The 142,221-nt window shown below is 49.7% G+C and overlaps 1 protein-coding gene across 2 annotated transcripts; it reads left to right on the top strand.

The window, feature by feature from the left end:
- Nucleotides 1–22,252: 22,252 nt before the first annotated feature.
- LOC119931702 (myocardial zonula adherens protein) lies at nucleotides 22,253–109,649 on the top strand. 2 transcript variants are annotated; one of them, XM_038750565.1, is made up of 15 exons: nucleotides 22,253–22,363; nucleotides 41,496–41,582; nucleotides 45,884–46,039; nucleotides 46,281–46,373; nucleotides 47,962–48,075; nucleotides 51,609–51,761; nucleotides 54,256–54,381; nucleotides 58,062–58,190; nucleotides 59,094–59,179; nucleotides 62,359–62,464; nucleotides 77,946–78,029; nucleotides 79,537–79,637; nucleotides 105,115–105,957; nucleotides 106,066–106,264; nucleotides 109,015–109,649. In XM_038750565.1, exons 1-15 carry the CDS (start codon nucleotides 22,310–22,312, stop codon nucleotides 109,156–109,158), a joined length of 2,475 nt encoding a protein of 824 aa, XP_038606493.1. In that variant the 5' UTR covers nucleotides 22,253–22,309; the 3' UTR covers nucleotides 109,159–109,649. The 2 variants fall into 2 exon arrangements, with proteins under 2 accessions (XP_038606493.1, XP_038606492.1); XM_038750564.1 differs by lacking the exons at nucleotides 105,115–105,957; nucleotides 106,066–106,264; nucleotides 109,015–109,649 and adding an exon at nucleotides 82,043–83,487.
- Nucleotides 109,650–142,221: the final 32,572 nt, after the last annotated feature.

Here is a 142,221-nt window from a genome sequence, read left to right as displayed (position 1 = left end):
GATAAGCCACCCTGCACTTTGCTTTTCCTGCTGCCAAACCCCAGCCTCGGGTGGACACGCGATCGGCCGGCCCGGGCCGGAGGAGGCAGGTGTGGCGACGGTGGAGGCGGTAGCCATGGCGACTTGCAGGACCGGTGGGAGCAGGACCCTGCAGGTGTGAATTCCCCTCCCTTTCCCTCTCCCACTCTTTTCTGACTTCCTCCAAGCAAGTTGCCCATCTGGGTCTCCCCAACTTGTCTTCCCCCTCAGTTTCCTGGCCGGTGTGGAGGCGTGGGCCGCTCCTGCCAGAGGGAGCGGGGACAGTTGCTTCCATCCAGCCCGGGAGGGGAGGATTTTGGCCTCTCCCACCCTCTCTTGCGAGGCGACCACCCTGTTGGTCCAGAGGACTCGGCCAGCCTCCTCCTCAGTCGGCCTCCGCAGTCGGCCCACGTCCAATCAATCAATCAATCGTATTTATTGAGCGCTTACTGTGTGCAGAGCACTGTACTAAGCGCTTGGGAAGTACAAGTTGGCAACATATAGAGACGGTCCCTGGGAGGGGCGTCAGACGGGCCGTGCGGCTCTCGGCTTCCTGTCCTTGGGACCGGGCTGGGCTCCGTCAATCAATCAATCAATCAATCGTATTTATTGAGCGTTTACTATGTGCAGAGCACTGTACTAAGTGCTTGGGAAGTGCAAATTGGCAACACATAGAGACAGTCCCTACCCAACAGTGGGCTCACAGTCCAAAAGGGGGAGACAGAGAACAGAACCAAACATACCAACAAAATGAAATAGGATAGAAATGTACAAGTAAAATAAATAAATAAATAAATAAATAAATAGAGTAATAAATATGTACAACCATATATACATATATACAGGTGCTATGGGGAAGGGAAGGAGGTAAGATGGGGGGATGGAGAGGGGGACGAGGGGGAGAGGAAGGAAGGGGCTCAGTTTGGGAAGGCCTCCTGGAGGAGGTGAGCTCTCAGCAGGGCCTTGACCATTCGGGTCAGCAGGGTCACCATTCGGCGGGGCCGGATGTGGGCGGGAGGATCTTCAGTGGGGAAAAAGTGGAGATGATGTTGAGAGCTTGGTTGTCTGATGGCTTTTTTCATCGGCCACACCGGGCCTGGAAAGCAGGGAAGGCCGGGGGGGATTCTCCCCATTTCACAGGTGGGACAGGGATGCTCAGAGATGGTGACTAAACGGAGGTCACCCCACCAATCTCTGGCAGAGTGAAAACTAGAGCCCTGCTCCCCCGATACTGAGCCCAGTACTCTTTCCTCTTGTCCACGTTACAGTAGCCACCTGTCTTGGGGGTTTGGGTGGGAAGGTCAAGGCTTGTATCTACACTGGCATGGAGAAGTGTAAAAATGCCACCTCTAGAAGGTGGAGATTTGTAGGACTGGCATCTCCCTGCTTCCAAGAGCTGCTCCTTTACTTCTACCCAGAGAAGGAGACTCTCACAATCCTCACTCTTCTGCAGCCTAACCTATATCCCTCCCGCTGCAGAGTCAGAAGAACTGGAATCCCCACCCCCCACCTAACTCATCAGTCAACCAATCAATCGATCGTATTTATTGAGCACTTACTGTGTGCAGATCACTGTACTAAGCGCTTGGGAGAGTGCAAGATCTCCCCCTTTTAGACTGTGAGCCCACTATTGGGTAGGGACTGTCTCTATATGTTGCCAACTTGTACTTCCCAAGCGCTTAGTACAGTGCTCTGCACACAGTAAGTGCTCAATAAATACGATTGATGATGATGATGATGATGATGACAGAGTTGGCAGACACGGTATTCAACTCTCCATATTACCCTGTATCCTTCTTTTATTGATGCTATTTATGACGGTTTACTTGTTTTGATGTCTGTCTCCCCCCTTTGAGCCCACTATGGGCAGGGATGGTCTCTCTTTGTTGCTGAATTGTACTTTCCAAGTGCTTAGTACAGTGCTCTGCACACAGTAAGTGCTCAATGAACACAATTGAATGAATGAATACTCTCCAGGTGGGACAACCCCTCTTCCCGGAACTTACAGTCCTTACGACTGGAAGCTCACTGTGGGCAGGGAACGTGTCTGTTTATTGTTGTATGGTAATAATAATAATAATGACAATGGTATTTGTTATCATCAATCGTATTTATTGAGCGCTTACTATGTGCAGAGCACTGTACTAAGCGCTTGGGAAGTACAAATTGGCAACATATAGAGACAGTCCCTACCCAACAGTGGGCTCACAGTCTTACTATGTGCCAGGCACTATACTAAGTGCTGGGGTGGATATAAGCAAATTGGGTTGGATGCAGTCCCTGTCCCCCAGTTTGCAGGTGAGGTAACTGAGGCCAGACAATTAATAAATAAATAAATGGCATTTATTAAGCGCTTACTATGTGCAGAGCACTGTTCTCTGTGAAATGACAGGTGAAATGACTTATCCAAGGTCACACAGCAGACACATGGCAGAGGCGGGATTAGAACCCAGGTCCTTCTGACTCCCAGACTCTTACTTTATCCAAAAAGCCACGCTGCTGGCAAACACATGCTGGTTCACGAGCAGGGGATGAGTGAAACGCTTACCTGGAAACCCCAGGGGAACCTGTCCTCCCTCCAGACTAGCTCTTCTCCTCTGTCGGGCATTCTCCGAAGCGCTTAGTACAGTGCTCTGCTCACAGTAAGCCCTCAATAAACATGACCGACTGACTGACCTTTCCTCCCGGTCCTTCAGTTCACCCTTTTAATTCCTGTGGTGTTTTCTGTTTCGGTCGGCCGGGTCCCTTTCTCCGGCTTGATAGTCCCCGTCTCTCTCTCACTTCGGTTCTCCATCATCGTCATCACCAATCGTATTTATTGAGCGCTTACTGTGTGCAGAGCACTGTACTAAGCGCTTGGGAAGTACAAGCTGGCAACATATAGAGACAGTCCCTACCCAACAGTGGGCTCACAGTCTAAAAGGGGGAGAGGGCTGCAGCCAAAAAAAACACATGGTAGGGAGTGAGATTTTGCGTTTATAGGGAAATAGCAAATAAACTTTCTGTTCCCTTTGTGGAAGCGAGCTTAGGCACTTTAGAAACAGCTGTGATTTCAGGGTCAAAGTTCAGATGCAAGGTAGTAGTACTATTTTTTGAGCGCCCTCTGTACTAAATGCATGGGAAGAATGACAGAGAATAATAATCATCACCATCATCAATTGTATTTACTGAGCGCTTACTGTGTGCAGAGCACTGTACTAAGCGCTTGGTAAGTACAAGTTGGCAACATATAGAGACAGTCCCTACAGTGGGCTCACAGTCTAAAAGGGGGAGACAGAGAACAAAACCGAACATACTAACAAAATAAAATAAATAGAATAGATATAAAATAAATAGAATAGATAACATGGGTTCTAATCCCAGCCCTGTCACTTGTCAGCTGTGTGACTTTGAGCAAGTCACTTAACTTCTCTGTGCCTCAGTTACCTCATCTGTAAACTGGGAATTAAGACTGTGAGCCCCATTCATTCATTCACTCAATCATATTTATTGAGCGCTTACTGTGTGCAGAGCACTGTACTAAGTGCTTGGGAAGTACAAGTACAATAATAATATTGTACAAGTACAATAATAATAATGATGGCATTTGTTAAGCGCTTACTATGTGCAGAGCACTGTTCTAAGCGCTGGGGGGGATACAAGGTGATCAAGTTGTCCCACGTGGGGCTCACAGTCTTAATCCCCATTTTACAGATCAGGGAACTGAGGCTCAGAGAAGTTAAGTGACTTGCCCAAGGTCACACAGGAGACATGTGGCAGAGTTGGGATTCGAACCCATGACCTCTGACTCCAAAGCCCGTGCTCTTTCCACTGAGCCACGCTGCTTCTCCCTAGAGAAGTGGCCCATTTCCCTGCCCACTAACATGCTTGCCCACTTAGAGAAGCAGCGTGGCTCAGTGGAAAGAGCCCGGGCTTGGGAGTCAGAGATCACGGGTTCTAATCCCTACTCCGCCACTTGTCTGCTGTGTGACTTTGGGCAAGTCACTTCTCTGGGCCTCAGTTTACCTCATCTTTAAAATGGGGATTAAGACTGTGAGCCCCATGTGGGACAACCTGATTACCTTGTATTCCCCCCGGCGCTTAGAACAGTGCTTGGCACATAGTAAGCACTTAGCAAATGCTTTTATCAGTATTATTATCTCCTCTCATGAAGGAGACGGAACTAAAAATAATCACAACTGTGTCCATAGTTCCCTCATCTGTAAAATGGGGATTAAGACTGTGAGCCCCTTGTGGGGCATGGACTGTAAACTCGTTGCGTGCAGGGAATGTGTCTGTTTATTGTTGTACTCTCCCAAGTGCTTAGTTCAGTGTTCTGCGCAGAGTAAGCGCTCAACAAATATGATTAATGAATGACTGTATATATGTATAAATGTTTGTACATATTTATTACTCTATTTATTTATTTATTTTACTTGTACATATCTATTCTATTTATTTTATTTTGTTAGTATGTTTGGTTTCGTTCTCCGTCTCCCCCTTTTAGACTGTGAGCCCACTGTTGGGTAGGGACTGTCTCTATATGTTACCAACTTGTACTTCCCAAGCGCTTAGTACAGTGCTCTGCACACAGTAAGCCCTCAATAAATACGATTGATGATGATGATGACTGTGTCCACTCTGTCTTTGAAGCAGCATGGTGTAGTGGATAGAGCATGGGCCTGGGACTCAGAAGGTCGTGGGTTCTAATTCGAGCTCCGCCACTCAACTGCTGCGTGCCTTGGGCAAGTCACCTCACTTCTCTGTGCCTCAGTTACCTCATCTGTAAAATGGGGTTTGAGATTAGGAGCCCCATGTGGGACAGAGACTATGTCCAACCCGATTTGCTTGTATCCACCCCAGTGCTTAGTACCATGCCTGGCACAAAGTAAGTTCATTCATTCATTCAGTCGTATTTATTGAGCGCTTACTGTGTGCAGAGCACTGTGCTAAGTGCTTAACAAATACCACAATTATTATTGTTATTATAATAGGGGGTAGAGAAGGGATAGGTACAAGATGATCAGGTTGAACACAGTCCATGCCCCACATAGAGAAGCAGCGTGTCTCAGTGGAAAGAGCCCGGGCTTTGGAGTCAGAGGTCCTGGGTTCAAATCCCGGCTCCGCCAATTGTCAGCTGTGTGACTTTGGACAAGTCACTTAACTTCTCTGGGCCTCAGTTACCTCATCTGTAAAACGGAGATGAAGATTGTGAGCCCCACGTGGGACAACCTGATCGCCTTGTATCCCCCCAGTGCTTAGAACAGTGCTTTGCACATAGTAAGCGCTTAACAAATACCATCATCATCATTATTATTATAGGGCTCACAGTCTCAATCCCCGTTTCACAGATAAATTAGCTGAGGCCCAGAGAAGTGAAGTGACTTGCTCAAGATCACACAGGACACAAGTGGCGGAGTCAGGATTGGAACCCAGGTCCTTCTCATTCCCAGTCCTGTGCTCTTTCCCCTAGGCCATGCTGCTTCTCCTCAGTATTTGAGGAGCTGGGCCATTCCCTCGAGAGTGTACGGGAAAAGTATTTGGGGGGCTGGTGTTCCCACTCCCAGCTGCTGCCGGGTACCGAAGGGCCCCGTGACAGCAGGGGACTGCTGTGGATGACCCCGGGGCTCAGCATGTTCTTTATCATCATCATCATCAATCGTATTTATTGAGCGCTTACTGTGTGCAGAGCACTGTACTAAGCGCTTGGGAAGTACAGGTTGGCAACATATAGAGACAGTCCCTACCCGACAGTGGGCTCACAGTCTAAAAAGTTATCAGTTTCGCTTATCAGTTTCGCTTTGGTGCTGTAAGTTTACATTATCAGTCAATCAATCAGTGAGTGATACTTGCTGAGTGCTTACCGCATGCATCTTACTGTAGTTTTGTTGGTTTTGTTCTCTGTCTCCCCCTCTTAGACTGTGAGCCCACTGTTGGGTAGGGACCGTCTCTATATGTTGCCAACTTGTACTTCCCAAGCGCTTAGTACAGTGCTCTGCACACAGTAAGCGCTCAATAAATATGATTGATTGATTGTAGATTTCTAGACTATTATCCTCGTTGTGGGCAGGGAATGTGTGATTGTTATATTGTAATAATAATAATAATAATGATGGCATTTGTTAAGTGCTTACTATGTGCCAAGCACTGTTCTAAGCGCTGGGGGAGATACAAGGTCATCGGGCTACCCCACATGGGGCTCACAGTCTTCATCCCCATTTTACAGATGAGGTAACTGAGGTCCAGAGCTGTGAAGTGACTTGCCCAGGGTCACACAGCTGGCAAGTGGGGAGACGGGATTAGAACCCACGATGTCTGACTCCCAAGCCTGGGCTCTTGCCACTGAGCCACGCTGCTTCTCTGTATTTTCCCACACACTTAGTATAGTGCTTTGCACATAGTAAGAGCTCAATGAATATGGTTGAATGAATGAATGAATGCATACTTAGCGTTTCAGAGAGTATAATATGAGAGAGCTGGTAGTACAAGAAAGTTGTATTAGCCTTTCTGGTCCTGGATGGCTAGTAAATAGGAGTGTGTGTGGGGGGAAGCACCCCATTGAGCCCCCAGAGAATCTATGTGCATGTCTTTATACTCTATAATAATAATAATAATGATGGCATTTATTAAGCGCTTACTATGTGCAAAGCACTGTTCTAAGTGCAAAGCACTGTTCTAAGTGCTAAGCTCTATAGCTACCCCGTACCTGTAATTCGCTTACTGTCAAACACTACGTATTTACTAATCTATTTATTTTATTAATGATGTGCATATAGCTATAATTCTATTTATTCTAACTGTTTTGACACCTTGTTTTGTTTTGTTGTCTGTCTCCCCCTTCTAGACTGTGAGCCCGTTGTTGGGTGGGGATTGCTGACTCGTACTTCCCAAGTGCTTGGTACAGTGCTCTGCACACAGTAAGCGCTCAATAAATACAACTGAATGAATGAATGAATTGAGGGTTGCTTAGCTCAGTCACCTCGGTAGCCACTGCAGTCTTCTCTGCCCTCAATCAATCAATCAATCAATCAATCATATTTACTGAGCGCTTACTGTGTGCAGAGCACTGTACTAAGCGCTTGGGAAGTACAAGTTGGCAATATCTAGAGACAGTCCCTACCCAACAGTGGGCTCACAGTCTAAAAGGGGGAGACAGAGAATGAAACCAAACATACTAACAAAATAAAATAAATAGAATAGATATGTACAAGTAAAATAAACAAATAAATAAATAGAGTAATAAATATGTACAAACATATCATCATCAATCGTACTTATTGAGCACTTACTATGTGCAGAGCACTGTACTAAGCGCTTGGGAAGTACAAGTTGGCAACATATAGAGACAGTCCCTACCCAACAGTGGGCTCACAGTCTAAAAGGGGGAGACAGAGAAGGAAACCAAACATACTAACAAAATAAAATAAATAGAATAGATATGTACAAGTAAAATAAATAAATAAAGAAATGGAGTAATAAATATGTACAAACATATATACATATATACAGGTGCTGTGGGGAAGGGAAGGAGGTAAGATGGGGGGGATAGAGAGGGGGACGAGGGGGAGAGGAAGGAAGGGGCTCAGTCTGGGCGTTATTAGCATTCTAATCCCGGGCTCTACCACGTGCGTGCTGTGAGAACTTGGGCAACTCACTTAATTTTCCTACGCCTCAGTTACCTCATCTGTAAAATGGGGATTAAGACTGTGAGCCCTATGTGGGACAGGGTCTATGTCCAACCCAGTTAGCTTGTATCCACCCCCAGCGCCTAGTATGGTGCCTGGAATGTAGTAAGCACTTAAATACCACAATTATTATTATTAGTATTATTATTATTAACCAGGTGGTTTCAGGATTCCTTCCCGGCCCATCCACTGGGCGAGGTGCCCTAGAGTTTTTTGTGACAGAAATGTATAGTGAGCAGGTCACCTGTCAGTTCGTCAGCAGCTCTGGGCTGGACACTCCCAGCTCTTTCCAGTCAGCCATGGTCTTAGACGGAAGATAATTGTGTTGTTGTGAAGTGTGTACGTCAACAGATTGGTCAATCAATGGATAATATTTAATAAGCACTTAATGATTTCAGGGCATTGAACTAATCATTTGGGTGAGAATATTTAGGATAAGCAGATGCAATCCCCGCCCTTATTACATCTACCTCCCGATAGTCTAATAATAATAATAATAATACTAACTGTGGTGTTTGTTAAGCGTCTCCTGTGTGCCAACCACCGGGAGAAGCAACATGGCCTAGTGGGTAGAACACAGGCCTAGGAGTCAGAAGGACCTGTGTTCTAATCCAGCTCTGCCACTGGTCTGCTGGGTGACCTTAGGCAAGTCACTTCACTTCTCTGTGCCTCGGTTCCCTCATCTGCCAAAAGGGGATTAAGACTGTGAGTCCCATTTGGGGCAGGGACTGTGTCCTACCTGATTAACTTCTATCTATCCCAGTGCTTAGAATAGTAGTTGAGACATAGTAAGTGCTTAACAAATATTATTATTATTATTACCAGACAATCTGATGGGACACAGTCCCACATGGGGGTAAACAGTCTAAGTAGGAGGGAAAACAGGTATGGAACCCCCTTTTTACAGTTGAGGAAACAGGAGCACAGAGAAGTGAAATGACTTGCCTGAGTTCACACAGCAGGCCAGTGGTAGAGTCGGGATTAGAACCCAAGGCCTTTGACTCCCAAGGCCAGGCTATTTCTGGCAGGGCATGCTTCTTTGGTGGCCAGCAGGCCTCCCACTCCCCCATTGTCCAGGCCAGACCAGGCAGGGCCAAACTAGTAATAATAATAATAATAATTGTGAATTTGTTAAGCGCTTACTATGTGTCCTGTATATATGTATATATGTTTGTACATATTTATTACTCTATTTATTTATTTATTTATTTTACTTGTACATATCTATCCTATTTATTTTATTTTGTTAGTATGTTTGGTTTTGTTCTCTGTCTCCCCCTTTTAGACTGTGAGCCCACTGTTGGGTAGGGACTGTCTCTATATGTTGCCAATTTGTACTTTCCAAGCGCTTAGTACAGTGCTCTGCACATAGTAAGCGCTCAATAAATACGATTGATGATGATGATGATGATGTGTCAAGTACTATTCTAAACGCTGGGGTAGATACAAATTAATCAGGCTGGACACAGTCCCTGTCCCACATGGGGCTCCCAGTCTCAATCCCCACTTTACAGATGGGGTAACTGAGGTACAGCCCTCCGTGGGACAACCTGATCACCTTGTAACCTCCCCAGCGCTTAGAACAGTGCTTTTTTAAGAAGCAGCGTGGCTCAGTGGAAAGAGCCTGGGCTTTGGAGTCAGAGGTCATGGGTTCAAATCCTGGCTCCGCCAATTGCCAGCTGTGTGACTCTGGGCAAGTCACTTCATCATCAATCGTATTTATTGAGCACTTACTATGTGCAGAGCACTGTACTAAGCGCTTCACTTCTCTGGGCCTCAGTTCCCCATCTGTAAAATGGGGATTAAAACTGTGAGCCCCCCGTGGGACAACCTGATCACCTTGTAACCTCCCCAGTGCTTACAACAGTGCTTTGCACATAGTAAGCGCTTAATAAATGCTATTATTATTATTATTATTGAAGTGACTTTCCCGAGGTCACGTAGCGGGCATGCGGCAGAGCGGGGATTAGAACCCATGACCTTCTGATTGCCAGGCCCGGGCTCTAGCCACTGCTTCTGAGTTCCGAGGTCACTGTCCTTTTGCCCCATTGAGGAGTGAGCGTTTCTCACAGCAAATCCCGTGGCCTGTGATCTTTAACCTTCCTCCCCACGCCCCAAGTTGGGAGTGCAGGAGGATGACTCCCTCCTCAGCTCTGCCAAACAAAGTCAGCCTCTGCAAGACGGGGGGCCAGGCACCCCCCATTCCCTGGGCACAGGTGCCCCCTCCCACCTTCCCCTTCTTCCTGGGGGGGAACCAGACTCCTCTGGATGGCCGAGGGTCCGTGAGCCAAAATAATAATAATGGCATTTATTGAGCGCTTACTATGTGCAGAGCACTGTTCTAAGCGCTGGGGAATTTACCAGGTGATCAGGTTGTCCCACGTGGGGCTCACAGTCTTCATCCCCATTTTACAGATGAGGTCACTGAGGCCCAGAGAAGTGAAGTGACTTGCCCAAAGTCACACAGTTGACAAGTGGTGGAGCCGGGATTTGAACCCACGACCTCTGACTCCAAAGCCCGGGCTTTTCCCACTGGGCCACGCCCTTCTGAGGGTTCCTCGTGAGGGAGGCAATATTGCCGGTGGCCCATCTGGGCTCAATTGCCCCCGGCGGGGACAGATAGTGAATCAATCAATCAATCAATCGCATTTATTGAGCGCTTACTATGTACAGAGCACTGTACTAAGCGCTTGGGAAGTACAAGTTGGCAACATATAGAGACAGTCCCTACCCAACAGTGGGCTCACAGTCTAAAAGGGGGAGACAGAGAACAAAACCAAACATACTAACAAAATAAAATAAATAGAATAGATATGTACAAGTAAAATAAATAAATAGAGTAATAAATATGTACAAACATATATACATATATACAGGTGCTGTGGGGAAGGGAAGGAGGTAAGATGGGGGGAATGGAGAGGGGGACGAGGGGGAGAGGAAGGAAGGGGCTCAGTCTGGGAAGGCCTCCTGGAGGAGGTGAGCTCTCAGCAGGGCCTTGAAGGGAGGAAGAGAGCTAGCTTGGCGGATGGGCAGAGGGAGGCCATTCCAGGCCCGGGGGATGACGTGGGCCGGGGGTCGATGGCGGGACAGGCGAGGACGAGGTACGGTGAGGAGATTAGTGGTGGAGGAGCGGAGGGTGCGGGCTGGGCTGGAGAAGGAGAGTGAAGAGCTGGCTTTGCTTTGCCCTCCCCATTGAAGCCCAGTATTCAAGCTTCTGGGCAAGTTTTGAGCCCTCGCCAACATCCAGCCAAGAGGCCAGAATGCCACAGATTCCTCAGACAGGAAGGGACCCGGTGAGGTCATTCGGTCCAGTCACCTGCCCCTGGACGGGGCTGCCCCTAAACCCCCGCTCATTCATTCCATTGTCATAGAGTCAGGAAATTGCTCCCGTGTCGCTCTTAAATCCCTCCTGCTGCAACTGAAGCTGGTTGTTCAGGGTTAGCGTTAGGCAACCTGGCCTCCACCCGTCGGGCGAGACGCAAACCCGGTTCTTGTGGCCTGGAAGTCTGGTTTGGGCTAGCCCGGAGAGACCCGCTTTGCAACACACTGCATTCCCCCTGGAGTTCCTGTAGGCCCCAAACTGAGTTGTCGGGCGATGAGGCTGAGGCCAGAAAACACCACGCCAGAGGGGTTGGGTCCTCGGCTCACCACCAAGGTCTCAGGAGGTTGTTTTTTGTTTTTAAATGGTATTTATTAAGTATTTTAAATGGTATTTACAAGGCCCTGCTGAGAGCTCACCTCCTCCAGGAGGCCTTCCCAGACTGAGCCCCTCCCTTCCTCTCCCCCTCGTCCCCCTCTCCATCCCCCCATCTTACCTCCTTCCCTTCCCCACAGCACCTGTATATATGTACATGTGTTTGTACATATTTATTACTCAATTTATTTATTTATTTATTTATTTATTTTATTTGTACATATCTATTCTATTTATTTATTCTATTCTATTTATTTTATTTTATTTTATTTGTACATAACTATTCTATTTATTTTATTTTGTTAGTATCTTTGGTTTTGTTCTCTGTCTCCCCCTTTTAGACTGTGAGCCCACTGTTGGGTAGGGACTGTCTCTATATGTTGCCAGTTTGTACTTCCCAAGCGCTTAGTACAGTGCTCTGCACATAGTAAGCGCTCAATAAATACGATTGATGATGATGATGATGATTAAGTGCTTACTCTGTGCCAGGCTCTGTACTAAGCGCTGGGGTGCATACGAGCAAATCAGGTTGGACACAGTCCCTGCCCCACGTAGGGCTCACGGTCTCGATCCCTATTTTACAGATGAGGGAACTGAGGCCCAGAGAAGTGAAGTGACTTGCCCAAGTTCACACAGCAGACGAGTGGCGGAGCAGGGATTAGAACCCATGACCTTTTGACTCCCGGGGGCTTGCTCTATCCCTGTAAGCAGGGGTCATGCCTTCTACCTCTAGTGTTCTCTCTTAAGTGCTTAGCACAGTGTTTGGCACACAGTAGGCGCTCAGTAAATACTCCCGATTGACTGATTGGTTGTATCACCAGGGGCCCAGGTCCCCTGCAGCCCTGAGGGTTGACACCGGTAGAGTCCGTCCACAGCCCCAACTGGGCTGCCTGTCCACGGGTTCGGATCCTACCCCACTCAGAACTCCCTCCCCGAACCGGTCCCCTCGACAGCCCCGGGAGGTAGACACTATTATCCCCATTTTCCAGATGAGGAAACTGAGGCCCAGAGAGGCTAAGTGGCTTGCCCAAGGTCAGCCCAGCAGGCCCAGCCACAGAGTTGGGACTATTCGTTCATTCATTCAGTAGAATTTGTTGAGCGCTTACTGTGTGCAGAGCACTGTATTAAGTGCTTGGGAAAGTACAATACAATAACCAGTGACTCTATCCATTAGGCCATGCTGCTTCTGTATATATATCTATATATGCAGACAACCATATGGATATAGTTTGCCCTGGAGTTCCTGTAGGCCTCAAATGGAGTTGTTCTATATAATAAAAATACTAAGGATGGCATTTATTAAGTGCTTACTATTTGCAAAGCACTGTTCTAAGCGCTGGGGAGGTTACAAGGTGATCAGGTTGTCCCACGGGGGGCTCACAGTCTTAACCCCCATTTTCCAGATGAGGCAACTGAGGCACAGAGAAGTGAAGTGACTTGCCCAAAGTCACACAGCTGACAACTGGCGGAGCCGGGATTTGAACCCATGACTGCTGACTCCAAAGCCCGGGATCTTTTCCACTGAACCACGCTGCTTCTCTCTCTCTCTCTCTCTCTCTCTAGAGAGAGAGAGAGAGAGAGAATATAATTTATATATATACAGAGAGTGAGAGAGAGAGTGAGAGATCGTGCTCCTTTCCTGGATCCTTCGTTAGGATCCTTACTCATGCCCCAGAACCCCTTCACCTAAGAGAGTCTCACAAGTCTTTGGAGTATTTTTCATTTTTAATAATAATAATAATAATAATAATAATATTTGTTAAGCACTTACTATGTGTCAGGCACTGTTCTAAGCATTGGGCTACATGCCAAAGAATGAGGTTGGACATAACCCTGTCCCTTAAGGGGCTCACAGCCTTAATCCCCATTTTACAGAGGAGGTGACTGAGACACAGAGAAGTGGAGCGACTTGCCCAAGGTCACACAGCAGACAAGTGGCAGAGCTGGGATTAGACTCTGACTGTTAGGCCTGGGCTGTAGCCACTAGACCATGCTGCTTCTTCAAAAAAAAAAAAACCCTTTCTGCTCCTCTTTCCAGTTCCCATTCTCCCAGGGAAGGCCTTGGAGCAGACAAAGGTGTGATTGTGGCTTTGATTCGATTGGCACGAAACTACCTCGCCGCTCAATCAATCAGTCGTATTATGTTCTCCAGGGTCCTCTGGAGTGGAAAATGAAGGGTGTGCCCAGGGCCTCTCTCTCTCTCTCTCTCTCTCTCTCTCTCTCTCTCTCCTCCCCACCTCTTTCTTTCTCTTTCTTTGCCTTTCTCTCTTTCCAAGTGGAAGGGAGAACTGTTATTTAATCCCCATTTTACAAATGAGGAAAATCAGGCCTAGAAAGCCGTGTGGAAAGATCACAGGCCTGCGAGTCAAAAGACCTGGATTCTAATCCCGCCTCTGCCACATGTCTGCTGTGTCACCTTGGGCAAGTCAATTAACTTCTCTGTGCCTCGGTTACCCTGTCTGTACAACGGGGAGTAAATCCTACGCCCTCCTATTTAGTCTGTGAGCCCGACGTGGGTCTATTTATTGTTGTACTGTATTCCCCCAAGAGCTTAGTACAGTGTTCTGCAAATGGTAAGTGCTCAATAAATATGATTGAATGGATGAATGAACTTTTATCTACCCCAGAGCTTAGAACGGTGTTCTGCACGTAGTGAGCGCTTAGCAAGTACCATAATTGACAAGTACCATAATTAGTTGCCCAAGATCACATGACAGGCAAGTGGTGGAATTAGAACTTCCAAGCCGTGCTGTTTCTATCATTAGTGATATTATTTTTCCAGTTCCAGTTCATTATCCACAGACCTATGATGATGATGATCATCATCATCATCAATCGTACTTATTGAGCGCTTACTATGTGCAGAGCACTGTACTAAGCGCTTGGGAAGTACAAATTGGCAACATATAGAGACAGTCCCTACCCAACAGTGGGCTCACAGTCTAAAAAGGGGGAGACAGAGAACAAAACCAAACATACTAACAAAATAAAATAAGTAAATGATGATGATGGTATTTGTTAAGCGCTTACTATGTGCCAAGCCTGATGGTGCAGCCTCCATCTCTCTGAGTCTGCAGTGGTCCCCTGCTGCCTCTCTGGCTTAGTACAGTGCTCTGCACACGGTAAGTGCTCAATAAATACGATTGATTGATTGATTGATTGATTGATTGGCCATTTCCAGGGGGAAGTCACCTATCACGCCTCTGCTGAAGAAAAGCTGCCCGATGCCCCCGCCTTCACCATGGAGTTGTTTCTGCCACCCGGGGCCCCTTCCCAAACTGTGCCACCACCCTGGGGGTAGAAACTGAGGCAGGACCGTCCCCCGGTCTGGATGATGCGGGAGTGGACTTTGTCCGGACGGGCCCTGCTGGATCTGGTTACGCCCGGCCTCGCTTCCGTCACCAGCGGGCGATGCCCTCGGGCTCGGGAACGGGAACCCTTCCATGTTTCCCGGCGGCCTTTGGACTAAAGCCCGGGTCAAAGCGGGGCAAGCGGCCTTGTTCCTGCTGCTGGGAATGGGCTCCTTCTCTCCCCCAGCCAGGCGGGAGGCAAGTCGAGGCTCACTTGGGAGCCGCGGACAGAGCCTGGGAGGCCGTGGAGGACCGGAGCCCTCGAGCGGCTCTGCCTTTGGTGGCGCGGTTGTGTCTGCGTTTCCTTTGAGTCATAAACCGGAGTGGCACAGAGCGGGTCGGGCTGGGTCAAGGGGAGGAAGTAGTCCACATCGACACCATCAAACCGCCGCCCGGATCAGATGCCTCCTGCGGCGGAGCACTGTGATGAGTGCAGGCTGCTGTACTGGGCACCTGTTGTGGACTGAGTGTTGTCCCGATGATGATGGTGATGGCATTTGTCAAGTGCTTATTATCCGTCACACACTGTTCTAAGCGCCGGGGTAGGTATGAGAAGCAGCATGGCTTCCTGGAAAAAGCCCGGGCTTGGGAGTCGAAGGATGAGGGTTCTAATCCCGGCTCCGCCTCTTGTCAGCTATGTAACTTTGGGTAAGTCACTTAACTTCTCTGTGCCTCAGTTGCCTCATCTGTAAAATGGGGATTAAGACTGGGACAACCTGATGACCTTGTATCTACCCCAGTGCTTGGAACAGTGCTTGGCACATAGTAAGCGCTTAACAAATACCATCATCATCGTCATCATTACAAGGCTGGACACAGTCCCTGTCCCATATGGGGCTCACGGTCTTAATCCCCATTTTACAAATGAGCTAACTGAGGCCCAGGGAAGTGAAGTGACTTGCCTAAGGTCACGCGGCAGACAAAGGGCGGAGCCGGTATTAGAACTCAGGTCCTTCTGATTCCACGGGGCCCGTGCTCTATCCACTAGGCCATGCTGCTTCTCCTGGGCACCTTTTGAGGGCAGAGTACTGTACTGGGCACCTACTGTAGGCAGACCACTGTATTGGATACTTGGGGCCAACAGTGTTAGAAGACATTAAAATAAGTTACAGACATTCATTCAATCGTATTTATTGAGCGCTTACTGTGTGCAAAACACTGTACTAAGTGATTGAAAGTAGAATTCAGCAACAAACAGAGAATCCCTGCCCACAACGGGCTCACAGTCTAGAAAGGGGGGAGACAGACGTCAAAACAAGTAAACAGGCATCAGTAGCACCATTATAAATAAATAGAATTTGAGCTATATACACTTCATTAATAAAAGTAGATAGAATTATAATTATAAATATGTACATATATACATGTGTTGTGGGATGGGGGTAGAACAAAGGGAGTTGGGGAGATGGGGGGAGCAGAGGGAAAGGGGGCTTAGTCTGGGAAGGCTTCCTGGAGGAGGTGAGCTTTCAGTGGGGCTTTGAAGCGGGCAAGGGGGCTATTTTGGCGGATGTGAGGTGGGAGGGCATTTCAGGCTAGAGGTAGGACGTGGGCTGGGGTGGACGGCGGGACAGGCGAGAACGAGGCCCAGTGAGGAGGTTAGTGGAGGCAGAGGAGCACAGGGTGCGGGCTGGGCTGGAGAAGGAGAGAAGGGAGGTGAGGTAGGACGGGGTGAGGGGATGGAGAGCTTTGAAGCCTAGAGTGAGGAGATTTTGCAGACATGAATAGAGTGCTGAGGGGCTGTGGGTGGGGTGAATATCAAATGTTTAAAGGGTACAGGTCCAACTGCAGAGGGGAGGCAGAAGGGAGAGGAAATAGCAAAAAAAGGGCTTAGACTCCACGAATTTGGGTGACATGAGGAGGTGACTGTCTACAAGAGGAGACAATCAATCAATCAATCAATCATATTTATTGAGCGCTTACTGTGTGCAGAGCACTGTACTAAGCGCTTGGGAAGTACAAGTCGGCAACATATAGAGACAGTCCCTACCCAACAGCGGGCTCACAGTCTAGAAGGGGGAGACAGAGAACAAAACCAAACACACTAACAAAATAAAATAAATAGAATAGATATGTACAAGTAAGATAAATAGAGTAATAAATATGTACAAACATATATACATATATACAGGTGCTGTGGGGAAGGGAAGGAGGTAAGATGGGGGGGGGATGGAGGTGGAGACAGACAATATAAATTACAAATAGAGGAAACAGTAATCTATAAGGATGTGTACCTAAGTGGAGCTGGGCGGTGGGGGGAGGAGGGGCGCGTATCAAAGTTTTAAGGGGTACACAGCCAAGTGCATAGGTGATGTAGGGGGGATAGCGGATGGGGAAACGAGTGTTTGGTCAGCAAAGGTTTCCTGGAAGAGAAGGGATTTTAGGGGGGGGTTTGAAAGTGGGGAGAGTGGCGGCCTGCTGGATAGTAAAGGGGAGGGAAGGACTTCCAGGCCCAGTGTGGACAAGGGGTTGGTGGCAGGATAGATGATCATAATAATAATAATAATAATAATAATGGTATTTGTTAAGCGCTTACTATATGCCAAGCACTGTTCTAAGCACCAGGGTAGATACAAGGTAATCAGGTTACCCCACGTGGGGCTCACAGTCTCAACCCCCATTTTACAGATGGGGTCACTGAGGCCCAGAGAAGTTAGGTGACTTGCCCCAGGTCACCCAGCAGACAAGTGAAGGAGCCGGGATTAGAACCCACGACCTCTGGCTCCCGAGCCCATGCTCTATGAAATTGCGGTGCAGTGACGAGGTTGGCGTTAGAGTGCGCTGCTTAAGCGCTTAGTACAGTGCTTTGCACACGGTAAGCGTTCAATAGATATGTCTGAATGAGTTAGTGGAGCTGGGCTGCAGTAGAAGAGCAGTGAGGTACGGGAGGAGGGGGCGAGCGTATGGAGGAGTCCGTGGCGCTCCGGCCTGCTGTAGTCCACTCTCCCCTCCTCTCCCGGGGGGTCCGGAAAGGCCGGACCAGGGGTGGTCCAATCCCCTTCCCCACCCTAGCTGGAGTCACTTCATAGTTTAGTAGATGGAGCCCGGGGCTGGGAGTCAGAAGGACCTGAGTTATAATCCCAGCTCTGTCACATGTCTGCTGTGTGACCTTGGGAAAGTCACTTTACTTCTCTGGGCCTCAGTTCCCTCATCCGTATAATGGGGATTAAGCGTGTGAGCCCCATGTGGGATAACCTGATTAACTTGTATCTACCCTAGTGCTTAGAACAGGGCTTTACACAGAGTAAGGATTTAACAAACACCGTCATTATTATTATTATCCCAGCTCCGCCAATTGTCAGCTGTGTGACTTTGGGCAAGGCACTTAACTTCTCTGGGCCTCAGTTACCTACCTCATCTGTAAAATGGGGATTAAGACTGTGAGCCTCCCATGGGACAACCTGATCACCTTGTAACCTCCCCAGCACTTTGAACAGTGCTTTGCACATAGTAAGTGCTTAATAAATGTCATTATTATTATTATTAATATCATTATTATTATTATTCTCTCCCCCTCGTCCCCCTCTCCATCCCCCCATCTTACCTCCTTCCCTTCCCCACAGCACCTGTATATATGTATATATGCTTGTACATATTTATTACTCTATTTATTTATTTATTTTATTTTACTTATACATATCTATTCTATTTATTTTATTTTGTTAGTATGTTTGGTTTTGTTCTCTGTCCCCCCCTTTTAGGCTGTGAGCCCACTGTTGGGTAGGGACTGTCTCTATATGTTGCCAACTTGTGCTTCCCAAGCGCTTAGTACAGTGCTCTGCACACAGTAAGCACTCAATAAATATGATTGATGATGATTGATGATGATGATGATGATTATTATTATTATTAAAAAGGGGAAGTGAGAGGCTGGAGCCCTGGAGGTGGGCCTGGGGGTGGGGAGCTGGACAAGGCTGGGGAGGGGCCTGGGGGCGTGGTCTGAGGGAATAATAATAATGATAATAATAATAATAATAATAGTAATAATAATAATAATGTTGGTATTTGTTAAGTGCTTACTATGTGCCAAGCACTGTTCTAAGCATCGGGATAGATAAAAGGTAATTATGTTGTCTTCCGTGGGGCTCAATCTTCATCCCCACTTTACAATAAATATGATTGAATGAATGAATGAGATGAGGTGCATGCCGGCGAGAAGCAGCGTGGCTCAGTGGAAAGAGCCTGGGCTTTGGAGTCAGAGGTCATGGGTTCAAATCCTGCCTCCACCAACTGTCAGTTGTGTGACTTTGGGCAAGTCACTTGACTTCTCTATGCCTCAGTTACCTCATCTGTAAAATGGGGATTAAGACTGTGAGCCCCCGGGGGACAACCTGATCACCTTGTAACCTCCCCAGCGCTTAGAACAGTACTTTGCACAGAGTAAGCGCTTAATAAATGCCATTATTATTATTATTATTAGGTAACTGAGGGCCAAAGAAGTGAAGTGACTTGTCCAAGGTCCCACAGTAGACAAGGGGCAGAGTTGGGAATAAGACCCACGACCTGCTTCCGAAGGGGGCGTGTCCTCAGAGCAGTAGCGTGGCTCAATGGCAAGAGCCCGGACTTGGGAGTCAGAGGTCATGGGTTCTAATCCCGACTCCACCACATGTCCGCTGTGTGACTTTGGGCAAGTCACTACACTTCTCTGGGCCTCAGTTCCCTCATCTGGAAAATGGGGATTAAGACTGTGAGCCCCACGGGGGACAACCTTGATTACCTTGTGTCCCCCCAGCGCTTAGAACAGTGCTCGGCACATACTAAGAGCTTAACAAATACCATCATCATCATTATTATTAATTATTATTATTATTATTAACGCAAGGCGGGGGCGTGTCCTGAGGGAAAGGGAGGGAGCGCGCGTGAAGGGGGTGTGTCTTGAGGGAAAGGGCGGGAACGGGAGGGAGCGCGCGTGACAGGGGCGTGTCCTGAGGGAAAGGGCGGGAGCGCGCGCGACGGGGGCGTGTCCTGAGGGAAAGGGCGGGAGCGCGCGCAACGGGGGCGTGTCCTGAGGGTAAAGGGAGGGAGCGCACGCCGGAGGCGTGGTCTGAGGGAATCATCAATCAATCGTATTTATTGAGCGCTTACTGTGTGCAGAGCACTGTACTAAGCGCTTGGGAAGTCCAAGTTGGCAACATATAGGGACAGTCCCTACCCAACAGTGGGCTCACAGTCTAAAAGGGGGACACAGAGAACAAAACCAAACATACTAACAAAATAAAATAAACAGAATAGACATGTACAAGTAAAATAAATAAATAAATAAATAAATAGAGTAATAAATATGTACAAACATATATACATATAGACAGGCGCTGTGGGGAAGGGAAGGGGGTAAGACGGGGGGGATGGAGGGGGGACGAGGGGGAGAGGAAGGAGGGGGCTTAGTCTCCCCCTTCTAGACTGTGAGCCCACTGTTGGGTCTCTATATGTTGCCAACTTGTACTTCCCAAGCGCTTAATACAGTGCTCTGCACACAGTAAGCGCTCAATAAATACGATTGATTGATGGATTGTCTTGAGAGAATGATGATGATGATAGTATTTGTTAAGCGCGCGATGGGGGCGTGCTCTGAGGGAAAGGGAGGGAGCAAGCGCGAAGGGGGCGTGTCTTGAGGGAAAGGGCGGGAGCGCGCGCGACGGGGGCGATTCTGAGGGAAAAGGGAGGGAGCGCGCGCCGGCGTGTGGTCTGAGGGAAAGGGCGAGAGCGCGCGGCGGGGGCGTGGTCTGAGGGAAAGGCGGGAGCGCGCGCCGGGGGCGTGTCCTCGGGGAAAGGGGAGGGAGCACGTGCCGGGGGCGTGGTCTGAGGGAAAGGGCGAGAGCGCGCGGCGGGGGCGTGGTCTGAGGGAAAGGCGGGAGCGCGCGCCGGGGGGGGGTGTCTTGAGGGACAGGGCCCGCTGTTTCTAGACTGTGAGCGAAATGTTGGGTAGGACCGTCTCCTTATGTTGCCAACTTGTACTTCCCAAGCGCTTAGTAAAGTGCCCTGCACACAGTAAGCGCTCAATAAATACGATTGAATGAATGAACGAGTGAAAAGGGCGGGAGCGCGCGGCAGGGGCGTGTCCTGAGGCAAAGAGCGGGAGCTCGTGGCAGGGGCGTGTCCTGAGGAAAAGCGCGGGAGCGCGCGCGGCGGGGGCGTGTCTGAGGGAAAAGGGAGGGAGCAAGCGCCGGGGGCGTGGTCTGAGGGAAAGGGCGAGAGCGCGCGCCGGGGGCGTGGTTTGAAGGAAAGGGCGAGAGCGCGCGGCGGGGGTTGTGCCCTGAGGGAAAGGCGGGAGCGTGCACCGGGGGCGTGTCTTGAGGGAAAGGGACCGCTGTTTCTAGACTGTGAGCCCAATGTTGGGTACGGACCGTGTCCATATGTCGCCAACTTATACTTCCCAAGCGCTTAGTACAGTGCCCTGCACACAGTAAGTGCTCAATAAAGACGATTGAATGAATGAATGAGTGAAAAGGGCGGGAGCGCGCGGCGGGGGCGTGTCCTGAGGGAAAGGGCGGGAGCGCGCGGCGGGGGCGTGTCCTGAGGGAAAGGGCGGGAGCGCGCGCGGCGGGGGCGTGTCTGAGGGAAAGGGCGAGAGGGCGTGTGCCCTGAGGGAAAGGGCGGGAACGCGCACCGGGGGCGTGGTCTGAGGGAAAGGGCCCGCTGTTTCTAGACTGTGAGCCCAATGGTGGGTATGGACCCTGTCCATATGTTGCCAACTTGTACTTCCCAAGCGCTTAGTCCAGTGTCCTTTACATAGTAAGCGCTCAATAAATACGATTGAATGAATGAGTGAAAAGGGCGGGAGCGCGCGCGGCGGGGGCGTGTCCTGAGGGAAAGGGCGGGAGCGCGCGGCGGGGGCGTGTCCTGAGGGAAAGGGCGGGAACGCGCACGTGGGGGGCTTGTCCTGAGGGGAAGGGCGGGGAGCGCGCGGCGGGGGAGTGTCCTGAGAGAAAGGGTGGGAGCGCGCGGAGGGCCGCGGTCTGAGGGAAAGCGCGGGAGCGCGCGCGGCGGGGGAGTGTCCTGAGGGAACGGGCGGGAGGGCGCGCGATGGGGGCGTGTCCTGAGGGAAAGGGCGGGAGCGCGCGGCGGGGGCGTGTCCTGAGAGAAAGGGCGGGAGCGCACGCGGCAGGGGCGTGTCCTGAGGGGAAGGGCGGGAACGCGCACGTGGGGGGCTTGTCCTGAGGGGAAGGGCGGGGAGCGCGCGGCGGGGGAGTGTCCTGAGGGAAAGCGCGGGAGCGCGCACGTGGCAGGGGCGTGTCCTGAGAGAAAGGGCGGGAGCGCGCGGAGGGGCGCGGTCTGAGGGAAAGCGCGGGAGCGCGCGCGGCGGGGGAGTGTCCTGAGGGAACGGGCGGGAGGGCGCGCGGCGGGGGCGTGTCCTGAGGGAAAGGGCGGGAGCGCGCGGCGGGGGAGTGTCCTGAGGGAAAGGGCGGGAGCGCGCGCGGCGGGGGCGTGTCCTGAGGGAAAGGGCGGGAGCGCGCGCGGCGGGGGCGTGTCCTGAGGGAAATGGCGGGAGCGCGCTATGGGGGCGTGTCCTGAGGGCCGAGCGCTGAGGGAAAGGGCTGCGGGGAGCTCGCGGCGTCGGGCGTTGTGTCGGTCGTGCTGTGAGGAGGATGCTGCGCTCGGGCTCGTCGGTCACCGTGCTGTCGGGGGGCTCCGGCCGGACCGTGAGTAACCGGCCCTTCACACACTGAGACAGACCCCTTTTTCCTCTCCCCCTCCTCCCCATCCCCACCCCCCCGCCCTACCTCCTTCCCCTCCCCACAGCACCTGGGTAGATGTTTGTACAGATTGGTTACTCTACTTGTCCATATTTACTATTCTATTGACTTTATTTTGTTAATATGTGTTGTTTTGTTGTCTGTCTCCCCCTTCTAGACTGTGAGCCCGCTGTTGGGTAGGGACCGTCTCTAGATGTTGCCAACTTGGACTTCCCAAGCGCTTAGTACAGTGCTCTGCACACAGTAAGCGCTCAGTAAGTAAGGAGTAATGAGAGCTCACCTCCTCCAGGAGGCCTTCCCAGACTGAGCTCCTTCCCTCCTCTCCCCCTCATCCCCCTCTCCATCCCCCTCATCTTACCGCCTTCCCTTCCCCACAGCACCTGTATATATGTATATATGTTTGTACATATTTATTACTCTATTTATCTATTTATTTTACTTGTACATATTCTACTTATTTTATTTTGTTAATATGTTTGGTTTTGTTGTCTGTCTCCCCCTTCTAGACTGTGAGCCCGCTGTTGGGTAGGGACCGTCTCTAGATGCTGCCAACTTGGACTTCCCAAGCGCTTAGTACAGTGCTCTGCACACAGTAAGCGCTCAGTAAGTAAGGAGTAATGAGAGCTCACCTCCTCCAGGAGGCCTTCCCAGACGGAGCCCCCTCCTTCCCCCCCGCCTTACCTCCTTCCCTTCCCCACAGCACCTGTATATATGTATATATGTTTGTACATATTTATTACTCTATTTATCTATTTATTTTACTTGTACATATTCTACTTATTTTATTTTGTTAATATGTTTGGTTTTGTTCCCTGTCTCCCCCTTCTAGACTGTGAGCCCGCTGTTGGGTAGGGACCGTCTCTAGATGTTGCCAACTTGGACTTCCCAAGCGCTTAGTACAGTGCTCTGCACACAGTAAGCGCTCAGTAAGTAAGGAGCGCTCAGCCCTACTGAGAGCTCCCCTCCTCCAGGAGGCCCTCCCAGACGGAGCCCCCTCCTTCCCCTCTCCATCCCCCCCGCCTTACCTCCTTCCCTTCCCCACAGCACCTGTATATATGTTTGTACGGATTTATTACTCTATTTATTTACTTATTTTACTTGTACATATTCTATTTATTTTATTTTGTTAATATGTTTGGTTTTGTTGTCTGTCTCCCCTTTCTAGACTGTGAGCCCACTGTTGGGTAGGGACCGTCTCTAGATGTTGCCAACTTGGACTTCCCAAGCGCTTAGTACAGTGCTCTGCACGCAGTAAGCGCTCAGTAAGTAAGGAGCGCTCAGCCCTACTGAGAGCTCACCTCCTCCAGGAGGCCTTCCCGGACGGAGCTCCCTCCTTCCCCTCTCCATCCCCCCGCCTTACCTCCTTCCCTTCCCCACAGCATCATCAATCATCATCAATCGTATTTATTGAGCGCTTACTATGTGCAGAGCACTCTACTAAGCGCTTGGGAAGTACAAGTTGGCAACATATAGAGACAGTCCCTACCCAACAGTGGGCTCACAGTCTAACAGGGGGAGACAGAGAACAAAACCAAAACAGCACCTGTATATATGTTTGTACGGATTTATTACTCTATTTTACTTGTACATATTCTATTTATTTTATTTTGTTAATATGTTTGGTTTAGTTCTCTGTCTCCCCCTTCTAGACTGTGAGCCCACTGTTGGGTAGGGACCGTTTCTAGATGTTGCCAACCTGTACTTCCCAAGCGCTTAGGACAGTGCTCTGCACACAGTAAGCGCTCAATAAATACGATTGAATGAATGAATACGATTGAATGAATGAATAAACCGGGGAACCCCCCGCCCGTCCGCCCTCGCCCCAGCGCTTACTGCAGGGCTTGGCGCGCAGGAAGCGCTCCAGAAAGGCGGTTACGAAGAGGAGACCCGCGGGGATTCAATCAATCGTATTTATTGAGCGCTGACTGTGTGCAGAGCACTGTACTAAGCGCTTGGGAAGTACAGGTTGGCAACATCTGTGTGGGGATTGAAGACACCGCGCGATGATCGGTTGCTCGAAACCCTTACCGTGCCCTAAACACTGTGCTAAACGCGGGGGACGACGAGGGTGCGGGTTGCCGGGGGCGAGCCGACATCCCCCTCGGCCGCTGGGTGACCTTGGACAAGTCACTTCACTTCTCTGGGCCCCAGGGACCTCATCTGGAGGGGATGGGTTTGATGTTCGAGTCAGTCATTCATTCAGTCGTATTTATTGAGCGCTTACTGTGTGCTGAGCACTGTACTAAGCGCTTGGGAAGTACATGTTGGCAACATAGAGGGACGGTCCCTACCCAACAGCGGGCTCACGGTCTAGAAGGGGGAGACAGACAACAAAACAAAACATAGTAACAAAATAAAATAAATAGAATAAATATGTGCAAGTGAAATAAATAGAGGAATAAATACGTACAAACATATATAAATATATATAGGTGCTGTGGGGAGGGGAAGGAGGTAAGGCAGGGGGATGGAGAGGAGGGGGAGAGGAAGGAGGGGCAGCATGGCTCAGTGGAAAGAGCCCGGGCTTTGGAGTCAGTGGTCATGGGTTCAAATCCCAGCTCTGCCAGTTGTCAGCTCTGTGACTTTGGGCAAGTCACTTCACTTCTCTGTGCCTCAGTTACCTCATCTGTAAAATGGGGATTAAGATTGTGAGCCCCCCGTGGGACAACCTGATCACCTTGTATTCCCCCCAGCGCTTAGAACAGTGCTTTGCACATAGTAAGTGCTTAACAAATGTCATTATAAGGAGGGGGCTCAGTCTGGGAAGGCCTCTTGGAGGAGGTGAGCTCTCAATGAGTCATTCAGGCTTATTTATTGAGCACCTGCGGTGTGCAGAACACTGTACTAAACACTTGGAAAGTACAATACAATTCAACCTGACCACAGCGGGCTTAGGTTGGCCTCTCCCAAGCGCTTAGTACAGTGTTCTGCACACAGTAAACGCTTAATAAATACAATTCATAGCGCTGGTTTGGTTGTCTGGCTCCCCCTTCTAGACTGTGAGCCTGTTGTTGGGTAGGGACCGTCTCTATATGTTGCCGACTTGTACTTCCCAAGCACTTAGTACAGTGCCCTGCACACAGTAAGCGCTCAATAAATACAAGTGAATGAGTGAATAATAATTTGTCAAAATCAGACGGAGACTGTGAGCCCCACATGGAACAGGGACCTTGTCCCACCCAATTTGCTTGTATCCATCCAGTGCTTAGAACAGTGCCTGGCACATAGTAAGCGCTTAACAAATACTATTATTACTATTGTTATTAATATTATTATTATCACCCCCTGAAGGGCGCAAATAGTTTTTCTTACCTTGTTTTTTAAGTCGAGGTATTCCCGGCTAGATATTTCCCACCCTCCGCAGGTATCTGGGGGATCTGTGTGTCATTTGTGTGGATTTATCTAAATTTGTGTGGATTTGTCTAAATTTGCATGGATTTGTCTAAATATACATACCTCTACCAGATAATCTGCTGTTGGGTTTGGCTGGGAGCCTAAAGACTGGGTACTTTTTGGGGGGAAACTGTTTCCCCACCAGTAGAGAGGTGGGGTTGGGGTGGGTGGAAGTGAATGTTTTATGCACTTGGCAATAATAATAATGATGGTACTTGTCCAGCGCTTAGAACAGTGCCTGGCACATAGTAAGCGCTTAACAAATGCCATTATTATTACTTGTTAAGCGCTTACTATGTGCCAAGCACTGTTCTAAGCAAGGGGGTAGATACAAGGTCATCAGGTTGGACACAGTCCCTGTCCCACATGAGGCTCGTAGTTTTCATTCCCATCTAACAGATGAGTTAACGGAGGCCCAGTGAAGTGCCTTGCCCAAGTGTCGCACAGCAGACGGGTGGCAAAGTCTGGATTAGAACCCATGACCTTCTGAGTCCTAGACCTCCGCTCTAGCCATAGTCCAGCCCGCTGTTTGCAGACAGTTAGCAGACCTTTCTTTATCTGGCCCACAGTGGTCAAGGGGCCTGGCCCAGCGTGGTTATTTAGCCCGCCGGGCCAGAAACCTTCCTAACAAGGCAGGAATGCACGGGAAAGTGGGGCCGTGTCCCGGGGACAGCAGAAGGCTGGCCGCCTCTCTGTCCAACAACATCCCTCTCACTCCTCCTCTCTCTCGAACTTGTGTCACAGGGAGGCACGTCCTCTCGCAGAAATGTCAAGTGAGGAGATAAACAGAAGTGATTCTGCAGTCAGCAAGTTCCTGGAATGTTTAAGGAGCTCCCCCCCCCACCACCACCCAATTAATCTGCAAATCCCTGTTTTCATTACATGTTATTATAATAATCATTGTGGTACTGAAGTGCTTACTATGTGCCAAGCACTGTACTAAGCATGGGGGTAGATTCAAGATAAACAGGTCAGACGCACAGGCTCACAGTCTAAGAAAGAGGGAGGACGGGTTTCTGAATCCCCGTTTTACAGATGAGGAAACTGAGACCCAGAAAAGTTCAGTGACTGGCCTACTGTTAAGTGACTGCGGACAGGTGGTGAAGTTCAGGTGAGTAGATGTCAGCTGTGTGACTTTGGGCAAGCCGCTTAACTTCTCTGTGCCCGTTACCGCATTTGTAAAATGGGGATGAAGACTGTGAGCCCCACGAGGGGCAACCTGATAACCTTGTAACTATCCCAGCACTTAGAACAGTGCTTGGCGCATAGTAAGCGCTTAACAAATACCATCATTATTCTTATCCCACATCCCCTGATTCCCAAGCCCAGGGTCTTTCCACTAGGTCACCTGCCTTCCCAGAAACCATCAAGGGGATAATTGGGGATAATGTATTTTACTTGTACATTTCTATCCTATTTATTTTATTTTGTTGGTATGTTTGGTTCTGTTCTCTGTCTCCCCCTTTTAGACTGTCAGCCCACTGTTGGGTAGGGACTGTCTCTATGTGCTGCCAATTTGTACTTCCCAAGCGCTTAGTACAGTGCTCTGCACATAGTAAGCGCTCAATAAATACGATTGATTGATTGATTGGACCTGGCGGAGCAATTTTGTTTTCCCCCCAAGCCGGGTGGGTGAGTGGGTATAAATGGAAGACCAAACCAGTTGGGGCAAAACCAACTTAACCTGAATCACCATTAAGAGGAGGGATTTTTAAAGTCAGATTCTCCCTGTTTTGGATCCATTCGTAAGAACAGAGGATTTGTTATAAAAATGCAGCAGGTGGGAGAACACCTCATCTAAATGTCGTCAGTGATTAATTGTCTGCCAGTGGATGACCCGCCTTGCAACTAATCATCATGGCATGTGATGCAGTGTGGCCTAGTGGAAAGAGTAAGGGCCCAGAGTCAGAAGGACTGGGTTCTAATCCTGACTCCACCAGTAGCCTGCTGTGTCACCGTGGGCAAGCTGCTTAATTCCTTTGGGCTTCAGTTTCCTCATCTGTAAAATGGGGATTCAGTACCTGTTTTCTCTCTCCCTTAGACTGTGAACCTCGGATGGGACAGGGACTGTGTCATCATCATCATCATCAATCGTATTGAGCGCTTACTATGTGCAGAGCACTGTACTAAGCGCTTGGGAAGTCCAAATTGGCAACATATAGAGACAGTCCCTACCCAACAGAGGGCTCACAGTCTAAAAGGGGGAGACAGAGAACAAAACCAAACATACTAACAAAATAAAATAAATAGAATAGATATGTACAAGTAAAATAAATAAATAGAGTAATAAATATGTACAAATATACATACAGGTGCTGTGGGGAAGGGAAGGAGGTAAGATGGGGGGGATGTCCAACCAATGATCTTATATCTACCCCAGTGCTCGTAATAACCATTTAACAAATACCACAGTTATTATTGTTGATCAATCCTGTGAGGAAAAATGAGGGGACATTCATTCAATTATATGTATTAATAATAATAATGATGGTATTTGTTAAGCGCTTACTACGTTTGAAGCATTGTTCTAAGTGCTGGAGAGGTTACAAGGTGATCAGGTTGTCCTACAGAGGGCTCACAGTCTTAATCCCCATTTTACAGATGAGGTAACTGAGGCCCAGAGAAGTTAAGTGACTTGCCCAAAGTCACACAGCTGACAAGTGGTGGAGTAGGGATTAGAACCCATGCCCTCTGACTCCCAAGCCTGTGCTCTTTCCACTGAGCCTCGCTGCTTCTCGAACGCTTACTGTGTGCAGAACAGTGTACTAAGCACTTGGAAAGTACAAATCGGCAACACAGAGAGACAGTCCCTGCCCACAGTGGGCTCACAGGCTAAAAGTCTAGACATTGAAACTTTCAGAGTAAGATAGTCTGATTCATCAGCAAACATTGTTTTTTAATGGTATTTGTTAAGCGTATACTATGTCAGGCACTGTACTAAACGCTGGCATAGATACAAGTGAATCTGCTTGAATTTAGTCCCTGTCCCACGTTAGGCTCACAGTCTTAATCCCCACTCTACAACTGAGGCACAGAGAAGTTAAACGACTTGCCCAGCGTCACACAGCAGACACAGCGAACACCTGTTTGAGGATCACCTGGAAAGCTGCGACCTGCTTGATTGTTTTCCAGGTCAAAATAGCTCCCTTGGATCTTAAAAAGATGCTTCAGCTGAAAAATGTAACTTTTCAATGTGGGTTCCCTAGCTAACCCCGAGTAGTGTCTTAATGGAAATTAGGGCAGTACGATAAGAGCGAAGATAATTACGCTCTTTAGCCTTATCCGACAGTGAGTCCTTTCCCATCTGTCTGGGTAAACCTGTGACTGCAGAGGAAAGGGAAGCTGGAAACCCAAAGGGGAGGAAGAGGCTGAGCTCCCGGGTTGGTTGCCAGATTACGTGAATCAGTGCCCAAGGAGGGTTGTGAGAGAGGGACCGCGAAGAGAAAGGCTTGGCCTCTGCTTAGGGAAACTCTCCCTCCTCCCTCGCTTCCTCCTCTCCAGGAATTTCTTTAGAGACCCCCTTGGATGCTCTCCGCCCTGGACCGAGGTGTAGGACTCGGGGGCAGTGGAAGACCCTGCTAGGCTGGAAGCTCGTCTCCTCTCCCAAGCATCTAGCATAGTGCTCTGCTTAGTACAATGTTTTGCACACAGTAAGCGCTCAATAACTACGATTGATTGATTGATCGATCATGCGTACTGAGGGCCTAACGATTGATGGGCTCCGCAGGTGAGATAACCAGCAGGAAGTCAAGCTCTGAGCCAGCTGGCCCTAAAAATAGAATCATCTCGGGCCCCAGCTGGGCTGGAGGGAGACAAGGGAGGGGATGGAAACCGACAGGGACAGAGAAACAGCAACAGGCATCCAGGAAAAATCCCGTCCCGCCGTTCAGGCTTTTTGATTTTTTCCTGCCTTTTCCAGGAACTGACTTTATTTAATGGCCACTGGAGGGGAAGGAGCTGGAAAGGAAAGAGGCTGGTGGGTTGGGTTCAGGTGGAGGGTGTGTATCCAGTGAACGCTGACACAAGCTTCCTTTCCTATGTCCATTTTTATTTTTTTATGGTATGTGAATGCTTACTTTGTACCATGCCCTATACTAAGCACTGGGGTGGGTACAAGCTAATCAGGTTGGACCCAATCCACATCCCACTGTTGGGTAGGGACCGTCTCTATATGTTGCCAACTTGTACTTCCCAAGCGCTTAGTACAGTGCTGTGCACACAGTAAGCGCTCAATAAATACGATTGAATGAATGAATCCCACATGAGGTTAGGCTGTATTAAACCCCATTTTACAGATAACTGAGGCACAGAGAAGTGATTGCCCACACAGCAGACAAGTGGAGGAGTCAGGATTAGAACCCAGGTCCTTCTGAGTCCCAGGACCGTGCTCTATCCACTTGACAACACTGTTCTGTCTGCTGCTTTCATCAGCAGGTTGACATCGGTCTCTTTCAGCCTCGGCCTCGTTCATAGCTACAAACGGCTGCAACAGATCCTTCTCCTAAATCTGCACGTCCCTTCCCCTCCCTTCCCCAGGCTGCTTGAGGAATGGGTTTGATGAAGCGGTGGTAGTGGTAATAGTATGTATTAGGCATCTCCTGGGTGCAAAACACTGTACTAAGTACTGGGATCAACTACGCAGACATGGTCCCTGGCTCTCAGACGACTGACAATCTAAGAATAAAGAAGGGGAGAGTTGGCAGCAGACCCGTATAACCCTAAAATTTGACGCTTGGAAGAATACAATATAACAATAAACAGACACATTCCCTGCCCGTAACGAGGTTTTAGTCTAGAGGACTCTAGACTTAGCTCCTTGTGGTCAGGGATTGTTTCTACTGACTCTGTGATATTGTACTTTCCCAAGCATTTAGTACAATGCTCTGCACACAGTAAGCGCTCACCTCCTTCCCCTCCCCGCAGCACCTGTATATATATATTTGAACAGATTTACTACTCTATTTTACTTGCACATATTTACTATTCTATTTATTTTGTTAATGATGTGCATTTAGCTTTAATTCTATTTATTCTGACGACTTGACACCTGTCTACATGTTTTGTTTTGCTACCTGTCTCCCCCTTCTAGACTGTGAGTCCGTTATTGGGTAGGGACCATCTCTATATGTCGCCTATTTGTACTTCCCAAGTGCTTAGTACAGTGCTCTGCACACAGTAAGAGCTCAATAAATACGATTGAATGAATGAGTAAATATCATTGCTGGATTTAATCCCATTTTACAGATGAGGAACCTGAGGCACAGAGAGGTTAAGCGACTTATCCACAGTGACACAGCAGGCAAGTGACGGAGCCGGGATTAGAACCCAGGCCTCCTGACTCCAGTCCTGAGCTCTTTCCACTAGACCACACTGCTTCTCAGTATCCTAAGGATTAATCCTCTGGATGGAAAGCTCTTTGTAGACAGGGAGTATGTCTATCAACTTTTTTGTATTCTCCCAAGCGCTTAATACAGTGCTCCGCACACAGTAAGCGCTCAGTGAATACCATTGCTGATGATGATCTTATCCCCATTTTGTGGAGCAGAAAACTGAAGCCCAGGTAGGTTAAGTGGCTTTCCCATCGTCACACAGCAAGCCTGTGGCAGAGCTGGGGCCAAAATCTGAGTCTCCTGACTTCTAAGCCCATGGTCCTTTCCCGCGCTGAACTGAAGCCTGCTACTCTCATTGTCAGTGGTATTTATTGAGCGCTTATTTTGTGCAGGGCACTGTTCAAAGCGCTTGGGAGAGTAGACTATAACAGAGTTGGCAGACATGTTTTCTGCCCACAGTATGCTCCCTGTCTGCACTTCATTTCAGGCAGGAGGTGGTGGCATCACTTTGTAGATTCAGCACCGGCCTGGGTCAGAAGGATTTGGATTTGTAATCCCAGCTCCACCACTTGTCCGCTGTGTGACCTTGGGCAAGTCACTTCTCTGGGTCTCAGTTCCCTCATCTGTAAAATGGGGATTAAAATGATGTCTACCCCAGCTTTTAGTACGGTGCTTGGCACCAAGTAAGGGCTTAACAAATGCCATTAAAAAGAAAAAAATGCAGGAGCTACAGATCTTTAACCAAGTACTATCTCCCCAAAGGGCTGGGTTAATCCATTTTCTACTGTCTCCACGTCTCCAGGTGGGTGTGTATGTGGCGGGTGTGTATATGTTTGTGTACAGAAAGTCACATGCATTTTCTAGCTGGCTAAACTGAGTCAGAGGAAGATTCACCAAAGCACCCGCCCTACTAGCACTTAAAAATAGACCTCATGTTCTTTGTTACTTCCTCCTGCCTACAAATTCTTTTAGTGTCTGTCTTCCCCACCTGTCTGTAAGCCCCTTGAGGGCAGGGATCACGGCTGCTGACTCTAATGCACTCTCCCAAGTTCATTCATTCATTCAGTCGTATTTATTGAGTGCTTACTGTGTGCAGAGCACTGTACTAAGCGCTTGGGAAGTCCAAGTTGGCAACATATAGAGATGGTCCCTACCCAACAGTGGGCTCCCAGTCTGGAAGGGGGAGACGGAGAACAAAACAAAACATATTAACAAAATAAAATCAATAGAATAAATATGTACAAATAAAATAAATAGAGTAATAAATACATACAAACATATATACAGGTGCTGTGGGGAGGGGAAGGAGGTAAGGCGGGGGGGATGGAGATGGGGAGGAGGGGGCTCAGGCTTAGAACAGCCTTCTGCACACAGTAAGTGCTCCCGGAAAGGGGAAAGGGGAGATTCAGGTGCAGGGAGAAGGGGAGCTGGAGGGTAGCAGGAGCCAGGGAATGGTGGGTGAAGAAAACCGATGGGTATCCATGGGTCCTCTCCTGCTATCAGAGCAGCCCAGCGGGAGGGGAATGGAGGCACGTCACCCTCCCCTCTGCCTCTCATGCCATTGCCATTGAGAAACAACGTGGCTCAATCAATCAATCAATCATATTTATTGAGCGCTTACTATGTGCAGAGCACTGTACTAAGCGCTTGGGAAGTACAAATTGGCAACATATAGAGACAGTCCCTACCCAACATTGGGCTCACAGTCTAAAAGGGGGAGACAGAGAAAAAAAACACAAAAAAAACTAAACATACTAACAAAATAAAATAAATAGAATAGATATGTACAAGTAAAATAAATAAATAAATGAATAGAGTAATAAATATGTACAAACATATATACATATATACAGGTGCTGTGGGAAAGGGAAGGAGGTAAGATGGGGGGGGATGGAGAGGGGGACGAGGGGGAGAGGAAGGAAGGGGCTCAGTCTGGGAAGGCCTCCTGGAGGAGGTGAGCTCTCAGCAGGGCCTTGAAGGGAGGAAGAGAGCGAGCTTGGCGGATGGGCAGAGGGATTGGGGGCATTCCAGGCCCGGGGGATGACGTGAGCCAGGGGTCGATGGCGGGACAGGTGAGAACGAGAGCGAGGCTCAGTGGAAAGAGCCTGGGCTTTGGAGTCAGAGGTCAGGGGTTCAAATCCCGGCTCTGCCAATTGTCAGCTGTGTGACTTCGGGCAAGTCACTTCACTTCTCTGTGCCTCAGTTCCCTCATCTGTAAAATGGGGATTAAGACTGTGAGCCCCCCCGTGGGACAACCTGATCACCTTGTATTCCCCCAGCGCTTAGAACAGTGCTTTGCACATAGTAAGGGATTAACAAATACCATTATTATTATTATTATTATTATTATTATTATTGCTGCATTGGGCACCTGTCCTATCCGGGCCAGTACCCTGTCTCCGACGGGGACTCCAGGTTGATGGAGAAGCCGAGTGGCATCGTGGTTGGAGCTCGGGCTTGGGAGTCACGAGGACCTAGCTTCTCATCCCGGCTCTGCCACGTGTCTGCCGTGTGACTTTGGGCAAGTTGCTTCACTGGGCCTCGGTTACCTCATCTGGAAAATGGGGATAAGGGTGTGATCCCCATGGGGGACAGGGACTGTGTCCAACCTGATTAACTTGTGTTAAGAACAGTGCTTGGTACGTAGTAAGCGCTTAACAAGGGCCATAATAATAATAACGATACCAATTATTATTCTTATTATTGGTTTCCCTCCTGAACATCCACCCTCACGGTTAGAGGTGGACCGTCCTCTACCCCTGACTGTTCCCCCAGTGACCCAGCGCAGACCATCAAGCATTGTTGACTGTTTCTGCAGTGACCCAGCATGGACCATCCAACTCCTCTGACCCTTCACCCCCGACTCTCCCCTCTCCATCCCAGTAACCCGGCCCAGACCACCCCACACCCCTGACCCTACCCCACAGCGACGCAGTCCAGACCATCCCACACCCCCGACCCTTCCCCGCAGTGACGCAGCATGGTCTTCATTCACATACTCTTCCTGCAGCCATTTCCTGCCGCCCAGCTTCCTGCGGGAATGAATTCCATTCGCTTCCTCAACCCTGTCCATCCCAGACGGCCCCTCCGTGGTCCTCTAAATCCGATCTCTTCGTCCGCCGTTCACCGTCTTTCTAGTTTGGAGAGGGCAGGCATTTCCAGCGTCTCCTCCTAAGAAAGCGGCACCAAAACCCTCTTCCCTGCCCCATCTCCAGCTCCGTCCTGACCTCAGACCACATCTTGTGGACTGGGTGTCTGTGTAAACAGCTGGAGCGGCCCAGAAGGGCTCTGCTTAGCCATCTTCTCCAGCTCTCCCGCATCCCTGGGAAGCCCAGGGCAGGGCCATCCTTGACTGAGATCTGGGAACCATGGTGATCGGGGGGCCATAAATACGTGCCGGTGCTGGCGGTGGACCGCCCAGCCGTGATCCCCCACTTCCCTCCCCAGGAGTGGTCCTAAATTGCCTCTCTTCAGTGGGCAGAGGGAGAAGATTCTGGGAGGGGGTCGGGTATGGATATGGGGGGGTCTCTGGCAGTGGTGGTCCGCCCCACCTGCCACAGACATTTACCTCAGCACCCTGCATCTTCCAGAATCGCTCCGATGCAACCAGTCAATCAGTTGTATTTACGGGTAGCAGTGGAGCTTAGACGATAATATAGAGGCCTCGGAGTCAGAAGGACCTGGGTTCTCATCCCCGTTCTGTCACACGTCTGCTGTGTGTGACCTTGGGCAAGTCCCTTCACTTCTCCGGGCCTCAGTTTTCCTCATCTGTAAAACGAGGATTAAGAGGGTGAGCCCCAGCGCTTAGAACAGTGCTTTGCACATAGTAAGCGCTTAATAAATACCATTATTATTATTATGTGGGACAGGGACTGTGTCCAACCTGATTAACTTGTATCTATCCCAGTGCTTAGAGCAGTGCTTGGCACATAGTAAGGGTTTAATAAGTACCATTATTAGCATTATTGAGTGCTTACTGCATGCAAGGCGCTGTTCTAAGTGCCGCAGCCGACGGGGATGGGTGCTATCAGGGCCTGGTCTTCACTGGGTTAATGGCCTCATCCTCGAAGTTGGCTGAGCACCTGTTGGGATGGAGCGGGGCGAGCACTGTAATAAGCACTTGGGAGCACTCAGAAGTAAAAGGCACAGCCCTGCTGCTCTCCGGGAGAGTAAATCATCATCATCATCATCAATCGTATTTATTGAGCGCTTACTATGTGCAGAGCACTGTACTAAGCCCTTGGGAAGTACAAATTGGCAACACACAGAGACAGTCCCTACCCAACAGTGGGCTCACAGTCTAAAAGGGGGAGACAGAGAACCAAACCAAACATACCAACAAAATAAAATAAATAGGATAGATATGTACAAGTAAAATAAATAAATAAATAGAGTAATAAATATGTACAACCATATATACATATATACAGGTGCTGTGGGGAAGGGAAGGAGGTAAGATGGGGGGATGGAGAGGGGGATGAGGGGGAGAGGAAGGAAGGGGCTCAGTCTAATAATAATAATAATAATAATAATAATAATAATTGTAGTAGTTACTAAGCACTTACTATGCCCCAAACACTGTATTAGGGGCTGGGGCTAGACGATAATCAGGCCCCACATAGGGCTCACAGTGTATGTAGGAGAGAGAGCAGGGACTGTATCTCCATTTTACAGATGAGGGAACTGAGGCGCAGTTTTAATCCCAGCTCTGTCACTTGTCTGTTGCGTGACCTCGGACAAGTCACTTCCCTTCTCTGTGCCTCAGTTTCCTCCTCTGTAAAATGAGGCCTAAGACTGTGGGACGTGGGCTGCGTCCAACCTGAATAGCTTGTTTCTAGCCAACTCTTAGTGCAGTGCCTGGCCACATAGTAAGTAGTCAACAAATACCTTTAAAAAGGCAAAGAAGAAAAAACAGAAGTGAAGCCATTTGGCCAAGGTCACCCAGCTGTTAATTTGGCAGAGCCGGAACTGGAACTCAAGTCAGAGGACTCCCAGGCCTGCGCTCTTTTCACTAGGCCTCACTGCTTCTGGCCCCAGAAGTCCTTTATTTGACAAGAGTTCTCCATTTCATGATTTAATCAGGAGCAGCGTGGCATAGTAGATAGAGATTGGGCCCTGGAGTCGGAAGGTCATGGGTTCTAATCCCGGCTCTGCCACTTGTCTGCTGTGTGACCTTAGGCAAGTGGCTTTACTTCCCTGTGCCTCAGTTACGTCGCCTGTAAAATGGGGATCGAGACGGTGAGCCCCACGTGGGACAGGGACTGTGTCCAGCCGATATGCTTGTACGCATCCCAGGGTTTAGAACAGTGCCTGGCACATAGTAAGCGCTTAACAAGTACCACAATTGTTGTTATTATATATTGAGGCTCAACTGTGTGTGGAGCACTGGTATAAGCACAGTGCTCTGCACACAGTAAGCGCTCAATAAATACGATTGAATGAATGAATAAGCAGTTGGGGGCGGGGGAAGACCGTTATCAAGGGCAAATAGTGAGGGTGGGTCTGCACAGCCAGCAGGAGGGAGGCGGGGGCGGGGGGGGGGGGTCTGTTAGAGAAGCAGCGTGGCTCAGTGGAAAAGAGCCTGGGCTTTGGAGTCAGAGGTCATGGGTTCAAATCCCGGCTCCGCCACTTGTCGGCTGTGTGACTTTGGGCAAGTCACTTCACTTCTCTGAGCCTCAGTTACCTCATCTGGAAAGTGGGGATTGACGGTGAGCCCCCCGTGGGACAACCTGATCACCTTGTAACCTCCCCAGCGCTTAGAGCAGTGCTTTGCACATAGTAAGCGCTTAATAAATGCCATCATAATTATTATTATCCAGGCCTGGAATGCCGTAACTCTTCCTCTTGGCCCAAACTGAGTGCTCCCCTCCCCTCCCAAGGGGAATCCCCCGTACCCCGGCTTCATCTCCCCAGCAGCTGGGGACTGGCAGCTCTTGGAGGGCAGGGCTGGGGGGCCCCCCCAGGACTGAGTTGTTGGGGTGGGGCGACAGTTTAACACCCTCCCACGAGGCCTGCATGACTCTGCGGGGGCTTCCCCATGCAAAGACACTTCCGAGAGATGAATGGAGGGTTGGTTCCATTCATCGTATATTCATATATTCATATATTCCTGTATATATGTTTGTACATATTTATTACTCTATTTATTTATTTTACTTGTACATATCTATCCTATTTATTTTATTTTGTTAGTAGGTTTGGTTTTGTTCTCTGTCTCCCCCTTTTTGACTGTGAGCCCACTGTTGGGTAGCGACTGTCTCTCTATGTTGCCAATTTGTACTTCCCAAGCGCTTAGTACAGTGCTCTGCACATAGTAAGCGCTCAATAAATACGATTGATGATGTTGATGATGATGGTTCCGGGCTGGTGGGCGTGAGGTGGCCGTGGGAGGGTTTCTGGGTGGCGTTCCCACAGTCGTTAGGAGAAATGTGCTCCCAGCCCTCGGGGACCTCACCATCTGAGCCAGGTGATTGGCTAATATTGAAGGCTGGGGCCTTGGAGCAGAGTAATAATAATAATAATGGCATTTATTAAGCACTTACTATGTGCAAAGCACTGTTCTAAGCCCTGGGGAGGTTACAAGGTGATCAGGTTATCCTATGGGGGGCTCACAGTCTTAATCCCCATTTTACAGATGAGGTAACTGAGGCCCAGAGAAGTGAAGTGACTTGCCCAAAGTCACCCAGCTGACAATTGGCGGAGCCGGGATTTGAACCCCTGACCTCTGACTCCAAAGCCCGGGCTCTTTCCACTGAGCCACGCTGCTTCATGGCGGACTCGGTAGAGCCCGGCTCTGGGAGTCAGAAAGTCATGGGTTCTATTGCCGCCTCTGCCGCTTGTCTGCTGTTTGACCTTGGCCAACCCACTTCACTTCTCTGTGCCTCAGTTACCTCATCTGCAAAATGGGGATTGAGACTATGAGCCCCATGTGGGAAAAGGGACTGTGTCCAATCCGATTTGCTTGTATCCACCGCAGCGCTCAATGCGGTGCCTGGCACATAGTAAGTGCTTAACAAATACCATAATTATCACTTCTCTGTGCCTCAGTTCCCATCTGGAAAATGGGGATTAAGACTGTGAGCCTCACGTGGGACAACCTAATCACCTTGTATCCCTCCCCCCCAACATCTTCACATATAGTAAGCTCTTAACAAATGCCATCATTATTATTAATTATTATTTGAACCCCATGAAAGCACCTGCAGGGACTGAGGAGCAGGGGGCAAGGAGGGGACTGGTCCCCTAGGCCAGTCAGCCCCAAGCCCCACTTGTCTTTTCCACCCAGTCTAGCTCCCCTGGCACCCTCAGAGGAGGACCATACAGTCAACCAACGGTACTTATTGAGTGCCTAGAATAGTGCTTGGCACATAGTAAGCGCTTAACAAATGCAATCATTATTATTACAGAGTACTGTCCTAAGTGCTTGGAGAGGATGATAAAATAGGCACGATCCTTATCCTCAAAGAGTTTACCATCTATGTGGGCAGAGTAATTATGATGGTATTTGTTAATCAATCAATCAGTCATATTTATTGAGCGCTTACTGTGTGCAGAGCACTGTACTAAGCGCTTGGGAAGTACAAGTTGGCAACATATAGAGACAGTCCCTACCCAACAGTGGGCTCACAGTCTAAAAGCGCTTTACTATGTGCCAGGCACTGCAATAATAATAATAATGATGATGGTATTTGTCAAGCGTTTACTATGTGCCAAGTGCTGTTCTAAGCATTGGGGTAGATGCAAGGTCATCAGGCTGTCCCACATGGGGCTCACGGTCTTAATCCCCGTTTTCCAGATGAGGTAACTGAGGCCCACCTAAGTGAAGGGACTCGCCCATGGTCACGCAGCAGACAAGCGGTGGAGCCGGAATTAGAACCCGTGACCTTCCGATGCCCAGGCCCGTGCTCTATCCACTAGGCCATGCTGCTTCTCTAAGCAGAGTACGGTCCTAAGCGTTTGAGTACCCTTGAGTTAGTCGGCAGCATAATAATAATGGTATTTGTTAAGCGCTTACTATGTGCCAAGCACTGTTCTAAGGTCTGATCCTGTCCCCAAGGAGCTTACAGTCTAGCAGGACCAAATCAGAACGGTCCACCTAGTGTCCTGGAAGAGGGCTGGGTTCGAGAACAGCGCGTCTTAGAGTGGGAAAGCAGAGCCTCGCGGTTCATTTTTAGGGAGGAGAGAAAGGCGAGGCCCCCTACCCTGCCCCAGACCAAGGCCGCCGGCTGTGGACGTTTCTCAAAAAGAAATCCTCGACCTCATTGTTTTTACAACATCCGGCCCCGCTCCGGGCCGGAAAGGGGCTGTGTAATCCCGGCTAATCAACAAAGCAAGGAAACACATTTTTCCAGAGAAATGTAAACCACTTGCATCAACCGTGTGTTCGGTTTGGGTTCACTCGAGGAGGAGGGAGAGGCTGGGAGCCGTTTAAAAATCAGTCGAACAAACAACCGGCCGACGGTATGCAGCTCGTTGCGGACGGGGAATGCGTTTACCGACTCTGTTGTAGGGCACTCCCAGGCGCTTAGTATAGTGTTCTGCAAACAGTAAGTGCTTAATAAATAGCAGGGATGAGAGAGATGATGGAGCTTCTACAGGGTCTGTATTGAGCAATTGGGAGAGGACGGTGGAGTTAAAAGACATGGGGAGCTTTCAATCGACCGAGGAGAAGACAGGCACAAGGCAATAATACCAATAATGGTAATAATTATGGTGTTTGTTAAGCACTTACTATGTCTCAAACGCTGTTTTAAGCGCTGGAGTAGATACTGGTTAACTGGGCGAGACACAGTCCCTGTCCCATATGAGGCTTACAGTCTAGGAGGGGGAACAGGGATTGAATCCCTCTTTTGCGGTTGAGGAAACTAAGGTTCAGAGAAGTTAAGTGATACGCCCGAGGTGTCACAGCAGATAGGAAGAAGAAGGGCATGGAATGATGAATGCATGGGGAAGAAAGTGCTTAAATAGAAAAGTTTGAAATCGATATGAGCTGAAGTAGAAGCAGCATGGCCCTGTGGAAAGAGCACGGGCCTGGGAGCCTTTGGACCTGGGTTCTATTCCTGCCTCCCCAGCTTGTCTGCTGGGTGACCTTGGGCAAGTCACTTCACCTCTTCGTGACTCGGTTTCCTCATCTGTAAAACAGGGATTAAATCCTCCTCCCTCCAGTTTAAAGCTGTGAGCCCTAAATGGGACAGGGACTGTGTCCAACCTGATTATCGTATCTGACCCGGCGCTTAAAATAGTGCCTCGCACATAGTAAGTGGTAAACAAATGCCATTTAAAAAAAAAATGCTTTCTGAGGTTGGGAGGGCAGAAGAGTGAAGAGGTGACTGGGAAAGAAGTCGATCGAGGAAGGCCTCCTGGAGGAGGTGAGGTTTCAGGAGGGCTTTGAAGATAGGGAGAGCTTTGGGCTGGTGGATTTGATCGGGGAGGAAGTTCCAGACAGGAGGGGAAGGTGCGAGTTGCGGGTAGTTGGGCTCTCCAGAGGGCAAATCAATCAATCAATCAATCGTATTTGTTGAGCGCTTACTGTGTGCAGAGCACTGTACTAAGCGCTTGGGAAGTACAAGTTGGCAACATATAGAGACAGTCCCTTCCCAACAGTGGGCAAATCTCTGCTCAGGCCAATTGGCCTTGCTTGACCTGTTCTTCATCCAAGTATCTTGCACCTTGTCTGATGTCCTGCGCTTAGTACAGTGCTCTGCACATAGTAAGCGCTCAGTAAATACGATTGATGATGATGATGTCCTGGGGACAGAGATGAGGAGAAATAGTAATAATCGTGGTACTTGTCAAGCATTTACTTTGTGCCAAGCACTGTACTCTGCACTTGGGATAGATACACGGTAAGTTGAACACAGCCACTATTCCTCATGGGGCTCAGAGTCTAAGGGGGAGGGAGAACAGATATCTCATCCCCATTTTTACAGATGTGAAAACCAAGGCACAGAGAGAAGTGAAGCGACTTGCCCAAGGTCACACAGCAGGAAGGCGGTGGAGCCAGGGTTAGAGCCCAGGTCTCCCGACTCCCAGGCCTGAGCAAAATCCTCTAGGCCCCAAGGAGGGAAACACTGTTTTTCCAGGGCTGTCTGTCTGGAATCTTCTAGACCGTGAGCCCTTTGTTGGGTAGAGATTGTCTCTGTTGCTGAATTGTACTTTCCAAGCGCTTAGTACAGTGCTCTGTGCACAGTAAGCGCTTAATAAATACGATTGAATGAATGAATGTCCTCCTCCTCCTCCAGCAGGGCTACGGGGGTCTTTGGGGCAGGGTAATGTCTGGGGGAGACAGCCCCGCACCCTTGTCTAACAGCAGCTTCTCCATGGTGTGTTTGTGTGTGTGTGTGTATTTTTCCTAGACCAACGTCTGTAGACTCCGCCTGACCGTACCACCGGAACGTCCGGCCCCGGGGCAGAAAGGACAGAAGGATGAGAGGAAGGAGCCAGTAAGTTGGGCGTGGGAGTGACCGCTCTGGGCTGCCCATTGGGCTGGGTGCTTGGTCATTGGGCTTCCTGGGGAGAGTGATGGTGGTCATGGAAAGGACAGTTGTGCCCGCCTCCGGCCTCGTTCCACATCCCCTGGCAGCCCTGACTCCACATTCTCTGCCGGACCGCTGTGCTCTGAACGGTGCTCCCTGGACTGTGCTCCCAGACAGGGCTCAGGGGGCTCTGGGAGAGGGTTATGCCCTCGCAGAGCCAGGCAGGCAGCCCGGCCCCCTCCGCGGCCCCCTGTAGCCGGGCAGGCCCTCCATGTCTCGACTGAGGGCCGAGGGAGTCCAGCGGTGGGCGAGGGGGGCAGAAATAGGGTGGCCATCCCAGGCCCTGTCAGACACTGGACACACCTTTACAGACCTGGAAGTACCGGTGGTATGTTCCGGGCTTTCACCAGACACATAGTAGACAGATGTCCTGCAGAAATTTTTACAGAAATCTTCAGAACCTGGAATATTTCCCTGCAGGGATGGGGTGTCTGTCTCTCTCTCTGTCTGTCTCTCTGTCTCTTTCTGTGTCTCTGTCTCTACTCCCCCCTCCTTCTCTCTCTCTCTCTCTCTCTTTTTCGCTCTCTCTCTTTATATCTCTTTTTCTTTCCTCTCTATCTCTTTCTCTTTTCTCTCTTTCCTCTCTCTTTTTTCTCTCTCTCACTCTCCTCTCTCTCACTCCCTTTTTCTGTTTCTCTTTCTCTCTCTCCCCCCGCCCCCCAACCACCCCTTCTCTCTCGCTCTGGAGCAGTTGGGTTCTCACAGGCTCCACTTCTGAGCTGCGGACCTCAGTGGCAGAAGCCGAGTCGGTGGGAGCCCCAGGGTCAAAAACCCAAACCCTGGGCATGCATCCCGATGCCCCAGTCGGGTAGGGGGACAACTGACCATCCTCAGGAGAGAGGCCAACTGTCTGCGGCAGAAGGCAGGGCTGAGAGCTGCCAACCCATTGTCCGATAACTGCCCACCCTGCTCCACTCCCCACTAGACTCCAGTCTGAGTCCGAGCCTCGGGCCTCTCCGCCCTTTGGCCTGCTCATGGGAAGACAGGGATGTGGCCAGGGAAGCACTGCGGGCTGGGCACTGAGGGGTCAAGTGCTCTGGGTCGGGCGCGGGGGGTGACTAAACTGGGTGACTGAGCGGGAGGAGGTGGCGGTGAAGGATCCCGAGGCGGGGAGAAGAATTTGGCTCTGTGTATTTCCGTCCCTCACCCTCCGTGGTAAACAAAGCCCAGATAGCGGGCAGTTCCCCCATCCCCTACCCTGTCAGCAGTCAGTCAGCCAGTGCTATTTCTTGGGTACCCAAAGAGGGCACAGCCCTGAGCTAAACTCTTGGGAGAGTATAGGTGAGTCCAAGCCCCTCCCTCACAGACCACCTTTGTCCAACTCTGACACCCTGGGGGATAACGAGAAGCCGAGATAGTGAAGCAGCATGGTCCAGCGTGGTCTTGGGCCTGGAAGTCGGAAGGACCTGGGTTCGAAGCCCAGCTCCACCACTTGTCTGCTGCAGGACCTTGGGCAAATCACTTAATTTCTCTGCGGCTCAGTCTCCCTACCTGTAAAATGGGGATTAAGACTGGGAGCCCCATGCGGGACAGGGGCTGTGTCCAACATGATTAGCTTGTATCTCCCCGCAGCACTTAGTATAGTGCCTGGCACATAGTGAGCACTTGAAAAAAGAAAATGATGGCCCAGTTCCCTGGAGCCATTGGGCAGACAGGGTGGGGGTCTCAGGGCAGTCCGAATTCCTGTTACTTGAGAGATGCTTGGGTGTCGACTCTCCTTTCCCGGCCCTTTGGAAGGGTCCGGTCCCGAGGCTGGTGTTTGACCTGTGTGGATAGCCCTGTGGCTTCCTTCTCTGTCCCAGGCTACAGAGTGGCAGCGTCGGTATTTATTGAGTGCCCACTGGGAGTAGTGCACTGTACTATGCACTTGGGGACAGAAGCAGAAGATGCATTCCCTGCCCACAGGGAGCTTCTCTCCTTAAAGAGGAGAGGTAAAAATATTTGCAAGGAGTGGAAGCAGAATATTGGCATCTTTGACTGGCATTGGGACAGAACCCCCTGTGCCTCTGGGTGAATTTCCCCCACCCTGCCCTACTTCTCCTGGGTGGAGGACAGGGGTTCGGGGGTAGGGGAACCGGACTTGAAGGATCAATTAATAGTATGCACCGAACGCTACGCAGAATACAAGAATTGGTAGACAAGACTTCTGCCCTCCAGGAGCTTACTGTCTAGTCGGGGAGACAGACGCTAAAGTAAGTTAGCGAGAGAAGAGGGAGGAAAGGAGATGCGTACACAGAAAGTGCTTAAATCGTGGGGCAGCTGCGGAGCACTGTACTAAGTGCCTGAAGAAGAACTTCCACCGTGGCCACATTCCTCAGTGATCCCTGAGGGGATGGGTCAGCCTCTTTGGTCTAGTGGCTCGGGGGCAAGTTCGGCGATCCTATTGACCTGTCCAGTCGTGGTCCATGACTCCTCGTGATAGCTTTCCCCTCTCAGCACGGGGTCTCCCACTCTCTCTTCCAGCCCGGCAGGCTGTCTTGGTTGGCAACAGTGATCCACTGCGGCTCTGCCCCCGTGACACCATCATAGGTGTGTCCCATCCCTTGGATGGCGGTTTGGGTCCGGGGAAGGCAAATGGTGTCCGTGACCGAGCCAAGTCCCCCAGCCAGCGCCCACCCGGCCAGCATCCACGCGGTCAGCGGCCTGGGACTGGCAAGCCGGTTTTTCAGGCCCTGGGTGGAGCCGAGGACGAGAGGACAGTCCATCGCTCCCTGGCATGTGGAATTTCTCGGGGAGTTTCCTTTCTGCTCCTTCCTCTTCCTGATCCCATGAACCACAGTGTTCAAGAATGTCCATTTCCTAATTCCCAGGACAGTATTTCCCAGCAACCCTCAGAGTAGGCCCTGCCCTTCCAGCCACATTTCTCCCCCGCCCCATCCATGACTCCTGCAAGCCATGGGATAAGCCCTTTGGAAAATACATCTCCTCTAGGAAGCCTTCTGCAGTGATTTTTTTACTTTTCCCCAGGTTATTTCCTCCCAAACCACCTCCTCAGAACTTCTGTGCCAACTTCCGCCTTTATACCTCGTTGTTTTGTTAGTGTAGCTCTTTCACCACCAAAATGCTTTCACATTTCCTGTTTCCCTTTTGTGCTCACAACCAGGAGGAAAAGGCATTTTATCTCCATTTTACAGAGGAAGGAATGGAGGCCCAGAGAGGTTGAACGACTCGCCCCAGGTCACACAGCAGGCCAGGGGCGGAGCTGGGACTCGAATCGGGAATGCTGACCCCAAGTCCCGTGCTCTTTCCACTAGGCCACCCTGCCTGCCTTCCTTTTAGACCCGGAACCCACGATCTCTGATTGGACCCTCACGAAGCCACCCATACCACTCCTGTAGCCCTTCTGCTGTGCTGACTTACTCACCCTATTGTTTCAGCCTTCTACCTGTGGTTTATTTTATATACGTCCGACACCCCCACTCACCCAGACTTTAATCTCCAAGAGGGCTCGGATTGGGACTTCTGACTCCTATTGTGCTCTCCCAAGCATTCAGTACGGCACTCCGCACGCTGTATGTGTGTGCTTAATAAGCACTATTTATTGATCGACCAACCAGCTTCCTTTGTCCACCGTGCCAGCCTCCCTGGGCACACCTAAGGTAATCTCCTCACCGTACCTCGTTCTCGCCTGTCCCGCCATCGACCCCCGGCCCACGTCATCCCCCGGGCCTGGAATGCCCCCAATCCCTCTGCCCATCCGCCAAGCTAGCTCTCTTCCTCCCTTCAAGGCCCTGCTGAGAGCTCACCTCCTCCAGGAGGCCTTCCCAGACTGAGCCCCTTCCTTCCTCTCCCCCTCGTCCCCCTCTCCATCCCCCCTATCTTACCTCCTTCCCTTCCCCACAGCACCTGTATATATGTTTGTACATATTTATTACTCTATTTATTTATTTTACTTGTACATATCTATTCTATTTTATTTTGTTAGTATGTTTGGTTTTGTTCTCTGTCTCCCCCTTTTAGACTGTGAGCCCACTGTTGGGTAGGGACTGTCTCTAGATGTTGCCAATTTGTACTTCCCAAGCGCTTAGTACAGTGCTCTGCACATAGTAAGCGCTCAATAAATACGATTGATTGATTGATTGAGAGGCTGGCATGATGTGGGCACAACGTACCCCGAGGACGGGTGAGGCTTTGGGGAGCGGTTTGAGCAAGAACGCTCTTCTCGTGGAGCTCGTGTTGTCGGTCTTAATTTTCTCTTCTCCTCCTAGCGTCTGGACCTCCCCAACGGGGAGCCCGCCAAGAAGCCCCCCCACGGGGTGGTCTACGGGGTGGTCCGCAGGTCAGACAGCAACCAGCAGAAGGAGATGGTGGTCTATGGGTGGTCGTCTAATCAGCTGAGGGAAGAGATGAGCTATATCCAAGACGTGAGTCCCTTGGATACGTTGCGACAATCGGTCTCCGTCCACCGAGCGTGCGCCGAGCGCCGGCTTTGGACGGAGCGCTCCGCTGAGCGCTTGGGAGCGTGCCGTCGAGTCGGCAGGCACGATCCCTGCCCTCAATCCATCCGGGCTCGGGGGGAGACGGACGCGGAATTAATTTCGGCTCGAAGAAGAGGAAGGGAAGGAACGCGCTCGGGGATTAAGGTGTCTTCTGGACGTTGCGCAGGTGAGAGCCTCGCTGGAGAAGGTCCGGAAGCGGATGTGTGGAGACTACGATGAAATGAGACACAGGATCGAGCAGCTGACCCGGGAGCTGGAGGTCGGGTCATTCGTTCGTTCAGTCGTATTGATGGAGCGCTTACTGTGTGCAGAGCACTGTACTAAGCACTTGGGAGGTACAAGCTGACAACATGTGGAGACGGTCCCTACCCAACATGCGGGCTCACAGTCTAGAAGGGGGAGACAGACAACAAAACATATTAACAAAATAAAATAAATAGAATAAATATGTACAAGTAAAATAGAGTAATAAATATGTACAAACATATGCACATATAATAATGATAATAATGGCATTTATTAAGCACTTACTATGTGCAAAGCACTGTTCCAAGTGCTGGGGAGGTCACAAGGTGATCAGGTTGTCCCACGGGAGGCTCACAGTCTTAAGCCCCATTTTACAGATGAGGGAACTGAGGCCCGGAGAAGTGATGTGGGACAGGGACTGTGTCCAACCTGATTAGATTGTATCCACCCTAGCACATAGTATATTACCTGGAACATAGCACCTAACAAATACAATGATTATTATTATTATTATTGTTTATCATCATCATCAATCGTATTTATTGAGCGCTTACTGTGTGCAGAGCACTGTACTAAGCGCTTGGGAAGTACAAGTTGGCAACATGTAGAGACAGTCCCCGCCCAACGGTGGGCTCACAGTCTAAAAGACTGGGGTAGGGGTACTGAATGGCCACACACCGTGTCCTGGAACGGTCACCCACACGTCCTGACCTGCCCGGGTCTGGGGACAGTGCTAAGCGCTTAGTACAGTGCTCTGCACATAGTAAGCGCTCAATAAATACGATTGATTGACCTGAGCAGACCTTGCTCGGGAGGGTGAGAGGTCAACGGTCAGCTGGTCTGAGCCGGGCCTGTGGCAAGGACAGCGGGGGAGAGAGCGTGGTGTGGCTCATGTGGACTGGACAATATCCCAGGCCAGATATTCCAGGGGTGGGGAAGGAGCCAGAGATCCCACTGCCCCTCTGAGGGTCCTAGGCCTGGGTGCGAGACTGGGTCTGTGGCAGGGCTGGGGGGAACACCACCCGTATTTACTGGACACCGCATCCTCTCACAGAGCATTGTACCAGGTTCCCCTAAACATATAAATAAAAATATATATAATTGGCATTTGTTAAGCGCTTACTATGTGCACAGCACTGTTCTAAGCGCTGGGGAGGATACAGGGTGATCAGGCTGTCCCCCTGGGGGCTCACAGTCTTAATCCCCATTTTACAGATGTGGTAACTGAGGCCCAGAGAAGTTAAGTGACTTGCCCAAGATCACGCAGCAGACATGTGGTGGAGTCTATTACTCTATTTATTTATTTATTACTCTATTTACTCATTTATTCTATTTGTACATATCTCTTCTATTTATTTTATTTTGTTAGTATGTTTGGTTTTGTTCTCTGTCTCCCCCTTTTAGACTGTGAGCCCACTGTTGGGTAGGGACTATCTCTGTATGTTGCCAATTTGTACTTCCCAAGCACTTAGTCCAGTGCTCTGCACATAGTAAGCGCTCAATAAATACGATTGATGATGTGCACACGTGGCTGTGGGTGGGTGTGCTTGTGTGTCTGTGATTACGGTTGCGGCTGCTGAATCCTCTCCTCCCCTGGTCAGGTATCCAACGTCCGCCAGGATTATCTCCAGAGTCACGTCCAAGCGCAGGCCGCGGCCTTGGACAGCTTCGACCACCTGAACTCGTCCTTGGCTGCCGACTCCATTGGCTTACAGGTACCTCACGGGCCTCCCGGCATACCGATCCTACCCCTTTCATCATCATCATCAATGGTATTTAGTGAACGTTTACTATGTGCAGAGCGCTGTACTAAGCACTTGGGAGAGTACAACACAATGGAGTTGAAGCATTGTTGCCTAATGGTTAGAGCTCGGGCCTGGGAGACGAAGGACCTAGGTTCTCATCCTGGCTTTGCCACTTGTCTGCTGCGTGTCCTTGGAGAAGTCACTTGAGAAGGAGCGTGGCTCAGTGGAAAGAGCCCGGGCTTTGGAGTCGGAGGTCGTGGGTTCAAACCCCGGCTCCGCCACTTGTCAGCTGTGTGACTTTGGGCAAGTCGCTTCACTTCCCTGTGCCTCAGTTCCCTCATTTGCAAAATGGGGATTAAGACTGTGAGCCCCCTGTGGGACAACCTGATCACCTTGTAACCTCCCCAGCACTTAGAACAGTGCGGTGCACATAGTAAGCGCTTAATAAATGCCATTATTATTATTATTATTATTATTATTATTATTATTCACTTCTCTGGGCCTCAGTGACCTCATTTGTAAAATGGGTTGGGTAGGGACTGTCTCTATATGTTGCCAGCTTGTACTTCCCAAGCGCTTAGTACAGTGCTCTGCACACAGTAAGCGCTCAATAAATGCAATTGATTGATTGATTGATTGACTGTGAGCCCCATGTGGGACATGGACTGTGTCCAAGCTGATTAGCTTGTATCTAAGTGCTGTGCCTGGCACATAGTGAGAGAGAGAGAAAAGAGAGAGAAAAGAGAAAGAGATAGAGAACAAAGAGAAAGAAAAAGAGAAATAGAGAGAAAGCAAAAAGAGAGAGAGAAAAAGAAAGAGAGTGGAGGAGGGGGGCAGGGGGAGGCGAGAGAGAGGCCTTCCCAGACTGAGCCCCTTCCTTCCTCTCCCCCTCCTCCCCCTCTCCATCCCCCCGCCTTACCTCCTTCCCCTCCCCACAGCCCCTGTATATATGTATATATGTTTGTATGTATTTATTCCTCTATTTATTTATTCCATTTGCACCTATTTATTCTATTTATTTTATTTTGTTAATATGTTTTGTTGTCTGTCTCCCCCTTTAGACTGTGAGCCCACTGTTGGGTAGGGACCGCCTCTATATGTTGCCAACTTGGACTTCCCAAGCGCTTAGGACAGTGCCCTGCACACAGTAAGCGCTCGATAAATACGACTGAATGAATGGAAGAGAGAGAGACAGACAGATCAATCAATCAATCGTATTTATTAAGCGCTTACTGTGTGCAGAGCACTGTACTAAGCGCTTGGGAAGGACAAGTTGGCAACATATGGAGACAGTCCCTACCCGACAGTGGGCTCACAGTCTAAAAGGGGGAGACAGAGAACGAAACCAAACATACTAACAAAATAAAATAAATGGAATAGATATGGACAGGTGTGTTTCCCACTCACAACGAGCTTACCGCTGACCAAGTGGGCCAGGTTGGCTAAAGCCAGTGTGGGCCAGGGAGCGGGAGGAGGTGCTGGTTTTGGCTGCAGGGGTCGAGGAGAGAACCGGCCTGCCGCTGCCGGGCCCTGGGCCTCTCTTTTGGGAGAGGAGGGCGGCCGGACATGGGGGTGACCCACAGCCCTGGAGCCGTCCGGATCCGTGACTATGTCCTTTGCCAAAGAGGGGGAAAGGCCTTCCCAGACTGAGCCCCTTCCTTCCTCTCCCCCTCGTCCCCCTCTCCATCCCCCCCATCTTACCTCCTTCCCTTCCCCACAGCACCTGTATATATGTCTGTATGTCTGTACAGATTTATTACTCTATTTTACTTGTACGTATCTATCCTATTTATTTTATTTTGTTAGTATGTTTGGTTTGGTTCTCTGTCTCCCCCTTTTAGACTGTGAGCCCACTGTTGGGTAGGGACTGTCTCTCTGTGTTGCCAATTTGTACTGCCCAAGCGCTCAGTACAGTGCTCTGCACATAGTAAGCGCTCAATAAATACGATTGATGATGATGATGACGATGAAAGGAAAGCAGCGCAGGCTCTGGCCTCCCTAGCCGTTTAGACCCCATGTCCGGGCTTAGGCGGATGATAGCCACCCCTCTTCCTCACAAAGCCCGGTCAGAGCACGGCGTAATGGCTAGAGGAAGGGCCCTCTGGGTGCCAGCAGGTCATGGGTTCTAATCTCGGCGCTGCCCCTTGTCTGCTGTGTGGCCTTCTCTGGGCCTCAGTTACCTCATCTGTAAAAGGGGATTAAGGCTATGAGCCTGTGATGATGATGATGATGGCATTTATTAAGCGCTTACTATGTGGAAAGCACTGTTCTAAGCACTGGGGAGGTTACAAGGTGATCAGGCTGTCCCAGGGGGGCTCACAGTCTTAATCCCCATTTTACAGATGAGGGAACTGAGGCACAGAAAAGTGAAGTGACTTGCCCAAAGTCACACAGACTTTAGACTGTGAGCCCACTGTTGGGTAGGGACTGTCTCTATATGTTGCCAGCTTGTACTTCCCAAGCGCTTAGTACAGTGCTCTGCACACAGCAAGCGCTCAATAAATACGATTGATGACACAGCTGACAATTGGCAGAGCCGGGATTTGAACCCATGACCTCTGACTCCAAAGCCCGGGCTCTTTCCGCTGAGCCACGCTGCTTCTCTGCAGGCAAGGGACCCTGTCTAACCCTACCCCGGCTCTGCCAATTGCCGGCTGTGTGACTTTGGGCAAGTCACTTCACTTCTCTGGGCCTCAGTTCCCTCAGCTGTAAAGTGGGGATGAAGACTGTGAGCCCCCCATGGGACAACCTGATCACCTTGTAAACTCCCCTGCGCTGAGAACAGTGCTTTGCACATAGTAAGCGCTTAATAAATGCCATTATTATTATTATTCGCCCGTGTCCATCCCAGCGCTGGCACGTAGTAAGCGCTTAACAAATGCCGTAATTGTTACCGCGTGCTGAGCCCCGCTCTAAGCGCCTGAGAGAGTTACATAGGATCTCCCCCACATCTTACCTCCTTCCCTTCCCCACAGCACCTGTAGATATGTATATATGTTTGTACATATTTATTACTCTATTTTATTTGTACATATCTATTCTATTTATTTGATTTTGTTTGTATGTTTGGTTTTGTTCTCTGTCTCCCCCTTTTAGACTGTGAGCCCACTGTTGGGTAGGGGCTGTCTCTATATGTTGCCAATTTGTACTTCCCAAGCGCTTAGTACAGTGCTCTGCACATAGTAAGCGCTCAATAAATACGATCGATGATGATGATCCCGGTGTAGGGTTAGAGGGGAGCCCTGGTGGGACCCCGGCAGGGGATGGGGGTGACGGTGGCCCGGGGGGGCCGCCTAAGCCCGGACATGGGGTCTAAAAGGCTAGGGAGGCCAGAGCCTGTGCTGATTTCCTTTCATCATCATCATCAATCGTATTTATTGAGCGCTTACGATGTGCAGAGCACTGTACTAAGCGCTTGGGAAGTACAAATTGGCAACATCTAGAGACAGTCCCTACCCAACAGTGGGCTCAGGCTGACCCGGGCCCGCCTCTCTCCCCGGCAGAAGTCTCTGGTGGACGTGACGCTGGAGAACAGCAGCATCAAGGAGCAGGTGCGGAACCTGCAGCGGGCGCACGAGGCCTCCGTGGAGAAGCTGCAGGAGAAGCAGTGCCAGCTCGAGCTGGCCCACGTCGAAAACCAGCTGCTGAAGCTGAAGGTAATAATAACAATCATCATCATCATCCTCATCAATCGTATTGATTGAGCGCTTACCGTGTGCAGAGCACTGGACTAAGCGCTTGGGAAGTCCAAATTGGCAACATAGACAGTCCCTACCCAACAGTGGGCTCACAGTCTAAAAGGGATAATGCTGATGACATTTATTAAGCGCTTACTATGGGCAAAGCACTGTTCTAAGCGCTGGGGAGGTTACAAGGTGACCAGTTTGTCCCACTGGGGGGCTCACAGTCTTTATCTCCATTTTTTAGTAAGGGAACTGAGGCACAGAGAAGTGACTTGCCCAAAGTGACACAGCGGACAAGTGGCGGAGCTGGGATTTGAACCCGTGACCTCTGACTCCAAAGCCTGGGCTCTTTCCACTGAGCCACACTGCTTCACAATGTAGCATGGCCTAGGGCCTAGAGCAATGGCCTGGGAGTCTGAAGGACCTGCGTTCTAATCCCGGCTCCGTTTATCAGCTGTGTGACCTGGGGCGAGTCACTTGACTTCTCTGGGCTTCAGTCACATCAATCAATCAATCAATCAATCGTATTTATTGAGCGCTTACTATGGGCAGAGCACTGTACTAAGCGCTTGGGAAGTACAAGTTGGCAACATATAGAGACAGTCCCTACCCAACGGTGGGCTCACAGTCTAAAAATCATCTGTAAAATGGGGATTAAGACTGTGAGCCCCACATGGGACATTTGTTCATTCGTTCGATCGTATTTATTGAGCACTTACTGTGTGCAGAGCGCTGTACTAAGTGCTTGGAAAATACAATACAGCAATCAATCAATCAATCAATGGTATTTATTGAGCGCTTACTGTGTGCAGAGCAATGGACTAAGCGCTTGGGAAGTACAAATTGGCAACATATAGAGACAGTTCCTACCCAACAGTGGGCTCACAGTCTAAAAATCATCTGTAAAATGGGGATTAAGACTGTGAGCCCCACATGGGACATTCGTTCATTCGTTCGATCGTATTTATTGAGCACTTACTGTGTGCAGAGCGCTGTACTATGTGTTTGGAAAATACAGTACAGCAATCAATCAACCAATCAATCGTATTTATTGAGCGCTTACTGTGGGCAGAGCACTGTACTAAGCGCTTGGGAAGTACAAGTTGGCAACATACAGAGACAGTCCCTACCCAATAGTGAGCTCACAGTCTAAAAATCATCTGTAAAATGGGGATTAAGACTGTGAGCCCCACATGGGACATTCGTTCATTCGTTCGATCGTATTTATTGAGCACTTACTGTGTGCAGAGCGCTGTACTAAGTGCTTGGAAAATACAATACAGCAATCAATCAATCAATTGTATTTATTGAGCGCTTACTGTGTGCAGAGCACTGGACTAAGTGCTTGGGAAGTACAAACTGGCAACATATAGAGACAGTCCCTACCCAACAGTGGGCTCACAGTCTAAAAGGGGGAGACAGAGAACCAAACCAAACATACTAACAAAATAAAATAAATAGAACAGATATGTACAAATAAAATAAATAAATAAATAGAATAATAAATATGTACAGGCATATATACATATATACAGGTGCTGTGGGGAAGGGAAGGAGGTAAGATGGGGGGATGGAGAGGGGGACGAGGGGGAGAGGAAGGAAGGGGCTCAGTCTGGGAAGGCCTCCTGGAGGAGGGGAGCTCTCCAGTCCCTGCCCACAATGGGCTTACAGTCTAGAGCAGGGGAGACTTCCCCTTTTAGACTGTGAGCCCACTGTTGGGTAGGGACTGTCTCTATATGTTGCCAATTTGTACTTCCCAAGCGCTTAGTACAGTGCTCTGCACATAGTAAGCGCTCAATAAATACGATTGATGATGATATGTTGCCAATTTGTACTTCCCAAGCGCTTAGTACAGTGCTCTGCACATAGTAAGCACTCAATAAATACGATTGATGATGATGATGATGAGACAGACATCGAAACAAGTAAATGGGCATCAATAGAAATACATAGAATTATAGATATATGCATATATACGTAAGTGCTGTGGGGCGGGGGTGGGGAAGAGCAAAAGTGAGCAAGTTGACGGGATGCCGAAGGGAGGGGGAGCGGAGGAAAAGGGGGCTTAGTCCGGGACATGGACTGTACCCAACCTGATTAGTCTGTATGAAGCCCAGCGCTTAGTACAGTGCCCAGAACATAGTAAGCCCTTAACAAATGGCATAAAAAAATAAGGTAGCACCCAACAAGCTCCTGAGCCCAAGCTATCGCCTCCGTGCCACCCCTGACTCTTTCTCTGGGGATCCCCAGGGTGGGTGAGGAGGATCCAGCCTCTGCCTGGGCACGGCTGTCCGTCTGAACATCTGGGCCTGGAGTCAGGAATGCTGCCCATCCAGGGATTTGCCTTCCGCTCGGGCCGGTGGGCGCCGGGCTGGCCCCGCTGCCCGCCCCAGTGCCCCACGCGGCCCTTCGCCCGGCAGCGGGCCCCCCCGCAGCGGGGCTGGTGACAGACTCATCCCCGCGGCAGGTGGAGTCGTCCCAGGAGGCCAGCGCAGAAGTGATGCGGGAGGTCACCCGCAGGCTGTACGGCCAGTACGAAGACAAGCTGAAGGAGGAACAAGAGAAGCACAAGGCGGAGAAGGAGGCTCTGATGGTACGTGGCAGCGCCGTCGGTCCACCCAACCCGCTATATTCGGTGGCCCCGGGGGTCCGGGAGCCTACGTTCCCCGCCCGTCCCTGGCAGGCCGGCCCCTTAACCAGGGAGACCCCGCGCCCACTTATTCAGGATCTGACAGCGGCCAACCGTGCGTGCCTCCTGGTCTGCGCCCTGGGGCGCAGAGAGGCCGGTGCCATCTTAGGACAGTGCTAAGCGCTTAGTACAGTGCTCTGCACATAGTAAGCGCTCAATAAATACGATTGATGATGATCTCAGGACCGGGGACCTTGGCAATGCCTGGCATCCTGTTTGTAAGTCACTGGGCTGCCAACTGGTGGAGCCGGGATTGGAACCCGTGATAGTAGTGATAATGATCCTGATGATAGACTGTGAGCCCGCTGTTGGGTAGGGACCGTCTCTATATGCTGCCAATGTGTACTTCCCAAGCGCTTAGTACAGTAAGCGCTCAATAAATGCGATTGAATGAATGAATGAATGCTTTTCCCCCTTCTAGACTGGGAGCCCGCTGTTGGGTAGGGACCGTCTCTATATGTTGCCAACTTGTACTTCCCAAGCGCTTAGTACAGTGCTGTGCACATAGTAAGCGCTCAATAAATACGATTGAATGAATGAATAAATGAATGGATGCTTTTCCCCCTTCTAGACTGTGAGCCCGCTGTTGGGTAGGGACTGTCTCTATATGTTGCCAACTTGTACTTCTCAAGCGCTTAGTACAGTGCTGGGCACACAGTAAGCGCTTGATAAATACAATTGAATGAATGCTTTTCCCCCTTCTAGACTGTGAGCCCGCTGTTGGGTAGGGACCGTCTCTATATGTGGCCAACTTGGACTTCCCAAGCGCTTAGTACAGTGCTGTGCACACAGTAAGTGCTTGATAAATACAATTGAATGAATGCTTTTCCCCCTTCTCGACTGTGAGCCCACTGTTGGGTAGGGACTGTCTATCTGTTGCCACCTTGTACTTCCCAAGCGCTTAGTACAGTGCTCTGCACACAGTAAGCGCTCAGTAAATACGATTGAATGAATGAATTTTATTTGGACATATTTATTCTATTGATTTTATTTTGTTAATATGTTTTGTTCTCTGTCTCCCCCTTCTAGACTGTGAGCCCACTGTTGGGTAGGGACCGTCTCTATATGTTGCCAACTTGTGCTTCGTACAGTTCTCTGAACACAGTAAGCGCTCAATAAATACGATTGAATGAATGAATGAATTCTCACCCATATAATGGAGAAGCAGCGTGGCTCAGTGGAAAGAGCCCGGGCTTGGGAGTCAGAGGTCATGGGTTCGAATCCCGGCTCCGCCACTTGTCAGCCGGGTGACCTTGGGCAAGTCGCTTAACTTCTCTGGGCCTCAGTTACCTGTAAAATGGGGATGAAGACTGTGAGCCCCACGTGGGACAACCTGATCACTTTGTATCCCCCCCAGCGCTTAGAACAGTGCTTTGCACATAGTAAGTGCTTAACAAATACCATTATTATTATTATTATTATTCTCTCCCCCCCAACTCTTTATGCCCTCCTTCCTCCCCGCCGCCGTCCTGAGGGTTTGGCTCCGGGTGTTCGGTGAAGCCGTGGGGCCAGCTCTGAATCTCCCAGATGGCTCTGGGGAGCTCCGGGGGACAGGGGCGGCATCTTTTACATCTCCAAGCCCCCGGCCCCTGGTCATCATCATCAATCATATTTATCGAGCGCTTACTGTGTGCAGAGCACTGGACTAAGCGCTTGGGAAGTCCAAGTTGGTGACATATAGAGACAGTCCCTACCCAGCAGTGGGCTCACAGTCTAAAAGGGGGGAGACAGAGAACAAAACCGAACGTACCAACAAAATAAAATAAATAGAATAGATATGTACAAGTAAAATAAATAAATCAATAGAGTAATAAATATGTACAAACGCACATACACATATACCGGGCGATGCCGCTCACGCTGACCCTGTTTCAAAGGCTTCTTGGACCCCCCCTGACTTCAGCTGGCTCCCACCTCACTGAGCTCTAGGGCCGCAGAGTTGCCGTGTGAAAGGAGCTCAGACCCAGGAAGTAGGAGAACCCCGGACCTTGGGCGAGTCAGCTAACTTCTCCAGACCTCAGTTTCCTCATCTGTAAAATGAGGATAAAATACCCGCTCTCCCTCCCCGCCAAAGCCCCAGGTGAGAAGCAGCGTGGCTCAGAGGGAAGAGCCCGGGCTTGGGAGTCAGAGAACGTGGGTTCTAATCCCGGCTCTGCCACTGTGGGCAAGCTACTTAATAATAATAATAATAATGGCATTTATTAAGCGCTTACTATGTGCAAAGCACTGTCCTAAGCGCTGGGGAGGTTACAAGGTGATCTGGTTGTCCCACGGGGGGCTCACAGTCTTCATCCCCATTTTACAGATGGGGTAACTGAGGCCCAGAGCAGTGAAGTGACTCGCCCAAAGTCACCCAGCTGACAAGTGGCGGAGCCGGGATTTGAACCCATGACCTCTGACTCGGAAGCCCGGGCTCTTTCCACTGAGCCACGCTACTTAACTCCTCTGTGCCTCAGTTACGTCATCTGTAAAATGGGGAGTAAGATGGTGAGCCCCAAGTGGGACAACCTGATTACCTTGTATCTATCCCAGTGCTCAGAACAGTGCTTGGCAAATACCATTATTATTATTATTATCATTATTATTAGAGAATGTATCGGATATGATTCTCCCCGGTCTACCCCAGCACTCAGCACAGTGCTTGGCACATTATAACCGCTTAGGAAATGCCACCCTAATTACCGATCATCCCCAATATCAAGCAGAGCTCAGAGAAAGACCCTCTTGGTGTCCACCCATAGCCAAAGACCACCCCAACCCAGCTAAACTCCACCGCTACCCCCTGGAATAGAGCTTCATTCGTTCATTCAATTGTATTTATTGAGCGCTGACTGTGTGCAAAGCACTGTATGTACTGAGCGCTTGGGAGAGTTCACTATAGCAACCAACACACAAATTCCTGCCCACAACGAGCTCACAGTCTGGTAGGGGAGCTAGTTATTAATATAAATGAATAAATAGATAAATTACATAAGTGCTGTGGGGATGGGAGGGAGGATGAATGAAGCAGCATGGCTCAGTGGAAAGAGCAAGGCCTTTGGAGTCCGAGGTCAGGGGTTCAAATCCCGACTCCGCCAATTGTCAGCTGCGGGACTTTGGGCAAGTCACCTAACTTCTCTGTGCCTCGGTTCCCTCGTCTGTAAAATGGGGATTAAGCCTGTGAGCCCCCCGTGGGACACCCTGATCACCTTGTGACCTCCCCAGCGCTTAGAACAGACGTAGTAAGCGCTTAATAAATGCCATCATCATCATCATCACAGGCTCATAGCCTTAATCCCCCTTTTACGGATGAGGTAACTGAGGTTGTTATTATTATTGTTATTATTATTATTAATGAAGGAGCAAGTAAAAAACGAGTGGGAGGAGAGGAGAGCTTAGTCAGGAAAGGCTTCTTGGAGGAGGTGGGCCTTCCATAAGGTTTTGAAGTGGGGGAGAGCCGTGAGCAGCCTCACCCTCAAGAAGAGCGCAGTCCGATCGAGCAGCGGGGAGCCACGGACGGAGCCCGGCCCGCTCGGCCTAAGGAGCGCCGGGCCCGGACCGCGGCCCCCCGCTCAGCGCCGTCCATCCATCCGTCTGCCGGGCAGGAGGAGACCAACCGCTTCCTGAAGGCCATGGAGGAGGCCAGCGTGAAGATGCAGGCGGCGGAGGCCAGCCTGGAGGAGCGCGACCGCAGGGTCGGGGAGCTGGACCGGCTGGTGGAGCGCATGGAGAAGGTGGGACCCACCCCCGGGACCCTTGGGGCTACCAGGCGCTCAGTACAGAGTGCTGTAGCTAGGGGATGCTCAGTAAATCCCTTCCCCTCTTCCTCCTCGGGGCGGGCCCTGCCCTTCCTGTGGCTTATAACCCCTGGTACGTCGAGGGAGGGAGAGGAGGGTCCTTGCCCTGGCAGTGTGGGGGGGACAACTCTGCTCCTGTCACACTGACCTCTGCCCCTCCCCCTGAGAGGTTTGCCATCATCAATCGTATTTATTGAGCGCTTACTATGTGCAGAGCACTGCACTAAGCGCTTAAGCTTATTTAAGCTTATTTGTACTTCCCAAGCGCTTAGTACAGTGCTCTGCACATAGTAAGCACTCAATAAATACGATTGATTGATTGATTGATTAAGCACTGAGCACTGTTCTAAAGCCCTGGGGAAGTTGCAAGGTAATCAGGGTGTCCCACGGGGGGGGCTCACAGTCTTAATCCCCATTTTCCAGATGAGGGAACAGGCACGGAGAAGTTGTGACTGGCCCAACGTCACACAGCTGACAGTTGGTGGAGCCGGGATTTGGACCCATGACCTCTGACTCCAAAGCCCGGGCTCTTTCCCCTGAGCCATGCGGCTTCTCTGAAGCGCTCACGATGTGCAAAGCACTGGGGAGGTCGCAAGGGGCTCACAGTCTTCATCCCCATTTTACGGATGAGGTCGCTGAGGCCCAGAGAAGTGAAATGACTTCCCCAAAGTCACACAGCTGACAAGTGGTGGAGCCGGGATTTGAACCCGTGACCTCTCCCTCCAAAGCCAGGGCTCTTTCCACTGAGCCACGCTTCTTCCTCAGTGTGCCCCGGGCCTGCCGCCCTCCGCGGGGACGTGACGAGCCGATGGCTCCGTGACGCTTTTTCCCCCGTCTCAGGAGCGGCAACAGCTGCAGCAGCAGCTCTTGCAGCACGAGAGAGAAATGTCGTGCGAGACGACTCATCCCCATCCCGACCAGGAAAGGTAAGGCCCTCTGCTTCCCAGTGGTCACTGCGATCTATCCTTCCCGCTGGGGCCTGTGCTGTCCGACCTGCCGCAGGCGGGTTCCCGAGAGCCTCAGTTTCCCCCCTCGTGACTCCGCGGGGGCCTCACAGAGCTCCCCAGCCGTGTGCAAATTGCTCCCCCGGCCCGGCGGAGGTGGGGTCACCGGAATCTTTCGGCATCGGCTGTCGATCCTGCAGTCGGGAGCCGATCAGGAGGGATGTCCAGGGAATCTGGACTTAAACGTGGGAGAGCAGATCGTTCGGGAAGAGGATCGGGCTGAGGGTGACCGATAAAAACTGGCCGCCTAATTTCCCTGGGGACTGGGCTGGAAGCGGGATCATCTTCTAAGATGACCCTGCGGTCACGTTCTAATCAAATGACCCTTTCTTCCTCCCAAATCCCTTCTGCGAGTGTAAACTCACTGAGATATTTATTACTCTATTTATTTATTTATTTTACTTGTACATTTCTATCCCCTTTATTTTATTTTGTTGGTATGTTTGGTTCTGTTCTCTGTCTCCCCCTTTTAGACCGTGAGCCCACTGTTGGGTAGGGACTGTCTCTATGTGTTGCCAATTTGTACTTCCCAAGCGCTTAGTACAGTGCTCTGCACATAGTAAGCGCTCAATAAATACGATTGATTGATTGATTGATTGAGACCTAAAGGAAAGAGTTTTGAGGGACCTGGGGTCTAACCCCAACTCTGTCACTTTTCCGCTGTGGCATCAGGCAGGTCGTTGAATCTGACTGGGCCTCTGTTTCTTCATCATCATCATCATCATCATCAATCGTATTTATTGAGCGCATACTATGTGCAGAGCACTATACTAAGCGCTTGGAAAGTACAAATTGGCAACATCTAGAGACAGTCCCTACCCAAACAGTGGGCTCACAGTCTAAAAGGGGGAGACAGAACAAAACCAAACATACTAACAAAATAAAATAAATAGAATAGATATGTAGAAATAAAATAAATAAATAGAGTAATAAATCTGTACAAACATATATACATATATACAGGTGCTGTGGGGAAGGGAAGGAGGTAAGATGGGGGGGATGGAGAGGGGGACGAGGGGGAGAGGAAGGAAGGGGCTCAGTCTGGGAAGGCCTCCGTTTCTTCAGCCGTGAGATGGGAATAATAATACCCATCCTTCCCTTCCTTACAGGGTGTGGGAAAACCAAATAAAATAAGTCCTGTCAAAAGCTCTGAACACATTCGAGTGATCAACCAATCCATCAATAGTATTTTTCGAGTGTCTACTGCGTGCAGAGCATTGTACTAAGCACTTGGTAGTTAGTAGAGTTAGTTAAGAGAATTAGTAAATACAATCCCTGCCCTCATTCATTCATTTAATTGTATTTATTGAGCGCTTACTGTGTGCAGAGCACCATACTAAGTGCTTGGGAAGTACAAGTCGGCAACATATAGAGACGGTCCCTACCCAACAATGGGCTCACGGGACCTATGGTCAAGCAGGAGAAATAAACACTAATAAAAATTACAGATAGGTTGAAGCAATGGAGTTTAAAGATTTGTACATAAATGCACCTTAGTGAGCTGGAGTGCATACCCAAGCGCTTATGGGAAGTGTTTAAGTGAAGCAGCATGACTTAGTGGATTGAGCACGGGCCTGAGCATCAGAAGGACGTGAGTTCTAATCCCGGCTCTGCCGCTTGTCTGCTGTGTGACCTTAGGCAAGGCGCTTCACTTCTCTGGGCCTCAGTTACCTCATCTGGAAAATGGGGATTAAGACTGTGAGCTCCGTGTGGGACGGGGAGTGTGTCCAGCTTGATGATCTTGTATCTTCTCCAGCGCTTAGAAGAGTGCTTGACACGTAGTAAACAACAGATTCTATCATCATGGTTATTATTATAAGGTGGAGCAAAAGTGCTGAAGTGGCCATAGGAGGGGAAACTGGGTGGAGAGATGAGAGATTAATCGGGGAAGGCCTCCCGGAGGAGGTGTGATTTCAAAAGGGCTTGAAGAGGGGAAAGCAGTCATTCATTCATTCAGTTGTATTTATTGAGTGCTTACTGTGGGCAAAGCACTGTACTAAGCGCTTGGGAGAGTATGATATAACATCAGATTCATTCATTCAATCGTATTTATTAATAATAATAATGATAGCATTTATTAAGCACTTACTATGTGCAAAGCACTGTTCTAAGCGCTGGGGAAGTTACAAGGTGATCAGGTTGTCCCACAAGGGGTTCACAGTCTTAATCCCCATTTTACAGCTGAGGGAACTGAGGCACAGAGAAGTGAAGTGACTTGCCCAGAGTCACACAGCTGACAGTTGGCAGAGCCGGGATTTGAACCCGTGACCTCTGACTCCAAAGCCCGAGCTCTTTCCACTGAGCCACGCTGCTTCTCCACGCTGAGTCTTTACTGTGTGCAGAGCACTGTACTGAGCGCTTGGGAAGTACAAGTTGGTAACACATAGAGACGGTCCCTACCCAACAATGGGCTCACAGTCTAGAAGGGGGAGACGGACAACAAAACAAAGCATGGAAACAGGTATCAAGTCGTCAGAACAAATAGAATTAAAGCAAAATGCACATCATTAACGAAATAAATAGAATAGTAGATATGTACAAGTAGAGTGATATATCTGTACAAACTTATATACAGGTGCTGCAAGGAGGGGAAGGAGGTAGGGCGGAGGGGATGGGGAGGAGGAGAGGAAAAAGGGGGCTCAGTTTGGGAAGGCCGTAAATTCCCTGCCCACAACGAGCTCACAGTCATCTGCCAGATGTGAAGGGAAGGAGAGTTTTAGGTAGGAAGGAGGGAGTGAGCATAGGGTCCGTGGTGGGGGAAGGGGAGGAGAGGTGGGGGGCCGGGGGCTTCACCTCAAGAAAGGCCCCACCATGTCCCCTCGTGGCCCAAGGGCCTACACCTTGGTGTTGATGACAGCAGAGCAGCTGGGAGGCGGGCAAAGAGACTGCTCAGGTATCGGGGAGCGGAACCAACTGGACATAGAGGCAGTGGTCACTACGGGTTATCGCCCGTGCCCAGGGCCCCCCCCTCCACCCCCGCGCTCGGCCCTCCTGGGCCCGGGGGCACCCGCCCCCTCCCAGCGGGTCCATCTCCCCGATGCCTCGTTGAGTCCTGTCACGGCTGCTGGGGCTGAGCATCTCCTTCCGCCCGGCGCGGGCAGGTACCGGCAGCTGGAAGAGTCGGCCGCCGGCCTCCGGGAGCGAATCCGGCACCTGGACGACATGGTGCACTGCCAGCAGAAGAAAGTCAAGCAGATGGTGGAGGAGGTGAGAGCCGGCCTGGCCGGGGGACCGGTCGGACCCGCGAGGGGTGGTGGGTCAGCGCGGTGGGGTGGTGGGAGCCGGCCGACGAAGCTGGGAGGGTCCGCTAGCTTCCCTGGGGGTCGCGTCCGGGCCGGCTAGGGCTGCCCACCAAGCACCAGCATCCTGTGGCGGCAGCTCGCTGGTCATTCATTCATTCAGTCAGATTCATTGAGCACTTACTGTGTGCAGAACACTGTACTGAGCGCTTGAGAAGCAGCGTGGCTCAGTGGAAAGAGCCCGGGCTTCGGAGTCAGTGGTCGTGGGTTCAAATCCCGGCTCCACCAATTGTCAGCTGTGTGACCTCGGGCAAGCCACTTAACTTCTCTGGGCCTCAGTTACCTCAGCTGGAAAATGGGGGTTGACCGTGAGCCCCCCTGTGGGACAACCTGATCACCTTGTATCCCCCCCCCGGCGCTTAGAACAGTGCTTTGCACATAGTAAGCGCTTAATAAATGCCATTATTATTATTATCATTATTATTGAGTGGGTACCTTGCGTGGCTCAGTGGAAAAAGCATGGGCTTGGGAGTCAGAGTCCATGGGTTCTAATCCCGGCTCCGCCACTTGTCAGCTGTGTGACTTTGGGCAAGTCACTTCACTTCTCTGGGCCTCGGTTTCCTCATCTGTGAAATGGGGATGAAGACTGTGAGCTCCACGTGGGACAACCTTGATTTTCTTGTATTCCCCCCCAGCGCTTAGAACAGTGCTTGGCACAGTAAGCGCTTAACAAATACCAACATTATTATTATTACATTATAACAATAAAAAGACACATTCCCTGCCCACAATGAGCTTACAGTCTAGGCGGGGGAGACAGACATTAATACAACACCCCCAGTCCTGTGGTCCCTGAGGGACCGTCCCCCTGGGTCACCACCAACCAAGGTGAGGGGGGGCGGGGGGGGCGGGTCACCTTTCTGGGGTCTGCACCTGTGGGACCCAGGACCCCAACCATCATCATCATCATCAACCGTATTTATTGAGCGCTTACTGTGTGCAGAGCACTGTACTAAGCGGCCAGAGGGGCCGCAGAGCCAGTCTGACTTGGAGGAGAGGCCTCCCAGTTGGGGACGGGGCGAGGGTCGCGTGGCTGGGGAAGCGGGGAGCCAAGCTGCAGTGCCCTTGCGGAGGGGGACACGGATTTTTAAAATTTCAGGTAAGATGTAATTTGGAGGGTAGTTAATGGCGCCTTATTCTCATGAAAACCAGATTTAAACTTGACAATGTGCTGGGACTTAACCCTGCTTTTCAAAAGATGATTTGCGGGGTTGACGTCAGGTCGAAGCCAGGCCCATAATTCGAAACCCCGTCTTTCCCCTGGCTGAGTCCCCCAGCCAGCGTCATCACAGGATGGGGATCCTGCTCTGCCTCCCTTGGGGGCCTGGAATTACAATAGACCTGCGCAGGCCGCATCGGAATTCCTTCTGAAATTCGGCTTCCCATCAATCAATCTGGTGTATTAACTGAACTTTTATAATAATAATGGTGTTTGATAAGCACTTACCTATGTGCCAAGCACAAGAGCACTGTACTAAGAGTTTGGGAGGGCACAGTAGGGTCAAGTCCCTCGCTCTCAAGGAGCTTACGGTCTTGGAGCGGATCGATATGTCAATCGGCGCTATTTATCGGGTGCTCACTGTGTGCAGAGAAGCAGCGTGGCTCAGTGGAAAGAGCACGGGCTTTGGAGTCAGAGGTCATGGGTTCGAATCCCGACTCCGCCACATGTCTGCTGTGTGATCTTGGGCAAGTCACTTAACTTCTCTGGGCCTCAGTTACCTCATCTGTAAAATGGGGATTAAGACTGTGAGCCCCACGTGGGACAACCTGATCAGCCTGTATCCTCCCCAGCGCTTAGAACAGTGCTTTGCACATAGTAAGCGCTTAACAAATGCCAATAATTATTATTATTATTATTATTATTAGAGCACTATACTGAGCGCTTGGGAGAGTACATTACAGTAAAGTTGGTAGACACGATCAGCGTGGCTCAGTGGAAAGAGCCTGGGCTTGGAGTCAGAGGACGTGGGTTCTAATCCCGGCACCACCACTTGTCAGCTGTGTGACTTTGGGCAGGTCACTTCACTTCTCTGAGCCTGTTACCTCATCTGTAAAATGGGGATTAAGACTGTGAGCCCACCTGATCACCTTGTAACCCCCCAGAGCTTAGAACAGTGCTTTGCCCATAGTAAGCGCTTAACAAATGCCATCATCATTATTATTTTTATTATTTCCCTCCAAGAGCGTACTTACAATCTGGTAGGGGAGACAGACATTAAAATGAATTACAGGCAGGGGAAGCCACAGAATTTAAAGATGCATATGACAAGTTCCATGGTGGGGTGGGGGTGAGGGTGGAAATGAGTACCTAATAAATTAATCAGTGATATTTATTGAGTGTTGAGTCTGTGCAGAGCACTGTATTAAGCACCTGGGAAAAGTACCGACTCTGTTGTAATGTAGACACGTTCCCTGCCCACAGTGAACTCATTGTCTAGAGAGGGAGACAGATATTAATAGAAATAATTTACTAAAGGGCTCTGGATTGAGGACTCCAATGTGTCAGTGGCCCAGTAGAGAGGAAGTAGGGTGGGGGTCTGGAAATCCAGCTGCAGAGTGTTAAAGTGAGATGTAATTAGCGTGATCCCAGGGGTCCTGGCCATCCCATAAGGTGCAGCTGCTTGTATGCTCGGGGAGGGACTGGAGGCTCCCAAAAGGCCTGGGTCTGGGTCCTTTGGGGAGAGGCCGGGAGTTTTGACCAGCTCTGTCCCCCTGCGGTATCCCAAACTTCTCCTTTGCCTGAACTGGAAGTCTGGGGTCCCGCTCCACTCTGCACTCTGACCCTGCCGCTCCTGTATTCCACCTGCCTCTTCCTCTCTGGGCAAGCGGGTTGACGTCTTTTCGCCCCCCTCCCTCCCTTTCCCGATGCCCAATCGGGCCTGGTTTGCGCCTCGTTGACCGCGTGTGGTCTGAGAAGACTCCGTGCCGCCCTCGTTTCCCCTGGCCGGGCTAGGCTCGGGCAAAGTGGGGCCTCAAGCGTCAGGAGGCCTCGGGTCCGATTGCATCTTCGAGAGCGAAGTTGATTTTGTGTGATAGATATTGAGCGCGGTGCATTGTGAGAAACACTTAGGGGCGTACAAGGAGCTTAGTCGACAAGATCCCTGCCCCCAGGGAGCTTGCAATCAGAGGACCTGCTTGTCCCGTGCACGAGGTCGGCGCCTCGGAGGGAGGAAGCAGAAAGGCAGCATTTCCTCCCCTGCCAACGGTGAGACCGGCCACTCAGCGGCTAGGCTGGACCGTGCGGCCCCGTCTCCCGATCGGAGCGATCCCTGGTGCTCTGTGAGGCCGGGATGCCAACTTGATCCTGGACCCCGTGGGCAGAAGCAAGGTCCGATGGAGGGACTGAAGCCCGGGCTCTGAAGACGCTGAAAAGTGGTGGCTTCCTCAGCGGGGAGTCGGATATCTGGAACGGGGGCACCGATCCATGTGGCAGTGGTGGCATCAGGAGGGGATGCCCAGCTCGAGGCTCCGGTGTGCCCTGGGGGAGTCCGGCATACCCCTTCCTGAAACACTGTGGTGGAAAAGAGCTGAAGAAGAGGCAGCCCCGGCCAAGCCGACGATCGGGGTGCCACAGGCCCTTCTGGGGCGGAGAGGGCAGGAGGCTCAGAGGACTCTCCCGTCTGGACTGACTCATGACTCATTCATGCATCTGCTACATGAAGAACACTGTACTAAGTGCTGGGGACAGGACAGTAGAACCACTCAGAATGATTCCTGCTCTCAAGGGATTTTCCATCTAGGAGGGGAGACAGGTCGGGGGAAGCAACCGAGTTTCAAGACTACGTTCTCCAGGGATTGTGAATAGCCAAGATGGAGCAGTAGGGCTGAAGCGGTGGTAGGAGTGACATAAGGTGGAGAGATGAGATTAATAAAAGGGATGGGTAGAGAGGACACGTGATGGCTAGTCCCCAAAACCCACAGTCCCAGGGTTAGGGGCACCCACTGAAGCTAGTGGGTGTCAAGCTCAGAACAAAAAGAATCGGAAGTATTTGTTCACCCAGCTGGGGGTGAGTCTGGAAAACCACGGGAAGCCGTGGAGGTGGAATCAGCAGCAGGGTCCAAAGTATCTGCTGGGTCACTGGCAGGGAGATAGTGCTGGAGAGGGCGGAGAGGACTGCGGGATGATCCCTGCTGTGTCACTGGGAGAGAATCGGGGATGGACAGGGGGGATTCAGGGGGGTGAAGTGGACCAGGCTGGGTTACTGGAGGGGGAGTCAGGGGTGTTGGATGGTCCATCATGGGTCACTAGAGAAAGAATCAGGGATGACAAGGGGAAAATCAGGAGCGTTAGATGGTCTGTCCTGGGTCACTAGGGGAGAGTCAGGAATCGAGAGGGGAGAGTCAAGGATGTGGGCTGGGCCAGGATGAATCACTGGAAGAAGAGTCAGGGGTGTTGAGTGATCCATTCTGGGTCATTGAAGGAAGAGTCAGGGATGGAGAGGGGAAAGTTCAGGGGTGTTGGATGGTCAGTGCTGGGTCACTGTGGGGAGAGTCAGGGATGGAGAGTCAGGGTTGTTGGATGGGCCATGCTGAGAGTCGGGAGTGGAGAGTTGGAGGTATCGGATGGTCCATCCCTAACCATGGGTGTGAGTGACCGGACCAGTTGACGGTTCATCCAGACGTCTTGCTGCCACTGTGGGAGACAGTCCTGGACTGAGTGGACATTGGGTCCGACCCAATTCTATAACTGCTGCCTGGAAAATGACTTCAAGGGAGAGGAGAGCGGGCCGAGAAGAGCGCCGGAAAAGACCGGAGAGCCCATCGTATGTGGAGAATTCAAGGGATGCGTGGAGGAGATGAGAAGTTCTGAGGGGATTGCCTCTCTGTCTCCAGGAACCTGAAGGTCTTTCAGAGGAGGAAGAGGCTGGGCTGTTGGGGATTTCGCTAACGTCACATGGATGGGTCCCTGGGGGCTGCACCACCCAACTGTAAGGGTGACCAGAAGAACCATCAAGCTCATTCAGACGTGCCGCTGGCAGCCGGGTGGTCCAGGGCCATCCCGGGGGCTAAAGCTGTCCTTCCCTGGTGAGCGAGGGCTCTTCCTGGTTCCTCCCAGCTGGCTTTCCCTTCTCCCACTTCTGCTCCACTCCAACCGGTGGTCTGGGACAGCCCCTCGCTCCTCTCTCTCTCTCCCATCTGCCTTGTCTCTACCGAGGGTGGGGCGGCAGGTAACTCCGGGGAGAACACACTCCAGCGCTTTCTTCCCGGGTCTCGGCCCTGGGAGGCTCCACGGTGTCTCCGTGTGGCTCAGTTTGAGCCGGAACCCCAAGGGGTCGAGGGTCCCGCTCGGCCCAGACCTCCCCTTACTCCCACACTGCCGAGAGGCCCCCCGGATACCGCGGTGGGATTGGATCCGTCCGGTCCTAGAGCAGTGACGGCTCCCAGAGGTGCCAGGGAGGGACGAAACGTTTGCACTGGCAGAGCAGCGACACGGGATCAGGACGCATCCTAACCCACTCCCTTGACCTGTTTCCAGATCATGTCCCATGAGCTCTTCTTCAGATTTAGGCTGCGGCTCTTTGGCAGATGACGGAGCGGGAGCCCGAGCCCCCCGAGAAGCTCCGCCGCCGTCGGCGAGACCGAAGAAGAACCGTGTGCCGACGGGGCTGACATTTCCCCACGACCTTTGAAAGCCCAACTCCATTGGAGAAGACCGGACTCCCTGAGGGCCGAACCTCAGCACTGCCGACGCGAGCAAAGTCCGGCCCGTAACCTGTGGCCAGCAGTGCCGTGACAAGTAAAACATCCATGCGAGGCTGGGCCCAGGACCCCAGAGACCCTCTCTGAGGCCACATCGTTCACCAGGACTCTGAGGAAGTTCTCTTTTCCTCCATCTTTGCCACGGGCCGATCAATGGGGAGTGTAGCCCAGGGGAGCCGTTGATCTACAGTGGAGAGACCCTGGGGCTGGGAGGCAGGAGACCTGGGTTCTAATCTCAGCTCTGCCACTGATCTGCTGTGTGACTTTGAGCAAGTCATTTCACCTCTCTGGACCTCAGCTTTCTCACCTGTACAATAGGCATACTATTACCCGCCGTTCCCTGTGTTGAAGACAAAAATAAGTCGTAGTTGGCAAAAGCACTTTGGAAAATGAAAAGTTCCTCCATAGTCAAACACAAAGTCCTACTATGAGTGCTTCTGGTTTTAAATGCTGGTGGCAGCAACTCCCATCTATCCGGGATATCAAAATACCATCCCCTCCCACTCTTCTGTCCACAGGGCAAGTGTGAGAGTGAGGCAGGGGGTTGCGTTCCCCCAGGATTATATAAAGTCTGAACTACAAGTCCCAGAGTGCCCTGGGACCTGAACTGTAGGTCCTGAGCAAGGATAATAATAATAATAATAATGATGGCATTTATTAAGTGCTTACTATGTGCAAAGCACTGTTCTAAGCACTGGGGAGGATACAAGGTAATCAGGTTGTCCCACAGGAGGCTCACAGTCTTAATCCCCATTTTACAGATGAGGTAACTGAGGCGCAGAGAAGTGAAGTGACTTGCCCAAAGTCACACAGCTGACAAGTGGCAGAGCCGGGATTTGAACCCGTGACCTCTGACTCCAAAGCCCGTGCTCTTTCCACTGAGCCACACTGCTTCCCAGGATTTAAACTGGGCCACAGTGGCCAAAGGCCAGCGCGTGGGAGACGGATTGAGGAGTTGAGCTGGGACTGTCCCAATTCTGGAAAATTTCTCCATTCATCTAAAACCCCAGAGAACAGCAGCCATCCTGGGCCATCCCAGCTCAGCCAGGACGCCTACTCAGTGCTTCCCCGGCATCTCCACTGATTTTCAGTGCTTAGAACAGTGCTTTGCACATAGCAAGCGCTTAATTAATGCCATCATCATTATTACTATTTTGCTGCCGGACGGCAGCCAGCCCCCGCCACACCTGGATGAGGAAGGAGGAGGTCGGCCATGGGCTTTCGGAGCCTTGTGTGGGATAGAGGGCAGACTCAGGAGGACGGGATCCAGACCTCCTGGAAAACCATGGGATCTCCGACCCTCCTGCTCCCCCGGAAAGCCCTGAGTTGCGGGAGGAGATCTAAGCGTTCCCATCAAAGCCCACCACCCCGAGTCTGCCTGCCTCAACCCGCCTGCCCGTGCCTGTCTCAGGCAAGGCGCTGGCCCAAGTGGCACACAAAGGGGCATGTTAGAGGCTCAGGCCAACCCCCATCAGCGCTGGGGGAAGGGTATGTTGCCAACTTGTACTTCCCAAGTGCTTAGTACAGTGCTCTGCACACAGTAAGCGCTCAATAAATACGATTGGCTGAATGAATGAATAAGGAGGGCAGGGCTCTGCTCTCTCTGCCACCACCCTGCTCCATCCTGGGCATCCCTTGCTTCACAATGGTTTTTTCCTCTGGCAGCAGGCCCAGCGAGGCACAGGCTAGCCCTGGTGCTGGTTTCCTCCCGAGCTTCCGACCTGTCCTCGTGTCCAGGGGTGCTCTCCTGAGGGCAGTGTCAGGGCTTCCCCCGGGAGAGGGGTCCCGGGAGGGTCTTAGTTTTGGGGAGAAATGACTCAAAAAAAAATCTTTTTGAGCTGCTGCCGTGGGGCGAGTATGCCGTGGGGGGTAGGCATTGTCAATCTTCAAGTAGGCAGGTTTGTGCACACATATGTGCGTGTGTGATGGGGCAGTGGAGGATAAATCTGTGTGCATGTGTTAGAATTCTGACCGATAGTCCGCCCTGGTCTCACCTCACTCCTAATTGTACCTTAAGCAGATGTGTTTGACTTAAAATGTGAAGTGTTCAGGCAGAAAGCACAAAATTACATCTGGGCCCCCCAAACCCTTCTGGTATATTTATTGCACAGGAGAATATTGCAGCTTCATTTTATGAAGTGAAATTCATGTAACTAGTCCACTGGTTTACTGTATTGTAAATAAAGCGCAACACGTTATTCGCAGAGACGTTGTTAAATCCGCCCCAGGACAGAGTGCCCTCGGCTGCGCGAGGCGGCAGGCTAGGGTGGGAGGCCGGGGGAGGATGGGCCCAGGAGGAGGCATCACCTCACAGCAACTCCCACGACAGTGCCGCTCCTGTTCAGCTCCAAAGCCGGTCCGACCCCGGGCTCCGTCCAGCACGGGGCTGCCGGTGGGACCACATGCCGTGGCCCTCTTGGACACCCAGTGTCACGGCCAGGGTTGGACTCTTCCTTCCTTCAGCGACTCAGTACAGATCATCCAACTGACTGTCCCCCAGTGACCCAGCCTGGACCATTCAACACCCCTGACTCTCCCCAGTGACCCATTCCAGATGATTCAACACCCCCGAATCTCCCCCGGGGACCCAGCCTGGACCGTTCAACGCCCCCGACTCTCCCTCCTGTGACCCGGCGTGGACCATCCAATATCCCTGACACTCACCCCTACGTCCGTGACTCTGCCCTCTCCAACCCTGACTCTCCCCAAGTGATTCGACGTAGACTGTTCTCCACCCCTGACCCTCCCCGAGTCCCTCTGCATAGACAAATGATGCCCACCATCAGGTTCCCGTTCCTAGCCAGTCAGGTACCTGCTGGGGACCCCGAGTTGGAGACCCTGGAGGAATTGTAGCCCCGGACTGGCAAGCAATACTCTTCTGTCTCAGGGTCTTTCCCTGGTCGGGCAATATAACCTGAGTCAGGTGGACTATTTATGTGATGTTGACATCACCTAAACCCTTCACCCCCTGGGTGATGATGTTGCCGTCTCTCTGTACCAGGAAGGCAACTCAGGGCATAGACGGGGAGGGAAACTGAGGGCTGTGGCCAAGGGTGGGGTGAGTTGGAGGTGAGTCCAGGTCAGAGTCTGGGCTTGCGGGCGGTGCCATTTTGTGTGTAAAGTCAGGGCTAGAGGAGCTCCCGGGACTTGTCGTTCCAATAGAGGCTGCGGCAGCCCAGAAATCTCCAGCCAACTGGCGTCAATTCTTAGAGTCTGTGATGTTATTATTACCGCAGGCTCTAATAATGGTAACGATAATAATTGTGATTTTTTTTTAAGCACTTACTACGCGCCAGGCACTGTACTGAGCCCTGGGGTGGGTACAAGCTAATTGGGTTGGACCCAGTCCGTGTCCCACATGGGGCTCACGGTCTTCACCCCCGTTTTACAGATGAGGTAACTGAAGCGCAGAGAAGTCAAGCGACTTGCCCGAGGTCTCACAGCAGACAAGCGGCAGAGGCGGGATGAGAACCCAGTTCCTTCCGAGGCCCAGGCTCTATCCACTAGGCCATGATGCTTCTCATGATCCATATCAGGTCAGCGGAGAGCAGGGGTGGATCAGTCGGCCTCGGTCTCCCACCAGCCGTGCGCTTCTGGGAACTGGGATCTCAGCAGCCCAGGAAATATGCTCCCCACTGCACCTGTATATATGTTTGTACATATTTATTACTCTATTTTACTTGTCCATATCTATTCTATTTATTTTATTTTGTTATTATGTTTGGTTTTCTTCTCCGTCTCCCCCTTTTAGACTGTGAGCCCACTGTTGGGTAGGGACTGTCTCTGTATGTTGCCAACTTGGACTTCCCAAGCGCTTAGCACAGTGCTCTGCACACAGTAAGCGCTCAATAAATACGATTGATTGATTGATTGCCTGATTCGGAAACCTCGTCCAAGCGTGACTTGGCTGACCTGATTGGTCAGATAGGGACTGTCTCTAGATGTTGCCAATTTGTACTTCCCAAGCGCTTAGTACAGTGCTCTGCACATAGTAAGCGCTCAATAAATATGATTGATGATGATGATGATTGGCATTTTATCACCCCTTTGGGCCAGGCCTCTGGCCCGAGATCACAACTAGCGCTGTGGGGGGAACTGGGAGAAAGTTGGACCAGAGGGCTGGGCCTGGCCTGTGCTCAGCTCAAGTTCCAGAGACCTGAGCATGTGCATTGAAAGTTACTGAAGCACATGCTTGGAACTTAATAACTCCTGAAAGGTTAATAAATAGTACTAGTACTGCTGAATAACCCCCTTCTCCAGAGGGAACCTAACTTTCCCCTCTACACCCCCAACCAGGAACTATTTGCTCATATATCTGTCCGAATCCCTGCTAGGAGTTAACTACACACGATGACCATAGATGACTATTCATTCATTCATCATCATCATCATCAATCGTATTTATTGAGCGCTTACTGTGTGCAGAGCACTGGACTAAGTGCTTGGGAAGCCCAAGTTGGCAACATCTAGAGACGGTCCCTACCCAACAGTGGGCTCACAGTCTAGAAGGGGGAGACAGAGAACAAAACAAAGCATATTAACAAAATAAAATAAATAGAATAAATATGTACAAATAAGAGTAATAAATATGTGCAAACATGTATACATATATACACCTTCCTGTCATAGATTTAATGGAAATAGTATTTAGGGGCAGTTTTCAATCAATCAATTGTATTTATTGAGCGCTTACTGTGTACAGAGCACTGTACTAGGCGCTTGGGAAGCCCAAGTTGGCAACATATAGAGACAGTCCCTACCCAACAGTGGGCTCACAGTCTAGAAGGGGGAGACAGAGAACAAAACAAAGCATATTAACAAAATAAAATAAACAGAATAAATATGTACAAATAAAATAGAGTAATAAATATGTACATACATATATACACCTTCCTGTCATAGATTTAATGGAAATAGTATTTAGGGGCAGTTTTCAATCAATCAATCGTATTTATTGAGCGCTTACTGTGTACAGAGCACTGTACTAAGCACTTGGGAAGCCCAAGTTGGCAACATATAGAGACGGTCCCTACCCAACAGTGGGCTCACAGTCTAGAAGGGGGAGACAGAGAACAAAGCATATTAACAAAATAAAATAAATAGAATAAATATGTACAAATAAAATAAATAGAGTAATAAATACGTACAAACATATATACACCTTCCTGTCGTAGATTTAATGGAAATAGTATTTAGGGGCAGTTTTGTGTCTATCAACTTTGTTATACTGTACTCTCCCAGTCGCTTAGTACAGTGCTCTGCACACAGTAAGCACGCCATAAAAACGATTGATTGATTGAGCATCCGCTGGTTACAGTGCACTTTACAGTGTCCTTGGGAAGTATAATCTGCAGCTTAACCGTGGGCAAGCCACTTAACTTCTCTGTGCCTCAGTTTCCTCAGCTGTAAAATGGGGATTTAATACCTGTTCTCTCTCCTACTTAGTGAGCTCCTTGTGGGATAGGGACTGTCTGGCCTGATTACCTTGTATCTACCCCAGCTCTTAGACGGTGTTTGACATATAGTAAGCGCTTAATAAATACCATTAAAAAAACCTCAAAATACAAACAAACAAAAAAAGTGATGCATTCCCCCCCCACACAAGGAGCCTCTGCTGAACTCCGGGATGAACGACATAAAATGCATACAAATAGAGTAATCAGAAGCAGCGTGGCTCAGTGGAAAGAGCATGGGCTTTGGAGTCAGAGGTCATGGGTTCAAATCCCGGCTCCGCCACTTGTCAGCTGGGTGACTTTGGGCAAGTCACTTCACTTCTCTGGGCCTCAGTTCCCTCATCTGTAAAATGGGGACGAAGATTGTGAGCCCCACGAGGGACAACCTGATCACCCTATATCCTCCCCAGTGCTTAGAACAGTGCTTTGCACATAGTAAGCGCTTAATAAATGCCATTATTATTATTATTAGAATAAATCAATGTTTAATTGAATATATATATTCAATTATATACACACACACATGTTGAGGATGGGTATAAATTAGTAAGTAAATTCTTGACATGGCTGATGGGTTCATTCCTATGATTCAGGTTGCTGGGCGTGGAAGTGTTTCCTTGGTAAACACTTAGCGCCCAACAAATTCCACTGACGATAATGATGATGATAATCAGTGGCTCAGTGGCAAGAGCCCGGGCTTGGGAGCCAGAGGTCGTGGGTTCAAATCCCGGCTCTGCCACTTGTCAGCTGTGACCTTGGGCAAGCCACTTCTCGATGCCTCAGTTACCTCATCTGTAAAATGGGGGTTAAGACTGTGAGCCCCACGTGGGACAGCCTGATTACCTTGTATCTAGTCCAGCGCTTAGAACAGTGTTTGGCACATAATAAGCGCTTAACACGTGCCATCATTTTTAGTATTAATAATAATCTTGGTGCTGAACCTGCTCCCTCCAGTTCCAGGGGGTGTCTCTCTCCCGGTGCTGTGGAATTTGGAGAACAGTTAGTACAGAGCTCTGCACACAGTAAGCGCTCAATAAGTACGATCAAATGGATGAACAATCCAGCCCCGACTTTGTCCTCACCCTTCATGATTTCACAAACTCCCACCACACCCCCTCTCAATCAGGTATCTCCTCCATCTGCCTTCATCCCCCTGATGAAGTCCTAGTTGCCCTTCTCCTCCCTTTCTGCCGCTGGCCATCATCATCATCAATCGTATTTATTGAGCGCTTACTGTGCGCAGAGCACTGTACTGAGCGCTTGGCCACCAGCCGGGGAGGCCCAAGCCCTTTTCCAAAAGGCTCCGAAGCCCTGTTCAATCAAACATTTGAACGATCCGTCAGTGGTATTTATTGAGCGCTTAACGTGTGCTAAGTACTTGGGAGAGTACAGTGCAACGCCGTTGGTAGATCCATTCCCTGCCCACAACGAGCTTCCAGTTTGGAGAGGCAGACTGACACTAATATAAATAAATCATTTATAGATGTGTACGTAGGCTGAGGGTGTGGTGGAAACCAAATGCCCAAAGGGCACAGATCCATTCATTCATTCAGTCATCATCATCATCAATCGTATTTATTGAGCGCTTACTGTGTGCAGAGCACTGTACTAAGCGCTTGGGAAGTACAAATTGGCAACATATAGAGACAGTCCCTATCCAACAGTGGGCTCGCAGTCTAAAAGGGGGAGACAGAGAACAAAACCAAACATACTAACAAAATAAAATAAATAGAATAGATCATCATCATCATCAATCGTATTTATTGAGCGCTTACTGTGTGCAGAGCACTGTACTAAGCACTTGGGAAGTACAAATTGGCAACATCTAGAGACAGTCCCTACCCAACAGTGGGCTCACAGTCTAAAAGGGGGAGACAGAGAACAAAACCAAACATACGAAGAAAATAAAATAAATAGAATAGATCATCAGCATCATCAATCGTATTTATTGAGCGCTTACTGTGTGCAGAGCACTGTACTAAGCGCTTGGGAAGTACAAATTGGCAACATATAGAGACAGTCCCTACCCAACAATGGGCTCACAGTCTTAAAGGGGGAGACAGAGAACAAAACCAAACATACGAACAAAATAAAATAAATAGAATAGATATGTACAAGTAAAATAAATAAATAAATAGAGAAATAAATATGTACACACATATATACATATATACAGGTGCTGTGGGGAAGGGAAGGAGGTAAGATGGTATTTATTGAGTGCTTACTGTGTGCAGAGCACTGTACTAAGCGCTTGAATGTGCACAGATGACACAGAAGGGAGATGGAACTGGGGAAAAGAGGGCTTAATAATAGTAACAATAATAATAATGGTATTAAGCAGTTACTATGTGTCAAGCACTGTTCTAAGTGCTGGGGTAGATACAAGCCAATCAGGTTGACCACAGTCCCACATGGGGAGACACAAGGTGATCAGGTTGAGGGCCTCACAGTCTTAACCCCCGTTTTACAGATGAGGTAACTGAGGCCCAGAGAAGTTAAGTGACGTGCCCAAAGTCACCAGCTGATAAGTGGCGGAGCCGGGATTGGAACCCACGACCTCTGACTCCCAAGCCCGGGCTCTTTCCACTGAGCCACGCTGCTTCATTGTCCACAGCCATTGACTCTGCCGTCCACAGTCAGTGGCACTGCTTTGGCAGGGGGTCTGTGGAGGGCGGCCTTTAGGAGTTGAGCTCCCCTCCCCGACTCATTCATTCAATCGTATTTATTGAGTGCTTACTGTGTGCAGAGCACTGTACTAAGCGCTTGGGACGTACAAGTTGGCAACATATAGAGACGGTCCCTACCCAACAGCGGGCTCACGGTCTAGAAGGGGGAGACAGACAACAAAACAAAACAGCTTAACAAAATAAAATAAATAGAATAGTAAATATGTACAAAGATGCCCTCTGAGCATAAATCGAGCAAAATCCAACAGCCTCTCGGAAGGTATATTTCATCATTTCAAATCAGGTACTTAAAGACCCCCAAGGAAAAAAAGCCAAAGGAGGAACAGGAGATTAAGCTCCTGCTCAGTGGAAAGAGCCTGGGCTTTGGAGGCTGGAGTCATGGGTTCAAATCCCAGCTCTGCCACCTGTCAGCTGTGTGACTTTGGGCAAGTCTCTTCTCTGAGCCTCAGTGACCTCATCTGGAAAATGAGGATGAAGACTGTGAGCCCCACGTGGGACAACCTGATGACCAGTGCTTAGAACAGTACTTTCCTGCCTTAGCAGTGGCCGGCCCCTTCCTCCCTGCTGGAAATGGGGGAGACCCTCACCCCCAAAACTTTCCAGGCTCCTCCAGTCCAGATAGCTCCATGCTTGAGAAAAAACGAATCCAAGAGTGAGGTTCAAGGGCCGTTCGCAGATGAAGCCGGATTAGGGACAGCTGCGTGACTAAACCCGCGATTTTTCAAAAACTTAGCCCTTTCGTGGGAAGCGGGTGCGAAGGGGAGGTGGGGGATGGAGGGGAGAGGTCCAGGGTTTAGCCGAGATGCAGACGGCTGAGCTTTTCCAGATTGGATTCTGCAAAGGATCCCGTCGATCAATTAGTACTATTCACTGAGCACGGACTGTGTGTGCAGAGCACTGTACTAAGCACTTAGAATAATAATAATAATAATGATGATGGCATTTATTAAGCGCTTACTATGTGCAAAGCACTGTTCTGAGCGCTGGGGAGGTTACAAGGTGATCAGGTTGTCCCACGGGGGGCTCACAGTCTGAATCCCCATTTTACGGCTAAGGGAACTGAGGCTCAGAGAAGTGAAGTGACTTGCCCAAAGTCACACAGCTGACAGTTGGCAGAGCCGGGGTTTGAACCCATGACCTCTGACGCCAAAGCCCGGGCTCTTTCCACTGAGCCACGCTGCTTCTCTAAGAGAAGAGCACAGGAGAACTAATGAGAACTAATGAGCACGAGCCCCGCCATCACGTCCCCTGTCTTTCGGGACTCCTGGCCTTCCTCTCTTCCGCGTGTTCACGCTTGGAGGTCCGAGGCCAGAGGAAGACAAGGAATCCCCAGGGCGCTGTGCTACCCGGCCGATAGATTTTCCCGTTGAACTGGAAACTCCTTGAGGGTCAGGGATGAGGAGGTCCTCCTTCTACTGTCCTCTTCTAAGCACTCCGTATGGTGCTTGGCCTGCAGCCGGTGCTGAATGCGTGTCATTAGTTGAGGGATCGCTGATGCTCGCGCCTCAGGTCTCGGTTTCTGACTCACCGGGAATTGTTTTCTGTCCAGGTGGAATCGTTGAAGAAGAAGGTGCAACAGAAGCAGCTGTTCATCTTGCAGCTGCTGGAGAAGATATCTTTCTTAGAAGGCGAGGTAAGATGCCACATGTTGGGGGGTGTGCACGTATGGGTCTGTGTGTGTGTATGCATGCAATTTTGGGGGGGTGTGTGCATGTGTATTTGCCTGGGTCCTGTTGCTTGGGGTGCAGTGTCTTCAGCGCCAAGCTAGCTCTCTTCCTCCCTTCAAGGCCCTACTGAGAGCTCACCTCCTCCAGGAGGCCTTCCCACACTGAGCCCCTTCCTTCCTCTCCCCCTCGTCCCCCTCTCCATCCCCCCCATCTTACCTCCTTCCCTTCCCCACAGCACCTGTATATATGTATATTTTACTTGTACATATCTATTCTATTTTATTTTGTGAGTATGTTTGGTTTTGTTCTCTGTCTCCCCCTTTTAGACTGTGAGCCCACTGTTGGGTAGGGACTGTCTCTATATGTTGCCAACTTGGACTTCCCAAGCACTTAGTACAGTGCTCTGCACACAGTAAGCGTTCAATAAATACGATTGATTGATTGATTGATTGATTGAGCCTCCCACGGGCACTTCACCACACAATCATTCAACCGTACTTATTGACAGCTTACTGTGTGCAAAGCACTGTTCTAAGCGCTTGGGAAAGAACAATATAACGACAGATACACGCCTGCCCGCAAGGAGCTCACAATCTAGAGGATACATAAGCTATTTCCAGGCCTCCTGAGGGGGTGGAAAGTTCCCAGAAGCTTCCAGGGTTTATTTGCTCCACCTTCCGCATGGCCCACTACCCGGGAAAAATCGGATACGGCCCTGGGATGGTTGCTCAGGTCAGTCTGAGGCCCGGAGAAAAATTTGTATGCCCGGGGCTAGCTCTGAGGTCTGGGATCCTGCTCTCCCCGCTCCCCGCTTGATTAGCTTGTATCTAACACAGTGCTTAGCACAGTGCCTGGCACATAGTAAGTGCCTAACAAATACCACAATTATTATTATTATTTATCTTCGAGCAGGCGAGTCCTGGGAAGTGAGTGAGTTGTGTGTGGGTCAGAGGGTGCACCAGTGAGGGCCAGCGGGCCCAGGTCCTACCTCCTCCCGCCCCGGGCCTGGACAGGAAAGGTGTGGGAACGAGACAGAAGATGCAGGGCCGGGTGGCCGCTGTGGCCAAAGTTTTAATTTCCAGGCTCGGCCTCTGGATCTGGAGTGGATCTGGAGTATGGAAGGGGGCCAGGGTCCTCCCCACCCCCCCGGCAACGTGACCATCCACAAGAGACTCCTCTAGACTCTAAGGTCCTTATGGGCAGAGAGCCTGTCTGCTTGTTATGTTGCATTATACTCTCCCAAGCACTTAGTACGGTGCTCTTTTTACGTGGTATTTGTTAAGCACTTACTATGTGCCCAACACCATTCTAAGCGGTTCGCCGTGCGACTCACGTCAGGCGTGTTCCTGTGCTGGGGCTGGGGTGCAGTCGGCGCATGGGCATCTGGGGCCCCTGAGGCGTCGGTGGTCGCTCCGGTTTGGGAGCGTCCCTCAACCCGACTGACCGTCTTCTTCCTCCCCACTGCCCGCACAGAATAAGGAACTGCAGGACCGCTTGGACTATCTCAATGAGACCCGATCACAGGCTGAGGTGGAAACCAGAGAGATCGGGGTGGGCTGCGACCTCGCTCCCAGGTAAGCGGCCTACCCCTCTCCATTCCACACCTGGGGTCCCTCGGGGCTGTGTAGTTGATTCCCACAACTGTGGGCCCTACCGGGAGTGTGGGGAGGGGATCTGCCGTGGCAGATCTCTACCCGGGTGCGGCGAGCACTGGGCAAGCACAACGGATGGGCAGGAGCAGAGTGGGAGGGAAAGTGGCGGTGGGAATCGGTCCATTTTCCACGGGCCGGTCTGCTGGACATCAGGGGTTGTTGGTCCCCATCACTGGCCCTTCGCCCCACTCCTCTCTCCCTTTTTCTCCCTTTCCCCTCTTTTGTCCACCTCTTTCTTGTTTCTTCTCTCGCACCGTGTTCCCCTCCCTCCCAGTGTTTGCTCCTTCCTCTGTCCTCCCCTCCTTAATCATTCAATCAACCAATGGTATTTATTGAGTGCTTACTGTGTGCAGAGCACTGTGCTAAGCCACGAAAACACTAGACCATATAGCCCGCGTAGCCCAGGGCTCTGTCCCCAGCCGGGCACCGAGGTGCTTGGGAGGGCTGTGTGCTGTTTGTTGTCCTCCTAGACACTCATTCTCGTGTTTGGAATGGACTGCCCCACATCTCTGACTCTCTCCTCTCCATCTCTGATTCTGTCCTCTCCATCCTTGCCTCTTCCCAAGTGACCCAGCAGGGACCATCCAACCCCCCGACACTCCCCTCTCCATCCCTGGGGTGGGGGCCGCAGTGAGCTCTCCCTCAAAAAAGAGCAGGGAGCTCTTCCCTCCCAGTGCCGCCTCCCCAGTCCCTCCGGCCCGTCTCAGTCTGTTCCTGGATCCCCCCAGGCCGGCCTGGGCTTCTCCTTCTTCCTCCCCCAGCCTGCCTCAGTTTACCCTTGGACTGTCCCAGGCCTGCCTTGGCCTTTCCTTTTTCCTTCCCTGGCCTGCCTCAGCCTCTCTCTGGTCCTCCCGTCCTGCCCCAACCTCTCCCTGGACACCCCCAGGCCTATTCCTACCCTGGTCTGCCTCAGTCTCTCACTGGACCGCCCTCCCCCACCACCCTAGGCCTCTCCTTTTTCCTCGCCCGGTCTGTCTCAGCTTCTCCCTAAACCTTCTCCCCACACCCAGGCCTGCCTTGGCCTTTCCTTTTTTCCTTCCCTGGCCTGACTTAGCCTCGATCTGGTCCTCCCAGCCTGCCTCAGTCCGTCCATGAATTCCCCCAGGCCTTCCTCAGCCTCTCCTTGTTCCTCCCCCTGGCCCGCCTCGGCCTCTCCCTGGATCCCCTCACAAGCCTGCCTTGGCCTCTCCTTTTTCCTCTCCTGGTATGCTTCAGCCTCTCCCCAACCTCCCTGGCCTGCCTCAGTCTCTCCCTGGTCCTTCCCAGCCTGCCTCATCCGTCTCCATTTATTTGGGCCCTGAGCACAGGAACTCCACACCATTCTCCATCTCCCCAGCGTTAGCTCCTTCCTCTGAGAGCTCGAGGATAGAGCAGGGGTTTGGAGCAGTGACTTGGCGTGGCGTGCCGCTGCTCCTCAAGTCCCCTCCCCTGCCGGGCCAGGACACGGTGGGAGCTGTGATTTTCCAAGCCGTTTTCCAGTCCTGGAGGGCCAGGGGCCCTTGGTGGTTGTGCCTGACTTTAAGCAGTCAGCTCCGGTCATCATCAGTCAGTCCATCAGTTGAGAAGCGTCACGGTCTAGTGGATAGAGCACGGGCCCGAGAGTCAGAAGGACCTGGGTTATAATCACATCTCACGCCACTTGTCTGCCACGTGACCTTGGACAAGTCATTTCACTTCCTCTGGGCCTCAGTTACCTCATCCGTAAATAGACTGTAATAATAATAATAATAATAATAATGGCCTTTATTAAGCACTAACTATGTGCAAAGCACTATTCTAAGCGCTGGGGAGGTTACAAGGTGATCAGGTTGGCCCACGGGGGGCTCACAGTCTTAATCCCTATTTTACAGGTGAGGTAACTGAGGCACAGAGAAGTTAAGCTCATTGTGGGCAGGGTACGTGTCCGTTATATTACACTGTACTCTCCCAAGTGCTTAGTATAGTGCTTTGCCCACAGTAAGCGCTCAATAAATGCGATTGATTGATCGATTGTGAAATGGAGATTAAGACTGCCGGCCCTCTGTGGGACAGGGACCGTGTCCAACCTGATGATCTTGTGTCCATCCCAGTCCTTAAAACAGTGCTTGGCACATAGTAAGCACTTAACTAATACATAAAAAAATAGGTATTGAGCCCCCGCTGTGTGCAGGACGTGTTTAGGAGAGTGCAGAGTCCCAGCTCTTAGGGAGCTTCCAGTCTACTTCACTGTCCGGGTGGGAGTTGCAGTGGCCCAAAGCACCCCCTCCTAGGCCCGCCTGGCTCCAGGGTTCGGTGGGGCTGACCGTTTGGGAACCGTTCCCTGACCTGCCATCCTTCTGCTCCCTCAGTGACCCCAGCGTTTCCAGCAGCCGGAGCCGGGAGGTGGTGCTGCCGACGAGAACCTACACCCCGTACACCAGAGTCCTGGACCTCGGCCCCAAGGAACCGCTCTCCTGAGCCCCGCCGGTGGCCCAGCCACTGCCACGGGGCGCCCGGGACCCACCCCGGGATGGACAGACGAACTCCGGGGAGCCGGGGAAACTGAGGAGAGTCCCGGGTTCGGGCAGAGAAGGCCTCCCACTCCCTTGGGGTTTCTTCCCGATGGACGTCGGACGGGTGGTCCGAAGCGGGCCCGGGAATAGATGCTCGGCGTCGCCTGTTACAGGGCAGAGCCCAGTCTGCCCTCGAAAGTATTAGGGGCCCAGGCACTCAGGCGGACTAATGCCGTCTTTGAAAGAGAAACCCTTGACGTCGGAGGGGTAGTCAGTGGCTTCCTCAGCCCTGTTGGTTCTGGGACTGGAGCTTCTCCCTCCCGCTGCTCTCGCTCTCCTGGGGAGCCGCCCTCCATCCCCATTTCTTCCTCTTTCTGCCTCGTTCCACCTGGCGTGAATCTCTCTCTCTTTCACTCACTCTCGCTCTCTCTCCTGAGGAATTTGGGTGGCTCAAATGATTTCCATTGCCCTTGGTGGGGGGGTCATCTGTGCCCACAGCCGGGCGCCGGCGTCAGAGCTGAGCCAATGGAGTCAGAAGAATGGAGAAAGTCCGAGTCCGTTTTGTTCCCGTGCCTCTGCCCGCTGGGGGAGGCCCCTCCGTCTTTAGCACCGTTGATTGTGTCTGGGCCCTAAAGAGCAGTGGGCGTGCTGGGAGCAGAGCGGGGGCTGCTAAAATTTGTCATATCTACCATGTCCATGTTCTATGTTGGGCATGTGCTGTAGGCAGGGCACTGGTTTGGGTGCCTACCAAATTCAGGACCCTAGAATGGGCACCTACTATATGCAAGGTGCAGTCCTAAGTGCTTGCTGCATGCTAGGTCTCCTACTGGGCACTTACTCTGGGCAAGACACTGCCCTGGGCATCTACTTTGTGCTGAATGCTGTACTGGGCGCCTACTGTGTACGGAGCACTGTACCAGGGCCCCTCCATGCTGAACTAGAAGCGCGGAAATGCACAATAAAAGAGAAAAATAGGGTCTCTTCCTTCCAGAGGTTTACAGTCTAAAGGAGATACGCAGATACTAATTTCCAAACACACCGCGTGGTTCAAAGAGAATGAGCAGAGAAGGAAATGATTAAAAAAAAAAAAGTAAGGAATTCACACCTTCCGAGCAGCATTTTCGGATGATGATGATTGTAAGCTTCTTAAGGACAGGGAATACCAGGAGACTCATGAGAATCCTGCCTGTCTGAGAAAGACCCAGGACCGTTCAGACTGGAAGGAATCGTGTAGAGCCGTGACCGAATTCTCATTTGGCAGAAGGAAGTGGGAGCTTTTGGAAAGACCACAGGTCTGGGAATCAGGATACCAGGGTTCTAGTCCTGGCTCCACCACGGACCTGGTATGTGACCTCAGGTAAGTCACTTAACATCTCTGTGCCTCGACTACCTCATCCTTTAACTGGAGATTAAGACTGTGAGCCCCGTGTAGGACAGGGATTGAGTCCAACAAGTTCCATCCCAGCACTTATTAGAGTGCCTGGCGCATAGTAAGCGCTTAACAAATACCACAATTGTAAATTATTATTATCTCTGGACTCAGTTTCCTCACCTGTTAGACTGTGAGCCCCATGTGGGGCAGGGACTATGTCTGATCTGATCAACTGATTCTTCTCCAGTGTTTAGCTCGTTGGTTTGTCAGAGAGTAAGCCGCTCAGTAAGTATCACTACTGTTATTATTACGATAGGGCCGACTGAGTTTTTCTGGTATTTATTAAGTGCTTACTATGAGTTGATGATGATGATGGTGTTTGTTAAGCACTTACTATGTGCCAAGCATCATTCTAAGCACTGGGGTAGGTACGAGGTGATCAGGTTGCCCCACGTGGGGCTCACAGTCTTAATCCCCATTTTACAGATGAGATAACTGAGGCACAGAGAATTTGTGACTTGCCCAAAGTCACACAGCTGGCAAGTGGCAGAGGCGGGATTAGAACTCACGACCTTCGACTCCCAAGCTCTTGCCACCAAGCCACTCTGCTGCACTGTGTTGTAAGTGCTGGGGTAGATACAAGTTTATCAGGTAGGACACCGGCCCTGTCCCACATGGGGCTCACTGTCTAAGTAGCAGGGATTAAGATTTCATCCCCATTTTACAGTTGAGGAAACTGAGGCACGGAGAAGTTAAGGGACTTCCCCAAGGTCACTCAGTAAGCAATCGGCGGAGCCGGGATTAGAACCTGGGTCCTCTGACTCCCAAAATGTGGTCTTTCTATTAGGCCACACTGCTCCCTTAAAAAAAGAAGAGAGCTTGTGTGTGTATGCCTGTGGGCTCTTAGGGTTGTCAGTGTTTGGTCATTTATTCATTCAGTCATATTTATTGAGCGCTTACTGTGTGCAGAGCACTGTACTAAGCGCTTGGGAAGTACAATTCAGCAGCAAATGGAGACAATCCCTGCCCACAACGGACTCCCAGTTTAGAAGGGGGGGAGACAGACATCAAAACAAGTAGACGGCGTCAGTGGCATTACTATAAGTAAAAAGAATTACAGCTATATACACATCATTAATAAAAATAAATGGAATTATAGTTATTAATAAATAAAAAGACAGCTATATACACATCATTAATAAAAATAAATGGAATTATAAATATGTACATATATACACAAGTGCTGTGGGGCGGGGAGGGGGGTAGAAGAAAGGGAGGGAGTTGGGGCGATGGGGAGGGGAGGGGGAGCAGAGGAAAAGGGGGGCTCAGTCTGGGGTTTGTGTTAGTCTAGTTTGTGTGTTGCCAGTTTGTACTTCCCAAGCGCTTAGTACAGTGCTCTGCACATAGTAAGCGCTCAATAAATACGATTGATGATGTGTTGGGGTGGGGAGGGGCTCCTGTCGATGAAGCCAGCCACCTCCCCAGAGCCCGAGACCTACTAAGTGGCAAACGCTGTACTGGACCCCACCCGTGGCACTGTCTGTGGAATTCCGGTGTTGAGAATCACCGCTGGGCTGGGAGTCCGTTCTCAGGGGAGAAGGATGTTCGCTTCGGTCTATCCTGGCCTGTGGCGGGGGTGAGCTGTTTTATTCATTCAGTCAATCGTATTCATTAAGCGCTTACTGTGTGCAGATCACTGTACTGAGCGCTTAATCAATCAATCGTATTTATTGAGCGCTTACTGTGTGCAGAGCACTGTACTAAGCGCTTGGGAAGTCCAAGTTGGCGACATCTAGAGACAGTCCCTACCCAACAGTGGGCTCACAGCCTAAAAGGGGGAGACAGAGAACAAAACCAAACATACTAGCAAAATTAAGTAAATAGAATAGATATGTACAAGTAAAATTAAATCAATCAATCAATCAATCAATCAATCAATCGTATTTATTGAGCGCTTACTATGTGCAGAGCACTGTACTAAGCGCTTGGGAAGTACAAATTGGCAACACATAGAGACAGTCCCTACCCAACAGTGGGCTCACAGTCTAAAATAGAGTAATAAATATGTACAAACATATATACAGGTGCATACATGGGTTCAAATCCCAGCTCCGCCACTTGTCAGCTGTGTGACTTTGGGCAAGTCACTTCACTTCTCTGGGCCTCGGTTCCGTCAGCTCGTCGCGGGCAGGGAATGTTTCTATTTATTGTTTGTATTGTCTTCTCCCAGGCGCTTAGTACAGTGTTCTGCACACAGTAAGCCCTCAGTAAATACAGTAAGCACTCAGTAAATACCATGGAATGAAGGGAAGTGACTCGCCTGAGGTCACCTAGCAGACAAGGGGCGGAGCCGGGATTGGAACCCAGATCCTTCTGATTCCAGGGCCCGGGCTCTACCCACGAGGCCGCACGGCTTCTCTGAGAGAAACGAAGTGATTTGTCTAAGTGAAGTCACACAGCAGCAAGAGGCGGATCCAGGATTAACAATAAATACGATTGATGATAATAATTACAGTATTTGTTAAGCGCTTACCATAAGCAGCGTGGCTCATAACAGTAATAATAATAATAATTACAGTATTTGTTAAGCGCTTACTGTAAGCAGCGTGGCTCGGTGGAAAGAGCACGGGCTTAAGCGCTTATGGGTTTGGTTGTTTGATTTGCCTTGAATTCCTCGACTATCAGCCGGCTCCTGGGCTCCCCACACAGACCCGGGGGGATTCCTCGGATATCAGCCCACCCGTCTGCTCCCATCTGACTGAGAATGGTGTTGAGGGAGCTCCTGGAGGAGCAGTGTAGCCTAATAATAATAATAATAATAATAATAATGGCATTTGTTAAGCACTTACTATGTGCAAATCACTATTGGAGAAGCAGCATGGCTCAGTGGAAAGAGCACGGGCTTTGGAGTCAGAGGTCATGGGTTTAAATCCCACTCCGCCAATCGTCAGCTGTGCGACTTTGGGCAAGTCACTTAACTTCTCTGTACTTCCCAAGCGCTTAGTACAGTGCTCTGCACATAGTAAGCGCTCAATAAATACGATTGATTGATTGATTGATTGATTCTCTGTGCCTCAGTTACCTCATCTGTAAAATGGGGATTAAGACTGTGAGCCCCCCGCAGGACAACCTGATCGCCTTGTAACCTCCCCAGCGCTTAGAACAGTGCTTTGCTCATAGTAAGCGCTTAATAAATGCCATCGTCATTATTATTATTATTCTAAGCACTGGGGGGGATATAAGGGCATCAGGTTGTCCCACGTGGGGCTCACAGCCTTAATCGCCATTTTACAGATGAGGTAACTGAGGCACAGAGAAGTGAAGTGACTTGCCCAAAGACACAGATCAGCTGACAGTCGGCAGAGCAGGGATTCAAACCCATGACCTCTGGCTTCCCAGTCCGTCCTCTTTCCGCTGAGCCACTCTGTCATTCATTCAGTCGTATTTATTGAGCGCTTACTGTGTGCAGAGCACTGTACTAGGTGCTTGGGAAGTACAAGTTGGCAACATATAGAGACGGTCCCTACCCAACAATGGAAAGAGCATAGGCCTGGGACTCAAAGGACTTGGGTTCTAATCCCGGCTCCGCCGCCTCCCGAGTGGGGGTTTCGACGCCTCTCTCCTTGGGGTTAGGAACGCTGTGTCCACAAGGTCCGGGGGTGGGAGCGGGCGGAGGGGAATGGGGCTGGGGCGTCTTGCTTGGGAATGTTTTCTTTGGCAGGCTCAGCCTTGGGAACAGGAAGTCGCTCCCTTGTTACAGGTTTAAGGCCTCTTGGAACCGGAGCCCAGAAAACCAACGAGCCTGACGGCAGGAGAAGGAGCCTGGTTTTATTTTTCCGGAGGCGGGGTGGGTCGTCATCATCATCATCAATCGTATTTATTGAGCGCTTACTGGGTGCAGAGCCCACTGTTGGGTAGAGACTGGCCCACATCCCGGCCCACGTCCTCCCCCGGGCCTGGAATGCCCCCAATCCCTCTGCCCATCCGCCAAGCTCGCTCTCTTCCTCCCTTCAAGGCCCTGCTGAGAGCTCACCTCCTCCAGGAGGCCTTCCCACACTGAGCCCCTTCCTTCCTCTCCCCCTCGTCTCCCTCTCCATCCCCCCCATCTTACCTCCTTCCCTTCCCCACAGCACCTGTATATATGTATATATGTTTGTACACATTTATTACTCTATTTATTTTACTTGTACATATCTATCCTATTTATTTTATTTTGTTAGTATGTTTGGTTTTGTTCCCTGTCTCCCCCTTTTAGACTGTGAGCCCACTGTTGGGTAGGGACTGTCTCTATATGTTGCCAATTTGTACTTCCCAAGCGCTTAGTACAGTGCTCTGCACATAGTAAGCGCTCAATAAATACGATTGATGATGATTGATGATGACTGTCTCTATACGTTGCCAACTTGTACTTCCCAAGTGCTTAGAGAAGCAGCGTGGCTCAGTGGAAAGAGTACGGGCTTTGGAGTCAGAGGTCATGGGTTCAAATCCCAGCTCTGCCAATTGTTAGCTGTGTGACTTTGGGCAAGTCACTTCACTTCTCTGGGCCTCAGTTACCTCATCTGTAAAATGGGGATTAAGACTGGGAGCCCCTCATGGGACAACCTGTTCACCTTGTAACCTCCCCAGTGCTTAGAACAGTGCTTTGCACATAGTAAGCGCTTAATAAATGCCAACATTATTGTTATTAGTAGTAGTAGTAGTAGATGTTACGATAGACCTCTCACTGTGCCTCCATCTCGTCTATCTTGACTGAGCCCCTTCCTTCCTCTCCCCCTCGCCCCCCCTCCATCCCCCCATCTTACCTCCTTCCCTTCCCCACAGCACCTGTCTATATGTATATATGTTTGTACAGATTTATTACTCTATTTATTTATTTATTTATTTTACTTGTACATATCTATTCTATTTATTTTATTTTGTTAGTCTGTTTGGTTTTGTTCTCTGTCTCCCCCTTTTGTTAGTCTGTTGGGTAGGGACTGTCTCTATATGTTGCCAACTTGTACTTCCCAGCGCTTAGTACAGTGCTCTGCACACAGTAAGCGCTCAATAAATACGATTGGCTTGGGAAGTCCAAGTTGGCAACATACAGAGACCGTCCCTACCCAACAGTGGGCTCACAGTCTGAAAGGGGGAGACAGAGAACAAAACCAAACATACTAACAACATAAAATAAATAGAATAGATATGTACAAGTAAAATAAATAGAGTAATAAATATGTACAAACATATATACAGGAGGAGGTCTCCCCCTCGTCCCCACAAATGGCTTCCTGCTAACCTCCACATCTCAGTCCATCCTCCCCAGGCCCCGGGAATGACCAGCGATCCTGAGGATTTGCCTCTGCCCTTTCTGATCGTCCATTCCTAACTGCGGTGCTTGTTAAGCACTTACTACGAGCTAAGCGCTATACTAAGCGCTGGTGTGGATACAAGACTTTTAGACTGTGAGCCCACTGTTGGGTAGGGACTGTCTCTCTATGTTGCCAACTTGGACTTCCCAAGTGCTTAGTACAGTGCTCTGCACACAGTAAGCGCTCAATAAATACGATTGATGATGATGAAGAGTAGGTCATGCGTTCTAATCCCGGCTCCACCACTTTCTCAGCTGTGTGACTTTGGGCAAGTCACTTAACTTCTCTGTGCCCCAGTTGCCTCATCTGTAAAATGGGGATTAAGTCTGTGAAGCCCACGTGGGACAACCTGATTACCTTTCCAACTCTGCCAATCGCTTGCCGTTTGACACTTCACTTCTCTGTGCCTCAGTTGCCTCATTGGCCAAATGGGGAATTCAGCCCCTGTTCTCCCTCCTACTTAGACTGTGAGCTCAATGTGGGACTTGACTATCAATCAATCGTATTTATTGAGCGCTTACCGTGTGCAGAGCACTGTACTGAGCGCTTGGGAAGTCCAAGTCGGCAACATATAGAGACGGTCCCTACCCAACAGTGGGCTCACAGTCTAAAAGACTATCTTATTAATAAATAATGGTGCTTGTTAAGGGCCTACTATGTGCCAAGCACTGTTCTAATGAATATACAATGCAATTGAATTTCAATTGTATTCAAGTGAAGCGCTTAGTACAGTGCTCTGCACACAGTAAGCGCTCAATTAATATGATTGATTGATTTATTGAGAGCTTACTGCGTGTAATAATAATAGTAATTTTGGTATTTTGGCTCACAGTCTAAATGAGGTAACTGAGGCACAGAGAAGTGAAGTGAAATTAACTGAAGCACTTAGTACAGTGCTAAGTGCTTAGCACAATGCTCTGCATTCATTCAGTCGTATTTATTGAGCGCTTACTGTGTGCAGAGCACTGTACTAAGCTCTTGGGAAGTACAAGTTGGCAACATGTAGAAACGGTCCCTACCCAACAAGGGGCTGCACAGTAAGCGCTCAATAAATATGACTGAATGAAGTGATTGGCCCAAGGTTATAGAGCAGACGAGGATTAGAACCCGGCTCTTCCTGACTCCCAGCCTGGGCTCTATCCACTAGACTACTCCGCTTCTGGCCGGTGGTCACTGTGGTATGGACGGCTGTCCGTCTATCTGGGGTGATTCTCCACTGAGCCGCGGAGAGTCGAAGCCGATCGGAGCCTCCTCCCGAGCTAGAGAAGCAGCGTAGCTCAGTGGAAAAAGCCCGGGTTTTGGAGTCAGAGGTCATGGGTTCGAATCCCGACTCCGCCACATGTCTGCTGTGTGACCTTGGGCAAGTCACTTCACTTCTCTGAGCCTCAGTTACCTCATCTGCAAAATGGGGGTTAAGACTGTGAGCCCCACGTGGGAAAACTTGATCATCTTGTATCCCTTCCCAGCGCTTAGAACAGTGCTCTGCATATAGTAAGCGCTTAACAAATGCCATTATTATTTTTATTATTATTATTACTGGATGAACAGCGCAAACAGGGCCAGTCCCCAGGGCCCAGGGGAGGAAGTCCGGCATAGTGGCCGCCCGCCTCTCTGTTTGCTCAGCTGGCCGGGGGTGGGGAAAAGCACTGGATGAGGGAAATGGGATTAATCCAAGGGGGCTGTTGTCTGTGGGAGGAGAGAGAAAAACCTTGCACGGACCAGGGTGAGAAAATTTCAGTCAAATGGCCGACTCGGGGCGGGGAGGGAGGAAGGGAGGGAAAGGGATGGGATGCGGGTTGCGTTGGGTGATGAGAGAATTTCACTTTTAAACATTTCCCTCAGCGCCCATGCCCGCGTCAACTCAGGAGCGGGAGAGAGAATAGTGCATGCCCATGGAGGAAACCTCATCGTACCTCGTTCTCGCCTGTCCCGCCATCGACCCCCGGCCCACATCATCCCCCGGGCCTGGAATGCCCCCAATCCCTCTGCCCATCCGCCAAGCTCGCTCTCTTCCTCCCTTCAAGGCCCTACTGAGAGCTCACCTCCTCCAGGAGGCCTTCCCACACTGAGCCCCTTCCTTCCTCTCCCCCTCGTCCCCCTCTCCATCCCCCCATCTTACCTCCTTCCCTTCCCCACAGCACCTGTATATATGTATATATGCTTGTACATATTTATTACTCTATTTATTTATTTTACTTGTCCATATCTATTCTATTTATTTCATTTTGTTAGTATGTTTGTTTTCGTTCTCTGTCTCCCCCTTTTAGACTGTGAGCCCACTGTTGGGTAGGGACTGTCTCTAAATGTTGCCAACTTGTACTTCCCAAGTGCTTAGTACAGTGCTCTGCACACAGTAAGCGCTCAATAAATACGATTGATGATGATGATGATGATGATGATGATGATGATGATGATGATGAATCCGCGCCCTGGGAGAATGGGGTTGGAGGGCAAGGCTTGGAGATCGAGCTTTCTAGTCCCAGCTCCACCCCTTGTCTGCTACGTGACGTTGGACAAGTCACTTCACTTCTCCGTGCCTCCGTTACCTCATCTGTAAAATGGGGATTAGGACTGTGAGCCCCACATGGAACAGGGACTGTATCCAGGTTTGTATCTACCCTGGCACTTAGAGAGGTGCCTGGCACATAGGAAGGGCTTAACAAATACCAGTAAAAGAGAAAAGGAAGAGAAACCCACTCCCCTATGTCCCCCTCCCCAACAGGAGCCTTGGCCGGGGCCGATGGGGTCAAAGGGGAGCCCAGTGGGAGTGAGTGAGCCCCCAATTTGCCCCCAGAGCTCTGGCCAAGCCCCCAGGCAGGGGGCTGATGGAAAAGAGGAGCCAACATCATTACCCCCAAGTCTGCTCCCTTTTAATAATAATAATAATGGCATTTATTAAGCGCTTACTCTGCGCAAAGCACTGTTCTAAGCACTGGGGAGGTTACAAGGTGACCAGGTTGTCCCCCCGGGGGGCTCACAGTCTCCATCCCCATTTTACAGACGAGGTAACTGAGACCCAGAGAAGTGAAGTGACTTGCCCAAAGTCACCCAGCTGACAAGTGGCGGAGTCGGGATTCGAACCCATGACCTCCGACTCCAAAGCCCGGGCTCTTGTCCGCTGAGCCACGCTGCTTCTCTTTTAATGCAGGGGCAGGGGCAACTGATTCCAGCTCCTAGTCCTGTCCACAAAGCTGGGGGGGGGGTGTGAGTTCCTGGACTTCCCCCAGCACCCATCCCATCAAGTGCTTAGTCCAGTGCTCTGCACACAGTAAGCGCTCAATAAATACGATTGAATGAATGAATCCCTGTGCCACGGACCCCCAGTCTTCCAAGGCTTGAGCCCCTAAACTTCACTTGGTCGGTTTTTAATCCAGGAGGAGGATGGCAGGAAGGCCTTTAGAGGCTCTTTTTCATGGTATTTCTTAAGCGCTTACTATGTGCCAGGGACTGGGGTAGACACAAGCTAATTCATTCATTCATTCAATCACATTTATTGAGCGCTTACTGTGTGCAGAGCACTGTACTAAGCGCTTGGGAAGTCCAAGTTGGCAACATAGAGAGACGGTCCCTACCCAACAACAGGCTCACGGTCTAGAATCTGGTCGGACCCAGTCCGTGTCCCACATGGGGCTCGTGATTTTAATCCCCATTTTACAGATGAGGTAACTTAGGTCCAGAAAAGAGACTGTGAGCCCCCTGTTGGGTAGGGACTGTGTCTATACGTTGCCAACTTGTACTTCCCAAGCGCTTAGTCCAGTGCTCTGCACACAGTAAGCGCTCAATAAATGCGATTGATTGATTGATTGATTGAACTGACTTGCCCGAGGTCACACGGTTAAAGTGGCGGAGCCAGAATTAGAACCCAGGTCCTCCTGACTCCCAGGCTCTTGGAGAAGCAGCGTGGCTCGCTGGAAAGAGCACGGGCTTGAGCGTCAGAGGGAGTGAGTTCTAATTCGGCCTCCGCTGCTTAGCTGTATGACTTGGGGCACGTCACTCAACTTCTCTGGGCTCCTCTGTAAAATGGGGATTAAGACTGTGCGCCCGACGTGGGACAACCTGATCACCTTGTATCCCCCCCAGAGCCTAGAACAGTGCTTCGCACATAGTCAGCGCTTAACAAATAACAACGTCATCTAGCCTCTAGGCTAGGCCGCTTCCCAAGGCCTCTCCTCAGCTAGGAGAGATCCATCCTCAGGCCAGGGTGGGAGCCAAGCGTGCCCCTGACTCGGGATCACGGCCATCAGGCAGAAACTCCTCACCCTGGGCTTCCAGGCTGTCCATCCCCTTGCCCCCTCCTACCTCACCTCCCTTCTCTCCTTCTCCAGCCCAGCCCGCACCCTCCGCTCCTCCGCCGCTAATCTCCTCGCCGTACCTCGTTCTCGCCTGTCCCACCATCGACCCCCGGCCCACGTCATCCCCCGGGCCTGGAATGCCCCCAATCCCTCTGCCCCTCCGCCAAGCTCGCTCTCTTCCTCCCTTCAAGGCCCTGCTGAGAGCTCACGTCCTCCAGGAGGCCTTCCCAGACTGAGCCCCTTCCTTCCTCTCCCCCTCGTCCCCCTCTCCATCCCCCCATCCTACCTCCTTCCCTTCCCCACAGCACCTGTATATATGTATATATGGTTGTACATATTTATTACTCTATTTTACTTGTACATATCTATCCTATTTATTTTATTTTGTTGCTATGTTTGGTTTTGTTCCCTGTCTCCCCCTTTTAGACTGTGAGCCCACTGTTGGGTAGGGACTGTCTCTATGTGTTGCCAATTTGTACTTCCCAAGCGCTTAGTACAGTGCTCTGCACATAGTAAGCGCTCAATAAATACGATTGATGATGATGATGATGATGCTCCTGAGCAGCTGCTCGCTTTCCTCACCATGCCGGTGAGAGGAACCGGGCCCTCCTTGGCCTGCCGAGACCCCCCGAACGTATGGCCTCGCAGCTGTCCGGCTGAGGGATTCCTGCTCGGGGGCCGAGGGCTGGCAGGGCATGGGGGAGGTCAGGGGCCCGCCTGCAGTTCCTGCTCACCAGAAAACCTCAAACATCTGCACGGCCCAGCTGGAAGCGAGTAAGACCGCTGACAAACTCTGTTCCCACTCAATCTCCTTCATTTCTATTTATTTTATTTTGTTAGTATGTTTGGTTTTGTTCTCTGTCTCCCCCTTTTAGGCTGTGAGCCCACTGTTGGGTAGGGACTGTCTCTATATGTTGCCAATTTGTACTTCCCAAGTGCTTAGTACAGTGCTCTGCACATAGTAAGCGCTCAATAAATACGATTGATGATGATGATGATGATTTCCCCCCACAGTTCAGCCTCCTCCCCGGACCCATTTTCTCCTCCTCCTCTTCCGCCGCTCCGGGGCCCAGGAGTCTGCCGCTCTGAGGCCTGCGCTGTTTCTCAAGCTGCTCTCTTTCTCCACGTCCATCAATCAATCAATCGCATTTATTGAGCGCTTACTGTGTGCAGAGCACTGGACTAAGCGCTTGGGAAGTACAAGCTGGCAACATATAGAGACAGTCCCGACCCAACAGTGGGCTCACAGTCTAGAAGGGGGGAAAAAAAAGGCATTTGTTAAGCACTTGCTACGTGCAAAGCACTGGAGAGGATATAAGGTGCTCAGGTTGTCCCACGGGGGGCTCACAGTCTTCATCCCCATTTTGCAGATGAGGTAACTGAGGCACAGAGAAGTGCAGTGATTTGCCCAAAGTCGCACAGCTGACAATTGGAGGAGCCAGGATTCGAACCTATAACCTCTGACTCTAAATAATAAAAATAATAATGTTGGCATTTGTTAAGCGCTTACTATGTGCAAAGCACTGTTCTAAGCGCTTGGGGGGATGCAAAGTGATCAGGTTGTCCCATGTGGGGCTCACAGTCTTAATCCCCATTTTACAGATGAGGTAACTGAGGCTCAGAGAAGTTAAGTGACTTGCCCAAGGTCACACAGCAGACGTGGTGGAGCCGGGATTCGAACCCATAACCTCTGACTCCAAAGCCCGTGCTCTTTCCACTGAGCCATGCTGCTTCTATCCAGATGCCCACCTCAGCCGTTTGCCTTCTTCTTCTTTATTCATTTTACTCGTACATATCTATTCTATTTATTTTATTTTGTTAATATGTTTTGTTTTGTTCTCTGTCTCAATCAATCAATCGTATTTATTGAGCGCTTACTGTGTGCAGAGCACTGTACTAAGCGCTTGGGAAGTACAAGTTGGCAACATATAGAGACAGTCCCTACCAAACCGTGGGCTCACAGTCTAGAAGGGGGAGACAGGGAACAAAACCAAACATATTAACAAAATAAAATAAATAGAATAGATATGTACAAGTAAAATAAATAAATAAAAAGAGTAATAAATATGTACAAACATATGTACATATATACAGGTGCTGTGGGGAAGGGAAGGGGGTAAGACAGGGGGAATAGAGAGGGGGATGAGGAGGAGAGGAAGGAGGGGACTCAGTCTCCCCCTTCTAGACTGTGAGCCCACTGTTGGGTCTCTATATGTTGCTAACTTGTACTTCCCAAGCGCTTATTACAGTGCTCTGCACACAGTAAGCGCTCAATAAATACGATTGATTGATTGATTGATTCTGTCTTAAGAGAATGATGATGATGATGGCATCTGTTAAGCGCTTACTATGTGCCGAGCACTGTTCTAAGCGCTGGGGGAGATACAAGTTTATCAGGTTGCCCCAAGTGGGGCTCACAACCTGAGAAGCAGTGTGGCTCAGTGGAAAGAGCCCGGGCTTGGGAGTCAGGGGTCGTGGGTTCTAATCCCGGCTCCGCCACTTATCAGCTGCGTGACTTTGGGCAAGTCACTTAAATTCTCTGGGCCTCGGTTCCCTCATCTGTAAAATGGGGATTAAACCTGTGAGCCCCACCTGGAACAGGGACCGCGTCCAACCCGATTTGCTTGTATCCACCCAGCGCTTAGAACAGTGCTTGGCACATAGTAAGCGCTTAACAAATATTATTATTATTCTGTCATTAGCACTGGAGGGAAAGGAGGCTGGGAGAGAGGGGCCAGGGTTTCAGTTGGCTTTAACCTACTCTGGTTTCCGAACAGTGCTTGGCACATAGTAAGCGCTTAACAAATATTATTATTATTATTATTATTCTGTCATTAGCACTGGAGGGAAAGGAGGCTGGGAGAGAGGGGCCAGGGTTTCAGTTGGCTTTAACCTACTCTGGTTTCCGGAGGTAGAGGGGGACTGCAGCCTATCCAAAGTGCTACGCTCCGTCGGCCGTTATTCTTTCATTCATTCAGTGAGCGCTTACTGTGTGCACAGCACTGTACTAAGCGCTTGGGCGAGTACAAGACTTTTAGACTGTGAGCCCACTGTTGGGTAGGGACTGTCTCTATGTGTTGCCAATTTGTACTTCCCAAGCGCTTAGTACAGTGCTCTGCACATAGTAAGCGCTCAATAAATACGATTGATTGATTGATTGAGTACAACACAGCAATCGACACATTCACTGCCAACAACGAGCTTCCAATCTAGAGGGGGCGGAGACAGACATCGATATAAATAAATCGCAGCTCTGTGCATAAGTGCTGGGCAGCTCGGAAGGGGGAAGAATAAAGGGAGCCAGTCAGGGTGACGCAGAAGGGAGTGGGAGAACCAATCAATCAATCAATCGTATTTATTGAGCACTTACTGTGTGCAGAGCACTGTACTAAGTGCTTGGGAAGTACAAGTCGGCAACACATACAGACAGTCCCTACCCAACAGCGGGCTCACAGTCTAGAAGGGGGAGACAGAGAACAAAACCAAACATACTAACAAAATAAATAGAATAGATATGTACAAGTAAGATAAATAAATAGAGTAATAAATATGTACAAACATATATACATATATACGGGTGCTGTGGGGAAGGGAAGGAGGTAAGATGGGGGGATGGAGAGGGGGACGAGGGGGAGAAGAGGAAAGGAGAGGCTTAATCTGGGAAGGCCTCATGGAGGAGATGGGCCTTTAATAAGGCTTTAAAGCGGGAGAGAGTCTTTGAGGAAATAAAATAGCTTTATGGAGGAGGAGGGTCCCCGCCCCCTCCGCCCTCTCCCAACCCCCTCAGGGTGAAGATCGAAATCAATCAATCAATCAATCAATCAATCATATTTATTGAGCACTTACTGTGTGCAGAGCACTGGACTAAGCGCTTGGGAAGTACAAGTTGGCAACATATAGAGACGGTCCCTACCCAACAGCGGGCTCACAGTCTAGAAGAGATGATGGGGAGGGGATAGCTGTGTCCCCAGGGGGCTTCAAAATCAATCAATAGATGACGATTTATTGAGTGCTCACTGCGTGCAGGCACTGTATTAAGTTTTTGGGACGGTACAATACAACGGAGTTGGTAAACACGATCCCTGCCCACGGGAAACTTACAGACTAGAGGGGAAGAACGACATTAAAATACATTACAGACCAGTACATACAAGCTGTGGAATTGAGGGTGGGGTGAATATCAAGTGCTTAAAGGATACATAAGGATATAGGTGATGCATAGGTGATGCAGAAGGGAGAGGGAGTTGGGGAAAAGGGCTTAAGTAGGGAAGAGCTCTTGGAGCTGTGACTTTTATAAGGCTCCTGCTCTTCGGGAGCTTCTTTGGGAAGGGTGAGGGGGCCGGGGAGCATTCATTCATTCATTCAATGGTATTTATTGAGCGCTTACTGTGTGCACAGCACTATACTAAGCGCTTGGAAAGTACAATTCAGGGGAATATCATAGCCAGGTCTCCCGTCCAGGTTCAGAGGTTGGGGAAACTTGACCCCTGACCTCTGGCTGAGGTCCCTCATTCTTGTTCAGATCAAGAGACTGATCTTGTGTATATTTGTACATATTTATTACTCTATTTCATTAATGATGTGTATACAGCTATAGTTCTATTTATTCTGACGGTATTGACACCTGCCTACTTGTTTTGTTTTGTTGTCTGTCTCCCCCTTCTAGACTGTGAGCCCGCTGTTGGGTAGGGACCGTCTCTATATGTTGCCGATTTGCACTTCCCAAGCGCTTAGTACAGTGCTCTGCACACAGTAAGCGCTCAATAAATACGACTGACTGAATGAATGAATGAATGGATGGAATCCCCATTTTCCAGATGAGGTCACTGAGGCCCCGAGAAGTGAAGTGACTTTCTCAAAGTCACCCAGCTGACAAGCGGAGGGGGTGGAATTCGAACCCACGACCTCTGAGCCCCAGGTCGGGCCTCCGACCGCTAGGCCGCGCCTTCCCTTCCCCACAGCACCTGTATATATGTATGTACATATTTATTACTCTATTTATTTTACTTGTACATATCTATTCTATTTATTTTATTTTGTTAGTATGTTTGGTTTTGTTCTCTGTCTCCCCCTTCTAGACTGTGAGCCCGCTGTTGGGTAGGGACCGTCTCTAGATGTTGCCAGCTTGTACTTCCCAAGCGCTTAGTATGCTGCTCTGCACACAGTAAGCGCTCAATAGATACGATTGACTGATTGATAGTACAGTGCTCTGCACACAGGAAGCGCTCAATAAATACGACTGAATGAATGAATGAATGAATGAATGGAACGCCCATTTTCCAGATGAGTTCACTGAGGCCCCGAGAAGTGAAGTGACTTTCTCAAAGTCACCCAGCTGACAAGCGGAGGGGGTGGGATTTGAACCCACAACCTCTGAGCCCCAGGTGGGGGCTCCGACCGCTAGGCCATGCCTTCCCTTCCCCACAGCACCTGTATATATGTATATGTGTTTGTACATATTTATTACTCTATTTATTTATTTATTTATTTATTTTACTTGTACATATCTATTCTACTTATTTTATTTTGTTAATATGTTTGGTTTTGTTCTCTGTCTCCCCCTTTTAGACTGTGAGCCCACTGTTGGGTAGGGACTGTCTCTATATGTTGCCGACTTGTACTTCCCAAGCGCTCAGTCCAGTGCTCTGCACACAGTAAGCGCTCAATAAATACGATTGATTGGTTGCTTGACTGCGCTCCGGCCGCTAGGCCGCGCTGGTGTCCGTGTCCGCGCGCCGGCGCCTCAATAAAGCTTCCGGGGGTTTGAAGGGCGCGCGCGCCCGGACGTCACTTCCGGTAAGACGGCGGGGCTGCGCGCGACGGGCCTGAGGGGGAGGCGGACGTCACTTCCGGTAAGATGGCGGTGCTGCGGGCGACGGGCCTGAGGGAAAGGCGGCCGTCGTCGTCGTCGTCGTCTGACGGGGCCGGCGGGGGGATGGCGGGGTCCTCCGGGGGGCCCCGGACCCGCCAGGAGCTGAGGGAACGACTGAGGACCCAGGAGAAGCTGCTCCGAAACCCGTAAGGCCGCCGGGACCCGCTCGGGATGCTCCCCTGTCCTCCTACCGTCATCGATCAATCAATCAATCGTATTTATTGAGCGCTTACTGTGTGCAGAGCACTGTGCTAAGCGCTTGGGAAGTCCAAGTTGGCAACATACAGGGACAGTCCCTACCCAACAGTGGGCTCACAGTCTGAAAGGGGGACACAGACAACAAAACCAAACATACAAAATAAAATAAATAGAATAGATATGGACAAGCAAAATAAATAAGCCAGCAGAGTAATAAATATGTACAAACCAAACATACTAACAAAATAAAATAAATAGAATAGATACGTACAAGTACAATAAATAAATAAGTAGAGAAATATGTACAAACATATATCCATATATACAGGTGCTGTGGGGAAGGGAAGGAGGTAAGGTGGGGGGAGGAGGGGGAGAGGAAGGAAGGGACTCATCATTATCATCATCAATCGTATTTATTGAGCGCTTACTGTGTGCAGAGCACTGTACTAAGCGCTTGGGAAGTCCAAGTTGGCAACGTCTAGAGACAGTCCCTACCCAACAGTGGGCTCACAGTCTAAAAGGGGGAGACAGAGAACAAAACCAAACATACTAACAAAATAAAATAAATAGAATAGATATGTACAGGTAAAATAAAATAAGCGAACAGAGTAATAAATATGTACAAACCAAACATACTAACAAAATAAAATAAATAGAATAGATATGTACAAGTACAATAAATAAATAAATAAGTAGAGTAACAAATATGTACAAATATATATACATATATACAGGTGCTGTGGGGAAGGGAAGGAGGTAAGATGGGGGGATGGAGAGGGGGACGAGGGGGAGAGGAAGGAGGGGACTCATCACCATCATCAATCGTATTTATTGAGCGCTTACTGTGTGCAGAGCACTGTGCTGAGCGCTTGGGAAGTCCAAGTTGGCAACATCTAGAGACAGTCCCTACCCGACAACAGGCTCACAGTCTAGAAGGGGGACACAGAGAACAAAACCAAACATACTAACAAAATAAAATAAATAGAATAGATATGTACAAGTAAAATAAGTAAATAGAGTAATAAATATGTACAAACGTATATACAGATATACAGGCGCTGTGGGGAAGGGAAGGAGGTAAAACGGGGGGGAAGGAGGGGGAGAGGAAGGAGGGGACTCATCATCATCTACATCATCATCAATCGTATTTACTGAGCGCTTACTATGTGCAGAACACTGCACTAAGCGCTTGGGAAGGACAAGTTGGCAACATCTAGAGACGGTCCCTACCCAACAACGGGCTCACAGTCTAGAAGGGGGAGACAGAGAACAAAACCAAACATACTAACAAAATAAAATAAATAGAATAGATATGTACAAGTTAAATAAATAAATAAATAGAGTAATAAATGTGTACAAACACATATACATATATACAGGTACTGTGGGGAAGGGAAGGAGGTAAGATGGGGGGGATGGAGGAGGGACGAGGGGGAGAGGAAGGAAGGGGCTCAGTCTGGGAATCGTCGTCGTCATAGTAGTGATCAATCCTCATCATCATAACGGCATCTGTTATCAATAATAATAATAATGATATTCTAGACTGTGAGCCCACTGTTGGGTAGGGACCGTCTCTATAATAATAATAATAATAATGATAATGTTGGCATTTGTTAAGCGCTTACTGTGTGCGAAGCCCTGTTCTAACCGCTGGGGGAGATGCAAAGTGATCAGGTGGCCCCCCGTGGGGCTCACAGTCTTCATCCCCATTTGACAGATGAGGGAACTGAGGCCCGGAGAAGCGAAGTGACTTGCCCAAGGTCACACAGCAGACATGTGGCGGAGCTGGGATTCGAACCCATGACCACGGACTCCAAAGCCCGGGCTCTTTCCACTGAGCCACGCTGCTTATATTGCCAACTTGTACTTCCCAAGCGCTTAGTACAGTGCTCTGCACACAGTAAGCGCTCAATAAATATGATTGATTGATTAATAATAATGATGTAGACGAGTAGACAACTCGTTCAAGCGCTTGGGAAGTACAAATTGGCAACATATAGAGACAGTCCCTACCCAACAGTGGGCTCGCAGTCTAATAGGGGGGGACAGAGAACAAAACCAAACATACTAACAAAATAAAATAAATAGAATAGATATGTACAAATAAAATAAATAAATAAATAGAGTAAAAAATATGTACAAACATATATACATATATACAGGTGCTGTGGGGAAGGGAAGGAGGTAAGATGGGGGGGATGGAGAGGGGGACGAGGGGGAGAGGAAGGAAGGGGCTCAGAACAGTGCTTGGCACATAGTAAGTGCTTAACAAATGCCATCGTTATTATCATTGTTATCATGATGATGACGGTATTTGTTGAGCGCTTGCTCCGTGACAAGTTGCCTGTTCTAAGCGCTGGGGTAGAGACAAAGTCATCAGGTTGGACGCTGTCCCTGTCCCACCTGGGTCTCACAGTCTTAATCCATATTTTACAGGTGAGGGAACTGAGGCACAGAGAATAATAATTATTATTAGGGTGTTTGTTAAGCACTTACTACGTGCCAAGCACTATTTTAATCACTGGTAATAATAATAATAACAATGGTGGTATTTGTTAAGCGTTTACTGTGTACGAAGCACTGGGGTAGATATGGGGGCCTCAGGTTGTCCCTTGTGGGGCTCACTGTCTTCATCCCCATTTTACAGATGAGGTCACTGAAGCCCAGAGAAGTTCATTCAACTGTATTTTCATCCCCATTTTACAGATGAGGTCACTGAGGCCCAGAGAAGTTCATTCAACTGTATTTGTCGTATGTATGAAGTGACTTGCCTCAGGTCACACAGCAGGCAAGTAGTGCAGCTGGGAGGAAAGTACAAGTGCTTAACAAATATTATTATTGTTATTATTATTATTATTAGTGCTATGTGCCAAACACTATTCCAAGCACTGGGGGAGATTCACGGTATTAGGTTGTCCCACGTGGGGCTCACAGCCTTCATCCCTATTTTACAGATGATGGAACCAAAGCACAGAGAATAATATAATAATGATGGCATTTGTTAAGCGCTTACTATGTGCAATGCACTGTTCTAAGCGCTGGCGAGGATACAATGTGATCAACTTGTCCCACGTGGGGCTCACAGTCTTAATCCCCATTTTACAGATGAGGGAGCTGAGGCACAGAGAAGTGAAGTGACTTGCCCAGAGTTTGTTAAGCGCTTAGTATGTGCACTGGGGTAGATACAGGGTTATCTGGTGGTCCCACGTGGGGCTGACACTTTTAACCCCCATTTTACAGATGAGATCATTGAGGCACAGAGAAGTTAAATGTCTTGCCCAAAGTCACACAGCCGACAAGAGGCGGAGCCGGGATTAGAACCCACGTCCTCCGACTCCCAAGCCTGTGCTCTTTCCACTAAGCCACGCTGCTCAGGACGGACCCAGTTCCTGCCCGATGTGGGGCTCACAGTCTCAACCCCCATTTTACAGATGAGGGAACTGAGGCCCAGAGAAGTGAAGTGGCTTGCCCCAGGTCACATAGCAGACAGGTGGTGGAGTCAGGATTAGAACCCATGTCCTCAGACTCCTAAACCCCTGTTCTTTCCACTAAGCCACGCTGCTTCTCACTAAACCGTGCTGCCAGGCACTGTATTTAAGCCCTGGGATGGATAACAGCAAATCGGGTTGGACACAGTCCCTGCCCCACATGGGGCTCGCAATCAGTCCCCATTTTGCAGATGAGGTAACTGAGGCACAGAGAAGGTCACTCACCTATATTTCAGTCGTAGGTATGAAGTGACTTGCCTAAGGTCACACAGCAGATCAGTGGTGGAGCCGGGAGGAAAGAACAATCCAACAATGAGCCGTGACAGTAAACAGTGACAGGGAAGTGAAGTGACCTGCCCAAAGTCACACAGCAGGGAAGTGGTGGAGCTGGGATTAGAACCCATGACCTGACTCCCAGGACTGTGCTATATCCGTGGGAAGCAGCGTGGCTCAGTGGAAAGAGCACGGGCTTTGGAGTCAGAGGTCATGGGTTCGAATCCTGACTCCACCACATGTCTGCTGTGTGATCTTGGGCAAGTCACTTCCCTGGGCCTCAGTTACCTCATCTGTAAAATGGGGATTAAGACTGTGAGCCCCACATGGGACAACCTGATCACCCTGTATCCTCCCCAGGGCTTAGAACAGTGCTTTGCACATAGTAAGCACTTAACAAATGCCAATTATTATTATTATTATTATTATTATTATTATTGTTATTATTATTTCCACTGTGTCATGCTGCTGTTAGACGCGGAAAGTGTGTCAAGCACTGCACTGAGCACCGGGGATGATACAAGGTAATCAGGTTGGACACAGTCCCTGTTCCCCGTGGGGCTCCCTGTCCGAAGAAGCAGTATGTTGTAGTGGATAGAGCACAGGCCTGGGAATCAGAAGGTCTTGGGTTCTAATCCCGTCTCCGCCACTTGTCCGCTGTGTGACCTTGGGCAAGCCACTTCACTTCCCTTGGATCCCCCCAGTGCTTAGAACAGTGCTCTGCACATAGTAGGCGCTTAACAAATGCCATTATTATCCACGTCATCCCCCGGGCCTGGAATGCCCTCCCTCTGCCCATCCGCCAAGCTCGCTCTCTTCCTCCCTTCAAGGCCCTACTGAGAGCTCACCTCCTCCAGGAGGCCTTCCCAGACTGAGCCCCTTCCTTCCTCTCCCCCTCATCCCTCTCTCCATCCCCCCATCTTACCTCCTTCCCTTCCCCACAGCACCTGTATATATGTTTGTACATATTTATTACTCTATTTTACTTGTACATATCTATTCTATTTTATTTTGTTAGTATGTTTGGTTTTGTTCTCTGTCTCCCCCTTTTAGACTGTGAGCCCACTGTTGGGTAGGGACTGTATACATTGCCAATTTGTACTTCCCAAGCGCTTAGTACAGTGCTCTGCACACAGTAAGTGCTCAATAAATACGATTGATTGATTGATTCCCTGTGCCTTAGTTACTTCATCTGTAAATTGGGGATTAAGACTGTGAGCCCCGTGTGGGTCACGGACTTTATCCAACCCGATTACCTCGTTTCTAGTCTTTAGAACAGTGCTTGGCACACAGTAAGAGCTTAGCATTATTTTCACTCTCGCAGTATGTGTTCCTGGGCCCAGGGGAACTCGGTGAGAGAGTGTGGATTGCCCAGGGCAGTCCATCACTACTGCAGAAACAATTTGAGAGGCAGTGTGGCCTAGGGGATGTAATCTAGGGCTAATCCCAGCTCTGCTTCTTGTCTGCTGTGGGAGCTTGGCTAAATCACTTCACTGCTCTGTGCCTCAGTGACCTCATCTGTAAAACAGGGTTAAGACTGTGAGCCCTCCGTAGGACAGGGACTGTGTCCAACCTTGAGTAGCTCGCCCCAGCACTTAGTACGGTGCCTGTATGTGATAAGTGCGTAACAAATACCATGTAAAAAATGCTGTCCGTTGTTTTTATCTTCCCCCTCTTCCCTGCTGGTGCTTGGGTGTGCTGATCTGAATGGGCTGGGCTGGATTTTCCGGGATACAGCCGGATAAAATAATCTTTCTCAGAGACACCCGTGGGTAAGGTCTCAGTATCAGCAGCGTCTTCTTCGATCCGAAGGATTTGAAAACAATCATGTCAAGAAACGCCCAGCCTCCCGCCTCCCCTTTCCTGCCCCCCCAGCCTGCCGCTGGTTGGAGCGTTTAGTGAAAAATTCCCCTCTGGTCCCCCTTTGGTTCACGTGTGCTGAACGGGTCTCGGAACGCCACCGATACTTTTGCCAGCCCGGGAACGTCTTTCCCGCTCCGGATTCTGGTCCCGGTTGGGCCGGGCGAAGGGCGGGGAGGTGTGAGATGTTTGTGACGTCGCCCCTGTCTCTTCCCGTTCTAGGAAGTTTGTCAGCAAACTGCCGGACAAAGGGAAGCGGATCGTCAGCTCGGTGGCGCGGTTGAAGGCCGCCCTGGCAGAGTATGGGGAGGAGGAGGGTTCCCCCGAGGGCCCGGCTGCGGCTCAGCAGGGGCACGAGTCCCCGGGCCCGGATCGGGGAACGGCTCTCGGACGGCTGCCGGGACGCACGCAGACAAGCCGTGACCCACACGGGCGCTCTGAGGATACATCGGCACAAGCACGGGTACCCCGGGACCCACACACGCAAATGTGCCAGGATCCCGGTGGGGCCGCGGCCCCCGTGCCCGGCCACCGTAAGGACCCCTCGAGTCACCCCCGGACGCATCAGGAGCCGCTCAGCATCCCGAAGCCCGTTCAGGGCCGCCGGGAGGACGTGGGGCGCCCGGAAACGTGCCAGGAGCAGCGTGGCACTGGGGCGCCCGTTCCTGTCCACCGCAAGGACACGTCGGGACACACGGAGAGACGCCAGGAACTACAGGGCACCCGCTCTCAGGACACATCGGGGCACACGGAAACACGTCAGGGGCCACCCGGCACCGTGGCCCCCGTGCCCGCCCACCGTGACTCTGAGGGAAACGAGACTACGGGCCGGGGTCCAGCTGCGGGCCCCCCGGGGGACGTTGGGCAGAGCTCCGAAGAGGTGCTGATCGCCGGCCTCCAGAGGGTCACGCTGGCGGAGGGCGAGGGGCGGGTGCCGTCGGGAGCCTCCGTTGACCCGTCCGGGAGTACCAGCCGCCGGCCTCAGAAAAAGCCTCACTTCCTGGAGGTCCTGGAGGCCCACGCTCACAACCCTGGGGTTCCCAGGCCCAGGTTTAAGACCAACGTGTGAGTGTCCCATGGGCTCCGGGGGGGGCTGGAGCGGGGCGGGAGGGACGGGGGGCCCGGGCGAGGGGCCCCGCCTGACCTCCCCCGGCCCCGGCTCTCTGGCTGTAGGCTGCCGGCCCCGGCCGGGGAGCCCCCCACCAGGCAGCGTCCCCCGTGTCTGGGGGCGGAGGAGAGGCGGCTCAGAGACAGGAAGCACCTGGATGACATCACCTCGGCCCGGCTGCCCCCGCTGCACTACCGGCCTGCCCAGTTACTATCCCTGGAGGAGTCTCTCACCATCCAGCAGCAGCAGCAGCGGAGATACGAGGTACCCGCGGGGCTGGGCTGGGCTGGGATTACGCCCACAACAGTAATAATGATAGCGGTATTTGTTAAGCGCTTACTGCGTTCCACGCACTGTTCTGAGTGCTGGGGTACATACAAGGTTATCAGGTTGTCCCACCGGGGGCTCACAGTCTTAACCCCCATTTTACAGATGAGGTAACTGAGGCACCGAGAAGTTGTGACTTGCCCCAAGTCACCCAGCAGGCAAGTGGCAGAGCCGGGATTAGAACCCACGACCTCTGACTCCCAAGCCCGAGCTCTTTCCACTGAGCCACGCTGCTTCTCTGAGCTGTGAACCAAGCGCTGGGATGGCTGCCGTAGAGCTAGCAGACCCCTGCCCTCCTCGAGCTTCCTGTCTGTGGCCTTCGAGGGGGCCTCCCCCTTCTTTCCCTGGCAGGGTCCGAGCCCCCCAACGCTGGAACGTGCCCGGTCGTTGTCCGAGATGGCGATCGGTGAGGGCCAGTGGGACCCAGACTCTTCTCCCTTCCAATTCCCCACCCCCAGATGACATCAGTCTCCCAAATAACAGCAAGGCCCGCCCACATCAATCAATCAATCGTATTTATTGAGCGCTTACTATGTGCAGAGCACTGTACTAAGCGCTTGGGAAGTACAAATTGGCAACACATAGAGACAGTCCCTACCCAACAGTGGGCTCACAGTCTAAAAGGCCACATATGATGATTGTCAGCATTTTAATTAAATGCTCACTCTGTGACAAGCACTGGGCTAAGACCTGGGGTGGCTAGGAGATCACTAGATTGGACCCAGTCTCCCGGAAGAACCGCTTGTTTCCCTGAGAAGCACGAGTGCTTTGAACCTTCCCCCCTGAGGAAGTCCTGGGCATGCTTCTCTCTTCTCCTGTCTCTCCTCTCTCTCCTCCTGAGCCCCGATGGCATTTGGGACCGGGGAAATTGAAAGATAAACAGATTTGTTCACAATCCAAATGGGGATGAACAGATATAAAATAATATGAGCTGTAAAAGTCCCCAGCCCAGGGTAGGACTGTGAAACAAAACAGATGCCCAGTTCCTGGATGGAGAAGGCCTTTCCCTTCCCCCTCCGCGCCGCCCACATCCCCTGGATCTGGGCTGTTCATTCATTCATTCATATTTATTGAGCACTTACTGTGTGCAGAGCACTGTACTAAGCGCTTGGGAAGTACAAGTTGTTGGTTACAAACCACCGCGTCCTTCCCAGGCTTCCGTCAGAGAGGACCGTTGCGGGAGGGGAGAGCGGGTCTCCAACCCCTCGGAGGGAACTGAGGCCCAGAGAGGTTAAGCGATGTGTCCAAGGTCACCCAGCAGGCCACGGACAGAGTTGGGACGGGAACCCAGGTCCTCTGACTGCTGGTCAGTCCCGGCTCTCCCGACCGGGCCACGTAGCAGAACAGTGGCCATTTTGATCCTGTCTGCATCTGATGGGCACAGATCGGGTCACCCTCCCGCCTGTCCCTACGGTTCTAGGCCCTTGCGGGGTCCCCAGGCTGACCACTCCGCACACCGGGGATGGAGGATATTTCTGCGAGGGTGGCCATTAGATGGGACCCCCTTGGCCGGGTTACAATTTTGCTTTTGGACAGCCGCGGGGGCAGGAGGGGGAGGCTCCATCAGGGAGAGAATCGATCCAGCACTTAGGAGGATATTATTTCATAAACCAAACTGCTGAGCGATGCACATTACCCACATCTATCTCTATTACCGCCACGGCCTACTATCCAGTCCCCAGCCCTGGATTCAGAGAGGGGGGGCTCGTCTCAACGAGGTCAGTTACTCACGGAATCAGTTCCGACTTGGTTAGAGCCCCAGGGAAGGATCCGTTCTTGGTGGGGGGGAAGGCGAGGTGAGCCCCGAGCTGGCCCAGGAGGAAGCGGTCATGCCCGCACATGTGGCATCGATCAAGGCCTGACACTGCCATGCTTTCTGCCTGCTTCCCCACCCCCGAGAAGGTCGACTGTCTTCTAAGGCGTCGAAGACTGAGAAGCGGTGGTGCCTAGTGGAAAGAGCCTGGGCTGGGAGTCAGAGGACCTGGGTTCTAACCCCGGCTCTGCCACTAGCCTGCCCTGTGGCCTTGGGCAAGTCACTCCACTTCTCGGTGCCTCAGTTGCCTCACGTGTAAAATGGGGTTTAGACTGGGAGCCCTTTGTGGGGCGGGGGCTTTGGGTAGGGACTGTCTCTATGTGTTGCCAATTTGTACTTCCCAAGCGCTTAGTACAGTGCTCTGCACATAGTAAGCGCTCAATAAATACAATTGATTGATTGATTGATTGATTGTCCAACCTAATTAGCTTGTATTCATCCCAGTGTTTAGTACAGTATCCCACTTCTCTCCTCCAAGAGGCCTTCCCTAAGCCCCCCTTTCCTCATCTCCCACTCCCTTCTACATCACCTCGACTTGCTCCCTTTGTTCTCCCCCCCTCGCCTTACAGCAGTTGTCCATGCCTGTAATTTATTTATATTAATGTCTGAGTACGCCCCCTCTAGACTGTAAGCTCGTCGTAGGCAGGGAATGTGTCTGTTTCGTGTTGCATTATCCTCTCTCAAGTGCTTAGTTCAGTGCTGTGCACATAGTAAGCGTTCAATAAATATGACTGAACGAATGAATGACTACAGTGCCCGGCACATAAGAAGCGCTTAACAAATACCGTTAAAAAAAAACACAAAAAAGGGGAAGCAGGCGTGTTTTAATCTCCCTCTCCCTTCTCTCACTCTCTCCGTCTGTGTCTCATTAAAGGAACTACAAGCCAAACTGGCAGCACAGAAACTGGCGGAAAGGCTGGACTTTAGGATGCTGGAGGGCTATCATCCCGGGCCCAAGGCCTCACTCGGTTACCGAGAAGCGAGAGATGAAGACGATCTTGACTCCTCAGAGGACTGATTTGGGAGGGGGCCGAGGGGCCGGCCTCCCACACCTCCCTCCCGGAGCCCCGGAGAGCCGCTGGGTGGGCTCGGGCCCCTCGGCGACTCCTGAGGCCCTGCCCCTGATGGGGAGTCCGACAGTCATGCCAAGCCGGGGACAGTCGATCACCCCAATCTTCCCATCTGGGCAGCTGGAAGGAACTTCTTTGGGGGACATTCCCAGTGACCCCCACCCTCAAGTATCACCAGAAGATAAATCCAAAGGCCTGTTCCAGCTGGAGTCAACTCAGTGTTTTATACTTAGCCATGTGCTGTATTCCCCCCTGTTCCGTTACAAGATTCTGTGTTGGGTTTTAAGCCATTTCAGTTTAAGTTTTTCTCCTTCCCTTCCCCCCACCTGGGTCCTCACGTGCAGGGCAAATTTCATTTTTTTTCCCCCTCAGCAACACAGATGATATTGATAGTATTGTCTGGTTTTTTTTTTTTATTTCATTTTTTTCCCCCTCAGCAACACAGATGATATTGATAGTACCGTCTGGTTTTTTTTTTTTTTTTTTTTTGATTGGTTAGTTTTGTGCCTTAAATATCCAAAGTTGCTTTCCCATCGTTTGTCTCATTTTATCTGTACAGCATCCCTGAGAGGTAGGGAGCGCATCCCCATTTAGCAGATGTGAAAACTCAGGCACGGAGAGGGGAAGTGACTCACCCAAGGTCACCCAGCAGGCACTTGGAAGAGTCGCGGGCGGCTATTGACTCCCAGTTCTGGGGTCTTTCCAGCAGGCCAAAACCCAGTTCCCCAATGGTCAGAGAGGGTTAATGCCGGCTCTACGCAATTGATGGTATTTATTGAGTGCGTACTGTGTGCAGAGCACTGTACTAAGCACTCTTGGGAGTGTACAGTACAACAGAATTAGCAGACACGTTCCCTGCCCATAACGAGCTTACAGTCTAGAGGCAGAAAGTAGGTCCTGGGGGACCCCATGATGCTCTGAGGTAGGCGGTGGGGAGAATGTCTGTTTATTGTTTATCTTGTACCCTCCCAAGCGCTTAGTACAGTGCTCTGCACACAGTAAGTGCTCAAAAAATACAGTTGACTAGACTGTGAGCCCACTGTTGGGTAGGGACTGTCTCTATATGTTGCCAACTTGTACTTCCCAAGTGCTTAGTACAGTGCTCTGCACACAGTAAGCGCTCAATAAATACGATTGATTGATTGGGAGATCAGCCAGGCCTAGAGGAGTTCCTCGTACGTGGCATTTGAAATGGGGGGGGGGCGGTCCAGGAAAGGGGAGTTGAGACCGGGGTGACGGTGAGAAAATAATAATGATGGTATTTGTTAAGCGCTTACTCTGTGCCAAGCACTGTTCTAATGGAAGCAAGCACCGTTCTAGTAAGAGTTACAGCTGCCCACTTTACCAGATGGAAGTCAGCTGCAATGAGGCCTTACCGTTCATTCAGTTGTACTTATTGAGCGCTTACTGTGTGCAGAGCGCTGTACTGACCGTTGGCTCCTAAGCAGTCAGGTGTGGAGGCCGGTTGGACACGTGGAGCAGGGCTTCCAGCCATCCGAGAGAGGGCTTTTTCCATGCCCCAGGTAGTTTTCACTCCCAGATTTGGGTGAAACCCCAGAGAAACTGGGGCCGGCGGCCTCCTGCTGATGAGGAAGAGAGAATCCGAATCTAATTTGCAGGGTTCTGTGAGATGCTTTGAACTTAATCTCATTACTCCCGACAACTCTTTTCTGAAATGATTTTAGGGCCAACAATTTTGAACCTCAGAATAAACCTTGGCTAGGAATGAGGGGAAATTCTAAGATGACCACGGCCTGCTCCACGTACCAGTGGTCCACACCACTAGACCGAAGACCGTTAGCTTGCTGTGGGTAGGGAATGTGTCTGTTATATTGTTATCGTACTCTCCCAAGCGCTTAGTACAGTGCTCTGTACACACTATGCGTTCAATAAATACGATTGATCACTGATGGGTGGTGTGAGGGTGGGAAGATTACCTGAGGTGGGAATTTAACTCCCAAATTGGGCCGTCGGGCTGAGATGCCTTATCAGTCCTCTGACCATTGGGCTACAAGGCCTTGGCCCGCAACACTGCAGCTGAAATGTTTGTGGACTGTCCCAAACGCCTCTTTAATCTGACCCCCCCCATCACCTTCCCAGACAGGTAAATAATCCTATCGCCTCCGTAAAAGCCATGGGACTTTTTACTCCCTCTTCCTGCTGGGACCCAGGAGTCCCTGGTTGAGAAACCACAATAACAATAATAATAATAATAATAATAATCATGGTACTTGTTAAGCACTTACTATGTGCCAAGCACAGTTCTAAACCCTGGAGTAGATACAAGTTAGATTGGACATAGTCCCTGTCCCACATAGGGCTCACGCTCTTAATCCTCATTTTGCAGATGAGGTAACTGAGGCCCAGAGAAGTGAAGTGACTTGCCCAGGGTCACAGCAGACATGTGGAACAGTGCTTTGCACATAGGAAGCACGTAATAAATGCCATTATTATTATTATTATTATGTGGTGAAGCTGGGATTAGAACCCGCGATCTGAATCCCAGGCCTGTGCTCTATCCATTAAGCCATGCTGCTTTTAAGCACGCTGCTCAAGCCTGCCTCTTCTAGATTTGCCTAATGTCTAGTCAGTTAAAGTTGGTCAGGATGGAGCCATCAGTAGTAATATTAGTGGGTAACTTCTCTGAGGTCACCAATGACCGACTTGCCAATCCAGTGGCCTCTACTCCACCCTAATCCTCGACTTCTCAGCTGCCTTTGCTGTTGTGAACCATGCCCTTTCTCTTGGAAAAAAAAATCCCTTCTAGACTGTGGGCCCACTGTTGGGTAGGGACTGTCTCTATATGTTGCCAACTTGTACTTCCCAAGCACTTAGTACAGTGCTCTGCACACAGTAAGCACTCAATAAATACGATTGATTGATTGATTGGCTTCACTGACACTGTCCTCTCTTGATTCTCCTAACTCTCCGACCTGTCCTCCTCAGCCTCTTTTGCAGGCTCCTCTTCTGCCTCCCACCCTTTAACTGTGGGACTCCCTCAAGGCTCAGTTCTGAGCCCCCTTCTACTCACCCTCTCCACACGCTCCCTTGTAGTAGTCGTCGTTTGCTCCCACGGCTTCAACTACCGTCTCTAGGCAGATGATTCCCACATCTCCTCGCCGATCAATCAGTGGTATTTATGGAATGATTACTGTGTGCAGAGTACTGTTCTGAGACCTTGGAGAAGAGTACATTACAACAGAATTAATTGATAGGTTCCCTCCAACTCTGACCTCCCACTTTCCCTGAAATATATTTCCGTCTCCCTTCAGGACATCTCTGCTTGGTTGTCCCACCGACACCTCAAACGTAATGTCCAAAACAGAACTCCGCATCTCCAACCAGCCCTGTCTTCTCCGTCACTAGACAACACCACTTCCCTCCCTGGCTCACAAGCCTTTAACCTTGACTTTATCCGCGACTTGCCTCTCATTCCACTCACATAATCAATGTCTTCAAATCCTGTGAGCCCAACCCTGCCAACATCCCCCAAATCTTCCCTTTCCTCTCCATCCAAACTGCTACCGCGTTCGTCTAAGCACTTTATCCTATCCCACCTTGACTTCCGTGTCAATATTAGAGGAGCAGCATGGCCTTGTTGAAAGACCACAAAGCCTGGGAGTGAGAAGACCTGGGTTCTGATCCTGACTCGGCCGCTTGCCTGCTGCATGACTTTGGACAAGTCACTTCCCTTTTCTGTGCCTTGGTTTCCACATCTGTAAAATGGGGACTCAATATCTTTTCTCAAACCTACCTAGACTGTGAGCTCCCTGTGGGACGGGGACTGTCCAACCTAATTAGCTTGTATCTACTCCAGCACTTAGAATGGTGCGCGATACATAGTAAGCACTTTACAGATATAATAACAATAATTAATCAGCGTCTCTCTGACCTCTGCACCTCCTGTCTCTCCACGCTCCAGTCCTTACGTCACCGCTGCCTGGATCATTTTTCTTAAAACACAATTAAGTTCCTATCACCCCCACCCCTCAAATAATGTTTTCCCACTCGCCACGGGCTTTAGAGCACTCAATCACTCTGTCCCCTTCTATCTTACCTTGCTGATCTCCTACTACGACTCCATCCTCACACGTCTCTTCTCTAATGCTGACTTACGCACTGGACTTCGATCTCCTGTATCTCGCCCCCAACTCCTTGCCCGGCCTTGAACTCCCGCTTCGCAGACAACAGACCGTCTCTATCGTCCGCCTTCAAAACCTTATTAAAATCACATCTCCAAGAGGCCTTTCCCAAGTCCTTATTTCTCCTACTTCCTCTCCCTCCTGCATCATCCTTTAAGCGGTTGCTATTGACTTTATCCTCAGCCCCAGAGCACCACTTTAGCGTCTGTCTAAACTGTAAACTCCTCTAAACTGTAATCTCCCGGTGGGCAGCGAATGTGTCGACCAACTCTGTTGTATTGTACTTTCCCAAGCCCTTAGTATAGTGATCTGCACCCAATCAGCCCTGAATAAATACCATTGATTGATTGATGGGATTTAATAGGTGCTTACTTTGAGGCAAGCATTGTGCCGAGCACTGGGGTAGAAAAAAGAGTCATATCGGATGCACCCCTTAGCCACATGTCTAAAAGGCAGGGAGAACAGGAATCAGCCCTAATTTACAGATGAGGAAATAGAAGCAGAGAGAGAGGTCAAGTGACATGTCCAAGATCACACAGCTGGCCAGTGGCAGAAGTAGTATTTAGGACCAGGGCCACTCACTTCCCACTAAGTTTGCATCCACCCCAGCGCTTAGTACAGTGCCCCCTTTTAGACTGTGAGCCCACTGTTGGGTAGGGACTGTCTCTATATGTTGCCAACTTGTACTTCCCAAGCGCTTAGTACAGTGCTCTGCACATAGTAAGCACTCAATAAATACGATTGATGATGATGGCACATAGTAAGAGCTTAACAAATAACTTGTACTTCCCAAGCACTTAGTACAGTGCTCTGCACGCCGTAAGCACTCAGTAAATACGATTGAATGAATGAAATAACATTATTATCATTATTATTACACTAATCTGCCTCCACTCTAAGGCAGTTGAGCTAAAGATCTCATTCTCAAAAAGAGAGAGGGCGAGGCAGAAACGTAAAGGATTCAAATTCTACAATTGTCATCTTGGTCCACTGAAAGATGAAGAAAAAAATACAAGGAAAGATTGAGCTCTGGCGATGTTAAAAGTCTAAACCGCATTTGGTTTAGAATTGGGCCTCAATGTAAGAGGCCATGGAAAGATGGAGCTAAAATGGATGTCCTGGGTTTAAAAAAAAAAAAAAAAAGAAATGACCCGTTCAGGTAATGTAGATTTCTCTAATGTGTTAAAACCCATTACTGCCTACCTTCTAAGTCATCATTTTCATTTCTGGCTGAAGGGAGCCTGGTGCTCTCCTGCTGATGGAATAATCCCATTCCTGAATACTCCTGAAATGAAGCCAGATCACAAATCAGAAGTGATCTAATGGCTTAAAAGCCTTTAGTCGGCACAATTAGGGATGATCTATCACTAAATGAGTTTGGAAGACAGAGAGGAGAGGAAGGGATAACTATCGCTTCCAGAATCCCCCACTCCCGAAAGGACATCAGGGCCTGTGAAGATGGCTTCAGATCATTCACGCTCTATCTGAGCAGCACTCAGTTTCTACATCTGGGAAATCGACTTACAACCATCTGTGTGCCCTGTTTAAAGTGTGTTTGTAGGGGGGGTGGTCACATTTTGGGAACGCTCATCAAAGCCCTTCCAAGCCCACGGACGCAAAGCTAAAAGCCAAGCTCTGTCCGTAATGTGAAAGATGTAGAAACTGAGTGGTGCTCAGGTAAAGTGTGAATGACCCAATGCCATTTTCACAGGCTCTGATGTCTCTTCAGGAGAGAGGGATTCTGGGAGGAATTATTGTCCTTTTCCCTCCTCTCTGTTCCTGAGATAGACATTCAGAGCCCGGAGAGGCGGAGGGTGACCGAAAGAAGCCCACTTCCAAGACCCTTTAATAAAAATAACTGTGGTATTTGTTAAGTGCTTACTATGCGCCGAGCACTGTTCTGGACACTGGGATAGATACCAGGTAATCAGGTTGTTCTCCGTGGAGCTCACAGTCTTAATTCCCATTTTACAGATGAGGTAACTGAAGCACAAAGAAGTTAAGTGACTAGCCCAAAGTCGCGCAGCTCACTCACTCCCTTGGTGAACTCACTCGCTCAAACGGCTTCAACTATCATCTCTATGCTGATAACACCCAAATCTACATCTCCACCCCTGTTCTCTCTCCCTCCTTCCAGGCTCATATCTCCTCCTGCCTTCTGGACATTTCCATCCGGATGTCTGCCTGCCATCTAAAGCTCAACATGTCCAAGACTGAGCTCCCTATCTTCCCTCTCAAACCCTGTCCTCTCCCTGACTTTCCCGTCACTGTAGATGGCACTACCATCCTTCCTGTCTCACAAGTCGGCAACCTTGGTGTCATCCTCGACTCCGCTCTCTCATTCATCCCACACATCCAATCCGTCACTAAAACCTGCCGGTGTCACCTCCACAACATCACCAAGATCCGCCCTTTCCTCTCCATCCAAACCGCAACCCTGCTGGTTCAATCTCTCATCCTATCCCGACTGGATTACTGCATCAGCCTCCTCTCTGATCTCCCATCCTCCTGTCTCTCCCCACTTCAATCATACTTCACGCTGCTGCCCGGATCATCTCTGTGCAGAAACGCTCTGAGCATGTTACTCCCCTCCTCAGAAATCTCCAGTGGCTACCAGTCAACCTACACATCAGGCAGAAACTCCTCACCCTGGGCTTCCAGGCTGTCCATCCATCCCCTCGCCCCCTCCTACCTCCCCTCCCTTCTGTCCTTCTCCAGCCCAGCCCGCACCCTCCGCTCCTCTGCCACCGCTAACCTCCTCACTGGGCCTCGTCCTCTCCTATCCCGCCATCGACTCCCGGCCCACGTCCTCCCCCTGGCCCGGAATGCCCTCCCTCCACACATCCTCCAAACTAGCTCTCTTCCTCCCTTCAAAGCCCTACTGAGAACTCACCTCCTCCAGGAGGCCTTCCCAGACTGCGCCCCCCTTTTTTCCTCTCCTCCTCCTCCTCCCCTCGTCGCCCTCCTCCTTCCCTCTGCCCTACCCCCTTCCCCTCCCCACAGCACTTGTGTATATTTGTACATATTTATTACTCTATTTTATTAATGATGTATAATAAATATATATAATGATGTATATATAGCTATAATTCATTCATTCTGATGGCATTGACACCTGTCTACTTGTTCTGTGTTGTTGTCCTGTCTCCCCCTCCTAGACTGTGAGCCCGTTGTTGGGTGGGGACCGTCTCTATATGTTGCTGATTTGTACTTCCCAAGCGCTTAGTACAGTGCTCTGCACACAGTACACAATCAATAAGTACAATTGAATGAATGAATGAATAATTGGCGGAGCCGAGATTAGAACCCACGACCTCTGACTCCCAAGCCCGTGCTTCTCTTTAATACCCTCTGGCCATTCTAAGTACTAGAGAAGCAGCGTGGCTCAGTAGGAAAGATCCCGGGCTTTGGAGTCAGAGGTCATGGGTTCAAATCCTGGCTCCACCAATTGTCAGCTCTGTGACTTTGGGCAAGTCGCTTAACTCCTCTGTGCCTCAGTTACCTCATCTGGAAAATGGGGATTAAGACTGTGAGCCCCACGAGGGACAACCTGATCACCTTGTAACCTTCCCGGCACTTAGAACAGTGCTTTGCACATAGTAAGCGCTTAATAAATGCCATCATTATTATAAGTTCCATATATCAGCCGCCTGGTTATAGCTGAGTCTCAAAAGTGATCTGTCGGCAACCTGCTTTTACACTTTTCCTTAGCTGGAGAAGGCGGTTAGTGTCAGTCAATTATAATTATGATTGAATGAATGAATGAATAATTATTGAGGGCTCACCGTATATTATTAGTATTATTATTATAATATGCCATCGAGGCATTTCCGATTCATAGTGACTCCACGGCTATACTTTCCCCAGAACGTCCCGTCCTCTGCTATAATCCACAACCTTTCTAACTGTTCTTCCGTTATGGTTGTTCGGGTCTCTATCCATCTAGCTGCAGGTCTGCCTCTTCCACGTTTTCCCGGGACTTTTCCTAGGGTCTTCTCCAGGGAATCAGTCCTCCCGATTACCTGTTCAAAATACGCGGATCTACTTCGAATTATTTGGTCTTCCAGAGACCGCCGGCGGGAACTCTTAGAGATTTGCTGCAGGCTGAAATTCGTGAGCCTTGGGCCTAGAATCCCTTTGGCCAGTGACCTGTGCTGAAGGCCACTTTGTGGAACCTAAAAACCGAGGATGAGTCTGTGGGACTTCTGTTGTACTTTCCCAAGTGCTCTGTACAATAGATCACAACCTGTGGTTCCTCAGTATATACCATTCTACTCATCATCATCAATCGTATTTGTTGAGCGCTTACTATGTGCAGAGCACTGGACTAAGCGCTTGGGAAGTACAAATTGGCAACATATAGAGACAGTCCCTACCCAACAGTGGGCTCACAGTCTAAAAGGGGGAGACAGAGAACAAAACCAAACATACTAACAAAGTAAAATAAATAGAATAGATATGTACAAATAAAATAGAGTAAAAAATATGTACAAACATATATACATATATGCAGGTGCTGTGGGGAAGGGAAGGAGGTAAGATGGGGGGGATGGAGAGGGGGACGAGGGGGAGAGGAAGGAAGGGGCTCAGTCTGGGAAGGCCTCCTGGAGGAGGTGAGCTCTCAGCAGGGCCTTGAAGGGAGGAAGAGAGCTAGCTTGGCGGATGGACAAGTATACTATACTTATAATAATAATAGTAATAATAATAGTAATAATAATTGTGGTATTTGTTAAGCTCAACCTATGTGCCAAGCACTGTAATAATAATAATAATAACAATAATAATAATAATGGCATTTATTAAGCGTTTACTGTGTGCAAAGCACTGTTCTAAGCACTGGAGAGGTTACAAGGCAATCTTACAAGACATTGTTCACATGTTTTGTTTTGCTGTCTGTCTCCCCCTTCTAGACTGTGAGCCCGTTGTTGGGTAGGGACCGTCTCTCTATGTTGCCAACTTGTACTTCCCAAGCGCTTAGTACAGTGCTCTGCACACAGTAAGCGCTCCATAAATACGATTGAATGAATGAAAAGGCAATCAGGGTGTCACACAGGGGGCTCACAGTCTTCATCTCCATTGTACAAATGAAGGAACTGAAGCACAGAGAAGTGAAGTGACTTGCCCAAAGTCACACAGCTGACCATTGGCAGAGCTAGGATTCGAACCCATGACCCCTGACTCCAAAGCCCGTGCTCTTTCCACTGAGACATGCTGCTTCAAGCTGTACTAAGCGCTGGGGTAAATACAAGATCAACAAGTCCCGCTTGAGGCTCGCATTGTAAGTAGAAGGGAGGACAGCTCTGAAATCCCCATTTTACAGAGGAGAGAACTGAGGCCTAGAGAAGTGGGCAGGTCACATAGCAGACAAGTGGCGGTGCTGGGATTAGAAACCAGGTCCTATAATAATAATAATAATAATGGCATTTATTAAGCGCTTACTATGTGCAAAGCACTGTTCTAAGTGCTGGGTGAGTGCTCTGCACATAGTAAGCGCTCAGTAAATACGATTGATGATGAAACAGCGTAGCCTAATGGATAGAGCACAGACCTGAGAGTCAGAAGGATCTGTGTTCTAAACCCGACTCTGTCACTCGTCTGCTGTGTGAACTTGGGCAAACCACTTAACTTCTCTGTGCCTGAAACAGTCACATTGATTTAGTGCTTACCGTGTGCAGAGCACTGTACTAAGTGCCTGGGAAAGTACAATATAACAGAGTTGGTAGTCACATTCCCTGCCCACAGTGAGCCTCAGTTACCCCATAATAATAATAATAATAATAATGGCATTTATTAAGCACTTACTATGTGCAAAGCACTGTTCTAAGCACTGGGGAGGTTACAAGGTGATCAGGTTGTCCCACGGGGGGCTCACAGTTTTAATCCCCATTTTACAGAAGAGGTAACGGGGGCACAGAGGAGCGCAGTGACTTGCCCAAAGGCACACAACTGACAGTTGGCAGAGCCGGGATTCGAACCCACGACCTCTGACTCCAAAGCCCGTGCTCTTGCCACTGAGCCACGCTGCTTCACTAAAAATGTGAGCTCCGGGTGGGACACGTACTTACTAGGTTGTATCTATCCTAGTGCTTAATAAAGTGGTGGGCGTGTTGTAAGTGCTTAGCAAATATCCTGAAAAATAAGATTCTCTGTCTCCGAGGCCCACTAGGCCACAATATTTCACTGCTACTCACTCGGGGTTGCAGCGGTTTCCACCTTCTGCGCTCCAGGGGTGAGGAGGCAGCACGGGCTAGACACAACCTCACTTCTGACTTATTCATTCAATTATCCTATTTTTTGAGCGCTGACTTTGTGCAGAGCACCGTATTCGGTGCCTGGGAAAGTACAGTACAACAATAAACAGGGATGGATGCGTTGGTGAGGGCCTTTAATGCCCGGCCACTCTCCTGCCCCAGAGGGTTTTGAGAGAACGAGGACTGGACTTTAGGAAGGATCTTCCTTCACACTAATAGAGGGCTGAAAGTCAGTCCAATTAAATAATAATGACGGTATTTGTTAAGCGCTTACTGTGTGCCAAGCACTGTTCTAAGCGCCGACGCCTTCGCCTCCGCCCCGAAGGCTGAGAGCCGGAGCGACGAAGGTGATGAACCACCTCCTTAAATAAGCATACAGGGTATGCTGTGTGCTCCTTAAATAAGCATACAGCCTATTAAATAGCTGGAGAAGCAGCGTGGCTCAGTGGAAGGAGCACGGGCTTTGGAGTCGGAGGTCACGGGTTCAAATCTCAGCTCTGCCACTTGTCAATCAATCAATCACTCAATCAATCGGATTTATTGAGCGCTTACTGTGTGCAGAGCACTGTACTTTTAGACTGTGAGCCCACTGTTGGGTAGGGACTGTCTCTATGTGTTGCCAATTTGTACTTCCCAAGCGCTTAGTACAGCGCTCTGCACATAGTAAGCGCTCAATAAATACGATTGATGGTGATGATGTAGTAAGCGCTTGGGAAGTACAAGTTGGCAACATATAGAGACAGTCCCTACCCAACAGTGGGCTCACAGTCTAAAAGGGGGAGACAGAGAACAAAACCAACAAAATAAAAAGAATAGATATGTACAGGTAAAATAAATAAATAAATAGAGTAATAAATATGTACAAACATACATACATATATACAGGTGTATACACTTGTCAGCTGTTTGACTTCGGGCAAGTCGCTTCACTTCTCTGTGCCTCAGTTCCCTCATCTGTAAAATGGGGATTAAGGCTGTGAGCCCCCCCGTGGAACAACCTGATCACCTTGTAAGCACCTCCCCAGTGCTTAGAACAGTGCTTTGCACATAGTAAGCACTGAATAAATGCCATTATCATCATCAATGCCACAGGGGTTTCTTTTATGGTATTTTTTCAGCACTTACTACATGCCAGGCACTGTTCTAAGTGCTGGGGTACGTACAAGGTAATTGAGTTGGACATAGTGCTCACATAGGGCTCACAGTCTTAATCCCCATTTTACAGATGAGGGAACTTAGGCCCAGAGAAGTGAAGTGACTTGTCAAAGGTCACACAGGAGACAAGTGATGGAGCTGGGGTTAGAACCCAGGTCCTTTTGATTCTCCCGCCCAGTGATGGATTGCGGCAAATACAGCACTTAGAACAGGACTTCAGCGCTTAGAACAGTGCTTTGCACATAGTAAGTGCTTAACAAATATCATCATTATTATTAATGTGTCCAATCTGGTCATCTTGACCTTACCCCGGTGCCTGGCACATAGAAAGTGCTTGGATAATACCATCATCATCACATCATCAATATCATCATCATTTTTTTGCGGTAATTAAGCGCTTACTGTGTGCCAAGCACTGTACTAAGTGCTGGGATAGAGACAAGGTAACCAAGGTGGACACAGTTCCCGTCCCACGTGGGGCTCACAGTCTTAATCCCCATCTTACTCATGAGGGAACGGAGGCCCAAAGAAGTGAAGTGGCTTGCCCAAGGGCACAGAGCAGACAAGGGAAGAGCTGGGATTAGAACCCAGGACCTTCTGACTCCCAGAGCCAGGCTTTGAAGAAATGGGAGCCGCAGACAGAGGCCAGTACCTATTTTTCAGTCTGCTAATTATAATAATAATAATAATGATGGCATTTATTAAGCACTTACTATGTGCAAAGCACTGTTTTAAGCGCTGGGGAGGTTACAAGGTGATCAGGTTGTTCCACGGGGGGCTCACAGTCTTAGTCCCCATTTTACAGATGAAGTCACTGAGGCCCAGAGAAGTGACTTGCCCAAAGTCACACAGCTGACAATTGGCGGAGCCAGAATTTGAACCCATGCCCTCTGACTCCAAAGTCCAGGCTCTTTCCATTGAGCCACGCTGCTTCTCCATCATTATTATTATTATTACCCCATCCTTACTACATCCTTACTACTAATAATATTATTATTACGTTGAGGCCCAGAGAAGTTACGTGACTTGCTCAAAGTCACACAGCTGACAATAGGCGGAGTCAGGATTTGAACCCATGACCCCTGACTCCAAAGCCCGTGCTCTTGGGGGAATTGAAAGCCTTGAAAATTCCCTTTAAAATTACACCTCAGTTTACCCGCCTGCTAGGGTCTGCCCAAAGGTGCAGTTTATTCATTCATTCAATCATATTTATTGAGGACTTACTGTGTGCAAAGCACTTTACTAAGCTCTTGGGAGAGTACACTATGACTACAAACAGACTCATCCCCTGCCCACAACAAGCTCACAGTCTAGAGGGGGAAAAAGACACTAATATAAATGAATAAAGGATAAACCAATGTGGACATAAGTGCCGTGGGGATGGGGAGGAGGATGAATGAAAGGAGCAAGCCAGGGCAACGCAGAAGGAAGTGGGAGAAGCAGAGAGGAGGGCTTAGGAGGAAGAGATGTGCTTTCAGTAAGCTAGGGCTTTTTTTTAAAAAAAGTGGTATTTGTTAAGCGCTTACTATGTGTCAAACAGGGTTCTAAGCAATGAGGTAGGTACAAACACCCAAGACATCAACCCGCTGCCTGCTTTCATTTGGTCCTCTCCACCCGGTTTGGCCTGGTTTGGTAAGTCCAGCCTGGTGACATTTTTAGTCATCAATCGTATTTATTGAGCGCTTACTATGTGCAGAGCACTGTACTAAGCGTTTTTAGTACACATTTTACTTTTAGACCGCTTTTTACACCGCTTTCAGTGGTGACTCTGACCAAGGACCCGTCAGAGCTTCCCGGAGGCGGACGATAAATTCAATTCAGGGCCGCCCGCCCCCCACTCTGGTTTCAATTTGTCATCCGATCCGACGCGGGAGGGTTTGGGCCTTAGAGTCCCCCCCGGCTCCTCTCGGCCCCCGAAACTTGTCTCTGCCCCAGGTTCCCTTCCACCCTCGTTCTCGTCTCCACGCCTCAAGGTTACTCAGGGGTGGCCATCTGAGTCTCAAAAGTCTGGGGAAAATACTATCCGTGTGCGTGAGAGAGAGAAAGAAAGAGAGAGCCGGAGATATCTCTTAAGGGACTCCGGCTAGGCAAGCTCCAAAAAAAAAAAAATAAAATCCGGCCGTCTGTCATGATCTTATCAGCGCCGAGGTATCCGTCGCCTCGAAATTGAGGAGGAGGCCGGCCTGTCGAATGTCTGTCAGGCTCTCTGGCAGATGCCTTATTTCATAGGAGCTATTCTAAGCGGCTTCTGACAGGACTCCCTATTCGCTTGAGTTTCAACTCAATCTCCCCAGTTTTCTGGTGAATCCTGCTTCCTTAGCCATTTTGAAAGGGAGAGTCAGAAAAAGAGACGTGGGGGTGTGCGCGTGTGTCGGGGGTGTATGTTTGCGGTGGGACTGTGGGGAAGGTGTGTTGGTGGACAAAGATATCTTCTATCGGCAACGACTGCCGTTGTCCGACCTCACTTTTGAAAGAAATAGGCAGAAAGCCCTCCGCGTTCTACGTTCTCGGGCCTGAATTTCGCATTTCGCTCCATTATCTCAAATTGGCACGGTGATGACGGCTGAGAGACCCACGAGTGATGCCTGTGGATAAATATTATCCTTCCAGAGACAGAGGGCATCATCGGGGGTCAAGTTTGCAGAGCAATTTTTTTTTTCGCCAGGCCAGCAGATTTTGTGCATATGGGCCAGGAATTTTAATGAAAGAAAACATCAAAGATGCAGGAGAAATGAGAATATTAGTCAAGGAAGATACACCGTGATGCTCTCTGATAACCCCTGGTAATTGACATTAGAACTATTTGGGAGCAACTTAAATAAACATCTGGACATTGAGTTTAGACATTTCCAGTGACAAAGTCCAGACAGATCTTTCGGACTTGCAATAATAAATATCTCAGCAGAGGTTACATGAATCAACTGAAAATCCTGTTTTCAATTATTCTAGTTTTATAAATACAGCAGAGTTAATTATTCAAGGGTAGAATTTCTTTTGAAGAGGAGGGAATTTTCTATTTCTTTTGTTGGGGCTAAACTTGGGGGGGGGGGGGAAAAAGCTTTTCATATCAAGTTTACTTCTGTTTCTACCAAAACAATGGCGTGAACTTGCCAGATACTATTAAATCAGCGTCCAGCCGAGTTTTTTTCCTTTCCCTCCAAACCCGCCGGCTAAAAAGGGTGAGATTTTGTTAGCAGGGTCCAGGCTCCTGGGGAGAAGGGAGAGAGGAAGAAATATCTCTCCCTGGGGAGATCGGAGGGGGCTTGTACTGGTGGCCTGGATTCAAGAACAATAAAGAACACGCCACACCTCGTCGTGGGCAGGGAATGTGTCCGTTTCTGTTGTTGTCCTCTCCCAAGCGCTTAGTACAGTGCTCTCTCTGCGCACAGAAAGCGCTCGATAAATGCGATGGACTGAGTGAAAGAGTGAGAGGCTCTCACGGAATCCACGGATTCAGGTTTATTCCTGTGTGCCAAGATGTCGTGGATCTGCACATTTTTTCATTCATTCTGTCGTATTTCTTGAGCGCACACTGCGTGCAAAGTACTGTACTGAGCACTTAGGAGAGGACAAGCCTTGTGACTTCATTTACTCTATACTCTATTTATTATTACTCTATTTTACTTGTACATATCTATTCTATTTATTTTATTTTGTTAGTATGTTTGGTTTTGTTCTCTGTCTCCCCCTTTTAGACAGTGAGCCCACTGTTGGGTAGGGACTGTCTCTATATGTTGCCAATTTGTACTTCCCAAGCGCTTAGTACAGTGCTCTGCACATAGTAAGCACTCAATAAATACGATTGATGATGATGATGATGATCAGAATAAACAGAAATAAAGCTGGATGCATATCATTAACAGAATAAATAGAATAGTAGATATGTACAAGTAAAATAAGTGGTGTAATAAATCTGTACAAACATATATACAGGTGCTGTGGGGAGGGGAAGGAGGAGAAGAAAAAGGGGGCTCAGTCTGGGTATTTCATTCATTCATTCATAGTGGGAAGCAACATAATAATAATAATAATGATGGTATTTGTTAAGCGCTTACTATGAGCAAAGCACTGTTCTAAGCACTGGGGGGATACAAGGTAATCAAGTTGTCCCACGTGGGGCTCACAGTCTTAGTCCGATCGGCTCAGAGAAGTTTAGACTGTGAGTCCACTGTTGGGTACGGACTGTCTCTATATGTTGCCAACTTGTTCTTCCCAAGTGCTTAGTACAGTGCTCTGCACACAGTAAGCACTCAATAAATACGATTGATTGATTGATTGGTTAAGTGACTTGCCCAAGGTCACACAGCAGACATATGGCGGAGCCGGGATTAGATCCCACGACCTCTGACTCCCAAGCCCGGGATCTTTCCACTGAGCCTAAGACTGTGAGTCCCAGGTGAGGCAGGGACCATGTTCAACCCGATTAGCTTGTTTCTACCCCAGCGCTTGGGAAAATGCTTGGCACATAGAAAGCGCTTAACAAATACCATCATCATCGTGTAGCAAGTAGTCCACACACAGTAAGCCTGCGATACTGCTGATTGATTGATGAATTGATCAATTGATGGGAATGGCCTCCTGAGCGATTCCGTTGCTGGGTCAGGCCCAGGGACCATCCAGCTCAACAATATACATATGTTGCCAACTTGTACTTCCCAAGCGCTTAGTACAGTGCTCTGCACACAGTAAGTGCTCAATAAATACGGTTGATTGATTGATTTATTGACACCATATCTGACAGGGGCACCGGGAGGTTTGGAGAAATCCTGGCTGCCTTCTTCGGGACTGTCTCTATATGTTGCCAACTTGTCCTTCCCAAGCGCTTAGTACAGTGCTCTGCACACAGTAAGCGCTCAATAAATACGATTGATTGATTGATTGATTGATTTTTTTGGTAGTATTTACAACTTGCTCCCCGAGGGCACTCTGCAGCCCGCTTCATGGTTAGGATAGGACCATCTGTCAGCCCATCGATAGCATTCAACGAGCACCAGTACTGTTCTAAGCACTGGGGCAGAGCACAAATGGCTTCCATTTGTAATAATAAATGCCATTATTATTATTATTATTATTATTATTATTCCATCATCATCATCAACAATCGTATTTATTGAGCGCTTACTATGTGCAGAGCACTGTACTAAGCGCTTGGGAAGTACAAGTTGGCAACATATAGAGACAGTCCCTACCCAACAGTGGGCTCACAGTCTAAAAGACTGCATATCTGCAGCTAACTCTAGCAATTTTAAACTAATCCATATTAGCCCTTGATGACTGCAGATGTGTGTATATGTGTGTGTATGTAGATATGGAATGGATAGGTGTATACTTAATACACATATATGTTCGTTGTGGGCAGAGAATGTGTCCGTTATATTGTACTCTCCCAAGCACTTAGCGTCTCCCCCTTCTAGACTGTGAGCCCGTTGTTGGGTAGGGACCGTCTCTATATGTTGCCAACTTGTACTTCCCAAGCGCTTAGTACAGTGCTCTGCCCACAGTAAGCGCTCAATCAACACGATTGAATGAATGAATGAATGACAAGTGAAGAACCCAGATCCTTCTGCCCCTCAGGCCCGTGCTCTAACCATTAGGCCATGCTGTTAGAAGCAGCGTGGCTCAGTGGAAAGAGCCCGGGCTTTGGAGTCAGAGGTCACGGGTTCAAATTCGGGCTCCACCAACTGTCAGCTGTGTGACTTTGGGCAAGTCACTTCTCTGGGCCTCAGTTACCTCATCTGTAAAATGGGGATGAAGACTGTGAGCCCCCCATGGGACAACCTGATCACCTTGTAACGTCCCCAGCCCTTAGAGCAGTGCTTTGCACATAGTAAGCGCTTAACAAATACCATCATTACTATTATTATTATTATACCACACTAGGCCAAGCCGGCCTTGGAGGGCCCCTCATCAACCCCTGCCTTGGTACCCTTAAATAATTTCTAGGACTGGGGGGGAGTGTTGGAGAGTGTTAAAAATGGGACAGCTCTTCACCTTAAAACATAAATTCCATCATGCCGGATTATGCTGTCTCTTCCCTAACCAGGTTCTCACCCTTATGAGTTATTTACTCTCACTGGACCAGGCCAAAATAGCCCTGGGTTCTGGAGAAATTCACGGATGAGTGTGTGGAATGGGTCATAAGAGGAAAAGTTACGGCCGTAGAAGGGAGAGGCCATCTTTATCTTTTGATTACTACCTCCTCTCTGAAATTTAATTTAGCTTCAATATAAATCAATCAATCAATAGTATTTATTGAGCGCTTACTGTGTGCAGAGCACTGGACTAAGCGCTAGGGAAGTCCAAGTTGGCAACATATAGAGACGGTCCCTACCCAACAGTGGGCTCACAGTCTAGAAGACTATCCCGCATCCTTATCCTGCATTAGATGGTAAGCGCCTTAAGGGCAGGGATCATATCTGCTAGTCTATTTATTGTCCTCTCTCAAGTGCTTAATTCACTGCTATGCATACAGTGAGAAGCCACGTGGCTCAGTGGATTGAGCACGGGCCAGGGATTCAGAGGTCATGGGTTCGAATCCCGGCTCCTCCACATGTCTGCTGTGTGACCTTGGGCAAGTCGCTTCACTTCTCTGAGCCTCAGTTCCCTCATCTGTAAAATGGGGATCAAGACTGTGAGTCCCACGTGGGACAGCTTGATCACCCTGTATCCCCCCCAGCGCTTAGAACAGTGCTTTGCACATAGTAAGCACTTAACAAATGCCATTATTATTATTTTTATTAAGGAATAAGAGCATGAACCCCATGTGGGACAGGGACTCTGTCTAACCTGATTTTCTGGTCTCTACCCCGGCGCTTAGTATAGTGCTTGGCACACAGTAAATGCTTAACGAACACCAAAACTTATTAAATGGAACCCAGGAGATTGGTTCTGACCCCATGGCAGACTCGCCCCGGCGCTTAGTATAGTGCCTGGCACACAGTAAACGCTTAACAAACACCAAGAGTTATTAAATGGAACCCAGGAGATTGGTTCTGACCCCATGGCAGACTCGCCCCGGCGCTTAGTATAGTGCTTGGCACACAGTAAACGCTTAACAAACACCAAGAGTTATTAAATGGAACCCAGGAGATTGGTTCTGACCCCATGGCAGACTCGCCCCGGCGCTTAGTATAGTGCTTGGCACACAGTAAACGCTTAACAAACATCAAGAGTTATTAAATGGAACCCAGGAGATCGGTTCTGACCCCATGGCAGACTCGCCCTGGCGCTTAGTATAGTGCTTGGCACACAGTAAACGCTTAACAAACACCAAGAGTTATTAAATGGAACCCAGGAGATTGGTTCTGACGCCATGGCAGACTCGCCCCGGCGCTTAGTATAGTGCTTGGCACACAGTAAACGCTTAACAAACACCAAGAGTTATTAAATGGAACCCAGGAGATTGGTTCTGACCCCATGGCAGACTCGCCCCGGCGCTTAGTATAGTGCTTGGCACACAGCAAACGCTTAACAAACACCAAGAGTTATTAAATGGAACCCAGGAGATTGGTTCTGACCCCATGGCAGACTCGCCCTGGCGCTTAGTATAGTGCTTGGCACACAGTAAATGCTTAACAAACACCAAGAGTTATTAAATGGAACCCAGGAGATTGGTTCTGACCCCATGGCAGACTCACTGGTGACTTTGGACGCTTAACAGACTGAGCCCCTTCCTTCCTCTCCCCCTCGTCCCCCTCTCCATCCCCCCATCTTACCTCCTTCCCTTCCCCACAGCACCTGTATAGATGTATATATGGTTGTACATATTTATTACTCTATTTATTTATTTATTTTACTTGTACATTTCTATCCTATTTATTTTATTTTGTTGGTATGTTTGGTTCTGTTCTCTGTCTCCCCCTTTTAGACTGTGAGCCCACTGTTGGGTAGGGACTGTCTCTATGTGTTGCCAATTTGTACTTCCCAAGCGCTTAATACAGTGCTCTGCACATAGTAAGCGCTCAATAAATACGATTGATTGATTAACAAACACCAAGAGTTATTAAATGGAACCCAGGAGATCGGTTCTGACCCCATGGCAGACTCGCCCCGGCGCTTAGTATAGTGCTTGGCACCCAGTAAACGCTTAACAAACACCAAGAGTTATTAAATGGAACCCAGGAGATTGGTTCTGACGCCATGGCAGACTCGCCCCGGCGCTTAGTATAGTGCTTGGCACACAGTAAACGCTTAACGAACACCAAGAGTTATTAAATGGAACCCATTAGATTGGTTCTGACCCCATGGCAGACTCGCCCCGGCGCTTAGTATAGTGCTTGGCACACAGTAAACACTTAACAAACACCAAGAGTTATTAAATGGAACCCAGGAGATTGGTTCTGACCCCATGGCAGGCTCGCCCCGGCGCTTAGTATAGTGCTTGGCACACAGTAAATGCTTAACAAACACCAAGAGTTATTAAATGGAACCCAGGAGATTGGTTCTGACCCCATGGCAGACTCGCCCCGGCGCTTAGTATAGTGCTTGGCACACAGTAAACGCTTAACAAACACCAAGAGTTATTAAATGGAACCCAGGAGATTGGTTCTGACGCCATGGCAGACTCGCCCCGGCGCTTAGTATAGTGCTTGGCACACAGTAAATGCTTAACAAACACCAAGAGTTATTTATTTGGAACCCAGGAGATTGGTTCTGACCCCAAGGCAGACTCACTGGTGACTTTGGACTGGTCACTTAGCCTCTCTGGGCCTTTGTTTCACCCAACTCACGCCGGACAACCAGAGCTCACACCGACGGGTGTGTGGAAGTGACTAAAAAGACAGCTGTGCAATTGCCAATCTTTTCCATTTTGCGCCGCAAAGGAACCCCTTGCTGCACTGTTGCATTTGCGAGCTACAGTGCCTGCTGCTGCCTTTATTTTTCCCTCCTGGGATCTCAATCCCCCCTGAGGCACTTTCTCAAATGCTTAGTTCAGTGCCCTGCACATATTAAGCGCTCAATAAATACGATTGATTGATTGAGACCTCTGCGCTGTGACATCACCCAGCTCCTACTTGCTGTTCCCTTTTAGACTGTGAGCCCAATGTTGGGTAGGGACTGTCTCTATATGTTGCCAATTTGTACTTCCCAAGCGCTTAGTACAGTGCTCTGCACATAGTAAGCGCTCAATAAATCCGATTGATTGATTGATTGTTCCCAGCCAGGCTGGCCTGGTTTGTGCCACTGCTTATTGATGGTATTTGTTAGGCGCTTACTTTGTGCGGGGCACTATACGAAGCGCTGGGGTGGATACAGAAAAATTGGGTTGGGCACAGTCCCTGCCCCACGTGGGGCTCACGGTCTTAATCCCCATTTTAAAGATGAGGTCAATCAATCATTCAATCAATTGTATTTATTGAGCGCTTACTGTGTGCAGAGCACTGTACTAAGCGCTTGGGAAGTACCAGTTGGCAACATATAGAGACAGTCCCTACCCAACAGTGGGCTCACAGTCTAAAAAGGGGGAGACAGAGAACAAAACCAAAACATACTAACAAAATAAAATAAATAGAATGGATATGTACAAGTAAAATAGAGTAATAAATATGTACAAACATATATACATATATACAGGTGCTGTGGGGAAGGGAAGGAGGTAAGATGGGGGGGATGGAGAGGGGGACGAGGGGGACAGGAAGGAAGGGGCTCAGTCTGGGAAGGCCTCCTAAAGTGATCAGGTTGTCCCACGTGGGGCTCACTTTCTTAATCCCCATTTTACAGATGAGGGTCACTGAGGCACAGAGAAGTGAAGCGACTTGCCCAAGGCTACACAGAGCAGCGTGGCTCAGTGGAGAAGAGCACGGGCTTTGGAGTCAGAGGTCATGGATTTGAATCCCAGCTCCACCACATGTCTGCTGAGTGACCTTGGGCAAGTCACTTAGCTTCTCTGAGCCTCAGTTGCCTCATCTGTAAAATGGGGATTAAGACTGTGAGCCTCGTGTGGGACAACTTGATCACCCTGTATCCACCCCCAGCGCTTAGAACAGTGCTCTGCACATAGTAAGCGCTTAACAAATGCCATCATCATTATTATTATTATTATTAAGTGGCAGAGGCAGGATTAGAACCCATGACCTTCTGACTCCCAGGCCCCTGCTCTATTCATTACAGAGCTCCATTACACCGTGCACACATTTGATATTCACGTTATCCTCAGCCCCACGGCACTTATGCAAATCCTTACATTCTGCTATCATCATCATCATCATCGATCGTATTTATTGAGCGCTTACTATGTGCAGAGCACTGTACTAAGCGCTTGGGAAGTACCAGTTGGCAACATATAGAGACAGTCCCTACCCAACAGTGGGCTCACAGTCTAAAAGGGGGAGACAGAGAACAAAACCAAACATACTAACAAAATAAAATAAATAGAATAGATATGTACAAATAAAATAGAGTAATAAATATGTACAAACATATATACATATATACAGGTATATACATATATACAGGTAGCACTGTACTAAGCGCTTGGGAAGTACAAGTTGGCGACATATAGAGACGGTCCCCTACCCAACATTCATTCATTCATTCAATTGTATTTATTGAGCGCTTACTGTGTGCGGAGCACTGTACTAAGCGCTTGGGAAGTACAAGTTGGCGACATATAGAGACGGTCCCTACCCAACAGTGGGCTCACAGTCTAGAAGGAGGAGGAAGACAACAAAACAAAACATATTAACAAAACAAAATAGAATAAATATGTACAAGTAAAATAAATAAATGAGTCATAAATATGTACAAACATGCATACATACATATATACACACACATGTAGGAGAAGCAGCGTGGCTCAATGGAACGAGCGCGGGCTTTGGAGTCAGAGGTCAGGGGTTCAAATCCCGGCTCCGCCAGTTGTCAGCTGTGTGACTTTGGGCAAGTCACAACTTCTCTGGGCCTCAGTTACCTCATCTGTAAAATGGGGATGAAGATCAACACTCTCGCCGCCTTCGAAGTCCTGATACGATCTTGTCTTCAAGAGGCCTTTCACAACTGGCCTCTTATCACCCTACCACATTTTCCCTCCTTCTGGGCCGCCTGTACGCTTGCCTCCAACCCCCATGAGCCATATGATCCTCATCTCATCCCCTGCCCCACAGCACTTACATACAGACCCACTCATATTTATTGAGCTGTGTAAGTGAGCTGTGTGCAGAACATTGTACTAAGCGCTTGGAAGGGTTCCATACAGCAATAAACAGTCACATTCCCTGCCCACAATGAGGTTACAATCTAGAGGGGGGAGACAGACATTAACAGAAATAAAAGGGGATAAGAACAAAGGGAGCAAGACAAATCCTTATACCCGGTTTCCTCCCCTGTCAGTAGTTTATTTTATTGTGGTTTTTGTTAAGCGCTTAGTATGTGCCAAGCACTGAATTAAGGTCTGGGGTAAATGCAGATAATCAGGGTCCACATGGGACTCGTAGTTTATGTAGGAGGGAGAAGAGGTATTGAACCCCCATTTTGCGGATGAGGGAACTGAGGCACAGAGAAGGGAAGTGACATGACTAAGGTCACCCAGCAGGTAAATGGTGGAGATGGGATTAGAACCCAGATCCTCGACTCCCAGGTCCTTCTCCTTCCACTAGGCCATGCTATTATTATTATTAATAATAAAATGAATAAAAATAATATTAATATTATTAATAAGAATGCCCTGGCCTTTGGGAAATGACTAGCACAGCATCATGTGGAGGTGAATTAATCCCCTGGTCATCATCAATCATATTTATTGAGCGCTTACTGTGTGCAGAGCACTGTACTAAGCGCTTGGGAAGTACAATTTGGCAACATATAGAGACAGTCCCTACCATCCCCTCACTGTGGTGGCCATCAGGGCCTTTGGGGCCAAAGCAGATTCATTCATTCATTCATTCATTCATTCATTCAATCGTATTTATTGAGCGCTTACTGTGCGCAGAGCACTGTACTAAGCGCTTGGGAAGTACAAGTGGACTTCCTGTTTCCAGGAGAAGACCCGGAGGGGACGACGAAACTCTTCACCAACCGTGGTGGTGAGTGGGGGACAAAGGCGCCAGTCACCCCTGCCTCTCGACTCCGTCCCCGTCCCCCGGGAGAAATTATTGGCCCAAAACTTTGCCCCAAACCTGCCCCATAAGTGAGCAACTCCCAGAGAGGGGTGGAGGGAAGAAGGCAGACTCTTTTCTGAGCTCCCAGCATCGTCTCTGAAGTCTCTCAGTCAGCAGGTTTGCACAAAGTGCCCCTTGTGGGACAAACTCCTGACTACTACTACTAATAATTAATAATAATTATAGTATTTGTTAAGGGCTTGCTACGTGCCGGGCACTGTACTAAATGCTGAGGTGGAGACAAGCAAATTGGAACACAATCCCTGTCCTACTGGGGCTCACAGTCTTAATCCCCATTTTACACAGAGAATTACACTGAGGCACAGAGAATTGAAGTGACTTGCTCAAAGTCACACAGCATTCATTCAATCGTATTTATTGAGCGCTTACTGTGTGCAGAGCACTGTACTAAGCGCTTGGGAAGCACAAGTCGGCAACAGCAGGCAAGTGTCGGAGCCGGAATTAGAACCCAGATCCTTCTGGCTCTCAGGCCCGTGCTCTGTCCGCTTCACCATACTGCTTCTCAATAACAATAATGACTATGGTCTTTGTTAAGCGATCACTACGTGCCAGGCAGTGTACTAAGTGCTGGGGTAGATATGAGATATTCAGATCAGGCACAGTCCCTGTCCCACTGAGGATCACAGTCTATAGTGGAGGAAGAGAGGAATTGAATCCTGTATATATGTATATATGGTTGTACATATTTATTACTCTATTTATTTATTTATTTATTTTACTTGTACATTTCTATCCTACTTATTTTATTTTGTTGGTATGTTTGGTTCTGTTCTCTGTTTCCCCCTTTTAGACTGTGAGCCCACTGTTGGGAAGGGACTGTCTCTATGTGATGCCAATTTGTACTTCCCAAGCGCTTAGTACAGTGCTCTGCACATAGTAAGCGCTCAATAAATACGATTGATTGATTGATTGAATCCCCATTTTAATAATAATAATAATAATAATGTTGGTATTTGTTAAGCGCTAACTATGTGCAAAGCACTGTTCTAAGCGCTGGGGGGAACACAAGGAGATGAGGTTGTCCCATGTGGGGCTCACAGTCTTAATCCCCATTTTACAGATGAGGGAACTGAGGCACAGAGAAGTGAAGTGACTTGCCCAACGTCACACAGCAGACATGTGGGTGAGGCGGGATTCGAACCCATGACCTCTGACTCCCAAGCCTGTGCTCTTTCCACTGAGCCATGCTGCTTCTCTAAAAATTTATTAAGCGCTTACTATGTGCAAAGCACTGTTCTAAGCGCTGGGGATGTTACAAGGTGATCAGGTTGTCCCACGTGGGGCTCACAGTCTCAATCCCCATTTTACAGATGAGGGAACTGAGGCACAGAGAAGTTAAGTGACTTGCCCAAAGTCACACAGCTGACAATTGGCAGAGCCGGGGTTTGAACCCATGACCTCTGACTCCCAAGCCCGCGCTCTTCTCCACTGAGCCACGCTGCATGAGGAAACTGAGGTACAGAGAATAATTCAATCAATCATTTACTGAGCGTTTACTGTGTGCAGAGCACTGTACTAAGCGCTTGGAAGAGTACGACATAGGAGTTGGTAGACCTATTTCTTAGAATTAAGCGACTTGCTCTAGTTCATAGAGCAGGCAAATGGTGGGAGTTAGGATTAGAACCCAGATCATCTAGCTCCCAGACCTCAATTCTCGGCCCCCCGTCAGCCCCTGCCTTCAGGAAGCGCCCAATCTAATAACTCCGGTGGGTTGGAATTCTGTGCCTTTTTAAAAAGAGAAACCTCCTGGAACACATCAAGACTAGAAATGATCTTTTACTCCCCCGAGACCATTTTTCCCCATTAAAAGAGCCCTCCCAAACCTCCTCTGAAGTAAAACAATGAATGCCGCCTCCCTATCTTTAAGGTATCGCTTTCGTTCAATCTCATCCCCGCTTCTGGTACGATTCTTTGTTTAAAACCTCTCTGTTAATTAAAAAAAATGCAATTTGTCCCTTGTAACTCTTCCCTACGTCCTATAAAAATGATGGATAGAGGAGAGAAGATAAAATTCCCGATCAATCTTGAGTTCTGATAATCTAATAAATGCTTTGCGCATCCGTCTCGCAATTTATGACCCCTTGTCAATTGATTCATAGCCCTGTAGTAAATTTTCTCTCCCTATTATCCAATATTTATTAGAACATCTTGTTCTTAACGGTTGAAGGTCTGTATGAAACATCTGTCAAAACAGGAGCTGATTCAATTGAATAGATTTCGCTTCCTTTCTCCCTGTGTCATTCATTTCCCCTCCCCATGACAAAATAGCTAAGCACCCCTTCCCTCGGCCCTGAGGTCTCCGCTTTTAAGGCTGCGTTTGGGGCATCAAATTGAGGAAATAAAGCAGCGGGGAGGGGAAAAGGTGGGTGGGTGGAAGGGTTTATCTAAAGGCGGCGAAAACCCTTATTTCAAATGTTATCGGGCCGCGGTGACCTTATCCGTTTTTTCTCCCTGGCATGTTGTTGATGGGACTTGGCGTAAACTGGAGAATTTCTTATCTGTTGGCTGACCGGTATTCTCCCACCACCTTTCTCTGGCGAGAGGGGCTAGAACTCACTTCGGGGGCGACGGTGGAGAGGACTCGGGGGGCCATTCTTGAAAACTAGGTGAAGGAGAGGAAATTTTCAGGGTACACAGCAGGCTGGGGTAGAAGAGGCTGCTTAAAAACGTGGCGAGCACCTGATCCGGGAGTAATCTAATAATAATAGCAACAATAATAATAACTGTGGTGATTATTAAGCTCTTAATGTGTGCCCAGAACTGTAAACTCGGTGTGGGCTGGGACTTGTCTGCTAATTCTGTTGTATTGTACTCTCTCAAACGCTTAGTACAGTGCTCTGCATGTAGTAAGCGCTCAATACCAATCAATCAATCAATCGTATTTATTGAGCGCCTACTTTGTGCGGAGCACTGTACTAAGCGCTTGGGAAGTACAAGTTGGCAACATATAGAGGCGGTCCCTACCCAACAGTGGGCTCACAGTCTAAAAGGGGGAGACAGAGAACAGAAGCAAACATACTAACAAAATAAAATGAATAGAATAGATATGTACAAGTAAAATAAATAGAGTAATAAATATGCACAAACATATGTACATATATACAGGTATATATGTGTATATATATGTATATATATGTATACAGGTATACATATATACAGATAGAAGTAAAATAAATAGAGTAATAAATATGTACAAACATATGTACATATATACAGGTATATATGTGTATATATATGTATACAGGTATACATATATACAGATAGAAGTAAAATAAATAGAGTAATAAATATGTACAAACATATGTACATATATACAGGTATATATGTGTGTATATATGTATATGTGTATCTATCTATCTATCTATCTATCTATATATATATGTATACAGGTATAGATATATACAGATAGAAGTGGGGTGGCCTACCGTTGATTGATTGATTGCCTCTAAGCTCTGGGGTTGGAACAAGGAGCAGTACGGTCTAGTGGAAAGAGCGTCAGTGGACCTGGGTTCCAGTTCCATCTCTGCCACTTGCCTGCTGTGTGACTTTGGGAAAGTCACTTCACTTTTCTGTGCCCTAGTTACCTCATTGGTAAAATGGGGATTAATACTGTGAGCCCCACGTGGGACAGGGACTGTGTCCAACCTGATTATCTTGTACTCACCCCAGTGCTTAGTATTAATTCTAGGCACATGGCAAGCATTTTAACAAATACCATTAAAACACACACACCCCATAAGCAGACTGAACACAGTCCCTGTCCTATACAGAGTTCAAAGTCTAAGGGGGAAGGAGAACAGGTATTGAATCCCCATTTTACAGTTGAGGGAAGAAAGGCACAAAGAAGTTAAGTGACTTTTTAGAATGGAATTCGTTAAGCGCTTACTATATGTCAAGAACCGTTCTAAACACTGGGGTAGATTCAAGTTTATCGGGTTATATACAACTCCTGTCCCACATTGGGCTCACGGTCTAAATTGGTGGGAGGAGGATTCGATCCCCATTTTACAGATGAGGCAAGTGAGGCCCAGAGAAGTTAAGTGACTTGCTCAATGTCGCGAGCAAGCAAAGGGCAGAGCCAGAATTCAAACCCAGGTCCTTTGATTCCCAAGCCCCTGCTCTCCCCACTAGGCCACACTGCTTCTTGCCTAGAGAAGCAGCGTGGCTCAGTGGAAAGAGCATGGGCTTTGGAATCAGAGGTCATGGGTTCAAATCCCGGCTCCGCCACTTGTCAGCTGTGTGACTTTGAGCAAGTCACTTAACTTCTCTGTGCCTCAGTTACCTCATCTGTAAAGTGGGGATTAAGACCGTGAGCCCCACGTGGGACGACCTGATCACCTTGTACCCTCCCCAGCGCTTAGAACAGTGATTTGCACATAGTAAGCGCTTAATAAATGCCATTATTATTATTATTAGGGCCACATAGCAGGCAAGTGACAGAGGTGGGTTAGAATCCTGGTCCTCTGACTCCTTTACCTGAGTGCTTTCTACTAGATCATGCTGCTTCTTAGCTACCCTTAGAGGTACCCCACTTTTTCTTTTTCTGATATTTCTTAAGCGCTTACTAAGGGCCAGGCACTGTACTGAGCTCTGGGGTAGATACAAGCTAATCAGGTTGGACACAATCCATGTCTCACCTGTGACTTTCACAGTCTTAATCCCCATTTTACAGGTGAGGTAACTGAGGCCCAGAGAAGTGAAGTGACTTGTCAAAGATCACACAGCAGGCAAGTGGTACAGTCAGGATTAGAAACCAGGTCCTTTGACTCCCCAGCCTGTGTTCTTCCCACTAGGCTATGCTGCTTCCCTGGAGGTTTTTGATTTATTTCCATCCTCACTAGTATAAACTGTGAGCCCACTGTTGGGTAGGGGCTGTCTCTATATGTTGCCAATTTGTACTTCCCAAGCGCTTAGTACAGTGCTCTGCACATAGTAAGCGCTCAATAAATACGATTGATGATATAAAAAATACATTTGATTTTTCTGTGTCGGTCTCCCCAGTTAGAGTGGAAGTTTCTTGCGGACAAGGAACACTTCTTGTGCTTCTACCGTACCTCTCAAATGCTCAAGCGCTCAATAAATACCTTTACCGCTAGCACTCCCTTGGCCAATGATCTAAGGATCCCTTCCCAACAACCAATAAGTTGGTGACTGTGAGCCCACTGTTGGGTAGGGACTGCCCCTATATGTTGCCAGCTTGTACTTCCCAAGCGCTTAGTACAGTGCTCTGCACACAGTAAGCGCTCAATAAATACAATTGATTGATTGATTGAAAGGGAGAATTCTGTTGTTGAGTAGCCGGCATCCCAAAGGACGCATTAGTCAAAGTTTTGAACGAGAGGATTTGAATTCAAAATGAGTCAGGTCACGGCATGGCAGAAGATGATTCTGGAGTCCAAATGGACCTCAGGCAGAATAGGAAGCCATGAGGTAAGAGCTGTTGTCCTCAACAGGCCACTGGCTGCTGGAAAATAGAGCCATGAGGGTGGTGGGGAGGGGGGCATTCATTCAATCGTATTTATTGAGAGCTTACTGTGTGCAGAGCACTGTACTAAGCGATTGGGAAGTACAAGTTGGCAACATATAGAGACGGTCCCTACCCAACAGTGGGCTTACGGTCTAGAAGTCAGGATCTGACCTAGCCCAGCCCCACCAAGACTCGGACTGGATGTCCCGGGGAATCAAAGGGAAGACGTGGGCCTCAGTGAAATGGGGTGGAGCTCAGAAGCCCACTTAAGGGTCACTGGGAAGAAATGCTCTTTTTTTCTTTGGTATTTGTTAAGCACTTTCTACGTGCCGGGCACTGTACTAAGCACTGGGGTAGATACAAGCTAATCAGATTGGACACAGTCCCTGTCCCACATAGGGCTGACAGTCTTAATCCCCATTTTCCAGATGAGGTCACTGAGGCCCAGAAGAGTGAAGCGACTTGCCCGAGGACACACAACAGACGAGTGGCAGAGCCGGATTAGAACCCAAGGCCTTTAGACTCCCAGGCTTGTGCTCTACCCATTAGGCCACACTGTTTCTCCCACTCTGTAGAACAACCCCGGCCTGCCAGTCCAGGATGGTTGAAAAGGCCTCTTCCCCACCCCCGGACTCCTGGATTCCCAAGGCTCCGGGCAAATTCCTGCTGGTCTGCCCCCCTCCTCCACCCCGCCCTGCCATTTCCAGGGGGAGCCCCCTCCCCTTCTCCCCCCACCTCCTTCTCCCTTTCCCCTCTCCCTACTTTACCCGTGTGGGATGGGGGGTGAGGCCTGCCACTCTGTCGGCCGCCATGAGCAGTTCAATCAGTCAATCAATCAATCGTATTTATTGAGCGCTTACTGTGTGCAGAGCACTAAGCGCTTGGGAAGTACAAGTTGGCAGCATATAGAGACGGTCCCTACCCAACAGTGGGCTCACAGTCTAAAAGGGGGAAACAGAGAACAAAACCAAACATCCTAACAAAATAAAATAGTTCAGTGAGCTGTGGGCCCCCGTCTAACGTTCCTCCCCCAGCTGCCCGCGTCTTCCGTGCTCAGAGTGGGCTGGAGAGAGAGGATGCGCCCTGGGAGACCTGGGGGGCCAGGGGTGGAGGGTCGAGGGGAGGCCCCTGGGGTCCCGAGGTAAATAAATAAATGCCGGTTTATAAACGGCCATGGCAGGTCAGTGTTATTAAAACCAAGGGAGCGTCGAGGAGGCTGGGGGAGAAAGATTAAGAGGAAAGAGGAGGAGAAGGAGGGAGGAGGAGGAAGACATTCATGCATTCAATCGTATTTATGGAGCACTTACTGTGTGCAGAGCACTATTAAGCGCTTGGAAAGTACAATTCAGCAACAGATAGAGACAGTCCCTACCCAACAACGGGCTCACAGTCTAGAAGGGGGAGACAGACAACCAAAAAAACCAAGAAGACTGACATGTGAGCCCGTCTTCTAGACTGCGAGCCCGTTGTTGGGTAGGGACCATCTCTATATGTTGCCGACTTGGACTACCAAGTGCTTCATACAGTGCTCTGCACAGAGTAAGCGCTCAATAAATACGATTGAATGAATATAAACCCTGGGGTCCCCTGGCCCCAAAGGGGCTGATTCCCCCTCGCCCTCCCTCCCGCTCCCTTCCTACCCAGAGCCCTGGACCCGAGTTCGCATCACCCTCCTGGGGGGTGTCGGGCCGGGGGCAGGGGGGCGGCTCGTTGGACTGATGGATGAGGACATTTTTCCTCGGAGCCTCGCGAGGCGAGGAGCAGGGCTCTGGTTTATTTATGGGGCGAATCTCCACTCCCAAGAAACGACAGAAACACCTCCCCGATTCCTCCTCACATTTCCCGTAGCCACCCGAGTCTTCCCCTCAAACTCTGGGGCAGCGTGGACGGGGCTGAGAGGAAGGGGTGACCGGAGGAGGCCGAGCGTCAATCTGTGCTCCGGCAGGCCGCTCGGGCCCCGGGCCTGTAGAGAGCCCAATGCCCTCCCTCCCCCGGCCGGGGACATCTGGTCTTAATATCCCGACATCTTTCTTCCATGTCCTTTTTGATAGACAACATATTTCGTGGCGGGATTTTGTTATTAGAATCTCGGCAGTGTTGATATTAATCGGACTGGCCCCGGTGCTCCGGGAGCCGAGCTCCAGATCGGAACGATCTCGGGGAGCAACTGTGTCCCGCCGGCCCGGACGATCTTGGGAATGGGCCCCGAGTTTCGACATTCCTCCCGGGTCACACGTCTCGGGCTTCGAGCCGGGATCGGGGCGCTCCTTTGTGCCGGGTCCCAGGCCCTGCTAGGTCAGGCGTGCCAGGCAGGTTAAAAGGACACAGGACGTGGGCTCTCTCTTCCTCCACCTGTGACCTCCACGCTCCTAGCAGTGAGGACGGCCCCTTCAAACTGATGGATCTGGGAGTATAAACGTGTCATAGACCTTTAAAGAGCTTTCAGCCTCTTAAGGAGCTAAATTTATGGATTTCTCCCGGGAATACTTTTCAGGCTCAAGGCCAGGGATCAGAAGGTGCATTAGAGAAGGCCCGAGGCCTCCCCCAAGGCAAGGATGGGACGCATAGGCGAGGAAAAGGGAGAAGAAGATGATTTTTCTCTCAAGACAAAGGCCAAAATCTCTAAGGAGAAACCGCCTGACTCCAATCTTCTTTTTTTTTTTTTTAATGGTATTTGTTAAGCGCTTACTGTGTGCCAGGCACTGTTCTAAGCACTGGGGTGGATACAAGGTAATCAGGCTGGATACAGTCCCTGTCCCACATGGGGCTCAGAGTCTTAATCTGGCAAGTTGTTGCCAACTTGTACTTCCCAAGAGCTTAGTACAGTGCTCTGCACACAGTAAGCGCTCAATAAATAAGATTGATTGATTGACTGATTAATCCCCATTTTACAGATGAGGTCATTGAGGCGCAGAGAAGTTAAGTGAGTTGCCCAAGGTCACACAGCAGACTAGTGGCGGAGCCGGGATTAGAACCCAGGTCCTTCTGACTCCCAGGTATGTGGTCTATCCACTAGGCCATGTTGCTAACAAATCAGGAACGGAACTAACGGTGGCAGCGCTTAGAACAGTGTTCAGTGCTTAGAACAATGCTTGGCACATAGCGCTTAACAAATACCATGATTATAATAATAATAATTATTATTATTATCATTATTGAGAGCCTAGGAGAATGCAAGGCCCCATGCTTAAGCGCCTGAGAATCACAAGACCATAGAACTTCTATCAATCCCGATGGGAATAATAATAATAAAAATAACAAGGATAACGATAATGACAGTAATAATATTTGTAAAGTGCTTACTCTGTACCAAGCACTGTACTAAGTGCTGGGATAGATAGCAGATTAACAGATCAGACGCAGTCCCTGATAGGGCTCACGCTCGAAGTAAGAGGGAGAACAGGGAGTGAATCCCCATTTTACAGATGAAGAAACTGAGGCACAGAGAAGTGAAGTACCTTGCCCATGGTCACACAGCGGACAATTAGAGGAGCTGGGATAAGAACTCTCAAGCCTGTGCTCTTTCCACTAGACCACGCTGCTTCTATAGTTGTGATATAACTATCACAGTTACATTACTATATGCCAGACACTGTACTAAGCGCTGGCGTAGATACAAGTTACTCGTGTTGGGCACAGTCCCTGTACAACCTGGGGCTCCCAGTCTCAATCCCCATTTTACAGATGAGGGAACTGAGGCTCAGAGAAGTGCCAAGCACTCTGGTAGATACAAGATAATTAAGTTGGACACAGTCTGTGAGCCCCACGTGGGACGGGGACTACGTAGGACTAGAACCCCGTTCTCCCAAATCCTGATCCCAGGTGCTTTCCCACTGGGCTGCACTGCCTCCTTTGAAAGTTTCTTCCTCCAGAAATGGAA

Source organism: Tachyglossus aculeatus, chromosome 8, assembly GCF_015852505.1.
Source record: "Tachyglossus aculeatus isolate mTacAcu1 chromosome 8, mTacAcu1.pri, whole genome shotgun sequence".
NCBI classification, from domain to species: domain Eukaryota; kingdom Metazoa; phylum Chordata; class Mammalia; order Monotremata; family Tachyglossidae; genus Tachyglossus; species Tachyglossus aculeatus.
Note: the sequence above shows the minus strand (reverse complement) of the source record. Positions and strands in the feature narration are given on the sequence as shown.

Bases quoted from the DNA above. Each gene is read 5' to 3' on its own strand.
- LOC119931702 (XM_038750565.1), top strand. From the start codon at position 22,310: ATGCTGCGCTCGGGCTCGTCGGTCACCGTGCTGTCGGGGGGCTCCGGC. The intron at 54,382-58,061 runs GTACGTGGCAGC...TCTGCCGGGCAG, and splicing joins CGGAGAAGGAGGCTCTGATG to GAGGAGACCAACCGCTTCCT. The intron at 78,030-79,536 runs GTAAGATGCCAC...CTGCCCGCACAG, and splicing joins TATCTTTCTTAGAAGGCGAG to AATAAGGAACTGCAGGACCG.